This window comes from Mirounga angustirostris, unplaced genomic scaffold (genome assembly GCF_029215605.1).
Source record: "Mirounga angustirostris isolate CCGP_5_RB_7025 unplaced genomic scaffold, mMirAng1.0.hap1 SCAF_3, whole genome shotgun sequence".
NCBI lineage: Eukaryota > Metazoa > Chordata > Mammalia > Carnivora > Phocidae > Mirounga > Mirounga angustirostris.
This window is the reverse complement of record NW_026991711.1, coordinates 143,977,213-144,121,391: the sequence shown is the minus strand read 5'-3', so window position 1 is coordinate 144,121,391 and position 144,179 is coordinate 143,977,213. Positions and strand designations below refer to the sequence as shown.

Below are 144,179 nucleotides of genomic sequence, written 5' to 3'. Positions count from 1 at the left end.
GCTACCTTTTCCGCTCCATTTTAAAAGACTCCCTGACTCTTGCTAATATGTACTGTTCTCATTCTTGCCTTCTCTTACTTCTGCTTTCTCTGCCTGCATTGTCCTTGACCTCTCCCTCTCTTACCTAAAGCCTCACCCTTTCAGATTTAGCTAAAGTATCATTTTACCTTGAAACCTTTTTTGATTAATCCGAAGGACTACTAGCATGTGTAAGGCAATGTTCTAAGTGTTTAACATATGTGACCTTATTTATCACAGCTTCACAGGGAGGTACTACTCTGTTTTAGAGGTGCAAAAAGCTCAGAGCAGTTAAGTAATCTGCCTCAAGACACACAGTAAAAAAACAGCGGAGTCCAGATTCATGCCCCATCAGTCTGATCCAGACACCTGTGTAGTTGAGGAATCACTCTGTTATTTTGCTCCCTTTCTAATACCTTCCTATCTGAACTCATGTTTTAGATAGTACCAAATGAGTCAGCATTTAATAGTTCTTGTGTTCATACATACCACTCTGGGCTCTTCAGTTAGACTATAATTGCAGAGAAATTTATTTATCCATCACCCCAGCCTAATACCAGGCATTTCACTTGTTGATGGATTGAATCTAGTTAATCTACAACATTTTATATATCTGAGAGAAAGCTATGCTTCTCAGATGATTACTATTTGCCACTGGTTTGGGTTATCTGTAGTTCTAGTCACCCTGTGGGACTATTTGCCTTCCAGTGCAGTTCCAAAAGAACATATTAATTCAGTAGGTTCTATTGAGTGACAATTGTGTGATAACATTTTGCCTGGCACACTGGGGAAAATACTAAAAAGGTTTAAGACAATCTGGACTCTTAAGACCCTTATTATCTTGTTGGAGAAAGATTTATCTATATTAAATTATACATATATACAATATTTATTAACTATATGTTACTTGTAAGTATATGATATATATGTATATGAGTTAACACACAAAACATGAATTTATACATAAAATATGCTTTAGTACAGTGCCTAGCATAGGTAAGAGCTTACTAAATAATTTATTAAGGGGAGGAGGTAGGGGGATGGATGAAATAGGTGAAGGGCATTAAGAGGTACAATCTCCCAGTTATAAAATAAAAAAGACATGGCAATATGATGTACAGCATAGGGAATAGAGTCAATAATATTATATCAACTTTGTACGGTGACAGATGGCAACTAGACTCATTGTGGTGGTCATTTCGTAAGGTACACAAATACCAAATCACTATGTTGTACACCTGAAACTAATACAATATTGTATGTCAGTTATTCTTAAAGTATCCATCCAGTCGTGGCAAATGGAAGATAGCAGGCAAAACTTAATCTACAATTATTCATAATAAATTATTATCATTTATCACCACAGACATCATTCAACAAATATTTAGTATGTTTCTAAATAGAACTTACAGGGCCGCCTGGGTGGCTCAGTCTGTTAAGCATCTGCCTTTGGCTCAGGTCATGATCTCAGGGTTCTGGGATCAAGCCCCACATCCAGCTCCCTGTTCTGTGGGGAGTCGGCTCCTCCCCCCACTCATCCGCATGTGTGCACTCTGTCTCTCTCTCTCTCTCTCTCAAATAAAATCTTTAAAATAAATAAATAAAAATAAAAATATATAGAACTTCCAGTCTGATAAACTCAATGCTGAGAAGGAGGTACAGAAAACATAACAAATTGGACTTTTTCTTGTAGAGCGCTCTCCTGAAAAATGTCTTGTGGACTAAATCCTTGGTATGAGCTCATGTTTTCCAGTATCATTTTTTTCTCCTTAAAAGTGGAACACAGGAACAAAGGATAATGTTTTTGTACATCTAGTTTAGATGAACCCTGGCTATGGTTTTATTCTAGTATTAATATCATTAATATATAAATTCTCTTTTTTACAATTATTTTCATTTTTCAAATTTGGATACATCAGTGTAGGGTTAGGTAAATTAAATGGAAAAATATCATCACTAGGTCTAGTATCAAAAACTAGATGTGGTTCTTTGATTCTGTGACTTATTTAATGGATTACAATGAGGCATCAGCTAAGGGCTGGTAATTTAAATTATAAGCAGAGGGTTCAAAGCTGTGGCTAATTCATTACTCACACATCTCTAGTTGAGGTAGTAATTTAAAGTCATGTGTGTCGCATTAATTGTAATCTTGTTTCCAAATGACAAGATAAATATCTCAAGGAACATAATGTATTATGGTCATAGGTCAAACCAAATGAATGTCTAAAATAGATTAGCACTAAGTGCATGCAATATGTCATGTTTATAAATTTTAAAAAGGATAAATTATATTAGCATTTAGCAGATTGTTCATTACACATCATCAATGTTTACCTTTAAGTGCATTAATACTTTATTCAGTTACAGCATTTTCTGAAAATACCACACACAGAGCTGCTACAAAATCTCTTACTGAAAATCTACTACTTGAGGAAAAAAAAAAAAAAAAGAAACAAAATAGGTTAATCCATACCCTCTCCCACCAAGATTTGATTCCTTTGTTTCACATATGTGTGAAATAGATATATTTTGGCCCTGAAGTGACTCAAACAAGGGCAATTCTATCATTGGCAAAAGAAGAAAATTGCCAAAATGCCAGGTCCCTACCAATTTGCATGTTTAGCTCTGCTTTTTAATTTCAGCCTCTCCATCAGCTGGTACTGGGTCAGAACCTCAAACATTGTCCTAGAGTAGAAAACCCAATGACACGTGGCAAAATAAGTGCAGAATAAGGATGCAGGCTATCAATGAAATTACAAAATAGACAGTTGTTTTTCAGATTTGAGCTGAAATTTAACTGTTGTGATTTCAGTATGAACTAACCGGTTTTTCTATCTACAAGCCATGACATCACTGGTGATTTATCCAACTCTCTCTCTCATCACCTCTACGAGTCATTATACACTGCTATCTTAGCTTCCTGTTCCTGGGCTGAATACTTCGAAAAGTCACTTAAGGGAGAGTGAGGACATTGAAGAAGGAGCAGCAAACCAACTAAACACAGCTTACAGAAATATTTTCTTGAGCTAGCACAGGTGTCTTTGTGGTTTCCCAGTTGGTGTGTCTGTCATTAAATTTGAGCATCTTTAAAGCAAGCCAGGCAGCCCCCAGCCCAGCAATGGCTTCCTCTCCTCCCTCTTTGTTTACACAAACCATCCCACACCCATGTTAACTACAGGCAGTGGAGTTTGCCATAGGTAGTTGCTTCTTCACTAAAGATAGGACATTTGTCTTGCCGAGTGGAGTCTGCATGGAACTCAAATGATCACGGCAGCAGAGGGGATTTTTAGGGCAGTTGAGACTAATGGCAAGGAGAGGAACTTTGAGGATGAAAACCAAACTGATCATATGAAGGTTCTGCTGGACTCTGTGCAAGGGGAATCCTACCCTCTGTGCAGAAGTTTTAGTAAAACAGTAATAACTTGTAAGTGTATTATAAAATTGGATATGTTCTGAGGAACCAACCAAGTTCTGAGTGTCTGAGTACAAGGCAGGGACTGAGGATATCTTGAGCTACATTTGGATTAACCCAAAAGAGTATTGGGTATTCTCTCTCCATCTAAGTTATTACGTGAGCGTTTCCTGCCACACAGCTAAGAAAGTTAACTGCATTGAACTGGCAGGAAGGCGTTGGGTACATAATCAAGGCTCAGCCAGTCAGATATTGCTGTGGGCATTTGGAAACTTGAGAGGGTGAAGGAGAAGGACACAGTGACAGTCGGAACTTATTTACAGTTCAGTGTATCCCAGGCAAACATTTAGTCATAAATGACATTTTTCAAATAGTCCAGAAAATTCAGAATGGATCTTTTATTCTAATGAAGACCAAAACAGTTTTTTTTAATTCCAATATAGGTAACATACAGTGTTATATTAGTTTCAGTTGTACAATATAGTGATTCTGCAATTCTATACTTTACCCAGTGCTCATCCTGATACGTGTACTCTTAATCCCCTTCTCCAGTTTCACTCATCCCCCCACCCCCCACTGGTAACCATCAGCTTGTTCTCTATACTTAAGAGTCTGTTTTTTGGTTTGTCTCTTTTTGTTTGTTTCTTAAATTTCACATGAGTGAAATCACACAGTATTTATCTTTCTCTCATTTATTTTATTAGCATTATACTCTCTAGATCCATCCATGTTGTTGCAAATGGCATTTCATTCTTTTTTAAGGCTGAGTAATACTCCATTGTGTATATATATACCACCCACATCTTCTTTATCCATTCATCTGTCCATGGACACTTAGGCTGCTTCCATAATTTGGCTATTGTAAATAATGCTTCGATAAACATAGGGGTGCATATGTCTTTTTGAATTAGTGTTTTCATATTCTTTGGGTAAATACTCAGTAGCATAATTATGAGATCATATTTCCACAGTGGCTGCACCAGTATGCATTCCCATCAACAGTGCAAGAGGGTTCCTTTTTCTCCACAACCTTACCAACACTTGTTGTTTCTTGTGTTTTTGATTTTAGGCATTCTGACAGGTGTGAGGTGATACCTCATTGTGGTTTTGATTTGCATTTCCCTGATGACTAGTGATGCTGAGCATCTTTTCATGTGTCTGCTGGCCACCTGTATGTTTAATTTGGAGAAATGTCTGTTCCTGCATTCTGTGCATTTTTTAATTGGATTATTTGGTTTTCTGATGGTGAGTCATATAAGCTCTTTATATATTTTGGATACTAACACTTTATTGGACAGGTCATTTGCAAATATCTTCTCCCATTCCATAGATTATCTTTTAGATTTGTTGATTATTTCCTCTGCTGTGCAGAAGCTTTTTATTTTGATAGTCCCAATAGTTTATTTTTGCTTTTATTTCCCTTGCCTCAGGAGACATATCTAGAAAAATTGTTGCTATGGCCGACGTCAGAGAAATTACTACCCATGTTCTTTTCTAGGATTTTTATGGTTTCAGGTCTCACATTTAGGTCCTTAATCCATTTTGAGTTTATTTTTGTGTATGGTGTAAGAAAATGGTCCAGTTTCATTCTTTTTCACATAGCTATCCCATTTTCCCAACACCAAGACCAAAATAATTTTTAAACCTTATTAAACTTATTTAGAATCTCTATCAATAATTTCGATTAAAAAAATATGTACAGGAGGGGCGCCTGGGTGGCTCAGTCATTAAGCGTCTGCCTCTGGCTCAGGTCATGATCCCAGGGTCCTGGGATTGAGCCCCACATCCAGCTCCCTGCTCCGCGGGGAGCCTGCTTCTCCCTCTCCCACTCCCCCTGCTTGTGTTCCCTCTCTGGCTGTCTCTCTGTCAAATAAATACAATCTTAAAAAAAAAAAATGTGTACAGGACACAAAATTCACAGGGAAAAGTGTATCTGTTAAAATCTTCTTGCCTGGATTTATTAACGTGCAGTACAGTGGATTCATTTTGCAAGCTCAAATCCCAGTTTACTATTACCAATTATGTGACTGTGGGCTAGTCACTTCCTTGTGCTTCATTTTTTTTATCTACAACCTCAACCAGTAAAGGTAAGGTGGGGTGATTGGCATAATGGACAGCAGGGTCAAAGCAGCAATCGGAATTGCCTGAGTCACGCCAACCTAAGGTGTTGACTAGTACTAGCTAGGACTGCCATAACAGACACCACAGATTGTGTAGCTTACACACAGAAAACTATTTTCTCACATTCTGTAGGTTGGAAGTCTAACATGAAAGTGTCAGCAGGTTTGGTTCCACCTGAGGCCTACCCTCCTTGACCGGCAGCTGGCTTTTTCTCTGTGCTTGTACATCCCTGGTGGCTCTTCCTCTTCTAAGGACATCAACCAGAGGGTATTAGGGCCCCCATGCGTATGACCTCATTTAACCTTAATTACTTCTTTAGGGGCCCCATCTCCAAATATAGTCACACTGGAGGCAAGGGCTTCAACATAATTGGTTTGGGGGAGACACAACTCGGTCTATAATAGGTATTAATAGTGCCTATTTCACAGGGCTGCTAGGAGAAGGACAGGAGTTAATATCTGTAAGGCATTTAGAACAGCAGCTGGTATATAGGAGGGCCATGCAAATATTTATTAAGTGATTTTTGAAACAAATTTAGACTTTTTAAATCTGAGTTAATTTCCTCATCTCTAAAATGAGATGCCTTCTCTCTCTTCCAGATAAGAATCAGGCATGTATATTAGTGACCTATTTCTGCATAACAAGTTACCCTAAAATTTAGCAATTTAAAACAAAATAAACATTTATTATTTCACATAGTCTCTATGGGGCAGGAATTCAGGTGTAGCTTAGCTGGGCCATTCCAGCTTAATCTCTCATGAAGCTGTAATCAAGGCATCAACTGAATCTTAACTATGACTGAAGGATCCACTTCCAAGATGCTTCACACACATGGCTGACTTGTTGGTGCTGTTTTGGGCAGAAGGCCTTAGTTCCTCACCATGTATACTTCTCCAAAAGGCTGTGTAAGTGCCCTTACAACATAGTAGCTGGCTTCCTCTGATGCAAGTGGTCCAAGAGAGAGCAAGGTAGAAATGATATTATCTTTTATGATCTGGCCTCAGAAGTTACATACCATTACTTCTCCTATATTCTATTGGTCACAGAGATCAACCATAATACAATATTGGGATGCGAGGCAGGGGAGCACTACACAAAAGGCTGAATACCACATAGTAATCATCAATAGGAGCCCATCTTAGAAAATGGCTACCATACTTGGCCAATCAGATGCTCCCACCAAGATTTTGAAACCTGTAGAAATGAAACAAGAACACAGTAGCAGTCAGCTTACTTACAGCTCAGTACAAATATCAAGTGGGGACAGAACCAGTTATAGCATCTGAAGCAAAAATTACCCTGGTGTGTTAACTTTTTTGGGTTCTCGTTCTCTGGTCCTATTTCCCAGTCTCCCAATTGATTCTGTGACATGCCCAATATTTTTTCAGTGATTTGTTTTTTAATCTGGTAGTGAGTTGGCTTCTATTGTTTGTAACTAAGAACCCTGACTGATACAATTTAGAAATCTTCCCCACTGTCTTCTGCTACCATTAATGCTCCTCCTTCCTTAGATACCATATCCCAGGTCACATGCTATTTCCCCAAGGAAGACTTCCTGGAGCCCTCAGACAAGAGCAGGGCAGAAAACATGAGTCTCACGTTCATCTCACATGACAAGTCTCTCAAAAAAATGAAGAATAAAAGTCCAACACAAACTTTTTCTGTCTTGATGGTCTTTGTGAGAAAGTTCACATCCTTCAATCACCCATTTAAGTTTGAACTGAGAATGATACTGTCTTCGTTTATTTTTACATTTTCCAATGTATTTATTCTATTAATTTTGAAATCGGTGTTTTCAAAGCTCAGTTTAAGGTTGCCATCCTCTGCCACTAAGGAGTCCAGTTGAATATATACTTTATTCAGTAAATGATTTCCCTGTGGAGAGGCTAACATATAAGTTTGCTTTATGAACATAGAATTTGAAAATGAAGGGAACTAATTATTTGATTTGGTTGTTCAATGGCATCTGGCTAAGGAAACTTGACTGAGAGTGGAGACGCCCCTGCCAAGATGTCTGACAGGTCCATGAGCCTGCATTCCCTCTGCAGGAACGAGAAGCACCAACCTTGACTCTCCAATCTCCGGCCCTCGTTTTTCTCTGCTGACCAACAACCCCTCCCTTCTTCCACTTGTTTTACTCTTTCTTTAGATATGTTACTAACACTCATGTCTACATTTGATGGTGTGGGAATCATTTATTTTAAAGATAATTTTAAGCCTGATCAGGTTTGGAAGCTAGAAAACAGAAGAAGGAGTACCAGAACTCTTAGGAATAACTAAGTTGTGGGTTTTGTTTTTGTGGGGTTTTTTTTAATTAATCTGGTAAAATCAATGTGGCCTGCATTACCAGCTTAAGGTATAATTAAGATCATAAATCTTTTTAATATTCAAATTAATCATTCAATCCCCCACAGGACCATTTTAAAAGGAAATCCAATGGCTACCTCTTGAAACCTCTCCCTTTAACCAAGTTGTCAAGAACTGTGGATGCTTGTGTAACCCACAAGGATCAATCCCTGTTTCTGAGCTACTTGTTGTTAGCAGGAGAATTAACAAAGGAAGGGAAGGAGGCAAGGAGGCAAGGAGGCAGACAGGAAGGGAGGGAGGGAGGGAAAGAGAAATACTAAAGGAGGAGGAGAAAAGGCAGGCACTCAAGCTGTCTCACCAGTTTCATGCCAGCCCCAACAATCAATTGTCATTTCTGTTGTCACTGCCATGCAAACTGATTGCACTCAACCGTCCAGTCTAGTGCATCACCTTTCTACCCTCACCAGCGATGCCACACACTCTGCAGAGGTCCACCACACACAGGCTTCTGAAGTTCCAGGTCTCCTTTTACCCTTTCAGTCAAGGGCCATTGTTTTCACAGTGCCCCTGTTGTGACAGAGAGATCTTCCAGCCACAGACTGTTATGGAATGAATCTTCCCTCGTGATTTCCTACAATTCACTAGTCAAACATCTGTCTTCCCTCAGGGTGAATGCTCCTTTGGAGACACAGGGGAACTTACTTGAAATCATTTCAATCTATCTCATGTTCTGATAGGTGGTCTCCACTGGAATGGGGAGATTCTATTTCCCCCTGAGAAGCCTTTGACAATGCAAATTTACTTCAGCTTTCCTCAAGCTTGCATTGCAAAGGTTCTTTGGAGAAAATTTCATCAAGCCACAAAGTATTCTGATACACACTTGTGAATCAATGGGTTCCTATTTCTTCCATTTGAGTAAGAAGAGACCCTCCAGAAACTCTTCTCAGAATTAAGAAAAACAGGGCGCCTGGGTGGTTCAGTTGGTTAAGCGACTGCCTTCGGCTCAGGTCATGATCCTGGAGTCCCTGGATCGAGTCCCGCATCGGGCTCCCTGCTCAGCAAGGAGCCTGCTTCTCCCTCTAACCCTCCCCCCGTCATGTACTCTCTCTCTCTCTCATTCTCGCTCTCTCAAATAAATAAATCTTTAAAAAAAAAAAAAGAATTAAGAAAAACAGCTCCAAATAGACCCTTTGTTAAGTCACCTAGGAAAAAAGTTGCTTGCACCTTCTTTCACCAACCAAGAAACAAAAAACTGTTCTATCTTGCTGGGTATCTCTCATACCTCTATGTCCAAGAAAATACATAGCCCACAGTTACTAAAGATATAAGAAAATGTAGGACTGACTTGAAGGGTATAATGTAATAGATAACTGCAACATTTAGCATAATTATCTTTGGTAACAATACACTAAATTTTGTCCAAATATCAGGCTGTTCTAGATGCAGCATATGTATTTGCCGTCAACTGACCCCCCACTCGTATGTCTACAGAGGTAGGCATGTATCATAAGTCTAAACTAATTCTCTTTCCCTGGACACAGTAATTAAGGGATGGGTCCATGGCTCAAAATGAGACTACAAGAACCAAGTTTTTGCTCTACTCTTGAAGGAGAAAATTTCTCTTTCCTGTTAGACAAGACACAGAACCCCCACTAAAAAGCCTGTTTTAAAATGGAGCCAACCCAGAAGAAACGTAACTAGCAATAAATCCTGGTCATAGCAGATATAGAGTGCTCAGTTAATGAAACAATAAACTCCCTTTTTGGATGAGTTATTTTGGTTTGGGATTTCTGTTGCTTTCTCTCAAAAGATTCTCCTCTGATACCTATGAACCAATTAGCATATCAGAGGGTTTAAACTGGTGATGAACTGGGTAGAAGGAAAAGGGTGGGGAAGCATATTTTCCTTTTCTCTTTCAATTTGTGCCTCTTGTAACCACTGTAACAACAGGAAGTACAGTTTAATTGGAAATGGGCTAACATACTTCTAAGAATAATCATCTAAGGCTAACTGCCTGGGTAGTTTTGAAGTCAGATAAATTGGCTCTCTTGTTATAAAGTGCATCTCCCCTGATTAGTACTTGATTAAACAACAACAACAAAAATAACCTCTTAGAACTGAAATATCAACAGCTTCCTGGATTCCATTTTTCTTTGCAGGATAATGAGCGTAGTATACTGTTTAGCATGTTTTTAATTGGATGAATATCAGATATGCAATGTTTTTCTATCGTTGATGCCTTGTGTGCTAAGAATTTCATTATATCTCAGAATTACCACATAAGATTTTCTTTGTATTTGTTACAAACATATTCCTACACACAGAGATAATTGCCACAACTTCACCATATATGTTAAGCTTTTCTTTTTCCCTTATGTTTAACTTTTCTTTAAAAGTATCCACTTGAGGGGCGTCTGGCAGTTTAGTCAGTTGAGCATCTGACTCTTGATTTCAGCTCAGGTAATGATCACAGGGTCGTGAGATTGAGCCCCGCCTCAGGCTCCATGCTCTGCTTAAGAGTCTCTCTCTCCCTCTTTCTCTGCCCTCCCCACTCCCGCCTACGTGTGCACTATGAATAAGTGAATGAATGAATCCACTTGAAGTCCCAGAGCACTTAGCCTGGTTGAAAGATCCTGCTTTTGACTATGATTTGTCCTTTTTCAAAACAGATTTTTTTGGAAAGGAGGAAAATTTGAGCGGATTTTTGTTTCACCATTAAGTCCTAAGCAGTTACCAATGGCACACTCCATCTAGTTTTGTAAGAAAAGAGAAAGAAAACTGAAAAATGTGGTCCTTTCCTTCCAGAAGTTTATAATCTGATTCTAGTTACAAAATGGGCAGAGTGACAATATTCTAGTGCCATTTACACAGCAAAATACAAACTAATGTAATACAGAATCATTAAGTGTTGAGAAAATACTTGGTAAAGAAGCTCTTAATAAATATTTGTTTTCTCATCAGAGAGAAATTAGTCAGCAAAGTCTTCCTAAACATTCATCAATACCTAGAGTCACATAGTACCCCCAAATCAACGACTTTTATCATTCATCTATTCAGCAAGTACACACATTCTATGTTTCAGATGTTTTTTTAGATGCTCTTAGTCTTTCTGGTTTTATTTAGTCTTATTTTGGATGCAATCAATTGTGCAGAATCATTATCTTTGGCTCACAACATTATCATTGATTCATTTGGGGGCCACAATTGGATTGTTTCCAGTGTAGGACTATTATAAACATATGCTCATGTTGAACACATGACTGTATATGCATAAGGGAGTAGAATTGCTGAGTCAAATGGTATGCAATGCTCTAATTCACAAGGTAAGGCCAGAAATAATTATTACAAGAAAATATTTTCTATTCCTACCAGCAATGAATGAGAAATCCAGTCGACCCATCTCCTCACCAACACCTGATACTATAAGACTGCTAAATTTTTTCCAATCTGTTGTGTGTAAAATGGTAGCTCACTGTAGTCTTGCTAATTAAACCTAGGTTGAGCATCTCTTCCTATATTTTGTGGTAATATATGTGTTTTTTTTTCTTTCTCCTTTTCTGACTATTAATATCCTTAACATTATAGGTAGAGATAAAGAAAATAGAATAGCAAATAAAGATTCTAACAAGTCAACAAAATATGGAGGACCACTTAAGAGCTAAAAGTCTCTCATATTCTTTGCTTTTGGGGGAATATATGAAAGAAAACTTATACTTTGGCCTAGTAAGGAAATATTAACTCCCAACTATTATTCACCTTATATTACATTAGGCAGCTTTGCATCAGAATTCCTCCACTTCTCAGCCTTTCCCACACATCACCTCTTTCCTATAGCTCATAGAATTCCAATCAGATCAAAAGAAGAAAGTGTGGACAGAAAAGGCCCCTTTTACACGAAATGACTCTGAGTGACTGAAAGGCTCATGAGTTCTGGCCATGATCTGAAGGTGAGCTGGCTGGTCAGGAACACAAAAGTCTCAGGTCACCCTGGAGCCACTCCTGATGGCCACATTGGGATGACCTGGGCTGTGAGACTACAGACAATCACCTCAAATCAAAGTAGAACTGGAACATCCATTACAGTCAGAGGGCCAAGGAACATTTGCTTTAAGCACATGACAGAATACCAATTATAGTCACACTCTCACTTCTTCAATTTTCAAATGTGAAAGACAGAAAGATAATGATTGCACAAAATTTCTTGCTTCACTGGGAGTCTGACACTTGTTGAAAAGCACAATGAAATACTGGAGACACTGTATAGCTATGAAGACAAACCAAAAATAATAAATTAACATGAACAGTAGAAACTTTTAAGATTTTATTTATTTATTTGAGAAAGAGAGAGAGAGCATGAGTAGGTGGGGGTGGGGGGGAGAGGCAGAGGGAGAGGGAGAAGCAGACTCCCCGCTGAGCAGGGAGCTTGACGTGGGGCTTGATCTCAGGACCCCGAGATCATGACCTGAGTCAAAGGCAGATGCTTACATAACTGAGCCACCCAGGCACCCCTAAAATTAATTTTAAGAGGTAAAAGAAATATTTATATATTAAAGCCATATTCAAAATCTCTGAACTTTTTACGATCATGGGGTTTTGTTTTGTTTTGTTTTGTTTTTGCTCAAATGAGAGCAAGAAATTACAAAATTTCAGAATTCAGAGTTTCCAAAAAAGGCATAAGAGATGGAGGAAGCCCAATTGTAATGGTCTTCACTTGCATCCATAGACTGTTGTCTTAGTCCATTCTGGCTGCTATAACAAAATACAAGAAACTGAGTAACTTCTAGATCAAAAGATTATTTCTCACAGTTCTTGAGGCTGGGAAGTCCAAGATCAAGGAGTCAGCATAGTTGCGCTCTGGTGAAGGCCTGCTACCTGGTTCATAGCCTGTGCCTTCTCATGATGTCCTCACGTGGAGGAAGAGCTAGAGAGTTCTCTGGAGCCACTTTTATAAGGCACTAATCCCATGCATGAGGGCTCCACCTTCATGGCTTAAGAACTGTTCAAAGGCACCACCTGCTAATATCATCACATTGGACATTGGGATTTCAACATGGAAATAAGAGTGGGACACAAACATTCAGCCTATAGCAACTATATTTTTAGTATATTTTCTTCTTCAACATTCTAGTATTTTCAGAATGGACAGCTATTTAAATTTGCATTTTAACCACCGGACAAACTGAGTCAGAGAAATGAGGCAATTTTCCAAAAGCCCCTCAAACCAACCAAGAAGTCACATCTCCCAAATCCTACTGGCCTGCCATCAGGCAAACCTCTTCCTGCTCTTCTTGCAATAATGAGTGAACAATAAACAACAACAACAACAAGTATAATTCTAGTGGCACACCAGTTCAACGCTTCTTTTTGAAAAGAACTATAAATGTACCATGTGATCAGTCATTTTAATTCTGTGTATATATAAAAAAATCTATGAAGCTTATGAAACCAGTTACCAGCCACCTAAACTCTTTTTGTGTGTCCTTAGAAAAAATTCCCAGATGTCACAATTGTCACACCTATTTGTTAAATTGGAGAAATTCTTGAACGACAGTAAGCAGATGCTAGAACAGATGGAAAGTTTCTTTTTGGGCTGAGAAAAAGAAATTTCCAATTAAGAAATGCCTGGACACTATTTTATCTCCCTTCTAGTTGACTGAGCTATGAGATTTCCTTATGTCACAGTTTAGAATTCAAACAAAAAATCTTTCTATTTCCTTTAATATTCTTTATTTTTTAAGCATTAGCTTAAAATCTGCTCACTTTCATGCCCTCCTTATAAAATTGCTATAGTGCTTTCCAAAAAAATGGAAAATTAATAAAATATTTTCAGATAATGGTTATATTTAACACTCTATCCTTAATGCAGTTTGTGTTGTTTGCCTCATACATTTTCTATTCACTGACAACTTTATACAGTATCTATTATGTGCCTGACACTTGTTTCCTTCAGTATGTTTTCTCCAACCTACCCCAAAAGGAGCATTACAAAATGCAAAACAGATTCTTTGCACAGATATGGAAGCAGATGTCTGCTTTCCTACCAACTATCATCCAGCCCCTCAAATGCAATCTCCAACCAAGTTACCTTCCCTAATATCTTTCTGGAGGAAAGATGAGTTGTTTCATTCTTGAACCATCCCATCCACCTGGCAGCTGGTTCTTTGACAGGTACTTTCACCATGCCCTGGTTCTTCTTGTGAGCCCTTTCATGCTTTACGGCTGGCACAATCCCAAGCTCTTTGCTCCCCCAGTTTACCACTAACCTGAGGATACACAGAGCAGCTTTCTTATAAGGTCTGTGGCATTGGGGTGCCTGGGTGGTTCCATCAGTTAAGCCTCTGACTATTGATTATCGGCTCAAGTCATGATCTCAGGGTCATGAGATCAAGCCCCTCACTGGGCTCCACACTCAGGGCAGAGTTTGTTTGAGATTCTCTCTCTCACTCTCCCTAGGCCCCTCCCCCTGCTTGCACGCTCTCTCTCTAAAATAAAAATAAAATCGTAAAAAAGAAAAAAAAAAGGGGGTCTTTTAAATGTTCCCAGCCATTTAAATGTGCTTAATTTTTTAGAATTTAGTTTTACTTCCATAGCAAAATTGAGCAGAAAGTACAGAAAGTTCTCCTATATCCCTGGCTCCCACACATACACACGACCCCTTCTTCTGTCAACACCCAGCACCACAGTGGAATGTTTGTTAAAATCAATGAACCTACAGGGCACCTGGGTGGCTCAGTTAGTTAAGCGACTGCCTTCAGCTCAGGTCATGATCCTGGAGTCCCGGGATCGAGTCCCGCATCGGGCTCCCCGCTCTGCAGGGAGTCTGCTTCTCCCTCTGACCTCCCCCCCCTCATGCTCTCTCTCAAATAAATAAATAAATAAATAAATAAATCTTTAAAAAAAAAATCAATGAACCTACAATGACACACCATTATCTACTCCAAATTCATAATTTACATTAGGGTTCAGTCTTGGTGTTATACATTCTATGGATTTTTACAAATGCATAATGAACATGTATCCACCACTGTATTATCACACTGAAGAGTTTCACTGTCCTAAAACTCCTCAGTACTCTGCTGATTTGTCCCTCCCTCCCCCTAACCCTTGGAAACCACTGATCTTTTTACCGTTTCCATAGTTTTGTCTGTTCCAGAATGTCATATAGTTGAAATCATACAGTATGTAGCCTTTCAGTTTGATTTTTTTCACCTGGTAATATAAATTTAAGGTTCCTCCATGTTGTTTCATGGCTTGATAGCTCATTTCTTTTTAGCACTGAAGAATATTCCACTGTCTGGGTTTCCCACAGTTTATTTATCCATTCACCTCCCAAAGGACAACATGGTTGCTTCCAGATTTGGGTCATTATGAATAAAGCTGCTATAAACATCATTGTACAGACTTTTGTGTGGACATGGGTTTTTAGCTCATTAAGGTAAATACAAAGGAGCATAACTGCTAGATCATATGGTAAGAATATGTTTAGTTTTGTAAGAAACCGCCAAACGGTCTTCCAAAGTGGCTGTACCATTCCACATTCCCACCAGCAATGAATGAGAGTTCCTGTTTGCTCCACATTCTGGTCAGCATTTGGTGGTATCAGTGTTTTGAATTTTGGCCATTCTAATAGGTATATAGTAGTATCCCATTGTTGTTTTAATTTCTAATTCCCTAATGACATAGGATGTTGAACATCTGTATGCATATTTGCCATCTGTAGGTCTTCTTCGGTGCATTGTCTGTTCAGGTCCCTTGCTCATTTTTTAATTGGGTTGTTTATTTTCTTACTGTTGAGTTTTAAGAGTTCTTTATATACTGTGGATACCAGTCCTTTATGAGATATGTCTTTGCAAATATTTTCTCCTAGTCTCTCTTCTCGCTCTCTTGACATTGTCTCTTGCAGAGAAGTTTTTTATTTTAATGAAGCCCAGTTTATCAATTACTTTTTTTTTTTATGGATCCTGCCTTTGGTGTTGTATCCAAAAAAGTCATCACCACACTCAAGGCTGTATAGATTTTCTCCTATAGCATCTCCTAGGAGTTTTATAGTTTTACATTTTACATTTAGGTCTAGGATCCATTTTGAGTTCATGTCTGTGAAGGATGGAAGGTCAGTGTCTAGACTCCTTTTTCTGCATGTTCATGTCCAGCTGTTCCAGTACCTCAGTCATTTTTTCAATGACTGCATGTCCAGCTTCCCTCAGCTCCCAAAATCCGGGTTTATTTTTTATTGCAAAATAGTTTTCCTGTTGCTCATCTCCTCAGTTTTTCTAGAGGGCCTCATTTTTATAACCAAAGTCACTGATCCAAAGAAGTAAGAGACTCCCTTATTGCATGTCCTCCACTAGAACATGTTAGGGAACATGTGGCTAGGAGGGAGGTGGTCACTGGCTTTGCCATAATTTCATTCCAACTGCAGATAAAACAGACCCAATACTATCATATAAAAAATAATAAATTATTGTGCTAGACAGCTTTTCTATTTTCATCTTGTGCTTTTTCATTCTTTTCCTTCTTTCTCTTATTTTTCAATGTTTTGTGAAATAAAACCACAGAGAGGCTTATAACTAAATCCTGATTAAAGAATTTAAGAAATGAGACTGTTGGGCGCCTGGGTGGCTCAGTTGGTTAAGTGACTGCCTTTGGCTCAGGTCATGATCCTGTAGTCCCGGGATCGAGTCCCGCATCGGGCTCCCTGCTCGGCAGGGAGTCTGCTTCTCCCTCTGACCCTCCTCCCTCTCATGCTCTCTGTCTCTCATTCTCTCTCGCAAATAAATAAAATCTTAAAGAAAAAAAAGCATTTTAAATAAAAAAAAAGAAATGAGACTGTTGTGTGTATGTATGTATGTGTATACACACACACACACAAGCACACAGACACATATATGGTCTCTGTATTTTACACTTAAGTACTGTTTCCAATATTAATTATCACATTTCAAATGTTACTCTTCTATCCTCATTCTGGCACTTGTTAGCATCGTATTATCTAAGATATATTTTAAATAAGTCAACACATTGTAGGAACCAATTTAATAAGTGATAAAGCATCTTTTTCCCACTTGCTTTCCAACTTCAAGAGAGCATTTTAAAGAACAATTAATACATTTCTTCCACCATGTAAGAAAAGATTTGATGAGCCAATTACTGACATTTGTTTGCAAGGTATAGTAGGAAAGTCCCTTAAGAAATCCTGGGTCATCCCTATCCTTGATGAAGACATGACATATGGGAGGAAAGACAAAGTAGTGAGAGGAAGTAGTAAGTGGCTACCACAATATAAGTGACCCTTCAGAAATGCGAGGAGAGCATTAAAGCAAAGTGGCTGTAAGAGAGTTGAGCCTTATGCAACAATAGTCTTTTTCTTAGAATTCCAACTGCATCTGGGCCCATTAGTTTTGGGTAAATGAAGTTCCACTGATGTTCCTTAGAGTCTTTAGCTTCAAGTTTCTATAAAAATAGGCCTTAATGGATTTTGAAGAGTTAGGAATATTTCACAGACACTAATACCTAATGAAATAGAAATAATTATTCCTCATTTTTGTTTCAGCCTTACTTGCACAGGCCTTCGAACTATTGAAGAAGTATTTATAAACATTTATAAAGATACTCTTCATATCCTGGAGTAAATTTGGTGTTCTCCTGCCTGCTATGAAAGCAGGTAAACAGAAACAGAAATTAAATGAACTTTTAAAGATAAGAGAAACCTAAAGATACACAGGCAATCATTCTAGTCTAGAAACTACTTCCTTCCCACAAAACTTCTTAAAATAGAAGGATTTTCCAGTTTAAAAAAGACACATGTCTAAAATTCAATAATGAGGGTCACATATGAACACTAACACAAAATTTTCCTCTAACGATTTAAGCAATAAATTGCTAAGACTCTATAAGGCTGACTAAATTAAGTATTAGTACCAAAAGAAAAGATTAAAAAATAAAACTTTAACCTCATTACAGAATTAGGCCTTACATATTTACCCTTTTTTCTCTTTAAATTCTGTTTAATTTTGTATATAATTTGTGGGTTTTCTGCTATTTTTCAATAATGCCCTTTTTTCCTCAAATAAAAGATGTAATGATCTCATGAATTCTTTCTAAACCAAAGTTTTACAATATAACTGCCATTACCTCTTTATGTTGTTCATTGCTTTTCTTCAGAAAACAAGTGTGAAAGTTAAATACCGCCATTATAAGCCAACAAAACAAGATCACTTTTTAAACTTGGGCCCAATGCTGCACTTGGGGCCTCTTTTGCAAATGTGTGACTACATTTTCACGCAACTGAAGTGATAACAATTTCTCCTCCAAATTACTTTGTATCCCCACAACGAAGTGGACTTCAGTGTGTAAAACAAAAGTTTACTGAGGTTTGAGAAGCCTGTCCTACTCAGAGACGAGGCTGCTTCATTTTGAAAGGAGTGCCTCTCCATTTTGTACTCACTGCAAACAAAGAGCTCCTGGCTTTTTAGTAGCAACAATGAGAAACAATTAAAGACTGGTGAGTCACTGTTCAAGTCATCAGCCCAGCTGAGGAATTGGCCATTGACAGCTGGACTGATGGAATATTATGAGTCGTCAAAGGAAGCCCATAAGAACCATATGGAGTGACATACCAACACTTTTAATGTGCCCATCAGAAACTCCCACAGCTGATGGCGTTCACACAGCTGTAGGTTATTAGGAAGGAGCCTTAAATGAAGGAGGGAGCTCTCTTTAGGGTCATTCACTATCATAATAATGTTAACTAAAACCTGCTGGTGGTGAAGCAACTTCATAGGACTAATATATCACTGTTTTTTGACATCTGACAAAAGCTATAGGGAGTTCTATCTTTTGTGTCTTGAGAAATTAATTTTATGTCTGAGTTTTATAGTGATCTCCAAGGACTAATAAATGTGGCTTTTTACCTGACTTGTATAGCTCTTAAAATTTCAAAACATGTCTTTATTAAACACATAAAATTTCATTTGAACTACACGTAAAAAAAAGCTAAAAAAAAAAACCACTGAGAGTCTCTAAGTAATCTCTTGAATACCTCAGTGGATAATCAGATAAATGTATAATATATAACCAACATGAAAGTCTTGGAATTCTATCCTGAGTAGCCAAGACTCCATGTGAAGTGAAGATATAGGGATAGGTGTACTTCTCTGCAGATTATTTTTTTAACGTTATTGATAACAGGTTAAGGATGTATTACTTCTGAGTAAAACTCAACCATTAAGTAAAAAGTAGCTTTAGGATAAACACAACCTATAGATGTCATTCTATGATGGAGAAGTCAGATTCTTTTCCCATTTGAATTTCAAGTATGCCAATGTTCAGAAAAATATTATGATAAAATAGGATCACATAGTCCAAGAACAATCGAGGACTCTATTCCCTCAACAAACACTTAGTAAGAACCTGTTATATGTAAGAGCCTGAGATCTCCATAATTAATAACTGTGGCTCAATTTAAGAGCTTGTGTTTCTGGACGTGGCTAAGAGAAAGGAAGTCAAGTGTGAAGCCAAACACACTGGCTTCTGCATCAAGCCAATAAGGGAACGCCAAATAATAATATAGTAATAATAATATAATCTCATAACTCATTATAAAATAATGATCAGATTTTTCTCATATGTGTAGATGCTTTACTCAACAAGGTTAATATTGTTGAATCAATAAAGCATTTAATCAAAAAGCACAACCAAGCAACCTATTGAATAAAAGAAAAAAGAAAGTTTTTAAATTTTCCTTTTCAATGATAATGCTTCTCTACAAGTGAAGAGCACGTGAATTAGGACCAATCCGAAAAGAATTACTGTGAGGCAATACCATTCTCTCTCTACTGCACACAGTTGTCATCCTCCATCCACAGACCACCACACGTGGCATTCACGCAGACAAGGAGTTGGGAGTTAGGGGCAGGTTTAGCTGCTGACAATCTGATGAGTAAATGTCTAGGAAGCACATTTGGGGCTGCTTGGCACAAAGTGACACCCAACCCCAGAGCACTGCACCGATTCCCCCTCTTTCACTTGGTTTTTAAGCTTTTCCATTTCCAAAGTTCTGACCTGCTTTGTATTGTCTTATGACGTGGTCGGTCAGGGACAGCCACGAGAAGAGACAGAGGAGAGACTCGGGAAAAGAAAGCTGATTATACTCACAGGTCCTGGAGACCAGAGGCACGGCAGGGCACATCATGCTGAGCCACAGGGAAATACACCAGGGTGGTCAGGAAGCAGAAAACAGGAGAGCACAGCCGGAGCCTCAGCCCTTTCCGGGGTTCTGTGGAAAAAGCAAGCCAGGGCAGGTAAACAGTTTAGGATTGGCTAGTTTGAATAATTTCAGCAGGCGTTGGGCTATAAGGATGGTTCTCCAGGTGCTCAGTACCTGGCCCTGGGACAATGAAGGCAGAGAACTATTGCTCCTGGGACGTAGGACTCAGGTCAAGGATGTATGGCTCGGGGTTGGTTGGTTTGCCTATCAAAGGCATGCACTAGCTGGGCCCCCCGCTAGCTCGGAAGAAATAGCTAGCCCCAAAAGGGGCAGGCAGTCTCTCCCCAGCCAGAAAGATTTTTGTTAAGATGTCAAAACATCATAATATACAGAAGATTAAATACACACACACACACACAAATATAACACATTGCTTTAGAATGAACTCTAATAGAGAAACCTTATATTAATTTATCTTTACACAAAAATAGTAAATGATGGTCATTTATGCATCATGCTTTTCGGGGTGCTTTATGAAGACTAATGTTGATTTATTCCCCATCCGCATTTTTTTAAGCAGTAATTTTTATGATAAATCAGCAGAAAAGCCAAATAAAGACTCGGAAGTCCCATGGTCTTCACTTCACTTGCTCTCTCACTTTTGAGCTGTATTTCAGAAACCCCGCTTTTCTTTCCTTCCTCTTCTACTACATGGAGATACATGGATCTACATACATTGGATACATGATACTTGTTTCTACTTAAAAGAGAGCACAGTGCCATAACTAATTCCTTTGGCACACACAGGTTTAGCACAAAGGCTTCTCTGGCAGAGACTCGGGCTTTTCTGGAGAAGACAGCAAGGAATTTTTTTTTTTTTTAAAGATTTATTTATTTATTTGAGAGAGAGAGAATGAGAGACAGAGAGCACGAGAGGGAAGAGGGTCAGAGGGAGAAGCAGACCCCCCGCTGAGCAGGGAGCCCGATGCGGGACTCGATCCCGGGACTCCAGGATCATGATCTGAGCCGAAGGCAGTCGCTTAACCAACTGAGCCACCCAGGCGCCCCAAACAGCAAGGAATTTTTGAGGCCCACTTTGGCGAGGCTCTAGGTACTGGGGTTTGCTCCGTCTTGATGTTGATGCCTAAATGCATGAAAGACTGCTCAAGGCTGCAGAGGAAGGGACTCGCTGAAAATTGTCGCAGGTTAAAGGATGAGAAGACCCACAGGAAATCGATTATGTCCACTGTTCCCGAAGTGATAAAAACCCTGAGAAGATTTGGTCTCTATCTGCTGCATGGCTAGGTGGCCACATAATCATGGCTGGCCTGATTCCCTGCTCCACCTGTTTTCCCAGGGGAGTTTGAATAAGCTCTCTTTTGTTTTCAAAGGTGTCCTGATAGTTTTATTTCCCATTCTAGCTCCACTGTGTTCTAGGAAAACTGGAGCAAGTTTCTTGATGTCGGTCAGTTTTATCATGTGTAAATGGTCACCGTGGTACCCACCTCATAGGATGTTTGTGCAAACTATATTAATACCTGTGAAGTGCTTAGAATAGTGTCTGGTACTTAGCAAGGACTCAATAATAGCTATGATTTTATGTCATGGCATTTATTTTATGAATCAAGAATTATTATGTAGTGGTTTCCTACATTTTGGAGTCATCAGTGGTTATCTGCCTATATATGTATATGAAATAAATATGAGGAGACTTGGTCTCTAGAGAGAATACACATTCTCACAGTGTATAATGGATAATTTTTTGGCCAGCGGTAAAGAGAAAAGTATGGATTTTTTTTTCAAGTTTTTATTTAAATTCCAGTTAGTTAACATACAGTATAATATTAGTTTCAGGTGTAGAATTTAGTGATTCAACACTTCCATACAATGCCCAGTGCGCATCACAAGTGCCCTCCTTAATCCCCATCACCTATTAGCCCATCCCCTGCCCACCTCCCCTCCAGCAACCCTCAGTTTGTTCTCTAGAGTGAAGAGTCTGCTTTCTGGTTTGCCTCTTGCCCCTCCATATTCATCTGCTTTGTTTCTTAAGTTCCACAAATGAGTGAAATCATATGTATTTATCTTTCTCTGACTGACTTATTTTGCTTAGCATTATACTCTCTAGTTCCATCTACATCACTGCAAATGGCAAAATTTCATTCTTTTTTATGGCTGAGTAATATTGTGTGTGTGTGCATACACACACATATATAAGTTGATTCTTTTAAATTGGAGTTTTGTATATAACAAATGTAGAGTATACTACTGAATACTAAGATGCATTTTTTCTTTCAATTCTCAATTCAGAAAATAGCTTGCAATCAATGTATATAAAAACTTTGGTATTTCCTATCCCACAAATTTGTTTTGGAATCATGAGATTTAGAATCATGAAAATAATGGAAATATATTTGGAAGTATATGCACACATACTTATATATATGTATATATTTATTATATCTGTGTATATATATCAAATATCTCCTTTCCTTGTGTGTGTACATATTTGTATTCAAAGTGGCTTAATTGAGAGAGATATTGATACATTTGGCCATATTAAAATTAAAAGACATTGAAAGAAAGGGACAGAACTAGTCACAAAATGGGAGATGTTACTTGCAACACATAGAACTGAAGGTAACAGTATCTAGAATATATAAAAGGCATACACGGCAATAAAAAAAAATAGAAAAAAAAAGGGAAGAGTCAGGAAGAACTATTTCATACACAAGCAACACTTTTGGCCAATAAACAGATGAACTTGATCCACATCATGAAAAATCTCAACAATGTGTATTAGATCACAATGCAATATCATCTTTCAAAATATGCAGCAAAAATGAGAAGTCTGACAATGCTGAGTGTTAGAGAATGAAACTATGTCCTTGGTTTTATGAAAATAATTTATAAAGTTGTAGATCTCGTAGATTCAAACATTTATATACCCAATGGCCAGCAAGTGCCTTCCAAGGCATACATGCAAGGTAAATATTTGCATGTGTGGACCAGGCACGACATGAGAGAGCTCCTACGCTAGAGTTCACAACAGCAAAAGCTTTGAAAATTCCAAATGTCCATTCACAGGAAAATGGATAAATTCTGGTATATGGTTGTGTGGTATATATTTGTATTATAAAATAATTTAAAAATGAATGAATTATAGATACAAGGATGAATCTTAGTAAACATACATATTGAGAAGAAGCAAACGTAAACAAAACCGAACAATGCATTGTACAGATTTAGGCATATCTTTTTGCTTATGTATATATGATAAAACTATTTTTAAAAGGGATAATAAATAAATATGGGATATTGTTTACCTCTCAGGCAAGTGAAGGGGGTCAGAAAAGAGTGTACATATAAACTTAAGAGAAACATAATATTCTGGCTCTTGGGTTAGGTTGTAGGCTCATGGGCATCTTTATGTTATTAAAACAAATAAAAGAAGGTCATGCTTGTTCAAATGATGATAGTATATCCTGGCCCAAGCATAATGATTAACTTAATTCCAAGCATCTGGGGTCCGGAAAAGATGGCAACTGGCTTTAAAAGATTAGTGGTGAGTAGGTTATTTGCTTTTACAGACTTCCCTTGTTGTATTTTGTATCATACTGAGTATCTTACAAGAGTCACTCCACATGTCATTACTTTGTCTTTTTGTAATAAATGTCAAAAGATAGAGTTGTACAGAATAGAAAAACATTTCCTTTCACATTTTACAAAATCTACTATGGTGATCGCTGCTTGGCAGGCAGTGGAGAGTAAAGTTGATGCCTTCAAAGATTCACCAACTGTCTGGGCAACTTAATGAGACAGCAAAAAAAGCAAACAGATTTATATATATATATAAAAGAAAACAAACTAGAGAAGCCTATTTGCTTTGCTTTTCTTCTTGCCAATCACCTTTATTTGGCAGATCTTTGTGTGCTGCGCATGCCATGAGCTCTCTGTTCCTAGCGATAAGTGCAGATCAGGTAGAGATGAATCAAGTCCATTGTCCAATTTTAAAATATAAAGCCGCATTGCCTTTTCCCCCTCAAGTTTTTATTTAAATTCTCATCAGTTAACATATGGTATAATATTAGTTTCTGGTGTAGAATTTAGTGATTTATCACTTACATACAACACCCGATGCTCTTCACAACAAGCGACCTCCTTCACACCCAGCTGTAGGCATAATCAGAGAGAAAAGTGTATGGCACAAAATGGTTTTAAAAAAATACCCCAGAAGAAAGCTTTTGAAATGCATTCATCTTCTAATCATTACTACCTACATATGGAATAAAATGTTACAGCTAAAGCACAGCTTTAGACATCATGCTTTGCACTTGGTAAAGTTTAAAATTTGCTATTGTGATCAACTGAATTCCTGGCAACTGAACAAGAATATATAATCTAGAGGCATAGTAAATGTCAAAAAAATATCATAGGCAGATCAATATAGAGAATATAAGGACATAAAACCCTGAATTGAGCCAACCTAACAAAAACCATTCCTAAATATCGAATTATTCACTCTACACAGAATGGGCCTGACTAATTGCAGAAAGGAAAAGGCAGCACTTTCTTCCTCTCAGAACTCTAAGGCTATGACAACAGACTTGGCATTTGATCAAAATCTCCAAACTGGTGATGTCGAGAAGTTCAGCTGAGGAGTGCATGTACATCTGTTTCCTGCCATGGTTGCTCCTGTAACCATCCTTCAGGATGCATCTGCTCTTCGCCAGAGAGTTTTCTAGTTCAAGAGGAGCTGGGAGTGGGATACAATGAGTAAGAAAGGGACAAAGACCTCGCTGTCATTCCTTCATCCATGTAATAAATATTTATTCTGTGTCTTCTCCATGCCACATACTGTGCTGGATGCTGGAGAGCAATGCCCAGCAAAAAAACAGCAAGGCCCCTGCCCTGGGGCAGCTCACAGTCCTTTGGGAGCTGCAGCCCAAGGAACAGAGATGTAGATGGTGGAGAGGCATGGGCTGTGACAGAAGCATCTATAACACTTGCAGCAATCTGAACTTTAAGAATCCACAAACACCAGGGTGCCGGTGGAGGGGAGGGGGACTCAGTCAGTTAAGCGTCCGACTCTTGGTTTCGGCTCAGGTCATGATCTCCTGGGTTGTGGGATGGAGCCCTGCGTCGGGGTCCACACTCAGCGAGGAGTCTGCTTAAGGATTCTCTCCCTCTGCCTGTCGCCCCCACTCATGCTCTGTCAAATGAATAAATCTTTTCAAAAAAAAAAAAATCCACAGTCTGAAATCAAAACGTTCTGTGTAAGAGTAAACCAATGTCTGCACATTAGGATCACCTAGGAATTTTTTTTTTTTGAGAGAGAGTGAGCGAGAGAGCACATGCATGAGGGTAGGGAAAGGTGAGGAGAGAGACAGAATCCCAAGCAGCCAAGCAGGCTCTAATGCTGAGCGCCCAGTGCACTGCCACCCCCCCCCCCCGACTCACCATGTGGGGCTTAGGGCTCAATCTAGCAATCCTGAGATCATGACCTGAGCCGAAATCAAGAGTCAGAAGCTTAACCCACTGAACCACCCAAGGGTCCCACCTAGGATCTTTCTAAAATCGCAAAGCCAGGGCCGCACTCCAGACAACTTAAATGTCAATCTCTGGGGATGGAACACAGGCATTGGCAGGTTTTTAAGGTCCCCAGGTGACACTAATATCAACTTTGGGTATCACGAGGTCTAGAAACAGGAAGATAAACAAAGATGAACTGAAAATGATCTCTGCATAATGGACCCAGTATTATTTTCAGGCTACACACTCAGATGTATTAAGAGAAAAAAAACAGTCCTTGTTTTTCTATAAATAACTGCAATTTCTCTTTGAGGCCCCCAGATGCACAAGGTGGCTGAGGTTTCTCTCACTTCTTCCCCTTGTTCTCTCTTCACTGGGGCTGGAGAATTATGACGTACCAAAGCAGGAGAGAGGAGTTAGCAGTGACGAGCATCCATCTCCTCTCCAGCTAATCTCCATCCACGTGAGCTCCACTGAGGCCCCTCAACACATGGCTTCTCCAGGGTCCGTTTCTGACCCTAAAGCAGCTGCCTCGTCTCCCCCACGGGGGCCCTTGGGCTCCTGGCCACGCTCGGGCCCACTTCACAGTGATGTTCATGGGGCAGGGCAGCCTTTAAAAACAGTGTAGAAAGGAACTATTGAGAATGAAGAGCACTGTTTAATAATATATCAAGATAAATCTTGATACTTTTTTCTCCTTATTCTCCACTGTTAAAATGTGCTTGGCTTGTATTACCCACGTTACCTTCAACCCTCTGCTCCTTTCCTGGACTGTTTTATAAGCCACTCGTCCATTTTGGTTTTTTAGAATTTAAAAATATAATACATAAACCTACTTAATTGAATGCATAAAACTCCAATACTGTGCGATATACTGAAGGCTACCGAGCTAGGAGGAAGGCCCTGTCTCTCCACCTTAGAGAATTCTCTCAGGAAACCTCCTGAATCACATGTGACTCAGAACTGGCCAATAAGGCGAGAGTGTCCATCTTTATTTAAGAGTAAATTTTTCTAAACACAAGTTAAACCCATTTAAAGATGAATATGGACCAGCATCTGTCTTGCAATATTTCTTTAGTTCCTATATGAATCTCTATTTTGCAAACTCATCTCTGGATTGTGTTTCCAGCATCAGCAAATAATAAACAATTGGAGAGAGAGCCTGTATTTACGGTTGGTGAAATTGTTCTTGATTTATGATTTTATGCTATTTTTCTTAATCTCTCAGAAAACCAAATACCTCAGAATATACATATTTAGTTCCTATTATATCTCTAGATCACTTTTCATTAAAAGTTGCAACAATCTAGTGGAATATATCATTTTTGTTAGGTGAGGAAATCTTTAACCATAAAACAAAACAGCAGTTCAGCAAAAGTTTTACCAGGTATGCTTAACACTAGGTAAAAGGTATTTGCAAATTTGGAGAAATACTAGAAGGAAACAAGAAATCAAATTAATGATTACGTGTAAGGAGGCTGGAAAATGGGCATTTTTCTTTTAGATTTCCTTGAATCGTTTAGTGATTATTCTAACACTCCCTGTTTTTAATAGTTTCTTGATGTTTATTATGCTAGATATAAACTACAACTCTGCTCACTACAATATAGTTTAGGGCATGTCCTTGGCTTGAGTTTCTTAGAGTATAACGAAAACCCCCAACCAATTTAGTCAAGAGCACAAGAATGATGATACTCCTAAGCACATCAGCACTGTAAAGAAGTACTGCTTTCTACACAGGCTTTTCTACATCTGAAAGGTAAGGGCCTACTATGGTAGGCTTATTTTTAAATTGCACTATGGTGGTAAGGAATGCCAAAGCATTTATCATTCATCAATAAAAACTGTGCTCAGACTGAGTGCTTTTAAATATGCATGACTAAGTTCCCAGTGGTTGTGTCTTTGCTTTGTGGCAGCCTGCCTGATTGCCTGTTATCTGCTCAGTAAAAGCAGTGCAGAACTCAATGTTGGAAGAGCAGAGAAAGTTTAGGTTCAGAACACTAATTCTGAAGATGGAGGGCTACTATCTGGTGCCTGATAGAGGAATTAAAAGAGTGCTAGGTGAGAACAAGAATGAGCAAATCCGTTGTCTTTTTATTGAGAAAGGAATAGGAGCAGCATCCTGGCCAGGACCCACTGTCCATCTACCAGATGATCTTCCATATAGTGAGGCTTCTCCTCCTTAAAGTAGGCAGATTCCAGGCTGCCTTTTGTGCCACAAAAGTGAGTTTTGCAGACATTGTGGATGTGGTATCTGGGCACTGGGAGGAAGGAGAGGACTGAAGGGACCCACTTTCTTTTGATAAGAAGCAGATGGGCTGAAAGTTCTGAATTGAAAGAAAAATCTCCAAATACAGACACTCTTTCCCCCATCTCTTGGTAAATTCAAAATCAGATTCATCAAGCTTCAGCTATAGTTAGGTATTATTTGCAAAGACTGTGGGGTTCTAGAGACACTCTTACCTCATGCATCTTAGAGTCAAGTAGAAACAGCTAATGTGCAAGGCAGAGGTAAGGAATGGGCCACAGAAGAGAGGATTCAAGGTCTGTAAGAAAGTAAGGTGCCTGGCTGAGAGGAGGAGGAGGTGGTCTTGGGGGACATAGAATTTGAGGTGGGCTTCCATGATAGGTAAGATTTTAATAGTTTGGATGTTAAGAAGACTTTGCTGGGGGGCGCCTGGGTGGCTCAGTCGTTAAGCGTCTGCCTTCGGCTCAGGTCATGATCCCAGGGACCTAGGATCAAGACCCACATCGGGCTCCCTGCTCGGCGGGAAGCCTCCTTCTCCCTCTCCCACTCCCCCTGCTTGTGTTCCCTCTCTCGCTGTGTCTCTCTCTGTCAAATCAATAAAATCTTAAAAAAAAAAAAAAGAAGAAGAAGAAGAAGACTTTCCTGGGGATATGAACTACAAGGACAAAGGCAAAGAAGCAAGATCATGGAGGTCATGATGGGAAAAAAGCTATGGCATGGAACATAAAGTCCATATAGGGGGAAAAGTATACTACATACAGCTCATTCAGACCATGAGCTGAATTTAGCTACCTGGTGACTTGTTTGGCCTGGTCGGTACTTAGTTTTCTTTTTTACCTGAAGAGAGAGAGAGAGGGTTTCGTTTGAGTAAGCTATCAGTATTTAAAAAATGGGAGGTTGCACATAAAATTCTAAATGTTTAGCTTCTCTTGAAAAAATCTAAAGTTCTGGCAGCAATGCTGGGCTTGCATTTCCACATATCAGTGGAGATGAGAGGTAGACCTCTGAACAGGGAATAAACTCCGTCAATGGCCACAGTTCCTATCGCTTCCTATTGCCTCTGCACAGGTCAGTTACCGTTTATTATTATGACTAGGCTGCCTTCTTGTCATTTGTAATAGACAAGTTTTCCTTAAACCTTGCTTCACATACATCTGATGCCTATAGGTATTTGAGTTGTTTTTACCTCCACCATAAAAGAAAACATTGAACATCAGCTGGAAGCATTTCTTCTTCACTTGGTAGCCAATGGCAAAGCTTTGAAATCTTTTGAGAATTTAAGTGAATGAATGGCCTGTGTCTTAAGAAGCTTAGTCTACCAAAGGAAAATAAAATTAACTGCAGAGGGAAAATCAAGGTGGAAAAAAAACAACTAGAGGCCAATTCATCAATCAAGTAAGAGGTAGAGAAGGTTGGAGTTTAGTGGCAGGAGTGGCAATGGGAAAAAAGACACATGTCCAAGATACTGCAAAGATAGGAGGAAACAACTGACTGAAATGGGGGAAGAGATGAAGAAAGAACAAGCAATTGAAAAGAGACTGTAAAAAGAGACCATGTGATAAGAATATTGCCAAAAAACAACCAGAAATGCAGTGACAACGAAGCCAACCTTTTGCTGATTCTGGATTCAGCATAGCCTGACAGTCACTGGGTGCAGAGTTAGGGACCAAAATTCTCAGGGAAACAACACACCTGCTCTTAACTTCCAGGTGGCCTCTGGTTTTTTTTGTTGTTGTTGTTCTTATTAATGTGTTTCCATGTCTATGACTGGTAGACTTATCTCCAGTGGTATCTACTGACCTCCTGTTACATCACTCAATAGAGAGGATGGGTGACAGATAGGGGAGATGGTGGATTGTGTGTAGTACTGCCAGAAATTAAAAGGATTTTGTCAAAAGATCTTACCCTAGGTTAGAGATACAGTAGACTCCTGAATTAGTAAATTTGACCTTTGCATTTTTAACCTCTCACAAAAGTCAGTAATACTCAGACAGAAGAGAAAATTGGCCACTGAGTGGGCCCAGCTCAGTGTCAGCATTTTATCTCAACACGTCTCTCTTGATAGGTGAACAAACAAGCCATTTCCAACTTCTCTTCCCCAATATATTTCACCTTAGAGCTGGAAACAGAAGCAGAGAAGCCAATGAAAGTAGGCTCTAGTGAAAGGTTGTCTGAAAGTTTGGAATGTTCAATTCAGCAGTGACTTAGTGTCTTGGATTAATACGAACATTTCTTTCTTTCTTTTTTTTTTTTTTAAATTTTATTTATTTATTTGAGAGAGAGCACATGAGAGGGGGGAGGGTCAGAGGGAGAAGCAGACTCCCTGCCGAGCAGGGAGCCCGATGCGGGACTCGATCCAGGGACTCCAGGATCATGACCTGAGCCGAAGGCAGTCGCTTAACCAACTGAGCCACCCAGGCGCCCCAATACGAACATTTCATATAGAAGCAAGTTAAAGCAACTGAAGAACAGTCTACCTATACTCCAGTGAGAGTACAAATTATTTACTTAGCAAGAAAAACTTTATTAAAAGTTGAAAATATTGTTAAATATTGTTAAAATGTGGTAAGTTGCATAAACGTTCACTTGTTAATTTAGGAAATCAGGAGATGTCATGTGTCAAGGGCGTACAGTAATGGCTGGTTATGGGCATGTCTTTTTATAGGGTCTATAGGAAAGAAATACCCTCTAGATTATTAGGCAGGAAAATTGGAATTTAAGTTTTAGTATAACATGTAGCCACCTACTTCTGTAGCTTGTCACATTAATAAGCCTTGGCAATTATGTCACTGAATCAGCCCAGTCCTCAGTTTACTTAAGGTATAAGAAAAGGAGGTGAAGGGGTTTGACCAAATGACTTCTAGTTCTGAGAACTTTCCAGGTCTGACAATTTACGACACTCTCTAGAAATGGATTCTCTAATATATATTGTGTTATTCTTCCATTTTTTTTTACACATCTCTAAATTGTATGTTTGGGATGAGTAAAAGAGCTTCTATCATCTGCTTCACAGAAAACCTTGATTTTTGCTAATTTCCCCCAGTATTAGGTTCCAGAATGACTAATAAAATGGAGCCATTGGGTGAAGGCAATTTTCCAAGGCTTCTCAATAGGTTAGCCTAGATATCACTTCCTAGAAACAAGATTTGTTTTTGAAGAATTTCTAACTGGCCAAGAGAATCACAAAGGACCTCGTTTAGCTTCTCCCTGCACACAGTCCAGGTAGACCCTTAGCCTCCTACTAGTTCCTCACCAGAGGCCAGCATCTACCTGGACTTGGCTGGGTTTGCCAAATTCCCTTATTCAAGCAAGAAGCAGTGGTGCAGAGTTTCAACAAAATAAAACTCAGAAGTGCCTCAAATCAGGATATATAATCTGTTTCAATCACTTGGTTATAGTTTTTGACCAAACCCTGTTATAGGGAGGGCAGCACAGGTTAGGGGGCCCAGTCTCTAGCTTCCTCACATATTATCTGGATTCAGCCAGGACAGGTCTAAATAAAACAAAATAAAATCATCAGAACTGTTTTTCTTCAAAAGATACATTGATTGTTCTTTTGTGACTGAGTTCTGTTTATCATCATATATTAAAAGGTGATTTGTAGTAAGAAAAAAATATTTCTCAACAATATTTTTATAATAATTTTTATAACTTTAAAGCTGAATAATTTATTTTGAAATATTTGACCTAAATCAAAGTTTGACTGATTTTTGAATATATGTTCACAGGGCAAAGCTCTGTTTCATTGTGGCTTTCACTACAAAAATGTTCCCAGTCTGCAAAACTCCAAACTGAAACCATTCAATATCAGACTCAGAAATCTGTTCCACTGGCTGAATCTGACTGCTAAAACAGAAATACATTCAAAACACAAAACATTTCATTGGCTCGAGATGGGCAAGGACCGCTTAGAGAGATCACAACGCATGTCAAACAGATCATAGTGAATATATTCGGAATATCAAGAATTTATCAGACAGAGTTATACTATTTCTGACAACTTCATGGTAGGTACCTTTCACAAGTTCTAGGGGTTCTTCCTTGAATAAAATGCTCACAATGAAACTGGATGAACAGAGTTACTCTCAGCCTCTTGGCTTGGGTCACACAGTACTTGTCAGAATTTTTAGTGTCTGAAAATACTGATGCTCCTGAATACTTCCTTCAAAATCAGAGCTTTCTCATTCTAATACTAATCAAACTCAACCACTTGGCAGCACCCTGACTTCTCTTGCTTCCGTAGCTTATTATATTCATTACCTCACTTCAGTCAGGTTCTGGATGACTTGTTTCTATTCTAGGTAGAGCCTGTGTAAGAACGGTTTAATCATACTAATAAGGATTGGCCTGATTCTCCCATCCCAATGCTCATGTAACTTCCATAGAGTCAAAATCCCTTTCAAAGTGCCTTCATCTTGAAAATTCATGTGCTGTCCATAGGGGAATACCTGTACACCTTTAAGAATATTGGAGGGTTTGGGGTTTTTTTGTTTTTGTTTTTTTGCCATTATTATCTTCTCAAAGCAAATAGAACAAATGGTGCATGTCATGCCCATCTTTTCCAGACAAGAAATCTCCATAAAGTACTTAATGGGCCAACTGGAAAATGTTCTAACAATACAGTTTTCCCTGTTTTTTCAATTTACTACAGGTGGGTAATCTCTGAAAAACCCAAGACGGTGAACAGATTGAATCACTTTTAACAATTTGAGTCTTGAATGAATTCCAAAGTGCTTAGAGTCAAGCTGTTTTTCCTTTAACTAATACCTCAAATAAAGATTAAATAATTTTTCTTTGAAAATTGGCCCAAAGTACCGGAAAATTATATGCTTTGGAAAACCACATTCATTATAAAATGAGCTTTTAGGCATTATAATTACTCTAATATTTTAACTGGTGTTGCCATAAACTTGGGGGCAAGGGAGTGTCTCTTCCGATTTTTCTTTGGTATGCTGAAGTTCTTTAAAAGAGACACAATTCTAATAAATTGATAAATTAAAACATAACTACAATATTTTATTATATACATATTATAAAGGAGCTTTGAAAAGAAAAGTTGCAGACTTTCAATACTGAACACGCTAAGGTATTTTTCAATCTTATAATGGGCCTTGGAATTCTAGTTTGGTATAAAGTCTATCACCAGTATGATAAAACTACTCCAAATTTAGTCCCAACAAACATTTTAGACTGAACCTGCCATCAACTGAAAACAAAGGTCAGGAAAGCAAAGGTATGCATATGCCTTAAAAAGATGGTATACAGTCCATTACATTATAATGCATATAACAAAATAAATCAAAATATAAAGCTTGACCAACTAGCATGCAATCTCTAATTGAGATTTAATTTTAGCAAACCTGAAAACCATCTCCTTTCTTTTTTTTTTTTCCCATTTCAGCCTTTATTAATAAAACAGAAAAATAACTCAAGGCAACTGCTTTGTTCTTGCTTCTGATCTGACCATATACAGAAGTGTTCTTTATAAGCACTTAACTTTCAGTATACAGACAGGTTCCATCAAAAGTGGGATATTGCAGTATATAATAAGGTTAGGTAAATGAAATTAAAAGGAGAACAAATTAAATATGAAAAATCACAGAAGTCTCCCCCTCAAATATCAGGGGCTTCCTATGACAGTCTTCAATGTGTTCATCAAGATCAATCATATTGCACAACCCCCAAAGGAAAAAACTGAGGGAACTCATGGGTAATTTTCACAGCTTCATTGTATAGTCCAAGATCAAAAGGATGGTTATCTTCTTTAAACTGGACATATGATGCACACATAATGGTTGCCTTGGCCGTTACTCTTCCAACTACTTCCACGATTCCAGAGATTTCTTCATCAAGGGGCTCCATCAACTCAATGGTTCCATTTTTGCCTTCTCCTTTGAAAGAATAAACATTTTTCCAGTGGGATGAATCTTTTCCAGCCTCCCTACGAAGCAGACCGGCTGGTCGATGAACTGAGCTAGCGTGCTGGTGTTGACGCGCGACCTGGGCAACTCCATGACATCCACCATGGTTGCGGTGCGAGACCTGCGGCCAGCAGGAAACAGACTACTGAAATTCTGCCAACCATCTCCTTTCTAAATATGTATACTTAAATGTCTTCAAATTTTGCTTTGGATTTCCATTGCTAATGAGCACAGCTAAAACTACCTCTTACTTCCTTGACTTAAAAATGGCAAATGCTAAGGAGAAAGATAGATTACTGATTCTGGACATAAATGAAATAGCATTAGCAATAATGCCCAGTCGATTTATCATAGTGTATGAAGAAAATGTACTCTTTATAGTCATCTTGTATCAAGGAAAAGCTTTCAATCAAGCCATCTCATTCCACCATATGTACAGGAAACATTTATTGTCATAATCACAAGGGTCAATGAACAGTGTAGAAACCACATTCTGAGGTTAAACGAGCACAGACCTTGCCATCTCTTTCAGGCTGACAAATTCTGGCCAAACTTACGTTGATTCTAGAAGAATGTTAGCTATCGAGAAGGCGGCCCAGAGATAATTTACCCTAGCAGTTGCTTTGGAATTTGAACATTAGAAAAAAAATAAAATAAAATTTGGCACCTGTGTTGTATAAAATGCACAGCTACAGAAGAAAATCTCATCTTTTTGTAAAAACTTCTGTTTCTCCAGTTGCACGGCTTGAAAGTGAATCTGCGTACCAGAAGGTTGTTCAGGAATATGAAACTTAATGCATATTACCACAAGCAAATATAAACATTTTTAAGGAAAGCACAAGGCAAGAGACATGAAAGACCATATGTTTTCAATGCTTTCCATGTCAAAACAATAGCAGTCTCCAGAAAATAACTGCTAGTCATAGTGAATTATTTCACCAGATAGCCTCCAAAAGTTACTTGGAAGAAAGTACGGGGCACTCCATGTACCATGTAATGGATAAAAATAGATTTCCCCAGACCAAACATATTATACTCATGAATTATTTTATTGGTCATAAGACTTTATAAGGTTCTGGAGTTTTACTGCTCATGGGTTAGTGGCAAAGGTAAAAATAAGATAAAACAGAGACTTAATTCTCTGGAAAATGTTTCTCAGTGAGCTACGTAAACTTCTTTTTGAGAAACTACTATTCTTAAGACACAAAAACAAACAGGGCATTTTCCTGTCCCAGAGGCTACGATGATTTTTTTCTCTTGCTGAGAGTCTACAACATTTAACAGGTCCATGCTGCTTTTGCGATGCTCCATTTTGAAGTTCAGACACACATACAGAGAACAAGAACAAATCAGCTTGGGAGAGAAGGGGCTCAGGTAAAGGTTCTATAAGGCCTTCCAGCTCTAACGTCCCCCAGGCTACCTTTTAACCCATATTAAAATACTGCTCAGGTGACTGGATGGACTGGAACCACACATGATGTGTTCAGCCAATCATTCTTCCTCACATGGCTCTAGAAATGGCCTCTTGCATTGCAAATCACTTTCCAAATAGTGATACCAAAAACCTGTGGAATGAGTCCTTAAAAACAAAATCTCTATTATCAAAGGAGCGAGCCGTGCCCTAGAAATAGTCACCCATACTAAAGATAGGGAAAGAGGAGGGAAAGCAAAATGGAAGGATTCCTCACTCATGATTTTGGTAGGATTATTTGTCCCTTCCAGAATTTTCTTCCTAATCTTTTTATATTTTGAAGGCACACAATTTACTTCCTAATCCTTCTACTTAGCGAAGACTTACTATGTACCAGACCCTTTGTGAGACGCTTACTGTATCTTACCTCATCCAATCTTTTCAGCAACCTCATATACACCTTGACACACAGAACAGACTAAATAATTTGCAGGGCCCGGCACAAAATGAAAATGTGGGGTCCGTGGTTCAAAAAGCAGGTACAAAGTGTCATCACAGACACTAAAATAGAAAGACTTTACCTTGCATTCATGGTCAATCTCTCTGGGTTTTTGTTTTTGTTTTTGTTTTTGTTTTTCTATTTTTTCCTTCCTTCCTTCCTTCTTCTCCCCCCCTCCTTCTTTCTTTCCTCCCTCCCTCTTCCTTCCTTCCTTCCTTCCTTCTTTCCTTCCTTCCTTCCTTCCTTCCTTCCCTCCCTCCTTCCTTCCTTCCTTTCTTCCCTCTCTTCTATCCTTCTTTCTTGTTTGCTTGCTATTCAATGTTAGCTCCCCTGGGCTGAGGAATGATCTGGTCAGCTCAGTGGCTTACAGAGCCAGGGCCTCACCCATCACATGGAAGGTGCACACATCTACATGTGGACAGCTCATCAGCTGACAGGTATCCCCTCATACCAGCCACCCAACACACACATGGTGTCTCAGTTGCAGACAGGAGTACTCAACCAGCATGTTCCCTCTTACAAGCTCAACACCCCAGCCCAAGAGATATGGGTTTTACTAGTTACCTGGATTGGGAGTGGGTAAAAGGCTCACCTCCACATGTGCAATGCACCAAGCCCAGCTCTCCTCACCTGGGGATGGGCAAGACCTTCTCCTCACCTGTGCCCAGGACCCTGCTGAAGGAGGAGGACCCGGGAGGCCAGGCACAGTCCAGGGGGCAAAGGAGCCAGCAGCTAAGAGCCACCTTGAGATGGCAGGGAGTCAGCTGGGAGACCCCAGTCCTTCTCCATTGTCATATCCAACTTCACTTATAAATCTCAAAATTAAGATAAAATAACTAAGAATTTTAGAATGATGACCATAGAACCTGAAATCAAGTGGGAGACCCTGCTGAACATGGAGCTCTGTGTGACTGCACTGGTCACGTGCCCATGAAACCAGCCCCGCTGACCCCCAACCATCCCCTCACTCTAAGAACCCCACCCACTTCCACCCGCCCAACTGAAATCATGCGGTTTCTTAGACAAAATACAGCAGATGTAATATCCACCAAGGGAAGAAAAGGATAATTTTTTTTCTCTTATTTCCTTTTTTTTTAACAAACAAAGATACTGATGACGAGAGAGCTTAAGGGACACCCAACAATGATGCTCCCCACGGTTCGCATGTGGTGGACCTGGGTCTAAAAGCAGCATCCGGGGCCTTTCTGTTATATGGAGCTGCCACATAGCTAAGAGGGGAAAATGCATGATGAACACTTCCTAGTAAACATCTTGATATCTGAAATGTTACAACACTACTCATAATATTGACTTTTAGGGAAAAAATAACCAAACATCCTGACACTTCTGGCAGATGTTTGTGAAATAGTCTCCTTTCTTGTGTTATGTTTTTAATGTGAATGCAACATTTATTAGAAAAGCAAGAGTATCCCTGACGCTGGCCATTATTAACTTGTCAATGATTCACATATGGTATCACTTATAAACGGTGTTATCTCACTGATTTATATTTTAGAAATAAGACGTACCTAATTGTAATCTTATTCTTGTGACAGTTTCAAAGTGATTGTAAATTTAATCCTTTAATGGTCTTAAAATGCACATGCATGTCATTACATAAGCCAATGTATTTTAGATAACTTTTTGTTTTATTCTTTAAATTAATATTAATCAAAACATCAAAAAATCATAGTACAGAAAATTTGGAATATAAGGAAAAGAAAATAGATCACCCATAACCTTTCCTGTCTCACACACAGTTTTAATTGTGGTGTATTTTCCTCCTAGTATTGTTATATAAGCCACAATATGCAATCACACTGCAGTGCTTTGTTTACATAAAAAGGAAAAATCTAAAACCTAAAATAAGAAAAGGCCTAGCTCTCCTCACCTGTGGGATGGGCAAGACATGATTTTATCATTTTACCTAAAGACAGAGACATGGACTTGATCCTTTTTAAAGATTCTTTCTATATGAGAACTGAAATTATAACTTCTTAATTTGAAAAGTACCAAAGAGAAAAAAAAAAGCAAAACTCTCCCAAAGTTCACCTTAGAAGTAAAATTTTCTCCCTATTCCACCCATTCAACTCTATCCCCCAGACTTAACGACTCTTAGAGTTTGGTGTACTTCTTGTCCCAAATTTTCCAAATCTAGATAGACGTGTATAGGTGGACATTAATATACACATGAACTGTTACAAAATCTGAATCATACTACAATCTGGTCTGTAACTTTATTTGTATTATTTGTATATTCAATAGGTTATAACCTAAACTGGTACTAAAATGTTAAATCACAGTTTTGACCTGCTTATGTTTATAAATGTCTATCTAAATAAGTAAAGCCTAAATGGCTAGGATATTTTCAAGTCAGAAAATAACATTTCTCACACTGACCTATCTAGAAGTTTTTTTTAACATGAAGACTCTTTTATTAACTCATCATCTACAGGGCAACCTTCTTAGACAAAAGTACTCTGCCTACCTACCCGCTAACTCCATTAGACCTTCATTTATACCTTTCTGGTAGAACTTACTGCAGATTCTTTGTGTTACAGTTAAATACATAAATCTTCTTAACTAAACTGCAAGATACTGGAGAAAAAATAAACCTAATATAACTTGTTTCTCCTGTAGTTATTAGGATAATGTCTTGTACAAAATATGCTCGTAGTTACATGTTTGTTGCTCAAACAAGTGCATGAATGACTGATCTGATTTACTTCAAGTTGTTTCACTAACCTTAGTATTAGTTTTGCACTAATCAGTCCAGATTCTCATACAGTGTTTCGTAGTAACTAATATTTTACATGACAAATTAAGTTCAGTAAGTGAGCACTAATGAGACAACGAATGGACCCATATAACCATCAAACTTGAAGCTTTATTCTCTATCCTGATCATGAGCAGGGAAGTTTCATTAGGCACTATAGCCCTTGTTTTTTTTTTTTAAGATTGATTTATCTATTTTAGAGAGAGAGTGGAAGAGAGTGTGGGAGTGGAGGTGGTAATGGTGGGGGCAGAAGGAGAGGGAGAGAGAAACTTCAGCAGACTCCCCCCTGAGTATGGAGCCCCATGCGGGGCTCAATCTCACAACCTTGAGATCAGGACCTAAGCCAAAACCAAGAGTCCAAGGCTTAACCAGTCGACTGTGCCACCCAGGCACTCCCATTGTAGCCTTTTAAAATATCTTCTTACATTAGATCCTTTGTTACCTAGTTGAGTAGACCAAGATAGTAATAAGCTTCTAAAGAGTTGACCCTTTTTAATCTCTAGAATTAATCAACTAAATCTTTTTGTAAAATTTTGAATTTACAGTTCTATCAAAGGACATACATATGTAATAGATACATAAATGCATGTCTTTGTGTCCATTTTGGGCTCCCTATTCTTACACAACCTTGACCTGATAAATAGTGTTTTCCCTTGTCTGAGTCCCTATTTCTTTCAGATTTTGCTTATGCAGAGTTTCAAACATACACAAGACAGAAGAGTATAATCAACTCATCCACAAATTTTAACAATAATTTGGCAGATGTTTACAATCTGAAAAGTGACATAATTTGTTCCCAGAGAATCATACAACAGCTCTTGTCAAGATCCTTTTCAAATGCTAGATAAGGCTCTCTGTAAAAGTAAACAGAACGAGAGTCACCTCAAAACAAATGATCCTCAGGAAGTGAAAACTGGAACCACATGTGCACCCTGAACTAGAGCTTTCGCACGACAGGCTTTCTACTCAGGCATCTTGTTTGCAAAACAAAGCGGTGGAATACAGAGTGAGGAGCAGAAAAGGCTGCATGTGATGAAGGCTCTGGCATGCCCTGAACTGCCCAACACCCTCCAGAATGCACAGACAGGGCACAAGGTACAGTCCTTGCCATCGAGGAAGTCGCACATGGATTTGTAAGAAATGATAAGCTAACCAATTGCCAGAAGAAATGGAAGCATTCATTTAATTACAGTGGTGGCGAATCATTTATTTATATTCTATGCATCTTATTTTTTTCAATCCAAGTAATAATTTTCCTTATTTTCAAATTACTAAGTGACATATTTGTGCTAGATACATAGTTTGGTAGAAAATTCCAACTTTCCTACCTTTCACTATCAACAAAACAACATAAAGCTCAAGAAAATCTCATGGAGTACATATGTTACCAATAATCTTATTATTTCTGTTGTGGCCCAGCAGTGATCTTAGCAAGCTAATATGTAAAGAACATGTAACTTCTTTTTAGTTGGCTTATCTACAGCAAAGTGTTACAGAAACTGTGCCTTACCTTATCCTTTTAGTACCACAATTCACTCCGACTTGCGTAGATGGGAAGGTCGGCCCACTGTTGGAGAAAAGGGAGGTACAGAAAAACAGAATGGAATCATGAAACTTACCCCAATTTCTCATCCACATTATGAGGTGTGGTCTGAAGACCAAGGGCATAGGCATTCCCTGACAGCTTTTAGAAATGCAGAATTGAAGGCCTACTCAATTCTGTTAAAGCAGAATTTGCATTTCAGTAAGATCCCCAGCTGATTGATATGACCATTAAAGTTTGAGAAGCACTGTCTTAAACTTCCTCTTATCTCTGGGCTGTGTCCATGGCATCACAACACAATGAACAACTGTGTTATTTTGCCACATCTCTGATAACATGGTCTCTCCTAATTAGACAATCAGGTTTCACTTACCTTTTTTTTTTTTTTTAAAGATTTTATTTATTTATTTGAGAGAGATCGAGTGAGAGAGAGCATGAGAGGGGAGAGGGTCAGAGGGAGAAGCAGACTCCCCGCTGAGCAGGGAGCCCGATGTGGGACTCGATCCCAGGACTCCAGGATCATGACCTGAGCTGAAGACAGTCGCTTAACCAACTGAGCCACCCAGGTGCCCCTCACTTACCTTTTTTGAATGATCTATATGCTCATGGATGCATTTGATTTAGTAATATTTTGTATATAAATCTTGGGCGTAAAGATTTTCCCGTGCCCCTTTTCAAAGTTAATACTTAAAGTTAAGACCTTTGATTTCTAGAAATCAGAAGTCTCAGCTCCACAAGAAAATCATTTCACATTTCCATAGTAATCAACAGACTCACCCGCGCCACTCTGTCTCAGCAAGTGAAGAGTAAATATCAAAACCAAATATTAGATTGAATAAATGGAAATATTGCCATTAGCATAATCTAACCCAAGACATTATAAAAACACATACACACACAATTTCGTGGCATCTTTCATACCCATTTCTTATAGATAAGATATGAATTTAATCTTTAAAAGCTTTTGTTTTCTAAATATCTGCAAATTACTTTTAATTGGAGAAATACGAGAAGGTTAAAGTACTTCCCATTTTATTATATTGGGCCCTTCAGTAAACTCTGGCTTTTAAAATTATTTAAAATGTTAATGAAATATTTTTTTACTTCACTATTCCTACATACCTTTTGACTTAAGTAACAATTATAATACAAATATACAATTTAGCTTTGTCCTTGTATCTGAGTTAGGATACATTGCCACAAATATCTTTTTAATCCACAGAAGAGTTAACAAATCTTTCCCAACTTTTATTAACACACAAACACACACACACACACACACACACACACCTGATCTCAGTAAACTAATAGTTTCTTTGGAAAACTTCAATTTGGAGTGGAAATGAGATTAAGTGGCAGACCAGAGGAGTTTGGCTTGGGTAGTAGTGGGCAAAGGGCGATCTAAATATTAGGCATGTGGTTGACTCTAGGATGGGGAGTGGGAGAAAGAAAGGGAGACAACCATCCCTCCTCTTTCTTACCTCCTCCCCTATTCCTCCTCTACCACAACCGCCAGCTCTTATACTCTTTCCTTCACAGATCAAAGGACTCCCCTCCTCACCACCTAGAAAAGGCCAGAAAACATCTTCTTTATGCTGTTCCCAGTAATTAGCCACCGGCAGATTATTAGGGACTATCCTTAAAGACAGAAACATCTAGTGGTCTCAGTTTTAAATTAATCACACTCACGTTTTTAACAGAGGACACAAAATCACAGGTATGATCTTAGTAGTTAAGAACCTCTCTAAAGTTTTTATTAGAATACATATCTACTTAATATGTTTGATTCAGAAATATAAGAACAATCCGGCATTGGACTTGGCAAAACTTAAACTGTTTGAGAAAGGAAGATGCTGGAACAACGCAGACCCAGGACTAAGAAATGAAACTAACTTCATCATGGTTCCCGAGGACATGGGCAGAAGTCTAAATGAGACCTTCCAAAAAGGGCATGAGAGGCCCATGTTATTAGCATCCATAAGCAGTGGGGTTCAAACCGTGGTAGGCAGCAAGAGTTCTAAGTAGGGACAGTCTTTGAGGACAACCAGGTGGTAGCATTCTTCTGAAATATTTTTCTTATTTTGGTAAGTGATTCTATTTGGGGAATTGGAGCATAGATACCTGAGGCTCTGATAATAATTTCTCATAGTTTTTCCTAAGAAATACTTGGCACCTTTCCTCCTTTTGCTTTTCAAATTATGCCAAATCCATCTCAAATTTTAGTTTAAATTCTCTCCTTCACCCTGAGATCATCTTGACAGCCCCACATGCTGCAATGAGGTGTTTCCTCCTCTTGACAGACCCATGTGTTTTTCATCACAAGCAATGGTGTCAAAAAAATTATGTTCTTCAGCATTATTTGTGAAGTCAGTGTTTCACTTCCCTTGTTCATCTTTCTGTTCCAAACTCCTGACTTTCAAAAGCAAGAAGTTTTTTTTTTAAATTCTGTCTGTAAACCTAAACTGTTCCATTTCTGTTTGAATTAAAATTTACAAAAAACATATTCTACATATTTTTCTCAGTGGTATCATTTTCTTCTTGCTGTATTAGAAGCATGTAGAAGTTGGTGGGTTGTAAGAATTTTAATACATCTTGTGATTTGCCGTGGAGACCACAGTTTTTTCCCCTAAAGCTAATGCCAAGGATCACCGCCATTGTGTAGAATGTGGGAAGGTTCTGCTGACAAGACCCTTATCTGACTCCAGAAGTAGTTTCTTCAACTTCTTCTCTGTGAAATAACATGTGCATTCACTTGCCAAGATTTTAACCTTAATATATGTTTTCCTTCACCTACTCAAACTATTTATTTTGTTTTTGTTTTTTGTGTGTCTTAACATTTTATCTAGGAGCTCTTCATCTTCCTAAATGAATTAGAGCAAACCCAGTTCACTCAAGATGTTTTTGAACATGCTGTTGTTTTCCTCAATCACATGGTAGTAACATTTTTTACATACCCTATCATGTCATATTTTGAAGCTTTCCATATATATATCATCAAGCTTTCCATCTCTCCCATAAGATTATATTCTCTTCAGAATATATCGTTTATTTTTAATGACCACCACCACTGCTGAGCCTAACACACTGATGACGTCAAATAAAGATCCAACAAGTGTTCATTGAATTACAAAATAACCAAGAGCTATTTCTTTGGTGGCCATAATTCTTTTAGCTCCAAACAGATTAAATACTCCAAATACTACTGCAAATTCTTGAGTAATAAGGGGTCCCTTTGAACTCTGTCTACCTCTTGGGTCCAAAAGCTATTAATCTTCTGAGTATTAGAAATTAGCACTGATGGGGCACCTAGGTGGCTCAGTCAGTTGAGTGTCCAACTCTTGGTTTTGGCTCAGGTCATGATATCATGGGTTGTGGGACTGAGCCCAGCATTTGGGCTCTGTGCTCAGCAGGGAGTCTGCTTGAAAGATTCTCTCCTTCTACCCCTTCCCACCCACTCTCAAAATAAATAAATAAATCTTAAAAAAAAAAAAGGGGGGGGGGACGCCTGGGTGGCTCCGTCGGTTAAGCGGCTGCCTTCGGCTCAGGTCATGATCCCAGGGTCCTGGGATGGAGGCCCACATCGGGCTCCCTGCTCAGCAGGGAGTCTTCTTCTCCCTCTGTCCCTACCCCTGCTTGTCCTCGCTCTCTGTTTCTCTCTCTCTGACAAATAAATAAATAAATAAAATCTTTTAAAAAAGAAAAAAAAATAGCACTGATGTACACCATCCACTGAGCCCAAACTCCCTTAATAACCACAATAGCACTCCTACATCTTAACCAGCAATGAAACAAAATATTTCATTCACCTCTTCCTGCCATTATTTATAGCTCCTATTGTTTCCTGCTTTGGGGATATCAGAGTTTTAGGAATGCTATTTTAAAGCCTTGTTTGGATATTTCACCATCCCTTGATTCCTCTTGTTAGAAATTTTCTATTTCTCACTTAAAAAAATATTAGATTCCAAAAAATAAGTAAATTTATTTTACTTATTCAAAATTATAAATCCCTGTGTAATATTTTGGTGATTTTACCTTGGTTTTCAAATATCTTTAAAAGTCTTTGCATAATAACAACAGGGGAAAAAAGGGTAACAGTTTCTTAAATGGGGACAGAGAAATAAAGCATAAACTGCCGCAGTTAGAATTGAAAATCAAACTCCAAGGTTACCATAATTCAATAAACACTAAATATCAGCAACATACTCTTCATTGAAAGCTACTTGTTATTCCATAAATCTTTACAAAAATTATTCATCTTTGAACTTGCAGGACCTAACACGGTGTCTAGTTTATAATATGTAAGGTTAGTTACATTATACACAGTATTGAATCAGGTACTAAGGAGAGTTATGACAGAAATTGAGGAGATTTATTTACTAAGAAATTTGCAGTTTAACACAGCTGTAATATGTAACAAATGTAACATACATTTTGGAGCATATATTAATAACACTGGATACAAAATTAGTTTCTTTATTGAAAAACTTCTTAGAACATTTAATACATTCAAGTGCACTGAAAAAAGTGGATAGAGTGAGCAGAATTACCCAAATTTAGCTGACCAAAAATTTCTTTCCCTACCCCTCCAGAAGAATACTTATTAATATCTTTCAAGAAAACAGTTCTCCATAAAAAACCTTTCAGAAAGTGATGGACTAATATAATAGCAGTGATGAAAACAAGATATAATTAAGCAAGGAAAGATTCACAGACAGAAGTACTGAAGTGAGTTTTGACATGTTTGGAGAAGATGGGAAAAGGCATCAGAAGGCAAGACTGACATCTGATCTTTGACTCTCATGTAGTAGAGATGCAAAGAGTTGAGTAGAAATTAGCTTGGCCATTGTGGTATCAGTCAACCAAAGCTAGCAGGAAAGGAGTATTTAGGTAGAATTTACTAGAGTAGGTAAAGAACAGTCCCAACCTTTAAAACAGAGATTCTACAAAGATTGTGCTTGTGGGTAGATTTATATCAATGTGATTATGGCTACACATTCAAACTATAAAAACATGAAAATAAATGCAGTCTGTTACTTACCTTAGGTAATATTATTCTAGTACTGTGTCTTGTTACTTCAAAAGTGATTTCCCTTACCTGTTTGAGAGACTGAAGTCATCTTCCACACTGAGGGCCCATTTGGACAAGTTGAAATGCATTAGAGCTTCTGTACTTTTTCACCAGAAGGAAGAAATATGAAGTATGCGGGAGTTGGGGATTGGAAGAACCTAGAGAAAATCAGAGAAAAAAATGATAAATAATGTGATGCCTTGGGGTCATGCTGCCAGACAGTTCTAAGGATGGGTTTTGCTACACATACGGAAGAAAAATTAGATTCAGAGCTAACGCTGCTATTTTCCAGTAAAGCTCTGAGATTATAGGCTCTGGCATTTAAATAAAAATTTGAAATTAGTATGGAAAAAGAAACCACCCCACCAGTGGTCTGAATGGGAGTGGCCACATCTGGTGAGGCCTGCAGAGCACTGGGCCAAGCAGTGGTAGGCATCCTTGAGGCCCTTGGAGAGCAGGAAAGCTGTTTCCCAGAAAGGCATCAAGTGCAGGGGTTATAATGCAATCCCTACCCCCAAATGGCTTGCTGGCAGCATGGTAACAAACATGAGTGGCCTTTTTTTTTTCCTCTTGGACATATGAGACATCGTGGAGATTTTTCAGAAATAAATGGTGCTGAAAATGGGTGGTCATGTATATGGAAGAACCATAATAATTTTTTTTCTTGTCAAATTTTTATTTAAATTCTAGTTAGTCAACATACAATGCAATATTGGTTTCAGGAGTAGAAATCAGTGATTCATCACTTACATACAACACCCAGTGCTCATCACAACAAGTGCCCTTTAATCCCTATCACCCATCTGGGCCAGACCCCATCTGCCTCCCTCCATCAACCCTCTGTTTGGAAGAACCATAGTTATTTAGCATTCATGTTAATGAGACTGAATGTGAACTTACAGGTTGGTCAGACCTGGTAATACTTACGGAAGGTATAGTGTTTCTATACAGTGTTTGAGGACACACTTCTAGATCAAGAATTGCAAACACTAATGTCTATGGGGCTGTGCAATAAACCTAAGTGTGGGTAGTGTGCCAGCTGTGACACAATAGGTACAAACAGCTTGTATTCAAGCCAGCATCACTCTTGCTGGATGTTATGTTTTAAAACACAATCCAGGCATAACATGAGGGTTGCATAAAGCTAACAGACCCGTTTCACCTGTTTCACCTTTGCTCTCAGACTGTTTCACCTTTGCTCTCAGTGCTTCTTTTAATCCTTCAATTATTCCCCATGTCTTACAAATAAAATCTACTTTCACTGGCATGTCACCTAAGGGTCCATCATAATTTACTCTTACCACTTTGTCTTCATTTCTCATTGTCCCTCATTTATACTCTAGAATCCAGCTAAAAATACATGATAAATGAATAAATAATAAATTTCCTTTCCAAAACACTACTAAAAGCATGGATGTGACAAAACTTGCATAACTTCTCATCAAGAGTTTGATCCAACATTTCTCTGTGAAATGGGCAAAGACTATAGAGCAAGAATATGAACTAATTAAGGCTACAAAAAAAGAACAGCTCTAATTCATTTGCAGTATGCCCTCATTTGGCTGAAAGATTTCTGTATATCAAAATTCCTGCTTGCAATTGCTCACAAAACCTTCCTGGTATCAAAATGGCTCTACATTCCTCTGTAGTCCAGTCAAAGCTGGAGAAGCTGACGCTTATCTATAGACCAGGCTTGTGAATGCATCCCATAATATTGTCATCATTTCAGCATCACCTTCCTCTGTGGTCCCAAGATTCAGTACCCAAAACTTCATTCCTATAGACCCTCTCCATCCTATTCAAATAGATGGATACTGAGGGCAGTCACCATCCCCAAATGACCAATTTCAATGAAGGCTTTCCTGGGATCACACAGGTACATACCTACAAAAATAATTACTGCCAATGTTTCTCTAGTTTGCCTAAATTAATAATAATTTCTGGCCCATGTCCTTCAGACTACTTTGTAATGGCCATTGAAATAAAATCTGTGTACCATAAAGAAAAGACCATAGATCTGAACACATTCTTCATGAGTGGTACCCATCACTGCAGTTAATGAACTAGTTAGTAACCCCCACTCTCTCTCTCTCTCATCAAGATGCTTTAAAAAAAAAAGAAAAAACTACTCCACTGAAATATAGCAAATTTATTTGGTCTAGTTCACCAAGACTCACATATTTCCACGGTAAAAGTTGCTTTTCTGGGTATCAGCCTAACACAGTTCAAAGTTGGATTTTGAAACATCATTTTTGGTCACTCTGATTTCTCTCACAATAATACAGATTGAAATATAGTATTTTCCTTAAAATCATTTTTTTTGTAAAAGTATTTTGAGTCCATGGTTATGTTGGAGAAAACCACCAATGATGAAAATATAACTATTTACCAATTGAGCCAGAAAACTAAAAAGATGTTAAATCTAACTTCTTTAGGTTACAGACTGTCTTCAACAGGAAACTGTGGAGACAACCACTCGGTCAGGCTCATCTTCCCTTTTTGCTGATGAAAACTCAGTTCAAGAACCTTCCTAGTTGCCTGGTGCAGATGCTGCCTCTTGATGAAGCAGTCTTCCTTCTTTGTAACTGCCTTGGGAGACGCTCCAGCTACATATAGTTAGTGCAGGGATGAAGTTTCAGATTCTTGGGTCTTGAAAAGCACTACAGCCTGCAGGATTTGAAAAGGTTACACCACAGTAACCCCTCTGATACAGCATGGCTGATTCCTCTCCCATTTAAAGGGTCATTTCAAATCCTTATTTTTATGTCCCATATCCAACATCCATTTTACAAGCCAAGTGCACTAAATCTAAAAACTTCAAAGAATTGCAGGCTTCAGACGGAGCTTGAGGAATTACGGTATACAAATTCTTGCTTACAAGCAACGCTACACTTAAACATCCCCCCAAAATTAGCCTACTTTTAAAAGATCATCATAGAAAGATGTTCTCAGTTTGCCTAAATATCCTATTACAAACTCCTAGGAGGCTTCCTTCACAAAAGTTCTTTCTCACATATTATCTAAATCTTTCACATACTAGCACAAGTATGTTTTTTCTACTCCAATCCTTTGCTAACTCACCATCTTTCCTACCAACTTCCATTGGTTATTTCAGTTGATGGCATTTTTCTCTTCCTTCTCTAAGTTCCCAGAGTCTGTGTTCCCAGAGTCTCCAAGCTACTTCACTATGCTGTCTAGTAAGTGGGGTATAATGGAGAGAACACTGAACAGAATCCTGGAAACATCTCCAGCATTGGTTCTGCTCAAAACAGATTAATGGCCTTAGATAAGTCTTTACATCCTCTTGAGTAAGATCCTCCTCAATAAAATGAAAGAAAGAAAATAAATTTATCAGGTTAGTTTATCATTTATTATTCTATAAGTTTATAATTTTTTAAAACTTGTCTATTGGTCCTCTGCTTTTACATTCCCCTCATCCTGCACACTGTCATGAAATTAAAATTCTCAAGATGCCATCATCTCATTATGAGGAAACTGAGGTTTAGAGAGAATAATTTCCACTTCCAAGGCCACATATTTCATAAGTGATGGACGCAGAACATATTCATGGCCAAGACTAGGCTCAGGTAGCAATGTGCACAGGGCACAAAATTTAAGGGGACACTTACTTTCTGGCTAGTGCAAGTGCAAGACTGGCTCCTAAAAGTGTACCCTAGATGCCCTGGCTTGCTATATTTTAGAGACATATGTTCTCTTAGCTCGGGAATTATGTGATCATCAGGACCTATAAACTTTATTTTACTATTATTTGTATCCTATTAGATATGAAAGGGCAAAACACTTTCTTTAAAAAGCACTTCCACTATTATTCATTTTAAATAAAATGAAGAAATATGCATCCTGCTTTACTTTTAAATACATGAATTCCAGAAGAGAACACGAAAATAGCAATAGAATAGGAGGACCCTAGGCTCACCATCCCAAGAACACAACTAGATAACTATCACATCATCCTAAGTACCTTAGAAATTGACCTGGACACTAACAGAACAAACTGCACAACTAAAGGGAGAGAAGAGGCTACATCAAGGAAGGTAGGAAGGAGGAGACATAGTTTAGGGGAGAAACGGATTGTGGGTGCTGCTGTGGGGAGCAAGCCACGGTTACAGAGATGGGCAACATGTTTCTTTTGTGAACAAGGAACACACAAGGAGAATGTTTCCCCGAAGCCATTGGCTTCGTGAGTTCTTACAAGTGGGGCTAAAAGCCTGGAGTTCTAAAGGTCAGCAAGCTTGGCTGGGATAGAGCCCAGAGGGCACTGTGCTGTTCCAGGAGAGAAGGCAGGCTAACACTCCAGGGCAGATAGCATGCAAACGGCGAGCTGAAGAATGCCTGGGGCACACAGCGGGCAGATTAGTCACCATTCTCAGAGCACAACCCTGAGAGGCAGTGCTCACAGAGATGCCTCTCCAGAAACAAAGGAGCTGGCCAGTGCCACTCCCCTCCCCTGCCCCTCAGCATAAACACAGAGCCACCTGCAGTGGGAAGCGACTCAGCACAGACACTGGCTGCCTCAGTTGCTTACACCACGACCCACACCCCTGGGCTCTGGCGAGACTGCCCTTCTCAGTCACGCTTGCCTCAGTCCCAGCACAGTGGGCCCCTTTCACAGAATACCAGCACAAACCCTGCCCACACTACATCTCCTGACCAGAGAGTTTTATAGAGCCTCAGTTCTGTTGGAGATGGTGACAGTTCTCATTTCACAAGCAAACCAAAGCACACTTAAACGCACCACATTCAGGCCAGGGACCAAACACTGCCCACAGCAGGCAAAGAGAGCCTCTGCAGACAACCGGCCTGAAGAATCTAACAGCCAGAACACAACAGCAGAGTGCAGGCAGCATATACTGGAGACACTCCCTGAAGTACCGGGCCCTGGGCACTATATGATCTCTTCTTCATAAGGCCATTACTCTTAGGAGCAGGACACATAACTGGCTTTTCTAACACAGAGAAGGCAGAGACTTAGACAAAATGTGAACACAGAGGAATTTATCCCAGATGAAAGAACAAGATATGGCCCCAGCCAGAGGCCTAAGCAAAACAGATATAAGTAACATGCTTAATGGAGAATTTAAAGTAATGATCATAAGGATATGCACTGGGCTTGAGAAAAGAACAGAAGACATCAGTGAGACCATTACCACAGAGATAACAGAGTTAAAAAAGAATATATCACAGATGAAGAGTGCAATAAACAAGATTAGAAAGAGGATTGATGCAATGAACAGCAAGCTGGAAGCAGAAGAATGAATGAATGACCTAGAAGACAAAGTAATGGAGAGCAGTGAAGGCAAAAAGAAGAGAGAAGGAAGAAACATGCAAATTGAGAACAGACTTAAGGAACTCAGTGACTCAATCAAATATAATAACTGTCATATTATAGGAATCTTAGAAGAAGAAGAGAGAAAAAAGAGGACAGAAACTTTATTTGAAGAAATAATAGCTGAAAACTTCCCTAATCTGGGGAAGGAAACAGACCTCCAGATCTAGAAGGCACAGAGAACTCCCATCAAATTCAACAAAAGTAGGCCAATACCAAGACATTATAATTAAATTTGCAAAATATAGTGATAAAGAAAAATCTTAAAAGCAAGCAAGACAAAAGAAGTTAACTCACAATGGAAAACCCATAAGATTAGCTGGAGATCTTTCAAAAGAAACTTGGCAAGCCAGAAGAAAGTACCATGATATATTCAACGTGCTGAAAGGGAAAAATATGCAGCCAAGAGTACTCTATCCAGCAAGGCTGTCAATCCAGAATAGAGGGAGCGATAAAAAGAGTCTCCCCAAAACTAAAGGATTTCATGACCACTAAACCAGCCCTGCAGGAAATATTAAAGAGGAAAGGAGAGACCAAAAGTGACAGTACAAAGGCAGGAAACACAAAAGCAGTAAAAACAGGGAAGAGGAGCAAGATGGTGGAGGACTAGGAGACCTAAATTTCATCTGGTCCCAGGAATTCAGCTAGATAGGGATCAAACCATTCTGAACACATACGAACTCAACAGAAGATCAAAGAAAAGAATAGCAGCAACTCTCTGAACAGAAAAGCGACCACTTTCTAGAAGGTAGGATGAGCGAGAACTGAATCGGAAACGATATTTGGGAAGATAGACCTCAGGGGGAGGGAGCCTCTGTCAGCCGCTACTGGCAAGTGATAGAGCAGTGGAGCACAAAATTGGAACTTTGAGAAGTCTGCTCCGCTAAGGGACATCGCTCCAGTGGCTAAGCTGGGGCAGTGTGGTCTCAGGACCCTCGGGGCCACAGAAAGACCAGGGGTGCCTGAGTGCAGCAGAGTTCCCAGGTATTGGAAGAGGGAAGCCAGCTGCAGAGATGGAGCCGAGGAGTGGGCTCTCAGCTCAAGGTTGCCATAAACCGTGATTCACGGCACAGTCAGGCCACTTCTGTTCCAGCAGGGACCCAATAAGTGGCAGACCCAGGGAGACTCTGCTTCCTCCCCCCGGGAGGAGGAGCTGCGAGGGAGCACACCACAGGAATCAGCTGGGTTTCAAGACTCCACACAGGGTCGTGTGCCAGAGATAAAAACGCTCAGTCACAGGCCGGGTGAGCACGGAGTGCGGCTGGAGACCGGGGAGACAGGAGTGATTGACTGCTTTTCTCTGGGGGCTCACTGAGGAGTGGGGCCCTGAGTAGTCGGCTCCTCCGGGGCGGAGATTGGGAGGCTGCCATTTTCACTCTCATCCTCCAAAGCTGTACGGAAAGCTTGCAGGGAACAAAAGCTACCCAGAGCAATCTTGAACAGATGACTTAGCCCGGCCCTAGCAAGGGCAGGGCAATTCCACCTCTGGCAAAGACATCTGAGAACCACTGCAACGGGCCCCTCCCCCAGAAGATCACCAAGAAGAGCCAGCCAAGACCAAGTTTACCAATCAATGAGAACGGCAGAACTCCAGCACTAGGGGAATACAGCACATAGAATTCATGGCTCTTTTTCCCATGATTCTTCAGTCTTTCAAAGTTAATTTTTTTAATTTTCATTTTTTCTTTTTCTTTTTTTTTTTGAATTTTTCTTTTTCCCTTTTTCAACCAACATCTTGTCAATCCCTTTTTTAAAAATCTTTTTTTATTTTTCATTTTTAGAGTCATATTCTATCCCTTCATTGTAGTTAACCTTATTTTTGATATATATATAAGTTGTTCTCTCTTTAAAATTTTGGGATACAGTTTCTTCTAAAAGACCAAAATATACCCTAAATCTCTAGTGTATGGCTTTCTTCTAGTCTCCTGCCTGATCACATTCTCTCCCCCCTTTTTTTTTTAATTTCTCTTCTTTCTTTTTTCAACCAACGTCTTATTAATTCCTTTTATAAAATCTTTTATAATTTTCATCTTTACAATCATATTCCATCCCTTCATTGTATTTAGCCTTATTTTTGTACATATATAAGTTTTTCTTTCTTTAAAATTTTGGGAGGCAGTTTCTTCTAACAGACCAAAATATGCCCAAAATCTAGTGTGTGGCACTGATCTATTCACCAGCCTGATCATATTTGATCATATTCTTTTTTTTTTTTTTTTCTTTTCCTTTTTTCTTTCTTTCCCTTTCTTTTCCCCTGGTTTCAGGTCTCTTCTGATTTGTTGAGTGTATATTTTTCTGGGGTCGTTGTTACCCTGTTAGCATTTTGTTCTCTCATTCATCTATTCTTCCCTGGACAAAACGACAAGACAGAAAAACTCACCTCAAAAAAAAGAACAAGAGGCAGTACCGACTGCCACAGATCTAATCAATACAGACATTAGTAAGATGTTGGAACTAGAGTTCAGAATGGCAATTATAAAGATACTAGCTGGGCCTGAAAAAAGCATGGAAGATATTAGAAAAACCCTTTCTGGAGAAATAAAAGAACTAAAATCTAACCAAGTCAAAATCAAAAAGGCTATTAATGAGGTGCAATCAAAAATGGAGGCTCTAACTGCTAAGATAAATGAGGCAGAAGAGAGAATTAGTGATATAGAAGACCAAATGATGGAGAATAAAGAAGCTGAGAAAAAGAGATAAACAACTACTGGATCACGAGGGCAGAATTCAAGAGATAAGTGATACCATAAGACGAAACAATATTAGAAAAATTGGGATCCCAGAAGAAGAAGAAAGAGAAAGAGGGGCAGAAGGTATATTGGAGCAAATTATAGCAGAGAACTTCCCTAACTTGGGGAAGGAAACAGGCATCAAAATCCAGGAGGCACAGAGAACCCCTCTCAAAATCAAAAAAATTGGTCAACACCCCAACATCTAATAGTAAAACTTACAAGTCTCAGAGACAAAGATAAAATCCTGAAAGCAGCTCAGGATAAGAGGTCTGTAACCTACAATGGTAGAAACACTGGATTGGCAACAGACCTATCCACAGACACCTGGCAGGCCAGAAAGGACTGGCAGGATATATTCAGAGCACTAAATGAGAAAAATATGCAGCCAAGAATACTATATCTAGCTAGGCTGTCATTGAAAATACAAGGAGAGATCAAAAGCTTCCAGGACAAACAAAAACTAAAAGAATTTGCAAACATGAAACCAGCCCTACAAGAAATATTGAAAGGGGTCCTCTAAGCAAAGAAAGAGCCTAAAAGTAACATAGACCAGAAAGGAACAGAGACAATATACAATAACAGGCACCTTACAGGCAATACAATGGCACTAAATTCATATCTTTCAATAGTTACCCTGAATGTAAATGGGCTAAATGCCCCAATCAAAAGACACAGGCTATCAGATTGGATAAAAAAACAAGACCCATCGATATGCTGTCTGCAAGAGACTCATCTTAGACCCAAAGACACCTTCAGATTGAAAGTGATGGGGTGGAAAACCATTTACCACACTAATGGACATCAAGGAAAGCTGGGGTGGCAATCCTTATATCAGACAAATTAGATTTTAAACCAAAGACTATAATAAGAGATGAGGAAGGACACTATACCATACTTAGAGGGTCTATCCAACAAGAAGATCTAACAATTGTGAATATCTATGCCCCTAACATGGGAGCAGCCAATTATATAATCCAATTAATAACAAAATCAAAGAAACACATTGACAACAATACAATAATACTTGGGGACATTAACACCCCCCTCACTGAAATGGACAGATCATCTAAGCAAAAGATCAACAAGGAAATAAAGACTTTAAGTGACACACTGGACCAAATGGACTTCACAGATATATTCAGAACATTCCATCCCAAAGCAACAGAATACACATTCTTCTCTAGTGCCCATGGAACATTCTCCAGAACAGATCACATCCTAGGTCACAAATCAGATCTCAACCAGTACCAAAAGATGGGGATCATTCCCTGCCTATTTTCAGACCACAATGCTTTGAAACTAGAACTCAGTCACAAGAGGAAAGTCAGAAAGAACTCAAATACGTGGAGGCTAAAGAGCATCCTACTAAAGAATGAATGGGTCAACCAGGAAATTAAAGAAGAATTTTAAAAATTCATGGGACAAATGAAAATGAAAACACAACTGTTCAAAATCTTTGGGATGCAGCAAAGACAGTCCTAAGAGGAAAGTATATAGCAATATAAGCCTTTCTCAAGAAACAAGAAAGCTCTCAAATACACAACCTAACCGTACACCTAAAGGAAGCTGGAGAAAGAACAGCAAATAAAGCCTAAACCCAGCAGGAGAAGAGAAATAGTAAAGACCAGAGCAGAAATCAATGAAATAGAAACCAAAATAACAGTAGAACAGATCAATAAAAGTAGGAGCTGGTTCTTTGAAAGAATTAACAAGATTGATAAACCCCTGGCCAGACTTATCAAAAAGAAAAGAGAAATGACCCAAATAAACAAAATCATGAGTGAAAGAGGAGAGATCACAACCAACACCAAAGAAATACAAACAATTATAAGAATATACTATGAGCAACTATATGTCAGCAAATTAGATAATCTGGAAGAAATGCATTCCTAGAGATGTATCAACTACCAAAACTGAACCAGGAAGAAATAGAAAACCTGAACAGACCCATAACCACTAAGGAAATGGAAGCAGTCATCAAAAATCTCCCAAAAAAACAAGAGCCTGGGGCCAGATGCCTTCACAGGGGAATTCTACCAAACATTTCAAGAAGAATTAATACCTATTCTTCTGAAACTGTTCCAAAAAATAGAAATGGAAGGAAAACTTCCAAACTCATTTTATGAGGCCACCATTACCTTGATCCCAAAATCAAAGATCCCATCAAAAAGGAGAATTACAGACCAATATCCCTGAAGAACATGGATGCAAAAATTCTCACCAAAATACTAGCCAGTAGGATCCAAAAGTACATTAAAAGGATTATTTACCACAACCAAGTGGGATTTATCCCTGGCTGCAAGGTTGGCTCAACAGCTGCAAATCAATCAATGTGATACCATACATTAATAAAGAAAGAACAAGAACCATATGATCTTCTCAATAGATGCAGAAAAAGCATTTGACCAAGTATAGCATTCTTCCCTGATCAAAAATCTTCAGAGTATAGGGATAGAGGGTACATACCTCACTATCATAAAAGCTATCTATGATAAACCCACAGCAAATATCATTCTCAATGGGGAAAAACTGAGAGCTTTCTCCCTAAGGTCAGGAACACGGCAGGGATGTCCACTATCACCACTGCTATTCAACATAGCATTAGAGGTCCTAGCCACAGCAATCAGCAACAAAAAGAAATAAAAGGCATCCTAATCAGCAAAGAAGAAGTCAAACTCTCACTCTTTGTAGATGATATGATACTTTATGTGGAAAACCCAAAAGACTCCACCCCAAAACTGCTAGAACTCATACAGGATTTCAGGAAAGTGGCAGGATATAAAATCAATGCACAGAAATCAGTGGCATTCCTATACACCAACATCAAGACAGAAGAAAGAGAAATTAAGGAGTCCATCCCATTTACAATTGCACCCAAAACCATAAGATACCTAGGAATATATCTAACCAAAGAGGCAAAGAATCTGTACTCAGAAAACTATAAAATACTTATGAAAGAAATTGAGGAAGACAAAAAGAAATGAAAAAACGTTCCACACTCATGGATTGGAAGAACAAATGTTGTGAAGATGTCAATGCTACCTAGAGCAATCTACACATTTAATGCAATCCCTATCAAAATACCATCCACTTTTTTCAAAGAAATGGAACAAATAATCCTAAAATTTGTATGGAACCAGAAAAGACCCCGAATAGCCAGAGGAATGTTGAAAAAGAAAAGCAAAGCTACTGGCATCACAATCCCAGAGTTCAAGCTCTATTACAAAGCTTTAATCATCAAGACAGTATGGTACTGGCACAAAAACAGACACATAGATCAATGGAACAGAATAGAGAGCCCAGAAATGGACACTCAACTCTATGGTCAACAAATCTTCGACAAAGCAGGGAAGAATGTCCAATGGAAAAAAGACAGTCTCTTCAACAAACGGTGTTAGGAAAACTAGACAGCCATATGCAAAAGAATGAAACTGGGCCATTTCCTTACACCACAAACAAAAATAGACTCCAAATGGATGAAAGACCTAAATGTGAGACAGGAGTCCATCAAAATCCTAGAGGAGAACACAGGCAGCAACCTCTTCAACCTCAGCTGCAGCAACATCTTCCTAGAAACGTCACCAAAGGCAAGGGAAGCAAGGGCAAAAATGAACTATTGGGACTTCATCAAGATAAAAAGCTTTTGCACAGCAAAGGAAACAGTCAACAAAACCAAAAGACAACTGACAGAATGGGAGAAGATTTTGCAAACAACATATTGGATAAAGGGCTATAAAGAACTTATCAAACTCAACACCCAAAGAACAAATAATCCAATCAAGAAATGGGCAGAAGACATGAACAGACATTTTTCCAAAGAAGACATCCAAATGGCCAATAGACACATGAAGAAGTGCTCAACATCACTTGGCATCAGGGAAATCCAAATTAAAACCTCAATGAGATACCACCTCACACCAGTCAGAATGGCTAAAATTAACAAGTCAGGAAATGATAGACGTTGGCGAGGATGTGGAGAAAGGGGAACCTTCCTACACTGTTGGTGGGAATGCAAGCTGGTGCAGCTGCTCTGGAAAACAGTATGGAGGTTCCTCAAAAAGTTGAAAATGGAGCTACCATTCGACCCAGCAATTGCACTACTGGGTATTTACCCCAGAGATACAAATGTAAGGATCCAAAGGGGTACATGCACCCTGATGCTTATAGCAGCAATGTCCATAATAGCCAAACTAAAGGAAAGAGCCAAGATGTCCATCAACAGATGAATGGATAAAGAAGAGTGTGGTATATATATACAATGGAATATTATGCAGCCATCAAATAAAAAAAAACAATGAAATCTTGCCTTTTGCAACAACGTGTATAGAACTAGAGTGTACTATGCTAAGTGAAATAAGTTAATCAGAGAAAGACATGTATTATATGATCTCACTGATATGAGGAATTCTTCATCTCAGGAAACAAACTGAGGGTTGCTGGAGTGGTAGGGGGCGGGAGGGATGGGGTGGCTGGGTGATAGACATTGGGGAGGGTATGTGCTATGGTGAGTGCTGTGAATTGTGTAAGACTGATGAATCACAGACCTGTACCTCTGAAACAAATAATACATTATATGTTTAAAAAAGAGAGAGAGAGAGAAGATAGTAAGAAGGGAAAAATGAAGGGGGGAATTGGAGGGGGAGACGAATCATGAGAGACTATGGACTCTGAGAAACAAACTGAGGGTTCTAGAGGGGAGGGGGTGGGGTGATGGGTATTAAAGAGGGCAAGTATTGAATGGAGCACTAGGTGTTATACACAAACAATGAATCATGGAACACTACATTAAAAACTAATAATGTAAGGTATGGTGATTAACATAACAAAATAAAATTTTTTTAAAAAGCAGTAAAAATGAATGTTTGTATAAAAGTCAAGGTTCATACACACAAAAGAAGGATATAAAATATAATAACATATATGTAAAACATGGAGAGGAGAGGAAAAAGAATGGGTTGAAACATGAACGATCATCAACTTAATCTGGACTGCTATATGCAGAAGAGGTTATATACAAAACTAATAGTAACCATATATCAAAAACCACTAATAAGCATTCAGAGAGTAAGAGAAAGAAATCCAAATATAGCACTAAAAAAATCAGCAAAACATGAAAGAGAGAAAGACAAGAAAGGATCACAGAAAATCTCCAGAAACAACCACAAAACAAGCAATAAAATGGCAATAAACACATGTCTATCAATAATTACTTTGAATTTAAATGGACTAAACACTCCAATCAAAAGATATAAGGTGTCAGAATGGATAAAAAAAAAAACAAGACCCATCTATATGCTGCTTACAAGACACTCATTTTAGATCTAAAGACACCTGCAGATTGAAAGCGAGGGAACGTGGGTGCCTGGGTGGCTCAGTCATTAAGTGTCTGCCTTTGGCTCGGGTCACGATCCTAGGGTCCTGGGATTGGGCCCTGCATTGGGCTCCCTGCTCAGCCAGGAGCCTGCTTCTCCCTCTCCCACTCCCCCTGCTTGTGTTCCCTCTCTAGCTGTCTCTATGTGTCAAGTAAATAAATAAAATCTTTAAAAAAAAAAAATTAAAAAAAAAAAAAAGAAAGCGAGGGAATGGAGAAACAATTATCATGTAAATGGATGTCTAAAGAAAACCAGAGTAGCAAGCAATACTCTGGTTGGACTAGACTTTAAAACAAAGACTGTAACCAGAAACAAGAAGGGCACTATGTAATCATAAAGGGGACAATCCAACAAGAAGATCTAACAATTGTAAATATTTATGCACCCAAACATGCAACATGGGAGCACCCAAATACATAAAACAATTAATAACAAACATAAAGAAACTAGTTGAGGGGCGCCTGGGTGGCTCAGTCATTAAGCATCTGCCTTCGGCTCGGATCATGATCCCAGAATCCTGGGATCGAGCCTCACATCCAGCTCCCTGCAGAGCAGGGAGCCTGCTTCTCCCTCTCCCACACCCCTGCTTGTGTTCCCTCTCTTGCTGTGTCTCTCTCTGTCAAATAAATAAAATCTTAAAAAAAAAAAAAAGAAACTAGTTGATACTAATACAATAACCATAGGGGACATCAACATCAATGGACAGATCATCTAAAGAGAAAATAAACAAGGAAACAATGGTCTTGAGTGACACATTGGACCAGATGGATTTAACAGATATATTTGGAACATTCCATCCTAAAACACCAGAATATACATTCTTTTCAAGTGCACAAGGAACATTCTCCAGAATAAATCACATATTAGAACACAAAACAGGCCTCAACAAATAAAAATGGGCTGAAGTCATACCATGCACATCTTCTGACCACAATGCTAAGAAATTCGAAGTTAACCACAAGAAAAAATCTGGAAAAGCCACAAGTACATGGAGGTTAAACAATATGCTACTAAACAATGAATGGGTCAACCAGGAAATCACAGAAGAAATTAAAAAAATACATGGAAATGGGCACGTGGGTGGCTCAGTTGATTAAGCGACTGCCTTCGGCTCAGGTCATGATCCTGGAGTCCCTGGATCGAGTCCTGCATCGGGCTCCCTGCTCGGCAGGGAGTCTGCTTCTCCCTCTCCCACTCCCCGTTTGTGTTCCCTCTCTCACTGTGTCTTTCTCTGTCAAATAAATGAATAAAATCTTTAAAAAAAAAATACATGGAAATGAATGAAAATGAGAACACAGCAGTCCACAATCTTTGGGATGCAGCAAAAGCAGTTCTAAGATGGAAGGACATAGCAATACAGGCCTACCTCAAGAAACAAGAAAAATCTCAAATACACAACCTAACCTTACTCTGAAAACTATGAGACACTGATGAATGAAATTGAAGATGACACAAAGAAATGGAAAGACATTCCATGCTCATGGATTGGAAGAATAAATATTTTAAAAATGTTTATACTACCCAAAGCAACCTATACATTTAATGCTATCTCTATCAAAATACCAATAGCATTTTTCACAGAATTAGAACAAACAATTCTAAAATTTGTATAGAATCACAAAAGACCCTGAATAGCCAAAGCAACCTTGAAAAATAAAAGCAAAGCTGAAGGCATCATGATTCCAGACTCAAGTTATATTACAGATGTAGTCATCAAAAGAGTATGGTACTGGCACAAAAATAGACACATAGATCAATAGAACAGAATAGAAAACCCAGAAATGAACACCCAAATACATGGTCAATTAATCTTTGACAAAGCAGGAAAGAATACCCATGGGAAAAAGTCTCTTGAACTGATGGTGCTGGAAAAACTGGAGAGCAACATGCAAAAGAATGAAACTGGACCATTTCTTACACCATACACAAAAATGAATTCAAAATGGATTAAAGACTTAAATATGAGACCTGAAACTATAAAAATCCTGGAAGAGAAGAGAATGCAAGCAGTAACTTTTTTAAAAAAGATTTTATTTATTCAGGGGCGCCTGGGTGGCTCAGTCATAGGGCGTCTGCCTTCAGCTCGGGTCGTGATCCCAGGGTCCTGGGATCGAGCCCCGCATCGGGCTCTCTGCTCAGCGGAGAGCCTGCTTCTCCCACTCCCACTCCCTGTGCTTGTGTTCCCTGTCTCGCTGTGTCTCTCTCTGTTAAATAAATAAATAAAATCTTAAAAAAAAAAAAAGATTTTATTTATTCATTTGAGAGAGAGTGAGAGAGAGAGCATGATTGGGGTGAGGGGCAGCAGGAGAAGCAGACACCCCACTGAGCAGGGAGCCCAACATGGGGCTCGATCCCGGGACTCTGTGATCATGACCTGAGCCCAAGGCAGACACTTAACCGACTGAGCCACCCAGGTGCCCCGGCAGTAACTTCTTTGACATCAGCTATAGCAACTTCTTTCCAGATACATCTCCTAAGGCAAGGGAAACAAAATCAAAAATAAACTATTGGGACTATATCAAAACAAAAAGCTTATGCACAGCAAAGGAAAAAAATCAACAAAACTTAAAGATAACCTACAGAATGAGAGAAGATACTTGCAAATGACTCATCTGATAAAGGGTTAGTATCCAAACATATAAAGAACTTATAAACTAACACCCCAAAAACAATCCAATTAAAAAATGAGCAGAAGACATGAATAGACCTTTTTCCAAAGAAGACATACAGATGGCCAATAGACACATGAAATGATGCTCAGCATCACTTACCATCAGGGAAATGCAAATCAAAACTACCATGAGCTATCACCTCACACCTATCAGAATGGTGACAATCAACAACACAAGAAACAATAGGTGTTGGTGAGGATGTGGAGAAAGGGGAACCCTTTTGCACTACTGGTGGGAACGCAAACCGGTGTAGCCACTGTGAAAAATGGTATGGAGTTTCCTCAAAAAGTTAAAAATAGAACTAGCCTATGATCCAGCAATTGCACTACTAGGTATTAGTAATGCACTAATTCAAAAGGGATACATGCACCCCAGTGTTTATCATAGCATTATCTACAATAGCTAAATTATGGAAACAGCCCAAATATCCATCAATTAATGAAGGGATAAAGAAGGTATGGTACACACATACACACACACACAGGAATATTATTCAGCCATAAAAAAAGAATGAAATTTTGCCATTTGCAATGACATGGATGGAACTGGAGAGTGTTATAGTAAATGAAATAAGTCAGTCACAGAAAGACAAATACTATATAGTTTCACTCGTATGTGGAGTTTAAGTAACAAAGCAAATGAGCAAGGGGGGTGGTGGGGAAGAGAGAAAGAGGAGAACCAGGAGACAGACTCTGAACTACAGAGAACAAATTGATGGTTACCAGAAGGGAGGTGGATGGGGGGATGAGTTAAATAGGTGATGGAGAAAAGGAATGTACCAGTGATGAGCACAGGGTGATGAATCAAAGTGTTGAATCACGATATTGTACACCTGAAACTCATATTACACACTATGTTAACTAACTGGAACTTAAACAAAAACTTTAAAAAAATTAAAAACGGGCAAAGAACTTGAAAAAATAAAGAATTCCAAGGTAATTGAATAATATCAGGATTATTTTATATTTCTTCATTTGCCTATAAACAAATATGATTTACACATGGATGTTCATGTCATGATAATTTTGAACATCATATCATTATGAGAAATAAAGCACTATATTCTGAGAACCTCTCCTGCAACCTCTGAACTAGAGGAGTCCTGTTACTTCTGAGAGGAAAATGAAGTTTCTTTGCAAAGGTCCAGGTGCAGTTTTTTTTTTTTTTTTAATCTTTTAATGTACAATGGTGGCATAAATTCTGGTCAATGAACATGTCCCAGACTGATATTAAACTCTGCTCACTCCAGGATTCAAGCCTGAGTGGACATATTAGGGATCTGTAGGAACCCTCCCTCCTAGCCTGAGGGACTAAAAATCTTTTCAGTAAACAGTCAAAGAGAAAAGACAGAAGAGCTATACATGTTTTATTTAAAAACAGTAAGTCAGTTTCAGAGGAGTGACATTTCAAAGTATAGCACTCATTTAAAAATCATTTGCTGACCCCTTATTTGGTGTCATATGTCATGAAAGATGCCAGACAAGCAAAGGTAAATAGGACCCATTTCTGCCCTAAGAAATTCATAGTCCAGAGTATTGGGAAGGTTAAATGTGTCATATCATCACACTTTTTGTGGGGGTTAGAGGCAAGCCAAGTATGCTGTGAGAGCACTAGGAGCAGCATCTCCCCAACACTGAGGCAGTCAAGGATGCTTTCCTATAGGAAGTCACGTCTGATCTGAATCAAGAGTTATCCAGGCAAAAATAAGTAGGAAGAGCATCTCCAGCAGAGAAAACAAAATGTGGCAGAAAGAAAAGATAATAGTTTCTACCATGGGATTGCCCTCTGTGCTGGGGCCATCAATTCACATAAGAGGTTAATAATCAGAAAAAATATAATCAGTAAAAAGTAAAGAGACCTGCTTCTCAGAAAACTCCATGGGTTATCAAGAACACAAGGTGTCAACTACATCAGTACCAATTGTTTCTGTAGCAACAAGAACACAGTGCCCTGAATATCCTTGAGGGATTAATGGGTATCAATAGTTACCTTACTGTTTTTGGTTGCCATTAATAACAAGTATGTAAAGAATTTGGCCTTGCCCAAAGAGAAGGGTTGGCCTTTGGTAGGTAATCTCAGATTCTGGGAGACCATTTCTCCTGATAGGAGTGTCTTTGTTTACCTTAGGACCTCAGATGATGCTGGATGGTCTAACAAAGTGATTTAGGGTGGGAAAGGGCGATACTCAACAGTATTTAGTGTTGGGGGATGACCATGTCTGAGCAACCAACAATGCAATCTAGGGAAGAGGGGGCTTTTGATCATGCCCAGATGGGCTGGAGACTAGAGATTGAGATCAACCACATGGCCATCAATCATGGCCTCATGATGGAGCCCACAGTTGATACTCTGAACACCAAGGCTCAGGTGGGCTTCCCTGGTTTGCAATGCTCTCTGTACATGGTCACACACTGATAGCAAGAGGGTAAGGCATCCTGACTCCAGAGGGAGAGAATAGAAGCTCTGTGTTTGGTGCTTCTTCTAGATTCTGCCCTATGTATTGTTTCCTTTGGCTGATTTTAATCTGTATCTTTCCCTCCCTTACATAAGATATAACCATATAGTTTTCAGAGAGTTCTTGGTGCCCTTCTGGTAAGTTATCAAAGCTGAGGGAAACCCCTAAATTTGTAGTTGGTGTCAGAAGTGAGGGTAGTCTCTTGTGAGAACTGTTTCCTCTAACTTATATTGGGCCAAAATTCTCACAAAGGATAAGAGTTAGAGCAAGCCAGAGAAAGAGAAAAGAAAATGAGACACCATGTATGGAGAGTAAATGAAACATCCACTGAGAATTTCCAAGTACTTTGGGAAAAAATTGACGAGGGCTAAAATTCCCTCTGAGTAGGTAATGGTGTGGCTGGAACTTACTTTAAAACTATTGTTATGACTGTATTTTAACCATTTATTTAGTCCAGTCTGAGAAATACAGGGTGCATAATACTGCGAGCATTCTATTTCCTGTCATGGCTAAATGAGCTCCTCTCAGGTAAACCCTTCTGTAGATAAAACTACAAAAATCTGCATAAAACAAAAAATAAAACCACTTGAAGGCTCCAGAGAGTGAACAAAAATAAGATGGTAATGAAGAGGATTCAACACTCAGATGAAGGAAATGGCATGATATGCTTCCTATGTTTTTAACAGGGTTTTTTGTTTTTGTTTTTGTTTTTTTTAACCTAACCCAAATGCAGGCTGCTGTGAGGGGCACATATATGGGATGGCTAGAACTCAGAAAGCCACGGTCTTATGACTTAAACCACACGACAAACTTTAGGACAATTATAACTGCTGGAAAGTGGGGCTGGATTAAGAGAGAAAGTCTTCATTTCATATAGGGGAACTATAATTCAAATGACTGCCAACATCTTAGCAGAAACTCTAGGGGCTAGGAACACTGACATCCTTCATCCTTCATGAGTTGAAGGGAAAATAATTGGTCACCCTAGAATTCTACATCTAGTGAACATATCTTTCAAGAATGGAGGTAAAAGGGGTGCCTGGGTGGCTCAGTCAGTTAAGTGTCTGCCCCACGTCATTGGGCTCCCTGCTCAGTGGGGAGCCTGCTTCTCCCTCTCCCTCTGCCACTCCCCCAGCTTGTGCTCTTTCACCCTCTCTCTCTTCAGATAAATAAATTCTTTAAAAAAAAATGAAGACAAGATATTTGTATATATAGGGGGATGCATGCCAATGAATGCCATGTAAATACAGAATTATTTGCTGTTCTATCCCTGCTTGATTCCCACAGAAAATCTGTTTCTGACCTTGCCTCAAAAACTGGAGATTTAGAACTGTTTACTTAAAGCATCCTCTATCCTCCACTCAGTGTTGTAAGGTTTACCTGCTGGTTTACCCATTATGTCAACATGTTTCTAGACTTTATGGGATTGGGAATCTACCTTTTATATCTTTTTAGTATCTGCCATGGTTATGCCCTTGCCTTTATGAATGTGAAACACATCACTACCGTCTGCTGTGTTCTAATATCCCACCAGCAAGAAAGCTGACAATACCTTCCCTTAAAGAGTAGGGCAAGAAAGGGCTTGGGATTTCTTCAATATTTTGAGAGCCTTATGCAGAAGGATATCAGAATGTTGTTTATAGCAATGTTAAAAAAAAAGATTAGGCTGTTTGGCACTCAGATGTAAACACAGAGCTTTAAATTTATATCAAGTGTTTTGAATTTCTTTGACAAAATAATCATATAAATACAGCATATGTAGATAAAATGATATCCTAAATAATCCAGATGTCCTAGACAAGTTCAATATGATGATAAAAATCGATATAAACTTTGCTATATCCGTTTTTTCTTTCCCTTTCCTAAGTCTACCAAATTAAATTTTTTTTTGAGAAATCTGATACAGAGACATTTTTGCTTTCTCTTTGTACAAATATTAATCCTTTATGAAACAAAAATACTAAGTGTTGTTTATGCTTGGAATATTTGCTAAGACTCTTGAAGACTATTTTCCTTTCTTAAACATCTGGTGGTCAAACCAGAAATGCTAACCAACTTCCAAGTTTGAGAAGCAAAGTAAGCAGAAATCTTTTCACAATGATGCTTGTTTCTGGTTCGGGGAATCTCCACTAGCATTTCTGGTGGGAGTTCTGACTGCAGGATTGAGAAAGCCACATGGAGAATTCTGTTAACTGCAAAGGGCTCAGCCAAATACTGTTTGGGGAGTTTTGACTTTGTGGCTTGGTTTTTCTACATCAACCTTCTTGTGTTACAGTCACTAGTCTTAACCCTGATGTGAACTCTGTAAAACTGAAGAGTCATTTGAAATCAGCATTTTCCCACCATGTAAACATTCTATAATCACAAACCACACACTACAATTGATGTGTTTGCAAAGTTTCCCCTCATATTGGTCATTTTCATCCTCATAAGTCTCACTGCCCTGACTTACTCAAGAAATAGCCGCTTACTACTTGTTTGAGAACATCAAAATATTTTTTCCTGTTTTAGAATTTTTAAATCCATGCTCTGTTTTTGAAACTTCAGTTATATATTACAAAGTAGTTCAATGTGATCACTGGAATCGAAACAATGTAAGTAAATATAGTAACAGGTAAAAGCGGCTTCTTGCTACTCTGATCTACCTCCTCCCTCCTTTTCTGCTTTACCAGACAATGTATTTTATGCTTACCCAATACCAGCTACCCCAGTAAGGCTTCCATATACATTCCTAACCTCATACTTACAATTCTAAGATGGTATTACTTTTCCCATTTAAAATTAAAAAAACTAAAACTTAGAGAAATAAAGCACATTTAGGTTGTATAGCTAGTAAGAGGAAACCTAAGATCTGAAACATTCCATTACTTACACTACACTGCTCCCCTACTGTCTCTCTTTTAATAGAGTGAGGTAATATAGAACATTCAAATTATGTGTATATATCTTATAAACTATATAACTATGTATGTTTACACAATTATAATTATACATTATAATCATACATTAGAAGTATATAATTATATGTATAATATACTCCTATAACATATATAATAATATAATGTATATGTTATACTGTGAATCATATTAGATAAATATTAGAAATTATGTAAAATTAGATTAGAGATTATATATTTAATATTAGAAGTTACATAAAATATATTTAATCCAATACATACATTATATATGCAATACTTACATAATTACAGCATCTGAGTTCTAAAAAATGTATATATTTGTAATAATTTGAAAGTATGAAGTCTTGAGAATCAAGATGTTCTATAGATAGAACTGAACTGGAGTCAGTACATATTAGTCCTATCTGATACTTTGAAAACATCCTTGTACCAGATCTGTATAGCTCCTCAAATCATGATTGCTTCTCCACACAAGTCCGTCTGACTAGTAATGGCCCTGTTAATTATGCCACTCTAGAAGAATTAGGACTGTTTCAGCCAATAGTAGACGTGGCAATAATTTTTGTTAAAGAAGTTTATGTTAATTACAAAGAAAAGTTAGAATAAGATTTTATTTATAAGACTAGTCATTTTCTTGATGAAAATGTTCATCTATGGTTTGGTAACATAGAAATACAATAACCTGCTGGCAAATGTATTGTTAATTTTTTATTGTCGACAGAGATCTAACAGTATCATCCAGAAGAGTCTACAGCAAATAATATGTATCCGCTCTGATTAGTTGCTTCCTGGGCTGTACTGGTTGTTAAGTATTTTTTTTTTTTAAAGATTTTATTTATTTATTTGAGAGAGAGAGAATGAGAGAGAACACATGAGAGGGGGGAGGGTCAGAGGGAGAAGCAGACTCCCTGCCGAGCAGGGAGCCCGATGTGGGACTTGATCCCGGGACTCCAGGATCATGACCTGAGCCGAAGGCAGTCGCTTAACCAACTGAGCCACCCAGGCGCCCCGGTTGTTAAGTATTTTTAATAGTAACCCTGGTTGCATAATATATACAGCTCGAATTTCCCGTGCTTGTGTGGTACAGATAAAGTTTTAATAAATGGCCCTAACACTCCTATTTTAGGCATTTGGTTTAGAAATAACAGCATATATTTTCTTTGTGGCCCCTTTAATTCATTTTTGATCCACATCAGTTTTATTTAATATGGGGCTGAATAAACTTGTGTCTGCCCAGATAAAAGTACATAGTCTAATGAAACAGAGTATTTAAATAAGGGAGACTGAAGGCTATTTTTTATTCAAGAACTTTTTATTTCAAAGGACTAAGATCAGCTTTAAAAAGATCATTTGATTTTTAATAGGCAGGCACCAGCTTGGATATCCACATAGATGCTTTGATAAATAGGCTTCCATTGTCTGTGACAGCAAAAAAAGACTTTAAATGTAAATTTGACAATTTGAAACTTTTATTGGATAAGCTGATGCTTGGTTTTGGTTTTGTATTTTTAAGCTGAGATCTTAACTTGCCAGAAATGACCTCATTTTTCTTATCTTTACCATTTCATCATAGTATAGTAAATATAGCAATGATTTCAAATGGAAATGTTGTTTTCTACTTCGCTTTTTGGTGGAGCCGGCTATTTCACTGGACATGAAAGAAGTGATTCAGGCAGAGTATAAAGGAAGTAAAACTAATGAGCTCTAGTATTTAAAAAAAAAAAAAGTGTGACGCCAAGTTAGAAGTGGGTGAGAAAAATGTATACAAAATAAATACAAGAGCAAGCATGAGAAGATATGCAGGCATTAGTTTACTAATAGGTGTGAATGTAACTTAAAATGCTTGCAGAAAAAAGTGTAAAACAGGGTGTAAAATAAATTAAGTGCATGTTTACAGCTGTGATTCCTAAAAAAAAGTCTTGCCAACCAGACTAAGAATCATGGGGCCTTAAACATACTGCCTACTCAGAAATAGTGTAACTTCCATAGTGATACTAAGTAACAGTAGTCTTTGAAAGGCTATACACATCCACATTGGGTTACTGACTAAGAGCAGCCTGGGGTTTCCAGCTGGGCAGTTTAGATATCCCAGAACTCTCCTCTGTTTGACTTACAGTTGAACCACAAAGAATCACACTATGCATTTCATTCCCAAGAGATAGGAAGTATGTCTGAATGGGAAGACACAACTTAATTTATAACCTGGAAGGAGTGTGGGACATAGAATTTTAAATGATGGGTAAATACTTGAAAATTTTGAGTACTTTCTTTTCTTTAGATTTGCCTCAAGTTTTAAAGTAAGCCATGGTTAGATAAATTTCCATAAAGATTTTAGGTGCTTGCCTTTGAGGTTCTTTTCTACCATGTTAATTGAAACATTTCTGATATATGTTCTTGGTAAAATAAAGATCAGGGATTTGAAATTGGAAAAGTGGGTTTAGTTCTGGCCAAACTCTTAACAAATCATTTATTTTACCTGAATCTAAGTGTCTTGGGGCTAATAACATTTCTCAAAAGTGTTGAATAAGTCAGTCAAATGATAATCACTAATTTAAAAAAAATTAACATATTTTCTAAAAGATTATTTTTATTTGAGAGAGGGAGAGTGCATGTGTGAGCAGGGGTAGGGGTAGGAGGAGAAAGACAAAATCCTGAAGCAGACTCCCCACTGAGCACAGAGGGGCTTGATCCCAGGACCCCAAGATCATGACCTGAGCCGAAATCAAAAGTCAGCGGCTTAACCCACTGAGCCACCCAGGTGACCCAATAATTACTATTAAAAAAGAGAGAGAGAGAGAGTAGGCACTAGGCTTGATGCTTTACTACTGTAATTCATTTAACCCTCATAATTCCCAAGGAAATGTTCTCCGGATTTCACTTTTCTGATGAGAAATGAAAGCATAAAGAGGTAACTAATCAGCCTCAGCTCACACAGGTGGTGGGTGTGGGAGCCACAAATTAAACCCAAGCCTGTGTTATTTCAAAGACCATGCTCTTTTCAGGACGCTGCCTTACCTACCTAAAGGATAGGACTGCATTTTGTAAATTAAGGACTTTATTAAATGTTACTACAATTGAATACAAGGATTAGTGATTAAATTATTTATCACCTAATGTAATCAACAAACCCTTTGCTTCATCTTCATGCTTATATTTCATTCATTTGAGCATGCTGTGATAATACACTGTAGCCATTTCTTCTTTCCACTTTCTATCCTGGTTGACATGTAACAGAAAGCTCAGGAAGAAATCTGTGACAGATATTTCCTTTCCCTTTTGGGTCCACAGTCAGTCTATGTTCCCCAGCCTCCAGTTCAGTTACAGTGGGCGATGTATTTAAAGTTCCAGATGATGAGCTTTGGGCAGAAGTAATGCACAGAGCCTCCAGGGCTGGCCCACAACACCTTCCATTTTTCTTTCTTCCCTTACCAGCTGTTCCAATGCCAGAAATCCAGAGAAGATTCCGAAGCCCTTGGGGAGGGTGGAACCACTAGACAAAAGGAATTATGTCCTTAAATAACTACATGAAATAGAGCTACTACTCTCCCCAACCTTGCCATCCACACTGCACCAGAACTTGAGCAATAAACCTTTGCTGTATGAAGCCACTCGGATCTGGAAGTAATTCGTTAGTCTGCCCAGATTCATACAAGAATATACCTAAGAAATGGTTTCTTAAACCGAACCTGTGGCCCATTTAGCTCAGGCACCTGCCTCGCCTTTGCACAGGGGTGCATTACATAAGAATAACGTAGTAATAACAACAGCAGCTACCATTCTATAAAGTACTTGCTGTGTGCTCAGCTTATATTTAGGTGGTAAATACAAGCCACTAACCTCAGCTTTACATGTATTATTTTATTAAATCCTCAACCTATCACGTAGGCACTATTCATTATTTTCACTTTACAAGAAAAAGAAGATTCTAATTTAGTTTAGGTATCTTGCTCAAACTCTAATACAATTCATTCTGACTCCCAAACCGCAAGCCTGTATCCTTTGTATGGGAAGGTTCTGTTGGCCTGGATCCCTTAAACAGTCTAACCACAATGTATCATTTATAAGTTTACCTCAACATCTAAGCAATGTCTCGATTGTCTCAATTTGGACCACCAACATTTGGACCATTCCAACATTTACTAATTTCTTTATGTCTTCAAGTTTCTTGTTTGGAGCTATAAGAAGTGACCCCTCATTCTCCGCAATTCATTGGTTTTCTTGATGCAAAACTTCCAAAATGTAACTAATAATACAGGTTTCAAAATTCCATTTTCAAAATGCCTTCATAAAAATACTTTGGTTGGCTTCAGAGTGCTTTTCTAATAACTCCCAGGATTTCCTCTTTGGTCATGAAAGAATGTTGAGTCGATTTTGACCACCATCAACAACAAAAATCATCTGCGAGATGTCCATTAGTTCAGAAATCAAGTTCTAATTATTCTCCATAAGGAGAGCCTAACACTTGTCTGTATCAAAATTATTGGCCATATTCTGCTCACTCTCAGAGCCTGCAGTTTTTTTCTTCTCTCGGATTTTACTGGCCAGAAAAGACTGTATCATATATAAATTTGAACATTTCACTCTGCCTTCTTTATTCCAGTACTCAATAAAACAACATCACCATCACTAATCTATAATGGACACTAGTGGTAGCGCTTTACCTATGTGGTAAAATAACTGCTTATCCTTAATCATTTCTTTCTTTTCTAAAGCCAGTCACCAACCACTGACAAAATAGCTTCTCCAACACATGTAGAGGATTTTGTGCCAGCACAAAACGGGAGGAATGATGGGGAGAGAGAATGAGAGAGTTGGGGAATATTTTGGTATTACCATTGAAATGGGTCATGAGAAAGCTGCAGAATTTTAGATGTTTATATCTCACGTAATTTAGGGCTTCTGTAAATTGGTTTGTTCATAATGAAAAACACTGTTAGTAATAAGATTTATACTTGCTCTTAGGCAATTACTTATTTTTTTTTTTTGGCCATAGGATAGCTTACAATTCTTATGGTCAGTAAAAAACATTTATTATCTTAGACTCTTCTACCTTAATTTTACCACTCTGTACATTTATCCTTTCTAGCTCTTTAATATGAATGTTAGAAATATAAATGGCAGAGGTGTCTGGGTGGCTCAGTCGGTTGAGTGTCTGACTCTTGGTTTCAACTCAGGTCATGATCTCAGGGTCATGAGATAGAGTCCCCTGTCAGGCTGAGCGTGGAGCCTGCTTGAGATTCTCTGCCCCCCCCCCCACTTGCACTATCTCTAAAATAAATAAAATCTTTTTTAAAAAGAAACATAAATGACATCTGATAAAAAGTAAAAACTGGATTACCAAATCAATTAAATTAGTGACGTCAAAATAAGTTCCCCAAATCAAGATTTAGCCTCTGAAGGAGCCATTCTCCAGGAATAATTGTTAAGCCTTTTCACCTATGTGGTCCCCAAGGAGCACAGTGTCCATTTTTCCCTGATTGCAGGTGAAGCCTGGGAGGAAAGTCTCATTATTTTCCCTACTACTTCCCTCCCTGCCCCACGCTCCATAAGCTTCTCTATCCACAGAGAAGAGCAAAATCATCACGCAAAAAGGACAGGGCCATTTTTAGATTCTTCCCTTAATTTTCTGAAGATCTTCTATGAGGAGATTCTAGATTGTCCTAGAAAATAAGAGTTCTCTCTGTTTTATGCATCATTTCACTCAATTCCATCCTCAACAGTGACAGCAGGATAACCTATCTGACATACAAGTTGCAGGTTTAAAACTCTAAAATGCTTTTCCCCTTCCCCTTCAGAATAAAGTCCCAGCATTTTCACATAGCTACCATGCTCTTCCGCAGTCTACTCCCAGCCTACGGCTCCCGTCTTCCCACCGCAGATTCTGCATCAACAATACAGAACTAACAACAGACGGTCTGTCCCTTCCAGGCCTTGGTTTATAGGTCATTCACCCTCCACGGTGCCTAACTCCTCACAGTCAGACAACACAACGTCACCTCCCCAGGAATCCTTCCCTGAAATTAAACTCCCCCACCCTGCCGCACGTGCCTACACTTTCTCTCCCTTGGGTGTCATAATAACCTGGGCTTAACACCATCACCGCCTTTGCCATGTTACATTTGAATTATTTGTGTACGGATCTGTCTTCATCATTGCACCATGATCTGGAGGGCAGAGACTTTGTCTTTTATTTTTAAATCTCAGTGTCTTAACAGATGTTCTAGCACATAGCAATTGATATTTCGCAAATGAAAAAAACTAAATGTATTCACAGTAAGTTCATCTGAACCATCCAAATTCAAGTTCTGGCTCAACTCCGCTAATAGGCATGTCTGTGGATGCTGCTGCCTTGAATCTGGTCTTACAGCTTTCCTTTTCACTGAGCACCTCTTTTAACCTGTATGGGGTTGTTTTGGTTTTGGTTTTGGTTTTTAATTGTCTATTATTCTGCTTCTTTGAGGTTTTGATTTTGGGTGGGTTAGGTTTTTGTTTTTTGTGGGTTTTTTTGTTTTGTTTTCGTTTTTGTTTTGTATTTCGTTCTTGTACCTTATCAAACATTGTCCAGGTTTTTTTTCTCATTTTTTCCCTAAGTTCTCATATAGTATTATGTGGTTAGTTGGTAATGGAGAAGAGTGGCTGGCAAAAATTATACCACAACTTATGTTTTTTTAAAAACAGTTGTCCTTAAATAGTTGTCAATGATATGATGTTTTGATAACTGTGATTTAACCAACTTAAAATTATTTCAAAGCATGTGCATCCACACCCATTTTGACCGCCTATAGATTCAAAATCAGTATCAGTTTACAAATTAGCTTTATTGATTATTGGTTTCAGATTGTTAGTCCATGGGTGTTTCAAATTTCTGCATTCTTAAAGCTGAGGGTTTCATCAACTTTCCGTCCTCAACCTCAAATTTTCATAACAAATTTTGCTGCAATTAAGGCATATAGACAAATACACCTAAGGGCAGACATTTTGATCGTTTATAATGCAGTGGAGTGAAAAGGTACTTGATTTGGTAATTAAAGCCAAATATGGCTTCTTATGAAAATTTTTAGCATCTAAAACTTTTCACCTCCCAAAGTGCAATATAAAAGCCACGCATATATTACTCTACAAGGCATACAAAACATATAAATAAAACAGGAAAAAAGCTTGCATTGCACATATACAGTATGTATATATACTATACAAAGAAACTGACGGTAGTGACTTAAAGAAACAGGGCTTCAATTACATTTTAACATTGGTACACTAGCAATATGCAAAAATCGAAGTAAGACATGATAATACCAAATTATATTTCTATGGTGTAACTTAAATAATATAATAAAATGCACTACACTAAGATGTTACCAATATCTCTCTTTGAGATGGAAGAAATAAAGGCTTTTTTTCTTCTTCCTGATTTTCTGGATTTTCCAGTTTTCCAAAATAAAGATCTGTTCAAATAGAAAAAAAATTACTTCTGCTCAAAAAAAGAAATAAAGAAGGACAGTATCTTTACCTTTCTACAGTTCACACCTCTAACTATAATCTCTACTGATTTGCAGCTTTTAAAGCATTTTCACATTTAACATGTCATTTGATCCTCTCAAGAAAACAGAATCCTACAAATGAGAAAAGTTACCCTCAGAAATTAAGAGAAATGTCTTAAGATTGCCCAGCTATTAAGTGGCAGGGACACTTTTTTTTTTTTTAATTTTATTTATTTTTGAGAGAGAGTGTGTAAGCAAGCACATGAGCAGGGAGAGAGAGAATGTCAAGCAGGTTCCACACTCAGCTCAGCGCAGAGCCCAAGATGGGGCTCTATCTCATGACCCCGAGACCATGACCTGAGCTGAAACAAAGAGTCAGATACTTAACCAACAGAACCACCCAGGCGCCCCTCAGTGGCAACGACGCTTTTTCAACAAATACTGGTTATGTTTTGAGTACTGACTGTTTCGTTGAAAGGGGCAATGACTTGTGAAGAAGGTACAGGAGGAAGAAAGAGAACAGGAGGGTTATCAGGAAGAAAACCAAGGACTAACATTCACTGAGTGTGGACTACATGCCCCACTGAGTTAAAAGGGCTGCATGGAGAACGGCCTTTAATCTTCTATGATGTACTTAATATCACCATCTCCATTCTACAAATGGGGAAACTGAAACACAGAGAGGCCAAGTAAGTCAGTCAAAGTCACGGAAAGGTAAGTGGCAGAGCCAGGATTCAAACGCACGCGTTCTGACACATTCTGGGTCGGCACATTCTGACTCAAGCGCTGCTCTAGCCTGTCGCCGGCATAAGCATAAAAGTCACCAACAGAACTAACTCATCAAGTTTCAGGTTTCCTTGAGAGACCTGAGTGATTAGGAATGAATCCATTTTCCATCAGTTCAGCAAACTACACTCTTGTAAAACTCATCATTTTTTAAAAAAATATTAGTTTTAGTTGCTTTTTAACAGGCGAAGGGAAAGAAAAGGATTCAATAGCAAAATGTATCAGTGCTTTAACAATGCTTTTTAAACCCTGACTTTATGGGAGAAAAAACTGAGTTTATTGCATGAAAATACAAATTAGCTGGTTATATTAATCACGGACCAGATTCAGTAGCAGAATCAACAATAACAGAATAACTACCGGACTTTGAGGTTACAACATAGGAACCCCTTCAACCCTTCCCATTTACCTATCCAGCTAACATCCTGGCTTTGGTTTTCTTCTCTCTCAGAGCTGTAGCTGTCACCATTTTAAATGGGAGAGCAGGGAAATGTACAGATCTATATATCTCCGTGTGTGTGTGTGTGTGTGTGTGTGTGTATAACAAAGATATATTGACAGAAGGAGAGGGACTTTTTAGGGGTCTTATCTTCTCATACCAAACCCACAAATGGAGTAGACTTTGCTGAAAATAGATTTTCTGACCCATGGTACCCATTGAGTCAAAAAAAGAATTTTTTTTAAATCTTCGAGTTCTGTAAAACTAGATTTGAATTTAACCATTTAGCCATTCCACATAATATTTCTGGGTTCCTACTGGGTATAAGCCAAGTGAATATAAATCAGTATCTACTGCAATCGTACTTGACCACAGTACACCCAGTAAGAACAAGCACAAGAACAGTGCAACTAGATTCTAATGCAAACAGTAAGTCTCAGGTTTATTTTATTTCCTTTAGACTTTCTACGTGGAATTTAGTGAATCAATTATTAAATATTAGTGTCATTCATGGAGTTAGATAATCTACTAGCTTCACCATTCCAAGTGTTACCTATTTTCTTCCTTTGTCTGCACTGATTTTTCACAGATAGAGACACAAGATAAATTGCCTGGCTAGGTTTTAAATTCTTTACCTTTAGGCATTTTCTTTGCTGTTCTTTTTCTTTTCTTTTTTTTTTAATCCTTGCAAATTTAGACACCACAGAAAACTGTTATTTGCCTCATAATGGCCTCTTCAGCGTGTTTCACAGTCTTTTGTGGAGAATAATGACATAATGATAGTGTTCTCAGACCTACATTTTCTACTTGATAAGCTAGCAATTATATGATTAAAGCATTTTTAGAAACTCACATTAAGGATATGATACCCTAGAAACCAGTCCATCATGTAATTACAGTCAGGAGAGAAATAATTTACATAACTAAAAACCATCTGAAACAGTATTCATGACAAGTATGTGATTTTTTCCAGCAGATTAAATATTGTAAAAATATTAACTTAATTATAATATACTTTTAATGTTAGTTAGGATTATAAATTCTGAATTTTATAAATTGTGTTTAAACTTTCACTTTCTGTCCTTCGTGAAAGGAAGCTATGCCAAACTTTGCTGAAAACATGTGCTAATGTGCTGGATACATTAGGACCAACACAGAAAAACCTTAGGATTTCTCTTCATGGAACACATACTTACAGAGAACAGAGAAAGGCAGGCAATTGCTAGGTATTCAAGCTCTATGAGGAACATCAATTTTGCCCAGGACTTTTCTTACATCTATCTTAAAGGCACATTTGACTAGATCTTTCTGATTTTTTTTTTTTAATGTCAGACCATTACACCTACATTGTGATGAATGAGAGGAGAAACAAATACATCCATTATCATTTTCTTTAGAAAATAGGAAAGATGCTTAATGGGTACCCAAGAGACTCAAACACCACCTACTAGGAGGACCCATCCTTAAAACAGAATGCCTGTTTTCACTTTTTTGCTCAATTTCTGGAAGAACCAGTTACCTTGCTTTTCCCGAGTTCATTGAGGAAAACTACAAAAAATTATAGAAGTATATCCTGAAACCTAACCCTTCAAAGGAATAGTTTCGTACACAGAATCACAGGAGTATTGCCGAAAAAGTAAGCTTAAGTTATTAAGTAAAAATAAGGGTGCCAAACCATGTGTATTATGTTAAGATACTTTTGTGCTTAAGAAAACCAATATATATTATTATTATCGCTGTAAATATGCACAAGAAACCTTTGGCAGGGTTACCTTGTTTGTGTCCATGGCAGAAAAAGATATGTGTGAATTAAGGATGTAGGCAGGAACATAGGAACTATGGACAACATAGGAACCCCTTCAATCCTTCCCATTTACCTATCCAGCTAACATCCTGGCTTTGGTTTTCTTCTCTCTCAGAGCTGTAGCTGTGAGAAGCCAAGAATGACTTTTCATGTGTTTTTGTAAACCTTCTGATTTTTGAATCATTTGAATGTACGGAGTACTAAAAAAAATATATCAATCTTTAAAAAAAAAAAAAGAATGAAAGGTGTCTTCTTGATCCCTGTGTGGATTAGGTAAGAAATGTAGACCAAGTGTATTCTTAGCTATGATGCCAACTGAGCTTTAACAGCAAAAAGGCAGCAAAATATCTAGATGCCTCTTGTTACTGGCTTATTTCACCACCACCACCAGCCCTCAATGACACTGGCTTCTATGTTTCCTAACTCAAAAGAAGTTAGAAAACACACCACATTCTGTTTGATTTTATTTATTTATTTGAGAGAGGGAGCACAAGAGAACACAAGCAGGCGGAGCAGCAGAGGGAGAGGGAGAAGCAGGCTCCCCACTGAGCAGGGAGCCAGACGCAGGGCTCGATCCCAGAACCCTGGGATCATGACCTGAGCCGAAGGCAGATGCTTAACAGACGGAGCCACCCAGGCGCCCCCACATTTTATGTTAATAATGATAGCACCATGGCAGAATCACAGCACCACAAGGCAGGTGGGTGTCCATGCTTGAGGATTAGCAAAATCCTAAATACTGTTGACAGTTTCTGAGAGACATGATGAGGAAACCAGCCATGGCCGATAACTAATCACCACCATCCTATATAAAGCTTAACCTTGACCCTCAGCAGTGTAATAGGGATATCCATTCTCAAAAACTCTGCTCCCTAAAGCACTACAAAGGGCTGGTAGTAAAAATAAAGACGGCAATGAAGTACATATACCATAACAACATTGCTGATCTGACCAAACTTGTGTGCAGTTATCTGGTTTTTCCAGATCTGCACTTCCTGAGACATTCACTTTGCAACTGAGAAATCATCGACTTTGATGTTAGGAAACGAGAAAAAAGAATTGTTAATTTGTGTAAAGGATTAAAATGATGGAGATACCACCTGACATTGGCATAAGGCTTCACAGAACTCTCCCTTACAGAACCTCGTGGCCCTAGCATAACTCTGGGAATTCGGTAAGCTGGGGATCATGAACTGTACGGCGGGGGAAGGGCTGGTTGCAAGGCTGGTATGTGGCAGGCCTAGGACTCCATGCCAGGTCTTCTGAGCTTGTGTCCACTGCTCTGACACACCTCGTGTCTTCTCAGACTCTGGGTTTTCTCCTTCTCCACACAGCAAAGGCTTTCCACAGTCGTGGAAAATAAGATATATAATAAAGTTTACTCTTCTGCTAAGGAAGGAGTCCAACAACATGCTTTTATTTTATTTTATTTTATTTTTTCTTGGTCTCTCCTGAAATTTCTTTATAAAGGTCAAAACTGCAATAGTGCAAAGGAACTGCACTCTTTTGCAAAATGAAACACACATGCATTGCAACATTTGAGCCTTCAGCTCAGAACTTAAGAACATTGCGTCCTGTCATTTTGATTTTAGATAACCAACTGTAACTACCAATACAACTCCTGGCTGACCTTGTCAGTTTACATCTAGGGATGCTTGAATGAAAGAATATTGAATTGTTTCTTTATTCTATTTCTGCCTGCTTGTAAAATTCCCATCTTCCCAGCCACCATGGGAGGCGATGTGGTAACATATCCATATAACACACTATAGAAAAGAATCAAAACTTGATGGGAAATCTAAATCATATTATAGTTTGGGCTATTCAAATAAGAAAAAAAAAATACAACCTTGAAGAAGTCTCTTCTGAGTTTATCTGCCCTGCACTGGGGTATATGCTGGTAAAATTTCACTGCACCCTCTAAGGCCTTCAAAGTAAAATCTTTGGAGGTCTTAAGGTCAGGCAGGCTACCCTGTTGTCCCTAATTTCCTGTGCTAATGTTACACTGAAGAAATTTTGAATTGTTTGGTGTAAACAGAGCAAGATTAAAAAGGAAGCTTTTCAAAAACAGACTTTCAAAAAATGAGACACAATAATTATTGCATTGAAAATACCATCATTTGTGCCAGGATAATAGGACCTATCATAAAAATGCCATTTTAATTGTTTTACCATATTTTAAACATTTTGTATTTATTGTGATTCCCAGCAGCTAACAATAAGAAAACAGTGTCAAGCTCAGTCTGAGACCATTTTTTTACTAGAAATCATGATACTAATGAGGTGTAAGGAAAATGTTGCTAATCATACTTCCCTTGCAGTCTTATAAAGTAATGACTAACACTTATGTATAAAGTATATATGAAGTAAATTTGTATGTGTGTCTAACTTGACAGGTTAAACTTTTTTGATAAAAAAATAAAACATTTCAGTTTTTCTCTTTTTCGTAAAAGAAACCATGTCTAATGAACTTTACCTAAATTTTACCGAGAGACGAAACAAAACAGAACACAATGCAGCAAAGTATTTCAGCGTATGTTGAATAGCACGCAGGTCCTGTTGATGGAAATATGTGTCACAGAAGCAGATTATCCTCTGATTTGGGGGTAACCGAGAGGCCCTGTGATAATGAGGGCTGTGCACTGATCTTGGGGTCAGAAGATGGGGAGTCCAGCCCTGATCTAGTCATCCACTCTATGCCTGAGAGCCGAATCCTCAACTTCATGTCTTTAAAATGGAGATGACTCCTATTTTAGGCAGTATTTGGGAGAATTAAATTCAGCATGTAAATGAAAATACCTAATAAGCTGCAAAATGGCACATAAATGTAAGGTATCATATTATTATTATTAATAGTACCTGAATTTTAATGCCAAGGACAATATTAAGATTGTAGTGTATAGATTCAAACAATACCAAAAATGTTAAAAGTGAGTAGACAGAATAAAATAGGTTATCATTTTAATTTTTATTTCATTGTAAAATATAACACAGATGATATTTATATTGGGAGAGGAGCAAAAAACATCTGCACTCACTTTTTTTTTTTTTTAAAGATTCATTTATTTATTTGAGAAAGAGAGGGCAGTGGGGAAGGGCAGAGGGAGAGAGAGAATCTCAAGCAGACTCCTCACCAAGCGCAAAGCCCAACTCGGGGCTGGACCTCACGACCCCAAGATCACGACCTGAGCCGAAACCAAGAGTTGAATGCTTAACTGACTGAGTCACTTACTTATTCTTAAAGATGAACTTTCATCCCAGGCACTGCACTTATTCTTAAAGATTTTTGTTCTTTAGTTTTCATCTCCTACTCCTACTTCTTAGGCAAAACACAAAATGTTCATCTTCTACTTGCTCAACAAAACACACAGATATGTTATTTTTAATTAGGCAGTATAGAAATTGGGTCTTTGAATCCTACAAACCTCTCGAATTCACCTAATTCTGGGACTGTGGGTATGTTACTTAACATGTTTCAGTTTCTTCACTTGTGAAAAGCAGATAATAGTAGTACCAAAGTCTTGGAAGACTTATGAATATAAATGAGTTATCGAAGGTTTAGAGTTTAGCACACTGTCTGACACCTAGTAATAACTCAATAAACTTTTTTGTTACAATATGATTATATAGTTCCTCCCATAGGCATTTCAGACACGCTGACCACTTTTCAAACTCTATTTATAAACACCAAGGAGGTTAAGAACGCACCGCAGATTCATCTTCTTTCATGAGTTGGGGCACTTGCCCTGTAAAGTCTTTTCAGATGAAATCTAAGTGATCCTGATTTCCAATGCAGTTGGTGAACTTGATAACCAAAATCAACTTACCAAGAAAAGCTCTAACACACTTTAATAGCTTAATAGCCATATTTTCTAGCCTTAAACCATCACAACAGACTTAGTAAAGGCTTATTCCAAATTCTTGCCATGTGGCTTTGTTTCTTCATTCATTAATATATATATATGTGTGTGTGTGTGTGTGTGTGTGTGTATCTATATGTATTTCTGGAGGCCCCTGTCACATTCCAGGCACTGTATTTGGTGGTGGGATATAAAGTCACCCAAAAATAATCCCTGCCTTAGTGTCTTAAGAAAGATGGATATTAGTCCAAATCACTCCACATAATGAATATAAACTTACAACTGTAAAATGTCCTATAGAGGAGAAAAGTCTAGTGCTTGTGGGAGTCTGACATTAAAGGGAAAGGAACAAATTACATCAATGGGGAAAGCTTCCCCTAGGAAATGAAATTTGAGTTAATATCAGAAGAAAGAGTGGAGTTAACAGGATAAGAAGTGTAAGCTACTGAGCTGCAAGTTTAAGGATCTGGGTATGGGTAGGAGGGAACTTGGCCCCTTGTGGGTCTGAAGGGAGACAGGCGGAGACTAGCCCTCAGAGAAGGAGAAGCGTGGAGTGGATGGCATGAGGCTGGGGACTGAGCCGCACCCTGAAAGCCAGGATAAGAAACAAAGGAAAACCACCGAGGAATTTTAAGCCTGGGTACGTGGTTGGTTTTGAGGAGAGGAAGACGTTGACAGGCTCCACTATGAATTCTGTGTGTGAACAGTTTAGAGGGGGTCAGAACAGTTGTGGAGAAACCAGTTACGTGACTGTTGCTGGGGTTCAAGAAAGAGAATGTGAAAACTTAGATTAGGGCAGCTGAGCTCGATGTGTTTACAAGTGATAAAGGAAGAGCTTGGTTTTCCAGAAAACATACGTTCTTCTCCGATTGCACAGTCACGTTTTTCATGTAAAGACATTTTTCTTTTGAAATCTTCCAGAGAATCCAAGTAGAGGCTAATGGTGGGTAAAAAGGGTTTTTACACACATTTGAATTCAATGAGGGAACCATCCAAATGCCCATTTCTAAATAATCAGTATCATCTCCCTTTGGTGAAAGCCAAAATATTACCGTAAAACACGTACTGAAGATGAACCAAAGGAAGTAATTTCCATTGAAATACTCTTCTTAGTGTGAAAATGCCATGGGTAAACAATCACTTATGAAAAATGAGATCAAAGAGCACTAATACCTTTGAATTGAAGTTGAAAGAAACACAAACACATCCAGGAAAGGGAAAGGCCCATAGGAAACAGACCCAGTAGTAATAATTCTAAAATAACCAATGGCATCATCTTTGGAATCTGCCAGAAGACTGCTCGCTGCCGTAGCAAAAGCTTCTCCCATACCTTGGCCACTAAGCAACCATGCCTAAGACATAAAAGTAACATATACAAAGCTACGGTACCTTCGTAGTACCTCACACCAACTTAATGAACGCAGAAGTACACACACACACACACAAACACACACACACACACCAGCACACAAATAGCACTGAAAAGCTCACACATAACAAAGGATTAAGCAGAAAAACAAAAAGGACAGCCCAGAACATATCTTCATTCTGCAAAACAGACACGCGGGAACATCCATTACAGTTTTCTCTAAGATAAATTGTATCTCTCAACTAAGAGGGGGAAAAAAAATGAAATCATTGGCAGCCTAGTTCTCCCTGAGTAAAAGTGAGACATTAATTTAGATCATTGTGCACATTGAAAAGTTATTGCACTGCAGGGATTTCCAATTACATAATGCAGAATCAGAACTCTGTTTGGGTGTCACTTAGCTGCCAGCATCCATGGGCGAGCTGTGTAACACTCCTCTGTCATGTAGCTCATGTGAGAAAAGAATTTTGCTGTTACAAGAAATGGCACTCATCTTGGAGACCTTCCCAGTTACACAAAAGAGCATAATTCCCACATTATCCCCAGGCATACTGTCTAGGATGATAACTCTATGATAGCTTTACATGTAAATTATATACACAGTTCTACTAATGAAAAGCATGCGGGACTGGTTCTTGGTGGTGGCAGTGCAGAAATACAAAATCAATTTGTTTTTCAATTTTTAAAAATGACACCTGAGCTATCTCTAATACTCAAGCGAGACGGTGAGGTTAGATGGTAGATAGGGTAATTGCACTATGATTATCTAACAGATCAAAACTGGAGTTGGCAAACAATGTCAAAAGTGCAGACCTACCAACCACCACATACCTGGTTTATTTCAGTACTTCAGTTTTAAGTCCTTCAAACTTTTAATTTCATACTAATCTCAGTTTTTCATCAGGAGTTGTACTCTTGCATTCGGGTTTAATTTTTCTACATATGAAAGCACACTTGCAGAAAAAGAGACCAGAAGTTTAAAAAATGTGAATATTTTCATATTTATTGTCTATTTGGTGACAAAATTCCATATGTAGTACATACTGTATACCAGACATGAGATAAACTGGAGGATGAGACAGTGTTCTTTTCCTCTGGGACCTCACACCTCTTTTACTCTAACGTCCAAAATATGAAAGCTTCTGTATAGTAGTTATCAGTACCTTTTGGAAGATTTATTTTCTTGTACAAATTCAATCATCTTAAACCAAATAAGGAACAGAGATTAGAAAATGGAGGTAGGCATAAGAACGGTTTGTGTTTGTTGAGAATTTACTATATATACAAGTTGTGCACATATCTACACCTAACGACAATCTTGTCATTAGATCGTTATGATCTTCATTTTAAAGATGAGGAAACTGAGGTTTACACAAGTTTAACAAAAGATCACAGATCTAATAAGTGCAGTGTGAATTCAAACTGACATGATCTGATTCCACAGTGCTCTCATTCATTTCTGTATACTACTTCATTTTAACACTTACTATAACCTGAACATTGAGCATTAGTGCCTCAGTTGTTCTTTTTTAAGTATAGCTGACACACAATGTTACATTAGTTTCAGGTGTACAACATAGTGATTCCACAGGTCTATATGTTATACCATGCTCATCACAAGTATAGCTACCATCTTGTCACCATACAACACTATTATAATAGTACTGACAGGGTCTCAAGTTTTGCTTAATTTCATTGCTTGATTTGGAAACTTTTCTTTCAATTCATTCTCCTTTCATTGTATCTAAAAGATCTTAATGGAGGAAATTAACAAAGTGTTTCTCTGGGTTATTTCACTATAGTTGAATATAGGACCACGTTGCTCTTTCAAACTCTTATTCTACTGCTTTCAGGCTAAAATTATTTATTGAGCACCTGTTATAGGCCAAGCACTGTGTTATGTGCTTTATGAGTCAAGATATGGTCCTTGCCCTATACTACAGAAAAACAAAATAAAGATCTAGTGAGTGATATGGTAAAAAGAGTGCAGGCTGCTAAGGAAGCAATGGCCAGCAGGGGGCTCAGGCGCTTCCTGTAAGAAGTATTGGAACAGTCACCTGAAAAAAAAAATTTTTTTTTAAGATTTTATTTATTTATTTGAGAGAGAGAATGAGAGACAGAGAGCATGAGAGGGAGGAGGGTCAGAGGGAGAAGCAGACTCCCTGCCGAGCAGGGAGCCCGACGTGGGACTCGATCCCAGGACTCCAGGATCATGACCTGAGCTGAAGGCAGTCGCTTAACCAACTGAGCCACCCAGGCGCCCCAGTCACCTGAAATTTGAGGAGTATCTGGACCAGCTTCAATCTTTATTTTTTCCACCTTGACCTATCTCCTAGAATGTGGCTTTTCTCCATACTGTTCAAGTGAACTGGCATTCTCAATGGACTCCCACCATCACCTAATTTCCAAATAGAAGCTAAGCTCTCTTGAACTCTCTTCCTTTTAAATTCATGATTTAAACTATTTCCTCACCTTTTTTATGTTGATTTTTCTATAGCACAGATGATGTTAATAAATGTTTGCATGTAAAACATATAATGTAGGGGTGCCTGGGTGACTCAGTCGGTTTAAGCCTCCGCCTTTGGGTCAGGTCATGATCCCAAAGTCCTGGGATCGAGTCCCGCGTCGGGCTCCCTGCTCAGGGGGGAGACTGCTTCTCCCTCTGCCTGCCACTCTCCCTGCTTGCACTCTCTCTCTCTCTCCCTCTCTCTCTCTGACAAATACAATCTTAAAAAATATATATATATATAATGTAGTATATTGACTGTATATGACATTAATAAAACAAAATTATAAATTTAGTTAAAATGTTTAAAATTATATCCCTGTCTTTAAAAAATTCTCTGCCAAGGGGCACCTGGGTGGCTTAGTCGTTAAGCGTCTGCCTTCAGCTCGGGTCATGATCCCAGGGTCCTGGGATCGAGCCCCGCATGGGGCTCCCTGCTCGGCGGGAAGCCTGCTTCTCCCTCTCCCACTCCCCCTGCTTGTGTTCCCTCTCTCGCTGTGTCTCTCTCTGTCAAATAAATAAATAAAATCTTCAAAAAAAAAAAATTCTCTGCTAAGTTATAGGATTCATTGTTGTATTACGTGTGGAATTAACATATGTTATTTTTTTTAAAGAGCAAATAGATTACCTATGCTTGGAAATAACAATAAAGAGGGAAATACAAAGAATAATAAATAAGTGTTCATACCCAAAATGCCACTGACCCCCAGGTCTTCCTTTTGATCTATCAAGGGACAGAGACATTAATCTTCTTTGACTGGACTGGGGCCAGAGGGAACAGTGGCATGTTTTTCCACAATTACTAAAATTGAGGGATATATGTTACTGTCTTCTCAGATACTATACTTCAGATAGAAACTGCGATGGCTTCCCAACAGCACCACCACTCAAAAGTATCAGAAAAATGAGTGAAACTAGACTGCATGGGATAAAAGAACAAAATGCTTATTTTCTCACGGAGATGAACATACAAGTATTTCATGAAGTTAGTTGAAAAAAGACTTTGAAGCTGGAAAGGAATAAATGTATCTGTATGAGATTACATTTACTGAATTTACTATGGAAAACGTAATCATACGATTGACATGAGTTAAAATTGCATCAGCTTCCTAAATTTGCCGTCCTTGTAGATTCAAGAACACTCAGAATTATGAATGTTAATGGTTCATTAAAAGGTCATGGAATATGTTCTATATATGGATACATTTTATCTTTCTCTCCTTGCCTCCTTCCTTCCTTCCTAGTGAGGAAGGAGTTGACAGGGAAGTGATATGACTGTAGTTGCCCAGCCCGATGCATAGTATTGTGGTGTTGGAGCCCAAAAGGGATGGGGAGGTTGACTAGGAGGAGGGAGAGATGGTGGTCACCAGCCTGGAGCACAGATGGAGCCTGAGCAGAAGTTAAGGAAGTTACTGTTCGGGGGGCAGCAGTAGTGAGCTAGGGAGGTAGGAGATTTTACATACAGGGGAGATCATATTAGTATAGTGGGCCAGGTTTCTCACTATACATACAATTTCCATATGGAAACAGAGAACACTGAAATGAACTTCATGGTATTGGAATAGAATTGGAGTATCAGGGCAAATTCAAGGTTTTCAGTAGTCATTGACAGATATGAAAATACAAAGGATGTATTTTTTTTTCTATGCATATATTCCCTAACACTGTCAACTAGGAGAACCTGGGAGCATTGACACTCCAGCAATAATAAACACATCTAATACCCAGACGTTGGTTTCTAAATACCATCCTTTAAGAAAGGAAGCAGAGATGCTTGGAGAAAAAGCTAATTCCAGGGCCAGGGCACAGAAAGTACAAGATGTGTTCCTTGTGCCAGAAAGTAAGAAAGTCCTCAGTGAATGAATTGAATATGCTAAAAATACACAGAAACCAGATTAGACTCCCCCTGGCCAAATCTGGGACAAAATAGTTATCAAAATAAGTAATGGTATTAGTAAATAATAAATCATTGAATAAAATAGGAACCCATGAATTCATACTAATAAAAATAGATAAATGATCAAATGGGGAAAATAGAAACATTTTTCTCATGGTAGACCACAACTAATAAAGGCAGAATAAATGATGGAATTAGAAAAAGCACCATTTGTCAACAATCACTGTAATAATTCAGGAAAGAAACATCAACAAGGGGCGCCTGGGTGGCTCAGTCGGTTAAGTGTCTGCCTTCAGCTCAGGTCATGATCCCAGGGTCCTGGATTGAGCTCAGCATCGGGCTCCCTCCTCAGCAGGGATCCTGCTTCTCCCTCTGCCTCTCCCCCTGCTTGTGCTCTCTCTCTCTCTCTCTCTGTCAAATAAACAAATAAAATCTAAAAAAACAAACATGAATGAATACTAAGACGAGGGAGAAAGTTCAATAAAGAATGAGTTTCAAATTATCTCCATACAAATAGTGATTAAATTATGAAAGGAAATGAGTAACTGCACACCGCAGAAACCTAACAAACACGACCTTAACTAACAGATAGTTACATCACCAATACTGAGATAAATAATGTGAAGCAGTGGGCTACGCAATATCATGTAATAGGGTACAAAAACATAGCCTCCCTTCTGTGATATTCACACCAAAATCACATAAGCTAGGGGCACCTGGGTGGCACAGTTGGTTAAGCGTCCAACTCTTGATTTCAGCTCAGGTCATGATCTCAGGGTCCTGGGATGGAGCCCCGTGGCTGGGCTCAGTGCTCAGCAGGGAGTCTGCTTGAGATTCTTTCTCTCCATCCTCCCCCCACCCCCGCTCATGCTCTATCTCTCTCTAAAGTTAATAAAATCTTTTTAAAAAATTGCATAATCTAAATTTTGGGGAAAATAGGAATTTCCTCAAGGACAAAACTGCTAATCAGTGCTGGAGGTCATGCATAATGATCAGACAGAAAGAGAGCCCAAACTGTGCTTTAAAGTGATGGGTAAGCCAAAATACTCCAGAAAAGAGCATGCGTGGATTTTATCATTGTCAGGAATAAGAACCTTCTAAATGACACTAATGTTTAAAATCAAATGGCCCATATTCATATTCTTGTCATTTTCTCCTAAACCGACTTCACTCAAGCATTGGCCTCGACCATTTTACCCAAACTGCTGTTTCTAAGACCACCAAGGACCCCCATATTGCCATAGGCACTGGTTAGTGTTCAGTTTCTTCTCACTTATTTTTTCAGCAAAATTTTACAATGGTGATTACCTCTTCCTCCTTTCTTCACCTTGCTTTCATGTCAACACTAATCATCTTCCCTTTCATCTATTTAGATGAACTTGCAAACTTGGAATACTCCAGAGCTCAGGACTTAGACACCTTCTCTATCTGTATTTTTTTTTTTTTTAAAGTGGTCTCATTCAGTCTCACAGCTCTCGATACAATCTATTCAGGCTGGACCCCTCCCTTGGTTCCAAATTCTGACTGAAAAACTGCTCACGTAGTATCTATTAAACATCCAGGCGAGTTATCTCCACTTAAACATGTCCATACTCCTGAGCCTCCCCTCCAAGAGCTGCTCTTCTGTCTTCCTATCTCTGTTAATGGCAAATCCACCTTGCTAGCTGATCAGAACAAAAAATCTTGGAGTCATTCTTGCCTTGCCCTTTCTTTCAGAACCATATCAAATCTAGTGCAAAACCTGTCAGCTCCACCTTCAAAATATACCCAGAAGCTCACTGCATTTGATGACCTTCTCTGTTGCCTTCCAGACTCAAGCCACCTTCATCTTGCCCAGAACACTAAAACAGCCTCCTAAGTGGTCTCACTGCTCCAACCTTGGCCCCTAGAGTCTATTTTCAACACAGAGGCCAAAATGATCCTTTAAAATTCATCATTTTATATCACTGCTCTCGTGAAAACCTTCCAATGGCCTCTTACTTCAAGAGTAAAAGCGAAAGTACTTACAATGCTGTATAAAGCCTAAACCATCTATTATTCTGTTTTTTGTTTTTTTTTTTTTACTTCACCTTATAGTTCCTTCTACTCGCTCACTCTACTCTAGCCCCTCTGACCTCCTTGCTGCATCTGGCATATTCCTGGCATGCACCCACCTCAGAGCACATGCTGTTTCCCCTAACAGGAAAGCTCTTGCCTACATGGAGTCTTCCCTTACCTCTTGTCATCTTTTCTGTGAGGCCTTCCCTGATTATCCTATTTAGAATTGCAACTCTTCCCATCTCAAACCACTCCAGGCTCTTGAATTCCCCCTTCCTGCTGTATTTTCTAACTCTCTCTAACACTATCTAACATGCTACATCATTTCCTTATTTGTTTTGTTTCATGTTTATCTCCCTGCTAGAATATAAACCACAAACACATATTTTTATCTTTTAGTTTACTACCCACATATCTAGCACTAAATGCCTGGCACATGGTACTCACTCCATAAATATTTATGAATGGATGAAACTTCACAGGAAAACAAGAAACTAAAGTAGGTCACCCAGCAGCTAGAACATGATGGACAATGTGGTAAGGTAGGAAAGAGAGCAATAGAAACTACACCCTTATATAGCATAGATACTAACCTCAACTTGGAGGTAAGATCAGCCCACCCAAATGGTAACTGTTTGAAGGCTTCGTGGGCATCAAGGTATCTCAAAGTGAATAAAGATTAAACCCTAGTTACTTCTAATCTAGTCAGTGCAATCTGGTACATACTAAAAGGAAGAAAGGGCCAAGAACTTAGATCATAAACTTTGACAAATTAGGGTCTACGCAGAATGTCAGATATTAAAAGTAAACAATAATCAGCACAAAGGCTGATGTTAGCTTAGTAACTGTGCTTTTAGCAATTCTAAATATCAAAGGAGCATGGGACTAGTAATTAGCTAACGTCAGCTACTTAAGATTTGGCAAATAACAGAATCTTGACAATTTTTATACATAAGAATGGCATTTCTAATATGAGAGCTCTCTTGGGAGAATGAGAGCAGTGCTTTTGAACATACACAGAATACAACCTGATCTCTCAGATGTATCTCTTGTCCTTCATAGTCCCTATATTTTCCAGAATATTCTTTGTAGATATTTGGAAAAGACCTTCAAGAACTCCAGGTTGTCTGGCAGTAGGACTGAGCAACAAAAAGCTCATACTATGAAAGCAAGTACTAGTTTTGTGACTTCTTTGAGGGAATAATATAAATCTTTCTGAACTACATTTCCCATCTATAATATGGGAATAATAAAGATAACTTTTTCACTGGGTTCTGAAAATTATATGAGATACAGTAGCTATTATATAAATATTAAATATACTACAGCCACTGGAAGATCTAGTAGATATAAATATAGAAATAATATAATGGGGCATCTGGGTAGCTCAGTCGGTTAAACATCCAACGCTTGATTTTGGTTCAGGTCATGATCTCAGGGTCATGAGATCAAGCCCTGGGATGGGCTCCATGCTCAGCAGAGTCTGCTTGAGATTCTCTCTCTCACTCGATACCTCTGCCCCTCCCCCACTCATGCTTCTTCTCTTTCTCTCTCTAAAACAAAATCTTTTAAAAAATAATATAATGATTAGGATTCACCTAGGTGAGTAAATATGACATCATTTGTGTTTGTATTCTATGTTCCAAAATCTTTTTTGCCCCTTTCTTCCACTCTCCCATTCTTTCTCCCCTGAATATCTTATTCATATTCACATATTTACAGTATTCACATATTTACTCTATCCTCTGATTTTAATCCTCAGGAAATGATCTCATAAATGAAAATCTAAAAAGTCTAATTTTTTTTGAAGTACTAACTCTTAAAGAGATTATTCTCTAAATGTAGGATTTCAGCAATTTATAAAAAGTAGCAATGATAGTTTTTCTAGCATCAGGAAACCACAGCAAATGTGATTTCAACTCCATCATTTTCTTCATTTGATCAGCAAAATATTTAATACCTGCTCTATGACAGCAATGTTAAATAGCGGGTATACAGCAGTGAGGAAAGAGGTATGGCTCAGACCTCCCAAAGTGTACAATCTAGTAGAAACAGACATAAAATATGTAAATAAATAGCTAAATAATTACAGAATATAATTGCAAGGTGATCAAGTTCCATGAAGATAACAGGCAGGGTATGATGATAGAAAACAAAGTACTTAAATGGAAAAGTTAGTGGAAGCTTGTCTGTAGAGTTATTATTAGTTAGGTCAAGACATGAAAAATGAGAGAGCATCAGTCATACCACAAAACTAAGGGTAAAACATTCCACATGGTGGCAAGGCTCTAAGGTAGGAAAAAGTTTGGAATTTTCTAGAAAGTAAAGAGGCTAGTGTGACTAGAGCATAGTTAAGAAGGATGTGAATAGTTCAAGGTAAAGTTGGTCAAATCTTTTGTATCTTGTAGGACATTATAAGGAGCTTGGATTTTTATTTTATGTACAATGAGAACTTTAAAGAATTTTTAAAAAGTGTGATTTGACATAGTTTACAGTTTTTAAAGTTCACAACAATGCTACTATAATGAACGATTATGGTGGGGTAAAGGAGGGAGCAAAGGAGGAAATATGGAGATCAGTTAGCAGACTATTACAAGAATCTCAGTGAAAGAGGACTGCACCCTCAACTGGGATGACAGAGTAGAGATGATGAGAAATTAATGGATTGAAGGTATACTATGGAGGTGTAATCTATGACTTGCTGAAGGTTTGGGTGTTGGTCAGAAGGAGAAATCAAGAATGACTTCTAGGTTTTAAGTTTAAGCAACTTGCTTAAACCTAAACTTATGTGGTATCACATACTGAGATGGGAAAAGAAGAGTTTTTATAGAAGGTAGAGTTCTCCTTTTGATATATTAAGTTTAAGACAACTGTGAATCATCCAAGGAGGGAGATCAAAAAGCTGGCTAGAGAAGGCTTCCACACCCAACCAAAATAGAACAACAAAATAACCTAACAAATAAATAAAATAATTGTTTTCAAGACCCTTGATATCAGGCAACAGGAGAATGATCCCTAAGATACAGGAAATAAATGAGGTAAGTCTTAAGATGATCTCATTTAAATCCCTGAGAGAGTTCCCACAAGGTGGCACAGGGAAGGGAAATCTGGTAGATGCCCTGAAATGAAAAGACCTAGAAAAGTCAAAACAACCTTGGGGGGAAAATGTTGTAAGAGTAACACTAGCTGATTTCAATATGGATATATGCCACATTGATGAAAGTCGTGTGGTATTGGCATGAAAATAAATAGATCAATGAAACAGAACAGAGTCCAGAAATAGACCTACACATAGATAGACAGCTGGGCTTTTTTTGACAAAGGTGAAAAGGCATCTCAATTGAGAAAGGATGGTCTTTCAAAAAGTGGTTCCATCCATATGTAGAAACTAGATATCCATATGCAGAAAAATGAACTTTGATCCATACCTTATGCCAAAAGACAAAAAAATCAAAATGGACCCTACGCCTAAATGTAGAATATAGCATTATAAAACTTCTGGAAGCAAATACGGGAGAAAATTGTTGTGACTCTGGTTTAGGCAAATATTTTTTTTACATGACACCAAAAATGTGATATAGAAGAGAAGATCAGTCAATTGTACTTTATCAAAATTAAAGATTTCTATTCTTTGAAAGACACCATTGAGAGAATAAAAAGACAAGCCACAGACTGAGAAAAAGTATTTTCCAATCATATACCTGATAATGGATTTGTATCTCAGTAAGATACAACCCAATTAAAATATAAGCAAGAGGTTTAAAGAGATACTTTACCAAAAGTGATACATATTTAGGAAATAAACACAGAAAAGACACGCAACATCATATGTTATTAGGAATATGCAAATTAAAAGTACAGTGAGATTAACAGTAAACACTGTTTAAAATTAAAAACTGACCATACCAAGTGTTGATAAGTATGAGGAATAATTAGAGCTCTCATACCCTTGTGGTTGGAATAACAATGGTGCAACCACATTAGAAATCAGTTTGGAAGCTTCCTCAAAATTTTAACATATACCTACCATGTGATCCAGCCATTCCATTCCTCAGTATTTACCCAAGATAAATTAAAACATATGTCCATACAAAGGCTTATGCAAATATTTATAGCAGTTTTATTTGTAATAGCCAAAAACTGGAAACAACTCAAATACCCATCAGCAGGTGAATGGATATTCATACAATGCAATACCAGTACAATGGAATACTACCGCTCAGCAATAAAAAAAGAATGAACTATGGATAAATGCAGCAACACGGATGAATCACAGAGTAATCAGGATGAGTGAAAAAAGGCCAGATGAAAAAAAAAGATTGAAAAATTTATTTCAAATGGATGTTTAAATTAACCTTGTTTGTGTTTTGTCATTTTAAAGCTATAGCCCTGAAACCTTTTAAATGCTAAAGGAACATTCCATTCATTATACCAAATCATTCCATTTATATAAAATTCTAGAATATGTAAACCAATACACAATGACAAAACAGGTTTTTGGTCACCTGGGGACTAGTGAGGGGGTGGGGGAAAAGGTATGAGGAAGCTTTGGGGGTGATCAATATAGTCACTATTTTATTTGTGGTGATGGTTTCATGGGCAAATACGTATGTAAAAACTTACCAAATTTTACATTTTAAATATGGGCCATTTATTGCATGCCAATTATTTCTTGATTAAGCTGCGAGAAGAAAAAGGAGGAGATGCAGGAAGACGAGCAGGAAAAGGAAGTAGACCGTGAGTTTGGAGAAGCAGTGTTTGCTGCAGATATAGACGTGGTAGTGATCTGTGTGTAGACAATACGCCGAACCTTGGGAATGAATGAAGCCACATAGGGAAAGAGTACTCAGAAGAGAGACAGGGAGCTAGGATACTGCCTTAAGAAAAAACAAACTTTAGATGTTTAAGAGAAAGAGGTTCATGACAAACTCTTTGTTTTCTTAAGTTGCTTAAATCCAACCAATATCAAGTTTGAAGCATCTCATCATCATTGTATTCATTACAGGCTGAACCAGGAGGAATACAGATTTATTTAAGACAGTTTATAACTTAACAGTTATTGTGTCTTTTTATACGCATTCCTTTTCATTAGTCCCTAGTATTTAACATGACTATTATTGATCTTAATTTACAGAAGTTGCCTTTTGCTTTTTCCCCAATGTTATTATTTTCAGAAGTTCCATTAGAAACTCTCCATCATAGAGAAAGTATTTTCTTATATTTCTATGAAACATGCTAGCAGATTCTCTTTTTTAAAAGATTTATTTCTTTATTTGAGAGAGAGAGAGAGAGAGAGCGTGCACACACAGGGGGTAGTGCCAGAGGGAGAAGGAGAGAGACTCTTAATCAGACTCCATACTGAGTGCAGAGTTCTACCCGGGGCTCGATCTCACGACCCTGGGATCGTGACCCGAGCTGAAACCAAGAGTCAGTGGCTAACCAACTGGGCCGCTCAGGCGCCCCTGAAACATGCTAGCATATTCTGAAGATAAAATGCATTCTAACTTAATGTGAAACTAAGAGCATTATACTTGTCATGTCTCATCAACAGAGTACTGATACAAAGTATTCACAGAAACAAAAGTGTGAACATTGTCAATTTGATTGATATTCATAAGGGTCAGTGTATCCTAAATTAAGCTCGTTAGAGTTCAAAAACAAATTTTGTGTTTAAGCTTAATATAATTTATCAAGTGACTTAAATTAACTTTGTCAATTTTGTTCATTGCTGTTTGTTATATTAAAGCGACAGTCCTGACACCTTCTAGATACTACAGGAACTTTTTAGATGAAATCTTCATATTTATATCAGAATTGGAGTTTTATGTCCACGAACAAAAAAAACCAATGCGTCTCTTCCCTCAGTCTTCTCTCTAGCTCAGCCTATTCACGCTGCTTCTTCCTGCCCATTACCAGCTATTTCTGCAGGTGTTGCCCATGGCCCCTGGCTTCACTTCCCAGTCCTCTCAGCCTGTCGCTCTTCTGAAACTGCTCTCTCGAAGCCCCCGTGAAGTCTCAGGCGCCAGCTTCCCTGAGAATGCGTCTGCTCTCCCTCTTCTCCCGTTCCTAAGCTTGCTCCAACACTTGACACCACAATAGCTCCAATTTTCTCACAGCTCCCTTTTCGTACTTCTGGGATCCCACCTCTCTTACCACGCTGGCTATTCCTTTTCAGCTTCTGAGTTTTTCCTTCTCAGCTTAAATTCCGAATTGGCAGGCTTCTATTTTCTACCCTTTTCTTTTTCTTCCCTCCTCCTGGACAATCTCATCCGCATCCATGTTTTTCCCTCCAGCTTCATCACTTATGTGTATTTCCATGAAAGAAAGACTATTCTTCCTCTTGGAACCAGAACCACCCCTGCCTACCTCAATTGCTTGGCTAATTCTTACTGGATCTGGAAGATGCAGATTAAGACAATATGTTATTTTTAGCGGCTTAGAAGTCATGTCCATTCAACAATAAGCAAGTCTGTTAGCAAAGGATAAACTTTACCAAATACAGGTGCCCCCATGCTCCGAAAGCAGAGTGAAAACTTTTGTTAGCCAGATGGAGAAAGACAAAGATGCAATTACCATTAATTTATATGGAAAAGATTTTGAACATTCCCAGACCCCAAAAATAACCTCTTTTAGGCCACATCTTGTTAATGGAAGCACAAAACAAATCTAGACAAAGCCAGATACTCTCTGACAGAGTTGGCTGGCAGCTTGACGCTGAGATGCTGGGTGTGGTTCCTGAAGGGGCTTGGCGGGGTCGCTCTCGCTGCTGGGGGTGCCCACTGCCTCTCTCTATCGTGGCTCCCTCTCAGCAAAACAAAGGCTGATGCTATTTTTGCTTTTTCCCTTTGTGTGTGTGTGTGTGTGTGTGTGTGTGTGTGTGTGTGTGTGTGAAAGCAAAAATTCCCCTCGGATTTCTCTCAGTGGAAAAAAGGTACCAATATAGATCTTAAGTAAAAGCAAAATGGCACAAAGAGACCGTCCAAAAGGGGAAATACCTGTAACTATGTCATAATAATGTGTCAAGTGACAACCAGATAATCAGTTCCAATTTCTAACACATTCATTTTCAGAAAAACAAACAAAAGCAAATATAAACTTGTGGCTGTTGGTTATCCAGAGGAGGGAAGAGAAAGAAAAGGGTAGAAAATAGAAGCATGCCAAAAGCAAATATAAACTTGTTTTCAGAAAAGCAAATATAAACTTGTGGTTGTTGGTTACTGAGAAGTACATAAAAATTGTGGGGGAAAGTTCTAGAAGGTAAAATACAAGAAAGGATTTGAACTTGCCACTTGGCCAAGAGCCAGGGCTCATTCTACATGAATCTTATAGACATCCTGTCTAGTTGAAAGTAAGCAAAAGTAAATGAAGGTATAATTTGCACCAGAGAATATACCATCATGCTGCAGCCCAGAGAAGCTCTATTCCTCACATTAGGGACTCTTCACTGTCCTACATAAAACCGACTTAATGCGCTGATTCTTGTTGCATCATCCACCCTGGACAAGGCCCAGATATATCTACAGTGAGATCCCTTTTACTGGTTAGGGAACCCAGAGGATTTGGAAAGTCTTTATCCATGTAGATGCCACTAATGGAAGAATATGTCTCATTGTCACAAAAGCAAATTGCTCTTCATTTCTATATAAAATTATTCACTGAAGAAATTCTTCATCAAAATCACAGTTTACGAGTAATAAAGTGTATATAATTTGTATTCATGTGTTCCATAATCATGTAAAATTAGCCTGTATAATTATTTTTTCATTTCCTAGGAATACTTCCTTTGCATTTTCTAAATAAAATTCTAGTGTTTATAGCTGCCATTATCTGAAGTTATATATTGACCTCAATCTTTCAATTTTCATCAAAATAGTCCATGTTTGCTTTTGGTAAAGAGAAAAGTGTGTGTGTGTGTGTGTGCGCGTGTGCGCACGTTCGCACATGCACGCACACACAGGGAGACTATAAAAGAGAATGGAATTAAGAGGTGGTACAGAAATTAAACATTTATTCAAATATTTTTGTAATAAAATAATGTGTGGGTCATAAAATAAAATATTAAAAGTTTTACTCCACACAGTAAATTTTAGTTATGAATTTTTTAAATGCTTGTTTTCAAGATCTCCATATTCACAGGTAAAAATACTTGCATATTGCTCATTATGTTCCCAATAACATGCCTATTTTTATTTTTTTAGTTTCATGATTTTCATATCTTAATCACATTAAAACATTTAGTGAGCTTTTCAACCTATTTCTCGGTACTTCCTCTTGTTTATAGAGTAGCAGATAACATCAGTATGTATGTACAGTTAAAAGAAAGACATTCTGTTTATTATTCTTTGGTGACGCTTTACTGGAAATGAATTATATTCATGTAGTTTTAACATGAGAACAGAAAATTATAAATCTTAGAAGAGACTAGAAATATGGAGTAGATAGGTCAATGACATTTATAAAGAACATTATCTTAAACAGCTGTCCATTAATGTGCTTCTGATCGTATTGCTGGGCAGACACATTTATAATCCAGGGAAGAGCCCACTAAGGCTTTTATTTCAATTACCATGAAGATTCTCCAGGGTGACTCTAGGTGTTCAGGATGAAAGGCCATTGTCGTTAGTCAATACATTTTCTACTACTAGTTTTCTCTACTATTTTCTCTACTAATAAGATTGAAGTGCATTATTTGTTTTAGGTTCGAAGATCTTAAAAAGGGTAAAGATGTTAGACTTAACAATCAAGCAAAACCCTAGGGCGCTGGAGGGTTCTCTCTATAGAGACATGTCTTGTCAGGAGTCATTGAGCTGATGTCTAATATCTATACTGACTTTTATCAGAACACAACTGGAATGACTGTTGCATGTTAATACTGAAAGTAAGCTTCTCAGCTAATCAACACATGTAAACTTCCCCCATAATTCTAATAGCATGGGCTTTCAGCATGGCTTTCTTATTCAAGTCTAGCTCATGAATTTTGAAAAGGACACCACAAAGCCCCCCCAACTCTTTTTCCTCCGCCCTCCCTGCCGATAAAAACAGCTTTTCAGAGGAGTTAACTTAAAGCAACAGAAGGTGAAAGGTCAATCATGAGACCACAGAAAGAGCAGTAGTCTGACCTACCGCCCTTATATACTGCTGATTTCCTCCAATGTTTCTTAAAAAAAAAAAAAAAAAAAGTGAATAGGGTATTTCCATTTTTTGATTTATTGATGTATTTCTTTTGAACTTTGCCAGTTCACATAATCAAAAGACTCTGTCCTAAGCAAGTGACTATTAAAGCCCAGCATTTGCAGTGAAAGAAAACAATTACTAATATCTGATGTTTGTTATTGGTTGATGATTATTAAACATGCACATTTGAAATTCAGAATTCTTACATGGTGTTAGTCTATCACCCCCTATGTCTCCTTTTCATATTATGTACTTTTTTTTTTTTTTGAGAAAAGGAAAGAGTTGGGCTTTATAAATATGTTGATAGAAGAAATTGCTCAAGAAAACCTACAACTCAGAAAAATATTCTTAGGAATTTTTTCCGAACTTCAGGATTTAAACATCTTTTTCTCCTCTCAGAACAATAATTTTTGAACTAACTTAAAATGTCCAAAACGGCTTGTGGCATGTGTTGGCCCAGTTTCTTTTTGTACTAGGATAATTTTTGATGTCTTTCTCAAGCTTATACCATTGATGTTCATCTTTTAAGACAGTAATAAGCTAGAAACTCTGTAAAGATAGAAGTCGTAGCACACTTATGTTGTAGCAAAACCATTTGTGTCTTCTAAAATAAGTCACTATGAAATGTTATCTTGCCTTCAGGAAGCCTAAGTTTAGAATTAGTATCCCTAAATTACTATATTTAAAGTCAAGACAAATGGGTGAATGAAAACTGCCATCCAGTGTCAGTGAAAATGGGACACAGCCCCATCCTTAGAGCTGGTAGAAAATACAATCAGACTAATGAATATAAAGCTCACATGTCTGAACCCCATGATAAAGGGAATATATTCTTACATGAAAATGTTTTTTTCTGGTCATTAATTGTACTGTTAATGATATAAACCATATATTTTGCTTCTGCTTTCTTGTATTTCTAAGACAATGCTGCTTTATTTTCAAAATGTTTACCATTTCTACTTGATGTTTTTTTCCCAAAATTTCTAAAAGCTCCATAGAGTTCTCTTTATGTATGCAAAGCACATTACCATTAATCAATGTTGTCATCCCCCCAGGTACGCTTCCCTGGCTCAGGAGCCTTATGGGCCCTAGTGAACATAAAAGGCCCAAGCACTCAGGAATCAATTTCATAGTGTTTCTTCAGAACCCCCGAAAGGTGATAGGCAATAGCCACAGAGCATCAAGGACTCCTTGCATGAAAAACAAAAGTAAAGTACATAGTAGAAGATATCTTTTTCAAGGAAGGCAAGGTTTCAAGTGGTAGGCAAAGGCAAGACTTGAGTTCACTTCTTGGAACCTCGAGCAGAACATCAACACTGACTCTCAAAGGAGAGTATTTAACGGGGGTGAATCAGCCACCAGGAGGAGAGCCTGACACTAAGTCAAGGTAAGAGTGGGGGTGGAGAAGGATATGACTGAAGCTGGTGTGAAGCTGGATCCCACACTGGCAATCGTTTTATTTGCCTTTCAGCCAACTATTCCTTCTGGCTTCCTTTCTACATCCTGCTCAACAATCATCCTGCACACCCTTCCCTAGATAATCAACATTTACAACCTGGCGAGTGTATTTCTGTAACCATTCTCATGAAATCATAGATAGATGGAAGGTTTGATCACTACTTGGGGTCGTATTATATACACACTTCTATACCTGTATTTCTTCCTTAATACATTTTAGAAACCCCTCAATGATATAACTCTAATTCATTCTTCTGAGGAGTTGGATAATGCTTCATGTTATTGATATGTCACAGTTCATCAGACCATTTTCTTACCAATGGGCATATTCCTTTTATTTGTTCATTTGAACTACAAAAAAAAAAAAAATTCATTCAGGCAACATGTCTTTATTACATGCCCTCTAGTACCTACTGAACTCTAGGAACAGCAGTGAACAAAGTCCCCACCCTCACAGAACATCCATTCGAGAAGAAGGGATGGACAATGATTTATTATGTAACAAAATGCGATACTTTTATAAAGCTAAATAAGAAAAGAGAAGGTTAGAGGAAATTGTTACTTTAAACGCGGTGGTCAGGGAAAACCGCTCTGAGGACATAACTGATCACAAACGTGAAAGGCTTGCGAGAGTAAACAACGAGGTGTGGTAAGACGAGGTGTGGTAAGAGAATAACGATCAAGTAGACGGAACAGCACCAAGTCTCTGAAGGGAGGGCATGCGCAGAGTGACTGAGGACAATGGGCGACATCGTTGTGACCGATGCGCAATGAACACGAGGATGGAGGCAGGCAAAGGCATCAGCAAGATGTCGCGCCCAGGGCCCAGATGCTGTAGGGCATGGTAGGCTGTGGTGGGCACTTTAGAAAATGCCACAATAAACGTCACAGATCTTGCTAGATTGGTTTCCAAACAGGTTGTCACAATTGACATTTCTACAAGCCGTCTATGAGTATACAGTTCCCTGATACGAAGTGCACTTTTCTAACTTTTAATAATTTGATGTGTGTAAAGTGGTATCTTCTTGTTACTTTAATTTTCATTTCCCTCTTAGGGAAGTTGAGCATTTGCTTACTTATTTCTGTTTGATAAAAAGGTAAAGAGTACTTACTATGTGACATGCACTGTTGTTAACACTTTACATAAATTATCTCACTTGACAACCCAATGTGGTAGAAACCATTAGTTTACAGATGAGGAAACTAAGGCAGATGGCAGTTAAGTAACTTGCCTAAGGTCACATAACTAAGTAGTAGAGGTTTAGGAATTTAAATGTAGGCAGTCTGGCTCTAGAGTCCACACAGCTATTTGCCAGGCATTTGAGTTTGCTATTCTATAAAATTTGCGGATAACCTGAAAAGGTATTAGGAGAATAAAATATTTGTACAGAAAAGCTATGCACATGCAGACTATTCTCCTTAGCTTATATGTCTATCAAATCCAAAGGGAGGTCTGGATATTAGATCCACCAGTGAGAAATAGGACAGTTCCGCTGTGAAAAACAGTATCATCTCAGGCTGAGGAGAAAAAAAATGAAATTCTGGTGTAATCTCAGGTCCATTGGCAGATAGATGGCAGAGCCAGAACTGGAGACTTTAAATTGGCACAAATATAACACAAAGCTATTGGCCAGGAGAGGTTGCTAAGAGGCCCAACATGTATCAACACAAAATACAATATCTAGGTTGGTAGGAAACTGTCTTTTAAATATGCCAAAATGCTGACTTTCAGCTATAATGATAATAAAATAGTTTAAAGGAATGAAAATGTGTAAAATGTGTAAAAATCAACACTGAAAGGACCTTGTTGTAATTTTCATTGTCCAATCTTTTCTCAGAACCTCTGGTTTTCTTTCTCAATTGATCTACTTTACATTCTATGAGGGAGGAAAGGGGAAAAGTGGAAGCAGCCTGGAAAAAGCCCAATAGCCCTGCAGCTCAATGAGAGGCAGGGTCTTGAAGAACACGAACAGCAAATACCTGTCAAGTCTATGTTCCTTTTTCTTGAAAAGGAAGGTTTAAGGATCCCTTAATAATCTAATTCTGATGATACAGAAAAAAGAAACTATTTCAAACACTGACACCTATAGCATTTTTAGATGATTATAAAAACCCCCATTTAAAATAGCCATGTACTCTGTGTTTACCAAAAGGAGAGTAAGAAAAATATCAGACATGGTATTGAATCCACCCCAAGTTTACAACTCTTGATGGGGGAAGAAAAAGAGGATGCCTGCTGAACAACAGGCCTGTATCTTTGTGGATAGCTTTATAAGTTTAAATTTGCACTTTGGCCTTAAAGATAGACTTTCAGAATGAAACAGAAAGAAGAAATAAACCTTCAGTTACATTTTCTAGTCATTTGACTTTTGAAATTCCAATCATCTTCCAACAAAAAATAAAGCATTTCCTCTTGTCTAGACAACATAACCTGCTTCCTTCTCAGATAGGGCACTTGGGACCCCAGGCTCTGTCTCATTTCACTCACACCATCTTTGATTCCCCAAAACCCAAGGCTCTACGTCCCTTCCACACCCCAACTAGGGAACCCTGCAAAGAGGTACTTCTTATCGTTCTTGCACCAATGCTTTCACCAGATTGTTTTGAAAAGCATTTGTTCCTGTTTTGTTTTGTCTTAACTTACCTTGTGAAGTCTCATCCCTGTGACATCTGACAGTGGCTTTGGGTGTAGGCTAACTCGAAAAGAGAAAGCAGCAAGTAGTGGTTAGGGAGGTGGCTTTCTGTGGAGCAGACAGCTTGAGCAATCTAACACGGAACGTGCAAAGTTCAGGTCAGCGACCAAATAGTAAAACTGAGAAGTCAACGGTAGTGTAACATCAGGCGGCTAAGTGTTTCCACTCCATCCACACATGGAGGAGTGAAGCATTCTGACTGTGTAATTTTTACCACAGAGTTCTGCTTTTTAAAAATATTTCTCCCAGCTTACGAAGACTTTTTATGATAGACTGCATTTTTGAGAAAGCGAAGGCTTCTTCCTTCAAGATCTGTTATCCAGGAGCCACTCCATGCATCTCTTAGAATGCATTGCTACTGCGTCTTTCTTCGCTTTCCTCACAATACAAGCACAATGTGTTCCTAGGAGTTGAAGGTGTATGCACGCATATGTCATTTCCTTGTTTGTTCATCCACCCATCCATTTATTCATTCATCTAATTTATTAGCTGTATATATATTAAGCTTCTCTTCTTCATGCCCCGAGGATATAACCACAAATAAGACACAGTGCCTGCCCTCAAGGTCATAAAATCTAGCTGGGGAAAGAAAACTGAGCAAGTAACTGTGAATAGCATGTGAGAGGATAATAGAAGTTTACATAGAATATATTGGGCCCTGATGGGGAGATGGGCAATCTAACTGGGGTGAAAGAAGATTTTTTTTTACTGTAAGAATATTGCGTGGGCATTTTCCACGCAAGGAAATGCATTCCCCACTGGAAGCGCAGTGTATGCAAAGATCCAGAGGACAACAGAATACGGTGGGTTCCAAGAACTGCAGCCAGTTCTATATTGATGGAGTGCAGAGCATCCTGACTAGGGATGAGACTGAGACATTAACGAGATGATTTTTGATGTCAGGAGGCATTTCTCTCACAAGAAAAATAAATGGCAAGTATAATCATGTAATACTTAAGAAATATTTTAAAGATTGATCACTTTAAAGAAATGTGTTAAAAAAATGTATCAAGGTGCTTTCAATAATACAGCTTATGCCCAAGGGGGAAAAAAAAGGATAGTAATAGATTTTCACAATGGTGAATGTTCTAAATGCTAACTCGTGAAATAGAAAGAGATTTTAAAATACTAATCCCTTTTGAAGAAACTATATCCACTTTATTTTCATTTAACATAATGACTTAGACCTAGTCTCAGACCTAGAAAATTACAGCAGGTTTAATAGTATCTGGCACATGGTGGATACTCGGTAAACAGATGTTAATGGAAGTACCATATAAGGCTGCATTTAGCAAATAAGAAATGCTTTGTGTACTGACCCTGGCTCTGCAGCTGTACTTGCTACTACTCCTTTGATAAGTAGTCTTTTTCCCTTGGGATCCCTAGAGCTGCATTCACTAGGTCTCTTTCTGGTCCCTGCTCCTAACTAACATTTCCTCTGTCCCACACAGAGCTGGAGATACTTGACAGTGTTGTCTCTAGGTGTGTCTGGGAAGGTTGGAAGGATATAGTCCTCAAGCTTGAGGCCCTGGACACGCAAACCAAAGGAGCAGAGTTGCAGTTACCACCATCAAGGGCAATTCAAACTGTGCAAATCTAAAAGGGAAAAGCAAGAGCTCTGGGAGGCAGATAAACCGTTTCCTCTGTGCTCTGATCTCTACGGTTTGGGTACACGTGGGTGGCTAGGGGGCGGGGTGGCAAGGACCCTGAAGGAAGTGCAAGAGAGAAAAGAGAGTAGTTAATGAACAGGTGTACTTTACAGAAGGCAGTCTGACGTAGCGGTGCTAATTCTCAGGCCAGACCCAGATGCCATTTCAAACTACAGGAACGCCCCGCTAGACACTCCTGCCTCTCCTTGACTCACCACCTCTTAATGTGCTCCAGTCAGTCCCCCTCCCTTCTGGTCCTCTCTAGAACCCCCTTTCCTTAGACTCCTTTCATCCCTTTGTTCAGCAACTACCCCACCACTCTCATTTCATCTAATGGATCACTTGGAAATAATGAGCTGGATGGGATTTTGGAGACCACCCAACGCAAACCCCTCCCTTCACATTTGAAGAATGGAAAAGACATTTGAAGACAGGAAATGTCTAGCCTCTCCTCAAAAACCATATTTCTGGCGTGTGGCAGAGATGAACCTCTGTCTCCTGACAACATCCCCCCAACTCCACCAAATTCAGGGTCATCCCATCATAAGGAGGTTTTCACTGCTCCTACCAGCTTGTTAGTGGATGGTTATGGTTTTAACGTAGGTATCACTCACTAAACCTGGACTCTGTCCCCTTAGTAACCCTTTCCAATAAATCATCCATTGGTATTGAGTCCTTTTTTGGCCCATGCTCTGTGCCTCTGTTCCATTTTCATCTGCTCAAATACTTCACACACCAGCCTCAGTTGCCCTGCCCTTTCATGGATCAATCTATCTCAATGCCACTACAGTGCTCCTTCCTTCTTCTGAACTCAGGGCCCCTCTCATCCGAGATTTATTTTGGAAGCATTTATTTACTTTCTTGATTAAGCTCTTGAATTGCTATTTGACTTACTTTTAGCTTTTGTTCTTGCCTAGAAAATGATTTTGGGTGGGGGGAGGGGTGGAGGAAGGGAAGAGGGAGAAGGAGAATCCTAAGCAGGCTCCATGCCTAGCGGGGAGCTGACCCTGAGGTCATGACCTGAGCCAAAATCAGGAGGTGGATGCTTAACCAACTGAGCCCAGCCAGACATCCCTAGAAAATAATCGTCTTGAAAATAGAAACCACATTTTATTTATTTCTGTATTTACCCATTAGCTAAGATTATACTGTGCACAGGACAGAAATTTAAGAAATGTTTGCACAATGAGTAGACGCTACTAACAGAATGGATGCTTTAATGAAAGAAGGTTGCAATGAAAAATAAATATTTCTTAGCATGTAGGCTTCAAATATTCTGTAAATATTGCTATATAGCTAGCTTGGACCATACCAAGAAGAAACATGGGGCCAGGCAAAGCTGTAAAGATTCTTTAGCCCTAACCTGTGTTTGTGAATTAAAGGAAGAGGGAGGAAAAAGAACTTCATTCAGTTTATCCAAATTAGAAGGATATGTCTAACTTGGTGATTTTGGAAGTCCTACCCAGCTCTTAAACTCTTAAGTACTACAATCTATGCCAATCGCTGGAATTTGGAATACTTACATTTACAGCATTCTTCAAAGTGTTTTCCCAGAATTACACTGCAAATCTATTTTTTTTTTACAAAAAAAAAAAAAAAGATTTATTTTAGAGACAGAGAGAGAGAGTTTGCATGCACTTGGGGTGGGGGGTGGTGTATATAGCGGGGGGGTGGTAGGTGGACAGAGGGAGAGGGAGAAAAAGTCCCAAGCAGATTCCTCGCTGAGCCCGGCCAGTGCTCAATCTCAAGACCCTGAGATCACAACCTGAGCCGAAACCAAGAGTGTGGGGCTTAACAGACTTTGCCACCAGGTGCCCCACCCCAATCCTGCGCCCCACTGCAAATCTAAACAAATAAGCTCATCCTTCAGCACTTTCCTTGATGAACCTCTGTCTTATTCCTGAAAAAATATGGGAGGATGTGATCTAAACTATGGGTTTTGGTTTGTTTGTTTGCTTTATGTCAAGATTGTATGTTCCAGGAATTACCTTGGAACTCAGAATATTTTTCCTCTCATTAACAATATATAGACAGTAGAGCCTTAAACATTATAGGTAAAATAAAAAATAGGTAAATTACAGGTAAAATAAATTTTACTATTTAGACTGAGGACAAAGCTACTACCATTTCAATTTTATGTATGGAAATTTGAACACCAAGTTACATATAAACATTTGGAACAAAATCTGTTCATATATTAGGGAATGTTCTCAGCTACATTTTATCCAGTAAAATCAATGTTCTTGAACTTATTTTTCTAAATAAAATGTGGTTATACATTTGAGTGTATCTATAGTCTTTCCTTAATTGGTCCCATAAAGAAGGGACAGAGCTTAAACTCTCATCTCTTTCCAGTTTCTTTGCACAATGTTTTTGTTGCCTTAGGAAGAAATCAACTACCATATAGCACCTAATACATGCTCCTCTCTTGGAAAATTTCACGTCTATACATGAAAATTTTAAACCTTAAAGTATTCCTTTTGATTTAAGCTTTAGTTACTTATATTCATTTTGAACTGAAATAAAACTTGTCCACTTAGCTCAGTTTAAACTAAATTACCTCAACTGGAAACAAATAATATTTTCAATAGTTTAATATCTTGCCCGTACCTAGAATTTCATCTAAAAAGGTGCTGGTGTTATTTCCTACACACCTCTCTATATGAAAGTGCAACAACAACACAGGTTTTCTTTTAATTCAACAAACTATCAAGCATCAGTTACAGGTAGGAACATATACCAAGCTAATGTCAGAGGCCACTGAGTTTAAAATAGACTTTCTCTACTCTCAGGCAAGCTTCATCACTTGCTAGGGCATATCTGATATCTTTATCCACATTACTCCGATGGAGTAGCAGCAAAAATTTGACTCAACTCTTTAGTGCGTTACAGTAGCAGCATGACATAGAAGAGTGCATTCGGTCTTTGGAGACAGACGGATTTGAAATAAATTAACTAACCTCTCTAAACCACAAGGTCTTCATCTGTAAAATAATGCCTACCTCTGGGACGGTCAGCCACCACAGAGTTAATACTGATTAATAAGTAATTGAAGCACTTTCCTACATTGGTAAATGGCTACTGCCCAAATCCCACCAATCCCCGTACCCGCCCCCCCCCCCCCCAATACCAGGATCCTCGGGACCTCCTCCAAATTCATGAACCAAAGGGTCAAAACCTCACCCAGCAGAGAGGCTTCTGGGACTCTACTCCAGGGCTGCTGTTCTGATTGGTCGGTGCCCTTGCTTTACTGGTTGTTACACATAAAATAATAAACATAAAACACCTCACACAGTTATTCTTAGGATTAGTGGGATTAGCAATGCTTAACATTTAGCAGGGATTTGTGTTCTCTGTCGTAAACTGTTCTATCTATGCTCAACCTCACAGTGCTGAATGTGTCTGCTGTGGTTTATCAAGAAAATCTCTCACTCAGTAAGATCACAGAAGCTTTTCCCCCAAAATTATTTCTTCCTTTCTTTGATTGCTGGCAATTCTGACTCACATGTCTTTAGTATGCATGTATTTAGTAATCTTAAAATGCAGGAGAAATAAAAGATTTCTAAACTACATCAAGATGGGCTAGTAGATGGACTTTCAAGATGACTCTTTTTGACCTTCATAACAATTATACATTGTTTCTATGTTTGTATGGTTTGTTTGACATTATATAATCATGTGCACACAAAATTAAGGAAAAAATAAGGTTTGTAATTTGGTTTAACTCTGAAGTAGGAATCTAAGTAATTTTAATTTCCTTGTTTCAGGCAAAGAAATGTTCAGGCCTCAGCAGAAATCATAAAATATATTCCTTTGACCCAACTTGACAGCTAAAGAAAATGGCTATTTCAGAAAAACCAACATGTAACAACTATATAAATCTTTGACTTTGAAATGACCGAGTGTAAAAAAAAAAAAAAAAAAGAAAGAAAGAAAAAGTAAACAGATGCACTGCCAAGATGTTTTTTTCTTTCCCTGGTTTGCTGCTCATCCCTTTAGCAAGGGATGGTAATGTGACTGACTATACATCCCCACGTGTTCCTCTTCAAAATTGACCTGTGTGCACTGGGTTAGAAGCATTTCTGCTCCTCTCTATTGCTGTTAGCCTGATAGGGCATGATTAGCACAGAATACTAGGTAGAGCAAAGAGCAGGTAGCTTGCCAGTCGGATTTACTATTGAAACAGTGGGTGTTGCCACTTCTAGCCATTTGTGACAGTACTGTTAGGAATTAAATCATGGCATCAGCCGAGTGCTATTTGGCTGTGGTAACCCAGTAGGTCATCAGTTTATGCCCCCACCCTCCAGACAAGTGGCAGGTGGAGCACCACTGGCCCCTGCTAATGCCATGAGCTGGAGGCTCTGGCCCGTAGATGAGACTTTACAGGGTTTTGTTTTTTTTTAATTCATCAGGCCATATGCTGCCAGGCTCTCATGCAAATAGACCAAATTACAAATAATAAAAAAGAACCAACTGTTTTAGTGGTTGGCTGTTTTCTGTCACTATTGCCATCGATGTGAGAGGCCAGTTAATGAAAGAGGAGTCTTGGACTCCCAGTGACATCAACCTAAAGGGATGGATACTTTGAAATCCAAGCTTCATTCAAACCATGTTAAACCTCTGCCCTAGGGTAACTCAGCGCCAGTGTCTATTTGGCTGAAAAGCAGGGGAGCCTGGCCTTCCAGCTGGCCTAGTGATTGGACAGGCTTCTCCAATGCTCCCTGCAGCTGAGACCCATTGTCCACTCATGTGAGACGAGAGAAAAGGTTAAGTTTCATTTAGGTTGGGTTAAGTCGGGGCTCATGAGTTTATCAGATTCAGACACACTTAGAATAAGCAGCTTTTGAAATAAAAAAAGATTAGTCAATGCAATTTTCTGTTTTAAAATTACAAGAAAATTTGCATTTATAAAAGCTGGTTGGAAATCCCTAAATTTTTAGTATCAAAGACTGCAAGAAAATCTCTCCAAGCAGATTTAAACTCTTCCCCTGAAATACTTGCATTTAAAATTAAAATGTGGCTAAACTTTTGTATAATTTCTCCTATTTCTATATTCATAATTATTACCAAGTTTCCAGTCTGTACAAATGGAGGATTTCACACCCTCGATAGCATTCACACATTTATTTCCCATTTTAAGGCAGTAAACTCCCGACCAAAAAATGAAGTAGACGGACTCTGAATTCACATCTATATATGTATATTTAAAATGATTCCATTTTAGAAATGTTGTGCTAACGTTCATTTGCACCTCTACCAGGTCACTTTGAAGCCATAATTTGCACCTTTTTTAAAGACAATTCAGAACCGGTTGTACTTAATTAATATGCAATGTGTTGCCGTTCAAGAATCGTCAAAATGCAAGTACCATGGAAATACATATACGTGCATGTGTGATACTGGCTAAAGTTTGTGGTGAGAGTCTCTTGTTCAACTCTTGCTATACAGCAAGGATGTACTGCCGAGTGCGTTTGCCCACAGTGGCTGAGGCACCACAAACTTCTTGCAGGCAAGAAAATGCAAATTATTTTCCTTCCTTCTTCCCCCCCGACCATGCCACCAAAACCCGTGTTCCTTAGTATGTCACTGGGTTTGCTCTTACCTCCCGGCTAATTTGTAATCTCAAGTGTGCTTATGAAACCCACATGGGCTTAGCTCTACTGCTGGGAAAGGTTCCCAGATCTACTGAGGGGGCAAATCATAATCAAAGGCTGCAAAGGTTTGTCTCCAACAAATTGTCATAAATACACGTTATCAAACTCTGAGAGCTTTTCCTTGAGGAAAATATGTTAGTTCATAGATTAAATGAACATTGTGAGAAAAACTATTTCATGTTGTATATAAACAACAAGGACAATGAAAGATAATGCTCCCTTTAACTGTTCAAAAGAGAGTGATTATAGAGCCCTATAACAGGGACTAACAGACTCTGTTCTCACTGATATTCAAAATCCTGTATTCCGGGGCGCCTGGGTGGCTCAGTCGGTTAAGCGTCTGCCTTCAGCCCACGTCATGATCCCAGCGTCCTGGGACTGAGCCCTACATCGGGCTCAGCCTGCCTCTCCCTGTGTCCCTCACCCCACTTGTGCTCTCTCTCTCACTCTCTCTCAAATAAATAAAATCTTTAAAAAACAAAAACACAAAAACAAAATCCTGTATTCCAACAAAATTGGCTTTTTTTTTTTTTTTTTTTCCTAATTTGCAAGGATTCACTGCACTGGGAGGCAAGGTCCACAATGTCATGTCTCCCAAAGAAGGATCTACCTTTGCCACAGATTTACAGCTCAGAAAACAGTACCCAGATTGACCTTAACTTGAATGTATGTTGAAGCAAGGAGTAATTCAGCCAGTTCATGAAAGATAAACAAGATTTTCCAACGTTTTCATGTTATGGGAAGTTACATAAGTGAAGTATAGAAGAACAGGTGATGTTCTAATAGCTTGGTAGGAAATTACAAGATGTACTACTTTCCATGATGAATTCTAAAATTTACAATTCACATTTCATGGTGATAAAAATTCTTCTCTCACATGAAAATGCATGCCCCCAACAGGCAAATTTATTTACAGGATGTAAAAATGTACCTAGACATTACTATGTACTCAGGTATGACAGCTAATCATAAATTTTAGGAACAAAATAGCTAATTAAATTTAGTTGCTAAAAAAAAAACCAGCACATAAACAACTTACTGATGAAAATCCCACTTTTGATTAGCTAAAGTGATAAGGCCATAAATAAATAAAATGCAGATGGTTCATTTAGATATATATATTCATATATGAATATATATAGCAAAACATTCAATCGTATCCTCTAGTGATTATTTTACATAAATGGTAGTTTCAACCACATCTTTATCCCACTGAACTCCAAGTGAAGTTGTTTTAAAGAGTAAAGAGGTATACCCTGGGGACACAGCTGAATTCATGTACTCATTCATTCATTCAACAAATATTTATTGGACTCCCCATGTGCCAGGCACTCAGTTTTTCTAAGCACTGGGCATCGATGTGATCAAGAGAGTCTCCAGCCTCATGGAGAGGCAAACCCTAAACAGGAAAATAAACAAATAAACAAGATAATCAGAGGCTGTGGTAAAGGCTATAAAGAAAATGAATAAGTTATATAATCTAGAATAACTGACTGAAAAGAACCATTTCAGAGAGCTGAAGATGATTCTTTCCCTGGTGTGAACAGTGTAATATCATTTATTTATGACATTCTCAGAGACACACAAAATCACAAAGCCAAATCCTTTCAGAGCTAAAAAGGGCCTTAGAGATCGTTCAATGTTACTCCCTCATTGTATCCAACAAAAACAAAGTTCAGGTGTGTTAACCGACTTACTCAATGTCCCATGACTTTAGCTGAACAATTAGCTTTCACTGTTAAAGAGTAAAGGGAAGGGGCGCCTGGGTGGCTCAGTCGTTAAGCGTCTGCCTTTGGCTCAGGTCATGATCCCAGAGTCCTGGGATCGAGCCCCGCATTGGGCTCCCTGCTCGGTGGGAAGCCTGCTTCTCCCTCTCCCACTCCCCCTGCTTGTGTTCCCTCTCTCGCTGTATCTCTCTCTGTCAAACAAATAAATAAGATCTTTAAAAAAAAAAAAAAAAAGAGTAAAGGGAAAAGTTTTGTTGGTATACATTGACTAATTATTCCATGTTGGTGAGACATACATCTAGGTGACATAACTAAATCTGGTTATCAATCTAGTTATGAGAAGAAACTATATAAATAATGATCTTTATCTAATGAGAATGTTTCATAATTCTTATATGGCATGTGGACCTGAATATTTGACATCAAGTTTCCACATTAACCCTTCATAATGTTTTTTTCCTTCATGAATGATCTAAGAAGACTCTATTCCTTGAATACAAGATACATGATAGTTGCATAAAAGACATTAGCAACAAAATACTCTCCTAAACTGTGTAAGAAAGATCAACATAATATTAAAATCTATAGGGCTAGATCAGATCTTAAAGTCCATTTAATAAATAATCATCATTATCATCTCAATCTTTATGTATTTTCACTAGAACACCCATCCCCTCACAAACAAGTATTACAAAGCCATTGGGTACTTAACACGGTGCCAAGATCCAGGGCAGAAAAAAGAGACATGTTCTTTATCCTTCAGCAGTTCATAGTGTAAATGTACACACACACACACACACACACACACACCCCCCAAAATGGATCAGCTTGCTTGAAGAATGAAAGAAGCAATGGCCCTCAGCAGCCAGATCTTTCTTCATAGCCATCTCACCCACAAACATTTCCCTCTTAAAATGTTCTATTAGTAAATTCTCAGACATGAAGGTATTAATAGTTCCCAGTGTTAGAGCGCTATCTGGCTAGCTTGTCTCCCAGGTTTCTGAGGGCCATATTAAAGAATACACCAAAGAAGTGCACATGAGGAATTTTAACAGACTAATCTGCTTCTACCATTAACATAAATGCCGTATATTTAAACTATAATGGATGAACAGAGGCAGCCTGAGCTCAAGAAGTGCCCCGGGCATCAGAATGGTTTCATTAACTAGGAAATTTGTCCCACCAAGCTAAAGAAATCCACTACAGAAAGATTGATTATTCCGTCATCTTGCGGCCAATATCGCTATTATGTGAGTCCAGCTCAGTACAACATCCCTAACTGCAGATGAGCTAGCCACTGGGATTGCAATTGCTTGTGCAGGAGGCTTGCATGTAAAGCTCTAAAATGGCCCATTACATCAGGTGGTTCGGAGGCATTTCACAATCCTGACTTCCAGAACAAGCATAGATAATTAATAAGGCTGACAGAGCCCATTATTTTTACACTCAAGTGCATCACATTAAATGAACAGACAGAGGCCACATGATGTGTGACATTTTTTCCACTGATAATCATTTACGTGGTGCCACTTTTGCTACCAAATTTTTCTCTTTCACTGGCTGAACTCCAATAGCCAGTCACGACGCAGCCAGTTTTTTGTTCTGTTGTGTTTTGATTTTCCTTAACTGGGAAAGCTATTTTGAGTCATTCTCACTGGTGGGACTTTGACACGGTGGGAAAGAAGTATGACACCGAATAATAGCATAAAAAAAGACAAAATACAGAGCTGATGTGGTCTCAGGCAAAGGATGTCCCATGTAGATAGGAAAAAAATATGGCCACGGAGTGTCTGTTAGCAAAGAATGGACTCTACATATTTTCAGAAATGGCATTTGTTGATTTTAACAAATTACCTCATAAAATGCAGTGATTCTTTGAGGAATTAAAAAGATATTCTTACTTGCTCTGTTACTTTCCAATTACATGATGTGTTGTAAATTCTCATTCTCATACATAAAAACTAACTTAGAACTTCTATTATCAGTAATGAGAGAAATAGTTCACTTGTGTATTTAGTGTGGTTTTCGTTACAGAAATAATAATTGAGGAATGCTTGCTAAAATTAAGTAATTCATATGCATTAAATCTGACTTTGAAGAACAACGAAACCTATTTGGGACAAACGCATTGGAAGATGTATATTCAACTGTTTGCTGCCATCACAGTCTCTCTGGAAGGGATTGTGAGGCCAGTGCTGCTACCATTTGGGACTAAGCAAGAATTTTCAATACATAAGTGTAAAATTGTTCTTCGTAGTTACAGGGTCTTTTCTCCTTCCCTTCTCTTTCTTCCATTCACCCTTCCTTCCATCTTTCTTTTGACCTAAAACAGCTTGCTAGAAATTGACCACCTAATTTATCATATATGGCTCCAAGATGATCTTCCTAAGTAAAATATCAAATCCACCTTAAATATTGAAGAATAGCACCAGCAAAATACTCACCCGCCCACATAGCTCATATTTGTAGTGCAACATGCTTTCTTATGGAACTCAAAATAATGACACGTCTTATTGGCCTTTAAACACTATCCATTTACTAATGCTCAACATAGCTACTAATTCATTTGACGAGAGGGGACATTTCTGTGACTATGTAGAGAGTGCTCATCCCAAAACAGAGTCTATCTAAGTTATAATAAAATAATTCCACTTTAAAGATACTACTCCAAGTTATTAGATCCATTCATCCTTCAATTTGCTACAAAAACGTCACCTATGGACCTTACTTCCAGCTAGGAAACTCTTCTTCCAAACCCCTACATAGCCACATTTACTTCTCCAGCTTCCTATGTTTATGGCTAAAAATTAAAATCCTCAATTTATCAAGTTGTTTTGAGATATTCTATTCAGAGTCAACAATACCTTCTCACCATTCTGCGGGTACCTCTGAAACAGCAGCAATGAAAATTTTCAAATGGTATTCTCTGAGCTTTGTAAAGTAGACTTTGTCAGGCACGCGGCTCTGGGCTCTACGTCTCACTGACTGAGTCTGTCATTTATTGGAGAGCTGCAGGCTTCTCCCTGTCAGCTCGGGTCTGTGTGCAGATAAGTCATGTGTGTAAAGCTCATGGAAGACCCATAAAACATGAGCTATGGATGTCATTTTCAAACATCTCAGAAACAGAATCATCTGCTGAGGCAGTCTTAAGAGCCCAATAAGCAAATGTAAACTTTTTTGATTGTCATAAGGCTGACTGGAGTCGGCCCCTCAAATTCTTACAAACCTGAGAATGGAAGGATTCCTGTGTAGAAGACGGACCTTACACAAGGGCAGAAACCACGTGGCACAGTGTGGTTTAAAACAACGTACTTGATTGGGTCATTAGTCCCTCCCTGTATTACCCTAATTGGCCTTTGCCATAATGCTATCTTCATTTTCTCATGGTTTTTTTTATTATTATTATTTATTTTTTATTTATTTATTTGACAGAGAGAGACACAGCGAGAGAGGGAACACAAGCAGGGGGGAGTGGGAGAGGGAGAAGCAGGCTTCCCACCGAGCAGGGAGCCCGATGTGGGGCTCGATCCCAGGACCTTGGGATCATGACCTGAGCCGAAGGCAGACGCTTAACTGGCTGAACCACCCATGTGCCCCATTTTCTCATGTGTTAAAGACCACAGAGTTTGGGGGGGCAGGTAACAGAAAGGATGACTGAAGTAGATAAAGGCACTACAGATAAAATTCATTTTCTCATACTCTTGTGGAGGACCTCGCTTGATTACAAAGATAGAACTCTAGGTAAAGATGTAAACAGTCTTTTCCCCCTGAGTAACATCCTCCATTAATTTTGAAGCAAGGCTACTGATCCCAATACCTCCTTTTCTCCCATATCTAAGGTCTACTAAATTAGATGTGTTTTAGAAAAATCGGTGTATATATAAAATGTTATACCTTGATTTGTATCTGCTTTTTGACTGTCACTCTAATTTGGGGATTCAAAAAACATCAGGCCTAAAAATTAATTTAAAAATCATCTTTGAGTCTATTAATGGTTATCTCCACAGGCTCTGGATAAGAAAGTCCTGCTCCCAGAGGCTGCATCACCACTGGCAACCCATCCCTACTTCTAGAGTCTAGAATCTAAGCCATTCTCCTTCCTCACAGCTTTGAATTTCATATTATCATACTTTATCAATCACTACTCTCTGTGGATCATCACAAATTACAAGATCATTAAAGAGCTAGCTTCCAAAATTTCACTTTTTGAATCGTATTCAGATTATATCTAATCCCCTCTGCTACAGCGGAATGTTTGTGTCCCCTCAAAATCCATGTTGAAACCTATTCCCCAGTGTGATGGTATCAGAAGGCAGAGCCTTCGAGAGGTGCTTAGGTCATGCGAGCAGAGCCCTCATGAATGGGATTAGTGCCCTTATAAAGAGACTTCAGAGAGTCCCATTGCTCCTTCTGCCCCGTGAGGTTACAGAAAGACGACAGAGGAAGCAAGCCCTCATCAGTCACCACATCTCCTGGCACCTTGATCTTGGATTCCCAGCTTCCAGAACTGTGTGAAATAAACTGTTGTTTATAAGCCACTCGGTCTATGGCACGCTGTTATAGTAGCCCAACAGAATAGGGACTTTAACCTGATGAAATTTGCTTTCCCTCCTCTTTTTAGAAGCCTTGGTGACTCCTTCTTATTTCAGCTACCTCACAAAGCATTCTACACTCCTTGTAGCCAGGGCTTTTAAAACTTCAAGTCACTTGGGCATCTGGTTAAAATGCGGATGTGGTATACAGGGCACCTGGGTGGCTCAGATGGTTAAGCATCTGCCTTTGGCTCAGGTCATGATCCCAGGGTCCTGGGATCAAGCCCCGCATGGGGCTCCCTGCTTGGCGTGGAGTCTGCTTCTCTCTCTCCTACTGTTCCTCCTGCTTGTGCTCTCTTGCTCTATCAAATAAATAAATAAAGTCTTTAAAAAAATGCAGATATGGATTCAATAGAACTGGATGGGGCCTGAGATTTTGCATTTCTCACCAGCTCCTAGAGGATGCCTGTGTTGCCGATCCGTGGATACGCTTTGAGTAACAAAATTTTCTCCTACGATGGTATCCACTTCCAGAGCAGGCACCATGTATGATTTATTCATGTTTATATCTCCAGTGAATCACACTGTACTTGACACATCACAACACTCAATAAATATTTGTTGAGTAAATGACTGACTGAATGAATAAGTGTGTAGCATTCACTCTGGCACTTAGAAAATTCTGCTTAAAATGGAGTATTTTTATATGTATTTTCCCTTTGACTGCAATTTAGTCAAGGGCAGGTATCAGAGTGTACTTCTTTGTATCCTTAAAGGGCTGTATATGCCCTGTGTGTCCACAGAAAACAGGCACTCAGTATAATATGGATTATACAGTCAGTTGATAAAAAGGAATTGCTTGACTAAGTAACTGGCCAAAGAGAGGCATCAGGTGTAGCCTGCTCCTGAGGTACCTAGAATGCAGAGGACATTTGACAAGGTTGCCATACTTTATATAGAGAAGGCTTCGAGTCCTGCAAAAGGCAGAGTAAGGGTGCAAGAATATGAAAATGAGCAACCAGAAGAAAAGGCCCTTTGTAGACACAGACACACTCTAATGAAAAAAGTGCTTCAGTTAGTTAAAATGCCAAGCCAGTGGTTGATATGCTTGGGAATAAAACCAAGCATTATTACATGGGTAGGCAGATGGTGCATTTTTTTCTTAATTCAAAGCTTCACTTTTGTAAATAACAATGGAAATTGAACAACTGGCACATAGCAAGCTTTGCGGACTGTGTTAAGTGTTTTCAGAAATGCATTTCCTCTCAACCATTTCTGCCTTTGGAGTATCTAAATGTATACTGACTTGCGGTATTATTGACTCAATATTTTACATCTGTAAGTTATCTTCTTAGTCAGGCTACAGCCACCCAGGGGTCGGGACCTTATCTATGCACCTGGTGGCCCACAGTGATGCTTGTCCCATTAATAAAATACTTAGAAGAACTTGGATGGCATACCACTCTAGTTCCAGATAGGGATCTAGGATTAAGCAGAGAAGAGCAGGATGGGTCAGGAAGTGGAATCTGAGGCATGTAACTTGAATGGATTCCCAGACTGGAGAGGGGCTTCACATGCATTGGTTATGGATTGCATTTCTTCCCTTCCCTTCCCTTCCCTTCCTTCCACCCTCCTTTCCTTCCCTTCCCTTTCCTGTCCTTTTTAAATCACATTCCCAGAAGATGAACTTAGAATTCTGCCAGTGACCGGTTCTTAAAAATATGTCGGGTAAACAGAGGACAACGGCCTTACCCTGGAGCTTTCCGAAGCACTTCAGCAAACAGTGACTGCCACCAGATTACAAGTAGGCCAGATACAAATAACTTCTCAGTAGAGGCAGTGTGTTATTATTTTCTGACTACATTATATTTGTCAGAAAAGTAATTAAGGTGTTGAATCTTAGAAATACACATACATGCACACACGCACCTAAAGGCTCAGATAACTATATGGTTCAAAATTTACCTATACTGCCTCAGATTCATGTCTTAATCCATTAACTACCTATTTTATAATTACTTAGACAATTATGCTTTAATTCTTCTGAAAAAGGATTCTGGAAGAACAAAAGGGCTTCTCATAGAGTATTTAAAATAGAATGGAATTAGCAATCTGTAACTTAAAATTATACATGACATTTAGCTTCATTTAAAATTAGAGCACCAGAAGAAGCAGATTTCCATGGCATTTTCATTATGCAGAGAGGTAAACAACAAATAAATAAGCCATACATGAATATGAAATTAACAGCATGATAATTGCTTTACTCCTAGAGTTTATACGATATTAAATCCTCAAATAAACACTTACTTAACCTCATTCTCACATATGCCTACTGCTTTTATCCAAAGCAGCATACCTGGAAAGCTCCAACTAAGACAGCTTCCATGAGGAGGTACAAAGTCCACAGAAATGACTGCCACCCCCTGGAAATCTCAGAGTGATTTCTTTGTAAGATCTAGATCGGAGGTATAGTCAAGAACCCATAAAAGTGAGAGGAAATTTAGAAGTCGATAAAAAAAGGCATTTCACATATCATTATTACTTTACATATGACATCATACTCAACTTCTCTGCTAAGTTCTTCAAAGAGCCTCATCCAGACCCTGAGTACAACCATTCCAGGGAAATGCTACCCCCCCTGCTGAGACCAGGCCCAAACTCTCCCTCTCCAACACAGACCCCCGCTGACTTGTTCGACAACATTTATGCATGAAACTGATCAACCTTACTTCTGCCGAATTTTTCCTTCTCTGCAGTAAGCAGAAAACTTCTGTAGTTTCTTTATGGCTCTTAATAATAGCTAAAGCCTATCTTATGCTCTGGGCCCAGCCTTGCCCTAACTTTAACCCCAAGTAATGGTTTCTTTAGCTTACTCAGAGCCTGAAACTGACTCATTTATAAAGAGGCTTCTGGCACTATTGGAGTTTTCCAGTAAGCAAGAGTTAAAGGCCCAGTAATAATGTTACCGCTCCCCTTACAAGTACGAAACTGTTGAGTTTCATAGAGTTCAAAGTTGTTTGACAGAACTGGAAAAATGGCTTATCATTTTCCATCATGAACTCAAAAGTAAGGTTCGGCAGGGACGGATGGCTTGTGTACCTATCACATGATCTTGCAGGAAAGATCAACCACTTCACTGGAAGCCAGTGACTAAGAAAATAAAAGAAACAGAAAAAAAATAAAGGAAATAATTATGAAGTCCAAAAGAAAAACAAATCTTGTTGCCTCAAATAAGCATCTTTAAAAAGTATTAAGTTCTATTGTCCCGATGATGAAATTCTTATGTCTTTGTTGATCTAAACTTAAATTTGACACAATGGGTAAGTTTAAGCCTGAGGCTTTGATGCCATTATCAGAGCCTCCGTCGGTGAGTGCTTTCACCTAATTACATTTGATGGAGCAAATCAACAAAACCACTGCTGGTTATGACCTCTGCCAAGAGCACTAGCAAGCTAGACAAATGGAGCTTAAGATGCTATTAGTTGTTCTGTTGCAAAGTTCCAGATACAAGCCGACAGGAGGCTGTTGCAGGGCCTGGGCATGCATCCTCCAGATGGCATTCTGCACTGGCTCGCGGCAAAGCTCACAGGGATACTGGCACATCTTCTCTGTCAAAATGAAAGTTTTCCAATTACAAGGAGATCATGTGAGGAGATGCAAACTTAATCTCTTGAACAAAAGGTTGCAAGCTGTGTAATAGGCATTTCAGGGGAGAGATTTCAGGGTCGTTCAATTGATTTAAACATTATAGATCACAAAATGGGCTATCTTTCCTAATAAAACCAAGCAATCGGCTGTAGTTGATTTTATTTCCTAGAACAATGTTGTAACAGTTTCATCATCTAAGGGAGGCTTCTTTCAAATTAGTGCTCTTCCACTGAACTGAACCCTGTGATGATTACTTTTTTTTTCCTAATGTGTTAACAGGTATGAAGAAGCCATTTTTCCTTTTAGTTAAACACCAAATGCCTTACATGAAGGCTTCCGGTGTGATGTCCTAATAGACCACTATTGGATACCAGATCATAGTACTTCATTAGGAAGACCACACATGTTAAATGGTAAGACAGTGTTACTATCATCAAAACCTGTGAGATATTTAGCTAAAATGTTTGCTTCTTCATGTGCTAACCCAGCAAGCACTAGTAAAAATGATATGTAGAACTCTCCATAGCTATGGAAATGAGGTGATGGACCTCGATGCTCATCCAAAAATAACCAACCCATCAAAGCAAGTCAATAGGAACTTTGTTATAAGGTCACTTTTTGGGAAGATGTGGATTTGCCACTTGACAAGACGTGCTGTGACAGAGGAGAGCCGTTGTATATATACTTCTATGAATCCAACAGGGACCCAAATAGGATGAGCGCATACACGTGCTGGCTTCCAGCAGAATGTTCTCAGGTAGCTGCAACCACATTCCTGTACTGAATACGTTACACGGAATTTCAGCAGAAGGTCAAAGCAAATGATCAGACGTTTCCAATGTAAGCAGAGATCCTTCAATATTTATGCTGGATTCCTTTGTGTGTGTGTGTGTGTGTGTGTGTGTGTGTGTGTGGAAATTAACCAATCCAAAATTTCTAAGCGGAGATTCAGAGTATTAAAAGGGACAAGGTAGACTTCCAAAAATTAATTAAGCTAACCCACAGAAGATAACTTTTACGTCAAATTCCAAAATCATTTTAAATACATGTTTGACTCATTTAGATGAAGATCAATGTTGCGAGGTTGAATAAAACACCAGATTGCAGTCGATAGGGTAAAACCATAGTAAGCAGATGCCTTTTGTCGTTTCCATAGGAAGTAGCTAGGAAACTGTCATTTCTTTACTGAAAATTCAGTCAGCTAAATAAAGCAGGATTATAAATTCTAAGTAGTCTCCACTGTAACATTGTAAGATGTGTAAATCGGTCAGAAATATAAGCAAGCCCTTCAAATCACTCAGAAAACTTAACAGATTCCTACTGAAGAGTTAACATTTTCAAGCAACGAGCATTTTTAAAAAGTCTCAACATCAACATAAAGTGGTCTAGAACAGCTGTTGTAAAGCCCAACATCAATTTTATGTCGGCTCAACTGCTAAACAGCAATCACAATGACATCCCCTAGGAGGCATTTAAGGACCCAAGTGTATAGCAATTTAAAAACTGAGCAGGAAATCAAAACTAATTCCACGTCTGTTTACGAAAATACTTCTCCCTATGTTCTTGTACCACCACCTAGTGGTTACATAGCTCTCAATCGGCCCATTAATAAAAACCAAACAGTAGCTGTTGGGATATTTTAAAATGAAAAGGAGAAATAAAGGAAGAAGACAGGGAAGGAAGGAAGGAAGGAAGGAGCAAAGAAGAAAGGAAGAAAGGGAGGAGAAAAAGAAAAACAGACGAGAGAATATAAAAAGAAAAAAGGAAAGAAGAAAAGAAGGAAAAACAAGTACACATAAAATTTCCAGGTCTTATGATCTACTTCCTCATAAAATTCATAGGATGTTATCAAATAAAATTAAAACATTACTTAAAACCATTTTTGCTTTTTGTATTTATCAAGTACATGAAAATTCTATGGTTGATTTAACAACTGCCTGTTTAAAAAAAGGTAGGTGAATTTCTAGAGAACTGTCCCACATTATAGAACCTACAGATATGCTGGCCTAAGAGTCTATAATTATTTGTAATAGCTTTACTGTTGGTCAATAGAATTGCTTACATAAATTATGGCACACACATAAAGAATAAAATAGATTATCTTGTCATGGAAGGACAGATAAGAAGCCAGAAAAATTACATCCACAGAGGGGAACTGGATGAATTGGAAGCCAAGGTGGGAAGGAGATGTTTTGTAGTTTAAACCGTGTGGATATATACCCCATCCAAAACTAAATAAATTTTAAACCTAAAAAATAAGGTCCATGGTAAGTTGTTGTGTTAAAACGTTCATTTGCTAAATATACATGAGTTGGCAGTGCTTTCATTTTTGTTATCCTGGGAGCCCCACAAAATGAAAATCTCGAAGAGGTCCTGGAGAAGATCCCGAGTACTCAGGGAAAGCTGGAAAATAGGTTTAGAAAGGGAAAAAAACCACAGGTTTCGGGTAAGACTGGGAGAAACTGAGGTCAGAGGACAGGAGAAGGGCAGATGTGGAAGATCACCAAAGGAAAGAAGCCCAGTGCAGGTGAGACACGGGCTAGGACAGGCTGCTTCTGCCCACAACCCTCCTAAAAGTGGAATGCACTGGAATGCCCAACTTTTCTTTCATGACCCATAAAACCTTTCTATTGTTGATACTCCTCTTTTGTTGATATTCATAGTATTGACTAGATTTCAAAGGTCACAATCAGCTTAATTTTATGTGTCAACTGGATGGGGCCATGGCGTACCCAGATATTTGGTTCAATATTATTCTGTGTAGGCCTGTGAGGGTGTTTCTAGATAAGATTAATGAGTAACGCATATTACCCTCTTATCCAATCAACTGAAGGCCTGATAGAATAAAAGGCTGAGTAAGAAAGAATTTTCTCTGCCTGTCCTTAAGCTGGGACATTCAGCCTTCTGCCTTCAGACCCAAATTCAGACTGGAAGTTACTGGGAGAAACTTAACATATCTGACCCCACATTGCTTCTATTTCCCTTGCTGCTGTGACCTGTAGTTTAAAAAACTTTTTAGCCTTGCATGTAGGCACAGTACAGATGAGATGTGCAAAAACCACTCTTTACCCAAAACCTACCTTGCCCAAGGAGAAAAGGATGTACAGAAATGAACTATGCTATGCTAAGATTTACAGGAACAACATGACCAGATTCCCATATGCAAAGGTCACCAAGGATAAAGTTGCACAACCTTCCTCAGATGTCTACATACGTCTGTCACCTTATGACTCCAACCCCCCCTCCCTCTTTCCCCTTTTGCAGACATAAAACAGCTTGGATTTCCTGCAGAGGGCAGGTGGTTCTTTGGGACAACAGTCAGCCATCCTCTCGGTTTGCTAGCTTTCCAAATAAAGTTGGGGTTTTTGGGGGGTTTTTTGCTTTTTTTTTTTTTGCCTCTTGGCTCATCGGCCTGTCGTGCAGTGAGCAGAACAAGTCTGGGGTCAGTTACAGTTATACCATCGGCTCTCCTGGGTCGCAGCCTTGCAGTTTCAGACTGTAACTACACCCGGCCCTGGCCTTCTCAGCCTCCGTAATCAAGTGAATCAATTCCTTTTAATAAACAAAAACCTATGTACCCACATACCTACCTACCTACCTACACACACACACACACACACGTCCTATTTCTGTTTCTCTGGAGAACTCTAATATGGTACTTTTGCAGGTGTTAAATTTTATAAAAAGTTCTGAAATAAGTAAATATGTAAAATACTTAGACCTTAACCTACAAGTAAATAGTTTCTGGAACTCGGCATGAAATCGGTACTATATCCTGTTGAGGGTAAAAGATATCCTGAATGAATGCATGCTGTAAACCTAACATTTGAAATATTGAAAAATATTATTGAATATTTTAGAATATTCAATAATCAGAAGAGACAGGTTCTGTTTGGGCAAAGGTATGGGGAAGAAGATGTGTCCAAGGAGCAATACAACAAAGTGAGACATTCTCACCAGGCTAGTCCAGCCTCATAGCTTTTGGACAGAAATGCATCAAAAAAAACCCAAAACGCATCACTGCTCACTACTACACGCGCTGACACTTGAAAACAACATAACAAATGTAGTTCTCCATTAAATTTACATACTCTTTTCAACATGGTTTTTTAATTTTTAAAAATTAGGTTTTTGAGATTATTGTACATTAAAGCACAGTTATATGAAAGAATACAGGAGATTCTGTGCACCCTTTACCCAGTTTCCCCTAATAGCAACATACTGCAAAACTGTAGCACAAAATCACAACCAAGATATTGACATACAGTCGAGATACAGAACATTTCATCACCAAAAGCACCACTCATGCTACCCTTTCATAGCCACGCCCAGGGCTCTCCAACTCCCACTGCCTTCTTAACCCCTGGAAACCACCAATTTGTTCTCCATTTCTATAATTTTATCATTTCAAGAATGTTATATAAATGGAATCATGCACTATGTAACTTTGGGCGATTGGTTCTTTTTACCTGGCACAATTCTCCAGAGATTCATCCAAGTTGTTGTCCATACTAATAGTCCATTCCTTTTTTTTTTTTTTTAAGATTTTATTTATTTATTTGAGACAGAGAGAATGAGAGAGAGAGAGAGCACATGAGAGGGGGGAGGGTCAGAGGCAGAAGCAGGCTCCCTGCCGAGCAGGGAGCCCGATGCGGGACTCGATCCAGGGACTCCAGGATCATGACCTGAGCCAAAGGCAGTCGCTTAACCAACTGAGCCACCCAGGCGCCCAGTCCATTCCTTTTAACTGCCAAGTAATATCCCATCATATGGATGGACCATGGCTTGTTTAAAATGTCCATGGTCTTGGGCGCCTGGGTGGCTCAGTTGGTTAAGTGACTGCCTTTGGCTCAGGAGTCCCAGGATTGAGTCCCACATCAGGCTCCCAGCTCAGCGGGGGTCTGCTTCTCCCTCTGATCCTCTTCTCTCTCATGTTCTCTCTTTCTCAAGTAAATAAATAAAATCTTTAAAAAAAAAAATTAAAATGTCCACGGTCTCATTTGTTAGTATATAGAAATCTACTTATTTTTGTATGTCTGTCTTATATCTTGTGACTTTACTAAACTTATTAGTTCTAGAAGTTTTTTGTAGATTCCTTGGAATTTTCTACATGAATAACCATGCCATCTGCTAGTATGGACAGCTTTATTCCTTTCCAACTTGCATTCCCTTTTTTTAATTTCCTTTTCTTGCCTTAATGCACAGGCTGGAAGTAGTTTGAATAAGGATGGTGAGTGTGGACATCCTTGCTTTGCTCTTGAAGGGAAAGCATTCAATCTTTCACCATTAAGAATGATGTTAAGTGTAGATATTTTATGGGTTATCTTTATTAAGCTAAGGAAGTTCTCCTCTATTTCTATTTTTCTGAGATTTTTAATCATGAATGGTTGTTACATTTTGTCCAGTGCTTTTTCTGCATCAATTGATATGATGTGATTTTTTTCTTCTTTAGTCTATCAATATAGTGGACTATATTGATTGATTTTCATATATTGAAGCAGGTTTGCATACCTGGAATGAAATCCATTTGGTCATGAATCCTTTTTAGATATTTCTCAAGTTCATTTAATATTTATTGTTAAGCATTTTATGTCTATATTCATGAGGGATAGTTATCTGTATTTTTGTTGTTGTTGTTGTTGCTATTGTTCTGTCACTGGTTTTAGTATCAGGTTATTACTAGCTTTGTATAAATAAATTGGAATTATTCCCTTGTCTCCTCTTTTCTGGAAGACATTGTATAGAATTGGCATGAATTTTTTCTTTAAACATTTGGTAGAATTTTCTTGTAAAGGTATCTGGGCCTGGGGATTTCTTTTTTGGGAGTATTTTAATTACGAATTAAATTTTCTTAACAGTTATAGGGCTACTCAAGTTATCTATTTCTCATTGGGTGAGTTGTAGTTTGTTTTTTTTTTGAAAAATATGTCTGTTTCATCTAACTTGGAAAATTTATGTCTGTAGTGTGACTGATAGTGTTCTCTTACTGTACTTTTGAGATCTGTAGGGTGTGTACTGATATCTCTCATTCCATTCCACCTGATATTGATCATTTGTGTCTTTTCTCTATTTTTTTTTGGTCGGTCTTCCTAGAGGTTTGTAAATGTTATTGAACTTTCCAAGGAACCAGCTATTTTATTTGCATTGATTTTCTCTTTTCAATACTATTGATTTCTGCTCTTATCTTTATTACTTCCTTTCTTCTTGCTTTGGGTTTATTTTGCTTTTCTTTAGTTTCTTGAGGTGGGAGCTTATATCACTGATTTAATACTTTTCCTCTTTTCTAGTATATTCTAATGTAAATATTTAATGCTATAAACTTTCCTTTCAGCACTGCTTCAGCTGTGTCCCAGAAGTTCTGGTATGTTACATGTTTATTTTCATGTGGTTTAATGAATTTTTTTAAATTTCTCTTAAGACTTCCTCTTTGATGCACGGATTATTTATAGGCATACTGTTTAGTTTCTGAGTATTTGGAAATGTTCCTATCTCTCTTATGTTCACTTCTATTTTGATACTATTGTGGTCAGAGAACACATGCTACATGACTTCAATTCTTCAAAAGTTGATTTTGTTTTATGGCTCAGGATTTCGTTCATCTTGGTTTTTGCTCTATGGGTAATTAAAAATATGTATTGTATTGTTATTGTTAGATAGGGTGTTCTATAAATATCAACTAGACATTATTGGTTGATGGTATTGTTGAGTTTTTCTTATATCCTCGCTGATCTTTCTAGCTCTAATAATTGGTAAGAAAGGGGGATTGAAGTCTCCAACTATAATTGTAGATTTTTCTCTTTTTCCTTTCAGTTCTATCAGCTTTTACTTCACACGTTTTCCATTTCCACTGTCTAGTGCATACATATTTAGGATTACTGGGTCTTCTGGGTAGTCTGACACTTATATCATCATAGAATGTCCCTGTCTATATCTTATAATGTTCTTTGCTGTGAAGTCTATCCAATGTTAATATAGCCACTCCTATTTTCCTTTGATTAACGTTAGCATAATGTAGATTTTTTTTCCATCCTTTCACTTTCAACCTGCCCATATAATTACCTTTTAAGTAAACTTCTTATAAGCTAAATAGTTGGGTCATGTGTTTTTGTTTTTGTTTTCTTTTGTTTGAGAGTGTGCATGTGAGGGGGGAGGGGGGCAGGAGAAAAAGCATCTTAAGTGTGGAGACCAACATTGAGCTCCATCCCACAACCCTGAGATCATGACCTGAGCTGAAATCAAGAGTCAGTAGTTTAACCAACTGAGCCACCCAGGTGCCCCTTGGGTCATGTTTTTTAATCTACTCTGCCAATCTTTGTCTTTTAATTGGTGTAGAGCTTTTATTTAGTGTATTTATTGATATGACAAGGTATAAGTCTGTCATTTAATTTTTTTCTGTTTTTAATTTCTTACTTTTCCTTTTCTTGCCTTCCTATGAGTTACTTGAACATTTTTTAGAATCTTATTTTGATTCATCTATTGTGTCTCTCTTTGCACATCATTTTAGTGATTATCTTAAGTGTACATCAGCTACATATAACATCACAGTTTACCAGTGTCAACCTCTTACCAGTTCAAGTGAAATATAGAAAACTAACCTCCTTATAACATCACTTTCTCTTCCTCTGTTTATACTTGCCTTAAATATTTTCTCTGCATACACTTAAAACCACACCAAACGGTGTTATAATTTTTGCATTAGCCATCAAACATAAGTTAGAAAACGTAAGAGGAAAACTAAATTCTAGTTACCTATTTTTTTTTTTTGCCTATGGGAAGGCCTCAGAACTGGAACCTTCTGGTACCTCTGAAGGCAGAAGCCTGGGAATGGAGCATGGAAAGTTAAGTTTGTCCAATTGGCACTTAGATACCTGGACTCCCACCCACACCCTGTACAACCCTCCACTATTCTCACACTATAAGTGCTTCCAGGACAACAGACAGCTAAAGAAAGGGTGAGAGATCTATGGAAAATAGGGATATTAAAGAAAGTGTCTGCATACCAACAGCAGTAATAGTCTATTCCTTACCATCACCACACTCCACTCTGTACTCAGATGCTGGCAAGCAAGATTATACTCCTAACTGAAAAGTGGAGGATTCCTTTGGTTAATAAACTAAACCCAAAAGAAAAAAATCCTACATATACTGGCCCTTTCACCCGTTTTTACCACTGAAAATCCTTATCATCCTCTAGTGAAACCCACACGGTCAAGAAGAACAACCATGCATGTAAAACTTCCAATCAGCTTTTTAGTCACTGACTCTTAGATATGAACAGTCAAGAATCACGTGGCATTTAAGGGAAGCTTCTGATGTGAAAGACAGAAACCAAAGCAAATAAGCAGGAACAGTAGAGTTTCGAAGAATCAGGACAATGGAGTAAGCACTGCAGTAAGAAGAACACAAGGAGAGAGAGAAGAGAGTGCATTCATGAAGAGGATACCGGAAAAAGGAACATACAGAGAAAGAGCTCTTGAAAACTAAAAAATATAACAGATATAAAAGATTCAACAACAGGTCGGGAGGTAATGTGGAAGATGTCGCTTAGAAAATAAAAATGGCTTTTCCATCTGGGCTGCCAACATGCCATCCTGACTGAGGAAGACCCGGAAACTTTGGGGCCACGTGAGCCACGGCCTCATCGGCAAGCACGGGAAGCACCCAGGAGGCCCGGGTAAGGCTGGTGGCAGGCATCACCACAGGGTCAACTTCAACAAATATCACCCGGGTTACTTTGGAAAAGTCAGTATGAATCATGACCACTGAAAAAGGAACCAGAGCTTCTGCTCACCTGTCAACCATGGTAAATTATGGACCTCAGTCAGTGAGCAGACACAGGTAAATGCTGCTAAAAACAAGACTGAGCTGCTCCTATCACTGATGTGGTGTGATCTGGCTACTGCAGAGTTTTAGGGAAGGGATGGCTCCCCAGACAGCCTGTCCTCGTGAAGGCTATATTCTTCAGTAAAAGAGCTGAGAAGATTAGGGGTAAGGGGGGGGTGGGGGGGTGCTGTGTCCTGGTAGCTTGAAGCCCTGAGGAGGGAGGTTCATTAAATGGTAACAAGTGTGTTTCTAAAAAAAGAAAACAAAACAAAAATACCTCAGAAAAACCCTGAAACTAACAGAGAAGAAATAAGAAAACAACAGAATCAAGTGAGGAGTTCCCATATCCATTAATAAGAGTTCCAGAAAACTAATTCAGATAAAATGAACAGGGAAGAAATTAGTAAATAATAAATAGTATATGATTCAGACTGGAATGGAAGACAGCGTCCAGGAGTGTGGATTTTGAAGTGAAAATGGAAACTGATCCATTAGCTACGTGCTAAATTCTAGAAAGAGTTTTAGAGATCTACCGAACAGTTTGAAAATGAGTTAACGGTAAGAACATAGAAAAGTAAACCATATAAAATTAGGGAATTCTCAGGGGAGAAAAGTTGTATAAGAAAGGAAATATAATCATACAATACTACATTGCTTTGCTGTGGAAGACTTCTAAGCTGCCATAATAATGTTAACACTGAATAGATACTTAAGCCAAATGTGACATGGTCTGGGGAGAATGGAATGAGGGAAACCCGGAGAGGGCCTCGGGGAGGGGCGGCAGTAACTCCATGTTCTACGATAGAACGTCCTATCAGGAGATAATGTCTCACACTGGAAAGCCAAGAAATCGCAGTATAAATGTGCTATTGGAAACAGAGTTTAAAACCAGAATGAAAGAGTTAAAAATGAATGTCTGTGGGAACTGGGAATTAGGAGGTGGGGAGGGGCGGAACAGAGGCCTGGGAAATTCCCTGTTAGCTTCCTAGTATTATTTTATGTTAACAGTATGTATGAGTTATTTTAACTAAAAACTAATTTGAAAATATAGGTAACGGTAATCCTAATGCATTCTGAACAAAATTTGAGCGATACAGAATGGTACTATGAAAAAGTTAGCCTCTCCTTCCCCACCGCCCAGGGTGACAAATCCTCTCTAGCTGCAAAGAATCTGTGTGTATACTTCAGGATGTTTTTTTTGGTTTTTTGTTTTTGTTTTTTTCCTGCACACACAAATGTACACCTAAGTAAAAGCAGCAGCTCAGGGGTAAGTGGTTGTCTCAGGGGTAATTTCATGTGTCAACTTGGTTATGTCACAGTACCCAGATATTTGGCTCAACACTATTCTAGATGCTTCTGTGAAGGAATTTGTTGGATGGGCTGAATATTTAAATCAGTAGACTTTTAGTCAAGCAAATAAACCCCCACAATGTGGGTTGGCCTCATTCAATCAGTTGAAGATCTTAAGAGAAAACAGACTGAGATCCCCAGAAAAGGCACTTCCTCCATGGGCCTCCAGCCTGCCTACCTCCTTTGCAGATTTTGCCTTTCTCAGGCTCCCTAACATCATGTGAGCTGATTCCTTAAAATAAACCTTTCTCCTTTTTGATCTATGTGTTTCCCTACATCCTATTGGTTCTGTTTCTCTGGAGGACCTAATACCATAGTGTTTTAAGGATATATTGAGAATGGATGTGAAAGCTGAGAGGAATGAGTCTGAACTGAGTAATAGAAGATATGCTCTAAAAAAGTCTTAGAAAATGGAAAAGCAAAGATAAACTGGTTAAGTGCTTTGTGTGATTTCAGTACAGAGAAATGCATAAAAAGGATCATTAACATGAGGCATGTTCGTTCAAGGATTTAAATTTTAATAGTAATTTCAGAGATGACATGCTAGTGGTTATGCTCACATTCACACAGCTGCAATTCTTCTTTCACTCAAGCCAAAGACCGAGGAAAAACTGGAAGAGAAGCTGAAATAGTAGAAAGTCGTTAGGAATCAAATGAACTTACTTTCAAATCCCTGGAGACAGAGTAGGTTTCAAATCCTTATTTTGTCTTGAATTTGCTGCACTGTCTTAGAACCATTTTTCCATTTGGGTTCCATCTTGTGTTCTCACATATATACAAATGGGGATAATTATACCTCTGTTGCATGATTATAGAGATGATTAAATAAGAGGATGCATGTGAATATAAAACCCACATCATGTTGGGCAAGAAGTCATTAACAAGTAATGAATATTAGTTGCTTCCAGGGAGCCCTTTAAAGGACACCAAGTCTTTTTTTTTTTTTTTTTAAGATTTTATTTATTTATTCATGAGAGACAGAGAGAGAGAGAGGAAGAGGGAGAAGCAGGCTCCCAAAGAGCAGAGAGCCCGATGCGGGACTCGATCCCAGGACCCTGGGATCATGACCTGAGCCGAAGGCAGATGCTTAACCATCTGAGCCACCCAGGCGCCCTAAAGGACACCAAGTCTTAAGTGACTCTTCCTGGCAGGGGAGAGTTTCATAGCTCTCTTCTCAGCGCCAGAGAGAGAAAGGAGAGAGGAAAAGGGAAGAGGAGAGAGGGAAAAAAGGAGGGAGACAGAGATAGAGAGGAAGGGGAGAGAGGGAAGGAAGGAAGGAGGGAGACAGAGATAGAGAGGACCCTGATAACCCAAAATAAAATGACCGCCGTCTAGAAAAAGAAAGTAGGAAGAACGTCCAAGTTAGTGGAGGCAGAGAGCTTGAGGTACAGGAGCAGGTGAAGAGGAACAGGAGAAAATATGTTTTGTTCTATTCCTCGTTTGGCATTGTAGGTAGAATGAGGTTAATCTTTTCGTAGGACTTTAATATCTGGCATCAGAATTTCTCCTTGGGAGAAATTGTCTTTTTTCAGGCAAAAGTCGTGCTTGTGTGTTCCTCCCCACCTTGGCGCAGAGCACGGTGTGAGCAGGGAACACGACGTGAGGATGGGGAAGCTGCTCTGTGTAGGGTGACGGGAGAGATTTCTTGGGTTTTTTCCCCTTTGGGTGGAATGAGTAAAGGTCAGAGTGAAGGAGGAAGGGGAAGCCAGCAAGATGGGAAAAACCTGGGAGGAGGTAAGAGGAAGCAGCAAAGCCCTCGGGTGGTACAGTGGCCAGAGAGGGAATGCCTGATAGGACTGTGCAACGTTAGGGGATTTGCTCTGCTGTTGTGGACAGCAAGATGGAGTCACTCATGTCAGGCAGTGGTGCAAGCTGCCAAGGGCGTTGCAGCTAAGACCAGATATCTCCAAAACCAGCCCAGGCTGAAGACGCCCAGAACTGATAACCTGCAGAACCACAAGAGGCCTGCACAGGCCCAAGACTGATTAAGCTCTTTTAAAGAGGGAGAACTTTTGCAGCAAACTGTCAGAATTTTCAGACGTGGATCCTTTCCCTTCTGACCACATCAGAAAGGCAACTGCTGCCGAAGGCTCTGCCCGAGTGATCTCTGCACAGAACAGATCCTCCATGGCTTGAACAGAAGGAGCAGTAAGTGCCGGGAGCTGTTCCAGACAGAAGGACAGAACCGAGGCCTCATTTCCACTGTGCACTCTGGACCCACCTCACATTTGGTTTGTTAACTTCCTGTCCCTTGCTCATCTTGTTATGTGACTTTGTATTTGACCTTTGCTTTGTGTGATGGACAGGAAGCCAATTTAGATGTATAGGGAGGGGCGCCTGGCTGGCCCAGGTGGAAGAGCGTGACTCTTGATCTCGGGGTTGTGAGCTTGACCCCACGGTGGGTGTACAGATTACTTACTTACTTACTAAATACATAAATAAGTGTAGTGAAATGTCACTGAGTTTGAAATCCTGAACCTGCTTTACAATTATGTTACTCTTGCCTTGTGATTGAATAAAGTTGATACTGTAAAAAGACACAACCCACGTGTGCACCTTCACAGCAGGCTGGAGACAGCAGTACCGCAAGTCCCCATCTGCACCATGTCCCCACTCAATCTTTGTGTGAGGTACGTAAGCTCATGGATGTTGAGAGGGGCTCTCATCTGTACACTGGTACTTTAATTCTCAGGAGCAAATATTTTGAAGACCCCGGGACAGAAGGTATTGGATGTGCCCCATAAGTCTCACAGAACCTACAAGTTTTCAAGAATTCACTTTTCCAGGGGCACCTGGGTGGCTCAGTAGGCTAAGCGTCTGACTCTTGATTTCGGTTCAGGTCATGATCTCAGTCAGGGTCATGAGATCAAGCCCTGCATCGGGCTCTGTGCTGCGTGTGGAGCCTGCTTAAGATTCCCTCACTCCCTCTCCCTCTGTCCTCCCCGCCACTCATGTGCTCTCTCTCTTTCTCTCTCTAAATAAATTAAAAAAAAAAAAAAAGAATTCACTTTTCCAGACTTATTTCTCACTCCTTTTCAATGCAACTGTTCTCCTACAACTACTTCTCAGTGCATCACCTACCAGATGCACTTTTTTTATTGTTAGAGGTATTACCACTGTCTTCTCCCATCTTCTGCTCCTCATTTAATTTTTATGCAAGTTTCAGCTCAATAACCCCTTCTTCCCTTCAGCCTTCTGGATATTCCAGCAGAGCCATTCTCCCCACCCCCACGTCACTTTACTGTCTTCAGTACTTCTGTGTGTGTCATTCATTTGATGATATCTTTTCATATGCATATACCTTAAATAACCCATAACAGGGTAACCTATAATTGTTTAATGTTGTAGAGACAAATGCCAAGTTGTCCAAGTTTTTCAAATTTTCAGCTGTATGTTTTAAGCAGAAACTATTCATAAAATATAAAATCAGGTTCTCATTTCTTTGAGATTTTATACCAATTCCATGTCACAGCGCTTTGGCTAATATTCCCACATTAACCATCGTAATCACAAAGAACAAAATGTGTTATTTGGGGAAGGTAGGACTTGGGCTCCCCTGGTGAGTAGAGTGGATCTACTATGCATATTGATCAGATGCTCAGCGGAGGATCTCTTGAAAAGGACTCACTATTAGTACGAAGTATAGTTTTCTGGGCACAACATGTTTTTGGCTGAGGGTCTTCAATCAACATCTCACACCTTTAATAACATGGATAGGTGCATCAATCAAACTGTTTTATTGATCACTCTGTAAATACAGAAATAATGGAATTCTGGAGCCACAAAGCTGTTCCCAGAAACAGTTTGCTTTGTTTATTCTTGGCCATTTTTGGTGCCTTATGACACTGTTCGAGAAATCAGAGTGATGGTGGCATGCTGTGCTCCCTCAGGACATATTTTTGCTTCCACTTTCACTGACTGAGCATCGTACTGGGGTAGCACTGCACAGAACTGTAATAGTGCATTAGTTGGGGGAAAATATTCTTGGCTAACTCCAACAAAAAGCACTGCAGATTACAGCTACAGAAATTAAAGAACAATGCCATGAAAATTCAACACAGTATGATATACCCATCTCACTAAAGAACATAACCTTTTAACCAGCAAGAGACATCTTTTTTTTTTAAGATTTTATTTATTTATTAGAGAAAGAGAATGAGAAAAGGGGGCACAGCAGGGTGGAGAGGCAGGGGGAGAGAGAGAGAGAAGCAGGCGCCCTGCTGAGTAGGGAGCCAGACCTGGGGCTTGATCCCAGGCAGATGCTTAGCTGACTGAGCCACCCAGGCGCCCCAAGGCATCTTTTTACACACTGTTGCTATAGCATAGGTATCTTGACTGCAGCAATGATCATAAGCAAATAAAAATGAGGACTTTTTGTGCTCTTATCTATCTCAGAATGTCTATAAGAAAATGAATGAGGGGCGCCTGGGTGGCTCAGTCGGTTGAGCGTCTGCCTTTGGCTCAGGTCATGATCTCAGGGTCCTGGGATGGGGTGCCAAGTTGGGCTCCCTGCTCAGTGGGGGAGTCTGCTTCTCCCTCTCCCTCTGCCTCATCCCCCACCCTTGTGCGCTCTCACTCTCAAATAAATAAATAAAATCTTAAAAGAAAATGAACGATAGATGGTCATGGAAAAACATCTCTCAAGGCATGTTCTTGCTTTTACCCTAGGAGGAATGCCCTCACTGTCAATGACACTATATTCCAACAATGACCTATCTACAGACTCCTGGACCAGTGGTTTTAAGCTTTAGGGTACATGAAAATCATATTGGATATTATTAAAATGCAGATTCATGGACCACTTGTCAGTAATTTCTGTTACAGTACATTTGGAGTGGGGCCTAAGCACCCATAGAATCAGCTATCAGGACAGATGAATTGTGGGACCACACCTTAAGAAACACGGCTTTGGATCTTGGATAACATAGGTCCTATGCTCTCTGTAATGAGAAATGGAAATAAGGTTGCTGGGTTTCCCCCCTCCAGCCCATTATCATTCTGGACCTGAGCCAATCTGGGCTCTGAGGCAGTTCATCAGGTCGGAGACAGCATGTTGCACAAGGTAAGGAAGGACGTCAGTGCTGTATTTATAGTGATTCGATTGTGTGGGTAAGTTTCTCTTCAATTAAATAGTTAGCATTTGATGCAAATTGAGAAAGTGTGACTGGGTTCCTGGCATTTCGGTACATAGGATCATTTTTAGGTTTGGGGCTCAGTACTAGCAGCAAAAGAAGCATCCTTCCTAAGATAGGGTCGCCTATGTTCCTATTCATTATGGTGTAACAAAAGGCCACTGGCTAACATTTATAGGGCCGAGTTTGAACCCTGATTCTGCCACTTTAGTTCTGCCACCTTGAGCAAATTCTTCTCAATAAAATCTCTTGCCCTGCAGTTTTTTAAGGAATCAGAGAAATCTCATACGGAGATGACAAGGCACAGAAGTACTGAGCTCTCACCTTCTCTCACTCCCTGTCTTCGTAGCATTTCCTTTCTTGATTGACAGTATGACTATGTAGTAAGTCTTCCAAACTAGCAGGTTCAGGGTCATTTTAAAAAATCCACCCCCTTCCACATGTTTCTTATCTAATTAGTCACCAACTCTCTCAGCTCTGCTCCTGAAAACCTCACCGACTGCCACCTCTATCAGGCCTTTATACTTGATGCCTCCTTTATCTAGAATGTTCTTCCCCTTCTATTTCCTCTGTAGGAAAGGGGTGTCTCACACTCTCAGAATGTCACAAAGCCTTTGATCATTCAGTGCTGCACAGGCTTCCCAAGGGTCACAAGGCAGCTGAGTGCCACACAGTGCTACAGTCAAAACTGTGACACCTGGGTGCCTGGGTGGCTCAGTCAGTTAAGTGTCTGCCTTCGGCTCAGGTCATGATCCCAGAGTCCTGGGATCGAGTCCTGCATGGGGCTCCTTGCTCAGCAGGGAGCCTGCTTCTCCCTCTCCCTCTGCCTGCTACTTCTCCTGCTCGTGCTCTAACAAATAAATAAATAAAATCTTAAACAAACAAACAAACTGTGACACTCTATACATGGATTTCTCCCTATGATGGAGCTCCTTCCTCATCTGGACCCTTCTGGAGGGGTTATAGAGTGACCTTTTAACACAAGCTCTGGCGGAGTACCGAAGATGGTTGTCATCCTTAATGTCTGGCACCAGCACCTGCCTCTGTCCCCGAGGCTCCTAGGGCTGCCTGCAAAACAACACCTACTACCAGCTTACCCCGGGCTGCTCACCTCTTAGGAAGGGCATGAGCACTAATCTCCCCTTGCACAGATTTCTTAGGTCAGATAAAACAACGCCACTGTTTCGATTTGAGTAAAGGGCATTTCCCTTGAGTGTGTGTTAACAAAAGGAATTAAGATATAAAGATCACCTATGCTAATTAGAAATGGAGCGGTCCAGACAACAAGAAATCAAGAGACATTTCCAGAGAAAAACAATTTCTTTCCAATACCTGAATTATGTATTTAAGAATGAAAAGCATTTCAAATGATTTATCTTGAAGCATAGCTACTCTATCCACCCTACCTGGGTTTCTCCAAACAGTTTCTCAAAGCTAAACGCCAAGAATTATTGCTAGGAAACCAATAAATCCATAAATACTTTTAAATAAGTGATGCTCAGAAATCGATATATAGATGATAGATCTAGGTATTAAAGAGTACAATTACACAAAATATAAAGTGATGATCGGGGGGTAAAAAAAAAGAAGAATTTTGTTGCCTCGGTCTTGCTGCTGCCTGTTCTGGGAACCAAGTTTTGAGGCTCGAATGTCCATGATTAAGAACAGTTATACACCCAGCAGTGGCCAACAGAGAAAGAAAAGCAGCATGTGTGAGCCCCAGAGACTCGTCCATCATGTGTGGTCCAGAATAGCAGTCCTCAACTGGGTTAAACACACTGAGGACTTAGTAATGATTGAGAGATTTATTCAAACACTTGGCAAATAAAAGATAGCTTCGTGAGGTTACTATAAGAACGCGTTCCGGGACTCGGGTCGAAGCACTGATGCTTCTGCAATATCATTATAAGGAGGCTTTTCCAGGACACAAGTTACCTACTGCTTTATTATTCTTCAGTAGCATTTTAAAAAATTCATTTATGGTTGGAAATGCTTATGCAAACTAAAGAAATGAGCCCCCTGTAAGAGGGTGAAGTAGGTACACTTAATCACGAGATTAGAGCTAGAGAAAGAGCAAGGCTAGTCAGAATGTCCGGGAAATAGGGTTCCTTTTCAAAGGAACAAAGATGCTCAGAAGCTGTTTGATATTTTGTACATCCAAAAACCATAATGGACATTGATGGAGCACCTACTATGTGCCAGGTGAATGCAGAGTTATGTTACACTCTTTACACTCCTTAGCTCATTCAATCCTTATGAAATAAGTACTACTGTTATATACATTTTACAGATGAAATACCTAAACCACAGAGAGGTTAAGTAATTTACACAAGGTTAAACAGCTAGCATGAGGTAGAGAGCCCATGTTGTTCACTGCCACACTATATGGCCAGTCTTACTATGTAATACTGAAATTTCTTTTAACTAATTACATTTGTCTATTTCTCAAAGTAGAAAAATGAGACAAAATATTGTTAAAAGCTTTGAGGTAACTATCAACTCATTCTTTCTCCTGAGCATAAAACTAAGGATGTAATTAGTTCAGATAAGTGAATTATACTGTGAAAAAGATACCAGAGGAATAGAGAAAGGGAAGGTGCTGTCTTGATGAAAATGAGGGTGTAGAAGAGCCAACAATGTTTCTAAGGTCTAAAACAAAGTTGTTCTAAGAACAAAAAAGAAATTAAATCTGAGCAAATGGCCCAGGATAGTATGAATGTGAGACCTGGTTAACATCTTTTTATTTTCAACTCATAAAGCTCTTAGGACACTTACTTTATATCTACAACCCCTTACCAAAGAGCAACAACACTAAATGTAGAAATAAATTTGATGCAAAACGTGTGCTTCTATTTCCTTAATGTCACATTTTAAGATATGAATGAGCGCCTCTGTAGTCAAAAATCCCCACCCCCTTTCCCACAGGAAACAATGCTAGGGAGTGAAAGACACGTGGCTGGCCGGGCAGAGGATTTGGGACATAGGTAGGGAGGACACAGCCTGGCTGATGAGCACACACCTCCCTGGAAGAGGAAGAGGAAAACGCTCAGGCTGGGTTGGGTTGAGAATGGTAAGAACTCCTCAAACAGCTTCAGAAGCATCAGAAACAGTGTGTGTGCCTCATTAGCCAGCCCCTCTGATGATGGGTTCGGGGGTGGGGTTGGGGGGGTTCAATTTTACCAGAAGGAACAAAGCCAAAGCCTCAAGTTCCTAGCACTGAAGTAGAAAATATACCCCCTCAATTATGTTTCATCCACAAGGACTTATTAAAGGCACAAAAATGTGACAGTCACCAGGTTAGACATTGAATGGAGAAAAATGACAAGTCTGTTTCCAAGGAGCCTATTTATCATCTAGGATGAGACAAACGAGATTTTCAACAGTCCCCAGTGCCCGGGGGCTGCTGAGTTCACCGGGAATGGAAATGGACAAGTAGGGCTCCATGATATGCAGGAGACGGCTGGCTCTGCACGCCTTGAGAGCTCCCACCTTCGTGGAGGACGCAGCCTTTATGCAAAGGGCCAGCACCCTGGGCACAGGGGCCGGAGCTGGGGGGCAGCGGCCACAGCCACTGCCGGTGGGTCCTCGAGCTGGCGCTGGGAGGTCAGAGATGGCCGAAGTAGCCACATTTTAACAGAAGGAAGTCTGTTGGGAGACTTCCCAAGCAATCACCTCTCCTTTTTTAACTAGAGAGAACTTGGAGGGACCAAGGAACAAAATAACCATTAACACACATTTTGACTGGCCGCTGATGCCTAGCACCTCGGGAAATAGTATCTGTTATGTGGGAGTGGAGAGGCATCTGGAAGAGCTAATAACTGGTAAGTATTTCTCAAGCTACTATCACCCTGCTAGGCCCCAGGCCTGCAGTGAGGAGTCAGAAGGCACAGTCCTCGTGCTCATGTGCTTCAGATGCTCAGGTGGCAAAGATCTACAGCCAAATAGATATAATGAGAAAATATCCTAATTACGGACTGAAGTGATTTCTACTAAGGAAAGAGCCTGGTTATAGGAGAGAATAAAACAAAGAAAACTGGCCTAAGTGGGTTGGTGTGGTGGAGAGGGTTTCCCATGTGAAAATCTTTTATAGGAATAGAACAGTATGTAAGTAACTGAACGATGAGCACTGAAAGTTATTTAAGAAATTCATCCACTACAGTCGATGACCTATAGGTTTCTGTAAGTAAGGAAGGAAAAGAAATGTGATCTGGATTTGTTCTGATTAGCACTGCTCAGTAGGCCAGCCTCTTGTTAACAAGTAATATTTGATGAATCTTATTATTATAGCTTCATACATAGTTGTTATGAAACCAGGGTTTCTTAGCTATTTCCTATTGTAATACCCAGCTGTGGCATGGGACACTTTATTATTTATCAGCTGTCTCACAAATTGCCAAGGAGGAAAGCTAATGTTCTTAAATTCATGCCCACTGAGAGAGATTTCACAAATCGCAGCACTGTAGTTCAAAGAGAATGGCAATGAACTAATGAAAGGAGTAAATTTCCCTTAACACATTTTAAAATGTATTTTTGAACATTATATTTACCATATTTAATCTTTGAAACAATTAAATTTTGATAACCCTTAAGCTGAAGCAATTATTATCAAATACTGCTATGTAAAGTTTAAGGAACTGTAACCGTATTTCTCGTAATGATGGTGATGGCACATTCAAAGATACTGAAGAAAAGAGCTGATTAAAATGGAAAGGGGATGGCTAGTTGGAAAATAAAAATTTGAGTAACAGTTTTGTGTTTTAAGCAGTTGCAGTAATGATTAAGACTGAAATTCCTTTCCAGGTAACTTATTTTAAGTTATAATACTTTTATATTTAGCCTCATCTTTATCCTTTAACTTAAGAATAGAATAAGCATTGTTCTAAGGCGATAGGAACTTTCAGCAGTTTCTCCCAATTGCCTACGGATTTTTTTTTTTTTTTTACCAATACTTTGAAAACGTTGGATTTTTTTTTTTTTTTTTAAGATTTAATTTATTTGACAGAGAGAGAGAGAGCACAAGCAGGGGGAGCGGCAGGCAGAGGGAGAGGGAGAAGCAGGCTTCCCGCTGAGCAGGGAGCCCGATGCGGGGCTCGATCCCAGGACCCCGGGATCATGACCTGAGCCAAAGGCAGACGCCTTATGACTGAGCCACCCAGGCGCCCCAAAACGTTGAATTCTTAAAATATTTCTATCGAAGTTTTGAAGAGACTTTGCCAAGGAAAGCCTGAAATATTTAAAACAGTATCATTCCTCACTCCCGCTGAATATCCTTAGGCAAGTTGTGGATTTTAAGCAATTCGACCCACCGTGGCCAGGCAACTGTGACATACATAATTTTGAGGTCCTGTGCCTACGGAAATTCTATGTTTTATCCTCCTGTAACTTAGTATGCAAGGCATTAATACAAAACCGGGATCTCACCGGGTATGGCTAAGCTTACAAACAAAAAAACCATCGTGAGAGTTTGAACGAGATCTCCTACCTGGGATTTTTTGGCAAAAATAAGAATGCTGGGCTCACGTCGGCAGCACGTCAGGAAGCGCCCACACCTCGGAGGGTCAGCACATGGTGGGGCTGCCAGGTGCTCCGCCAGAGTCGCAGACACGGCTTGTGAGCGCGCTGTCTCGGGCACGGCTACTCCAAGTCTGTTCTGCGCAGCGGAAGTTGGGGAGGCTAATTCGTGGTCCTCCCTCAGAGGCTCGGTGGGAGGGCCCAGCCACCTCCCCACGTGACTCTTGGTCTCGCTCAAGTGCGAGAACTTCGGGTCTAATGGACCGCTGCGAGCCGGGTTACAGGGCTCGCTACAGACAAACGGGTGAAGGAGTTTAAGTTCCTCCACCCCGGCAGCATGGACATCATCTGGGAGCGTGTTAGAAACGCAGAATCTCCCGCCCCCGCCCTACAGAATCAGAATCTGTGTTTTAGTGGACAATCCATCTCCTCCATTCTCCTGGAGCTTACAGTCAGCCCTGCAGGCTCTTAAGCAGTAGATAGAGCGCTCTGGGCTTGTTTCATTCTCTCCTGTCAAAATCTCCATTTAACCCAACAACTTACTTAGCCAGTGTGGATGGGAATGGGGGGTGATTCTTCTGAGCTAATGAGCTTTAGTGTATAGTTACTGATAAACTCAATGTGCTACTGATTCCTGTCGTATCAGTAGTAAAAAAAAAAAAAAAAAAAGATTTCTGGAGACAATTATACGTTAAGCCAAAGAATAAATCTCTAATGGTGGGATTCTAGGCACAGTGAGAGACTGGTAGAGAAAATAAAGGTTCTGTGGAAGTTGTAGTTTTCATTTGCCACAGATCAGACTGGAGGTAGGCTGAGCTCGTCTTGGTCTTCCTTGGATTCCTTTCCTTTATATTAAACAAAGAATTCACCCCCAAATGGGTATCCAATCACCTCTACTAACCTATCACCTAGATATACTTCATCTCCTAACTCCAGACCAACCACCGTGAGCCCCATATTCATGGTGTTTTAGGCTAGTAACATTCTAGCGGTTCCCAGGGCCCAAGAATTAACTTAAACTGAGCGTACACCTGGGGTGGGGAGATTTTTGCCCCAGTCAATGCGTATACTACATGCATCAGTACTTTGCAGCGCCCTGAGAAGTCCTGGAATTGCACACTCTTGCTTCCTCCATCCACCTACCCCATTGCCAAATCTGGAAATCCAGGTTTCCAAATGTCACGGTTATAGGATGGGGCTGGTGGCAGGGAAATACATACAGTTTAAATTTTCTAGGTGATTCTGATACACATGCCCAACTTCTCCAACTGATAATTACTGATCATTTGTGTTTTATTACTGTCCATGAAGTTTTTATAAATAATTCAGTGGTGGCTACTGTTATTACTTGAAATGAGATATATCATAAAAGTACAAGTTTTCTTTCACGTATGTCAAGTTACTTTATATCTCAATCTGAAATCCATGCATGATTTGATATATACAAGTTCTGAATCAAAACATAGGTCCGGGGGCGCCTGGGTGGCTCAGTCGTTGAGCGTCTGCCTTCGGCTCAGGTCATGATCCCAGGGTCCTGGGATCGAGCCCTGCATTGGGCTCCCCGCTCCGCGGGAGGCCTGCTTCTCCCTCTCCCACTCCCCCTGCTTTGTGTTCCCTCTCTTGCTGTGTCTCTCTCTGTCAAATAAATAAAATCTTTAAAACAAACAAAAAAACACAAAAAACACAGGTCCAAGCATGTAAGATCAACAGCTATTATGATTTTTAATTTTGAAAATCTAACTTTATTGTAACTCTTTTAATCTTGCACCTTTTAAAATGAAAACACAGACTGAGGAGAGCTACATTTATTAAACACTTTTTCATCGATATTTAGTTAACATTGACAGTGCACTAAATACTACAGCAAACAGCCTGCTGGGATTTGGACAATCATTTATTTTCAATTAAAATTCATAGTTAAGTTTGAAAATATGACCCTGTACTTCTGCCAGTTTAAGCTTGATTTCTAATTTAACGGACACATTTGAAGTAAACAAACCAAACCAAATCTTCTTGAATTTCGTTTACAATGTACCTCATCGATATGAAACAAGGCTTTCTGAAACTGAGATCATGGCAAATCTTTACAAGATGAACAATAAAGGATAAATCGTTTTTTCTCTATTTTTATTTATTATAAAAACAATATTACCACATAAAGGGAAATATTAAATTTACCCACAAATCCACAACCCTAACATCTTCTCTGTGGATTCTTTAAATCTTTATCCACAAACATAATTTTTACATAGCTATAACCTGCGTATTTACACAATTTGGGGACAATCACTATTTAAAAACTAATATACAGGATTATAAGTAGACTCCTCTTTAAGGAAATTATACAGTGTAAAACCTACACTATGCCTGATAATCCCCAAATACCCAAGAGCTTAAAACTTGATGACCAAATTACAACTGCCTTTCTTTCCTTCTCCACTTGAGTACCTTAATTAAGATGAGGCTCATATTAATCTGAGTTCATCCTAACACAGGATATGTAAAACATAGCTGTTGTCTCAGTTGTTTAGCATATTGTCTTTGTACAATCTTGCTACAATCTTAAAATTACATCTCTGATATCCCCATACTAACCTAACCAATAACCACAACGATTATTATTCCACTCTTTTTGAACTCATTTTAGAGCAATGTAGTGAATACAACCAGCAGACAAGGAAATCTGCAGTTAAATACACTTCTACACCTAAGAAGCACAATTTAGGTAAAGCAGATTGTGTGATCACAGAAACACCAGCCTGGGTCCATGAGATGTCCACTATGTGATCTTGGGCCAATCATTCTGTCCTCGTGCTGTTCAGCTTACTCTACTGGGAAATGTGAAACAAATATTTGCATTCTATCTCTTTTGAGGATATGATGGCAAAACCAGAATACAAGGGAAGAAACCCCTCAGATAAAAGCTATTGGATTTTTTAAATAAAAGAATTCATTTTCTATATTAGGACAAATATAACTTATTACTAACCTATATACTAAAAGTTCTCTGTGTCATTCTGATTAAAAATTATAAATGAGTTCACCTTTCCAATATGTTTCAAGAACAGACCTGGAAAGCATGCTGAACCAGTTTCATTTAGTGACACACTGACATCTAGTGGAGATTTATGGTGCACTATGGGATAAGTGCACACCCCAAATCAACTTCATAGTCCCGGTGGGGCCAGAGAGAAGCAAAAGCTCTTTTTGGTCTTTAGGCAAAGCAGCAAGAAAAAATATAAATGAATTAAAAAAGAAAAGTACACTTCTTGTAGATTTTTATTTTGATTGTTACCAAATTAAAAACACTGTCCAATTTGCAAGATACTGAAAAGTTAGGGGATGATATGAGGGGATGGCAAAGAGCTGGTTAGTGTTGCAGTCGTGAGATATCCCTAAAACCCTCCCTCTGACTCAGTTTAAAAGAGCAAGTGTGTGTTCACCTGCTCTTTTCTTTCTACAGTGAATGCAGGGAAGGGTTATCGAGGAAGGGGAGAAGAGAAATGACGGGAGGGGAAATGTGGAGGAAATGTTTTCCAGGTTTTTCATTACATCCCTTGAATTAATTTCTATACCTCTTTGTGGTGAGAATTTTATTAAATCCAGAGGTAAATTTCCTTTAAGCACATATCACTAAGAATTTATCTAAACTTGCTCATCTAAATATATTGCATTTACTTTGTAATAAAAATATAAAATAAAATGTTTCTATCGCCCTGAGCTTTCACAAATGCCTAGCACCATCAGTGAAGTTTGGCTCTATGTTTCATCTCTGTCCTTTCCAAAGGCTACAGGAAATAAATGTTGAGTGGCTTTAGGAGAAAGTCAATTTGACACCTGCAAACTTTAACATGTGATTAAATTAAGATCCCAAATACTCGTTGGAAGATTGTCACAATCTCATTACATTGCTACAGGACGAGTTAAATTTAAAGTTTGTCCCCTCTTCCCCTTTAGTGAATGTGGTTAAGGACTGAGTGCTCAATCTACACCAGCCTACTTCCTTGTTTTCTACCAGGCTTCAGCCACTGGATGGGACTTCTGTACACCACTGCTTAATGGCTTCATTATTTCATTGAACAGGAAAGGTTG

The 144,179-nt window shown here is 38.9% G+C and overlaps 2 pseudogenes; one reads left to right on the top strand and one right to left on the bottom strand.

Moving 5' to 3' along the window:
* Positions 1–33,406: 33,406 nt before the first annotated feature.
* LOC123839058 (replication protein A 14 kDa subunit-like) lies at positions 33,407–140,290 on the bottom strand (annotated as a pseudogene).
* LOC123839059 (large ribosomal subunit protein uL15-like) lies at positions 127,855–128,300 on the top strand (annotated as a pseudogene).
* Positions 140,291–144,179: the final 3,889 nt, after the last annotated feature.